The sequence below is a fragment of the Pyrus communis genome, chromosome 15 (assembly GCF_041283825.1).
Source record: "Pyrus communis isolate YQ-2024b chromosome 15, ASM4128382v1, whole genome shotgun sequence".
Lineage (NCBI taxonomy): Eukaryota > Viridiplantae > Streptophyta > Magnoliopsida > Rosales > Rosaceae > Pyrus > Pyrus communis.
In genome coordinates, this window is record NC_142579.1 from 23,991,526 (window position 1) to 24,133,910 (window position 142,385).

General features: G+C 37.5%; 11 protein-coding genes, 2 long non-coding RNA genes and 1 pseudogene across 21 annotated transcripts; 3 read left to right on the forward strand and 11 right to left on the reverse strand.

The window, feature by feature from the left end:
• Positions 1-18,274: 18,274 nt before the first annotated feature.
• On the reverse strand, positions 18,275-19,250 carry LOC148690740 (zinc finger CCCH domain-containing protein 62-like). The gene is made up of 4 exons (XM_088686979.1): positions 19,093-19,250; positions 18,774-18,872; positions 18,562-18,676; positions 18,275-18,415 (listed from the first exon to the last, which is right to left on the reverse strand). Exons 1-4 carry the CDS (start codon positions 19,162-19,164, stop codon positions 18,366-18,368), a joined length of 336 nt encoding a protein of 111 aa, XP_088543105.1. The 5' UTR covers positions 19,165-19,250; the 3' UTR covers positions 18,275-18,365.
• Positions 19,251-21,879: 2,629 nt separating this feature from the next.
• On the reverse strand, positions 21,880-26,239 carry LOC137738427 (CDPK-related kinase 5). The gene is made up of 11 exons (XM_068478065.2): positions 25,321-26,239; positions 24,694-24,824; positions 24,551-24,592; positions 24,307-24,415; positions 23,965-24,043; positions 23,561-23,857; positions 23,370-23,482; positions 23,070-23,177; positions 22,930-22,992; positions 22,667-22,834; positions 21,880-22,449 (listed from the first exon to the last, which is right to left on the reverse strand). Exons 1-11 carry the CDS (start codon positions 25,876-25,878, stop codon positions 22,309-22,311), a joined length of 1,809 nt encoding a protein of 602 aa, XP_068334166.2. The 5' UTR covers positions 25,879-26,239; the 3' UTR covers positions 21,880-22,308.
• An 8,368-nt stretch (positions 26,240-34,607) lies between these two features.
• Positions 34,608-38,163, reverse strand: LOC137708956 (phosphoglycerate mutase-like protein 4). Of its 4 annotated transcripts, none has more exons than XM_068448114.2 (7): positions 37,896-38,163; positions 37,713-37,791; positions 36,674-36,724; positions 36,419-36,529; positions 35,915-36,046; positions 35,401-35,476; positions 34,608-35,052 (listed from the first exon to the last, which is right to left on the reverse strand). In XM_068448114.2, the coding sequence occupies exons 1-7, from the start codon at positions 38,120-38,122 to the stop codon at positions 34,829-34,831; spliced, it is 900 nt and encodes a 299-aa protein (XP_068304215.2). In that variant the 5' UTR covers positions 38,123-38,163; the 3' UTR covers positions 34,608-34,828. The 4 variants fall into 4 exon arrangements, with proteins under 4 accessions (XP_068304215.2, XP_068304218.1, XP_088542584.1 ...); XM_068448117.2 differs by having other exon boundaries at positions 37,969-38,126; XM_088686458.1 differs by having other exon boundaries at positions 37,861-38,126.
• Positions 38,164-40,722: 2,559 nt separating this feature from the next.
• LOC137708966 (phosphoglycerate mutase-like protein 4) lies at positions 40,723-43,731 on the reverse strand. The gene is made up of 7 exons (XM_068448122.2): positions 43,494-43,731; positions 43,277-43,355; positions 42,414-42,464; positions 42,193-42,303; positions 41,787-41,918; positions 41,424-41,499; positions 40,723-41,206 (listed from the first exon to the last, which is right to left on the reverse strand). Exons 1-7 carry the CDS (start codon positions 43,511-43,513, stop codon positions 41,016-41,018), a joined length of 660 nt encoding a protein of 219 aa, XP_068304223.1. The 5' UTR covers positions 43,514-43,731; the 3' UTR covers positions 40,723-41,015.
• Positions 43,732-46,800: 3,069 nt separating this feature from the next.
• On the reverse strand, positions 46,801-49,191 carry LOC137714258 (phosphoglycerate mutase-like protein 4). Of its 2 annotated transcripts, none has more exons than XM_068453515.2 (7): positions 49,037-49,191; positions 48,866-48,941; positions 48,418-48,468; positions 48,193-48,303; positions 47,768-47,899; positions 47,404-47,479; positions 46,801-47,187 (listed from the first exon to the last, which is right to left on the reverse strand). In XM_068453515.2, exons 1-7 carry the CDS (start codon positions 49,159-49,161, stop codon positions 46,961-46,963), a joined length of 798 nt encoding a protein of 265 aa, XP_068309616.1. In that variant the 5' UTR covers positions 49,162-49,191; the 3' UTR covers positions 46,801-46,960. The 2 variants fall into 2 exon arrangements, with proteins under 2 accessions (XP_068309616.1, XP_068309612.1); XM_068453511.2 differs by having other exon boundaries at positions 48,866-48,944; positions 49,037-49,182.
• A 2,194-nt stretch (positions 49,192-51,385) lies between these two features.
• Positions 51,386-52,723, forward strand: LOC137717211 (uncharacterized; annotated as a pseudogene).
• Positions 52,724-59,366: 6,643 nt separating this feature from the next.
• Positions 59,367-59,953, reverse strand: LOC148690741 (uncharacterized). The gene is made up of 2 exons (XR_015957303.1): positions 59,844-59,953; positions 59,367-59,718 (listed from the first exon to the last, which is right to left on the reverse strand). It is a non-coding gene; the product is annotated as an uncharacterized LOC148690741 (long non-coding RNA).
• Positions 59,954-70,219: 10,266 nt separating this feature from the next.
• LOC137731195 (patatin-like protein 2) lies at positions 70,220-72,358 on the forward strand. Its single transcript, XM_068470606.2, has 6 exons — positions 70,220-70,422; positions 70,514-70,695; positions 70,976-71,168; positions 71,273-71,434; positions 71,578-71,865; positions 71,999-72,358. Exons 1-6 carry the CDS (start codon positions 70,309-70,311, stop codon positions 72,227-72,229), a joined length of 1,170 nt encoding a protein of 389 aa, XP_068326707.2. The 5' UTR covers positions 70,220-70,308; the 3' UTR covers positions 72,230-72,358.
• A 13,862-nt stretch (positions 72,359-86,220) lies between these two features.
• LOC137745053 (peptidyl-prolyl cis-trans isomerase CYP40) lies at positions 86,221-89,860 on the reverse strand. Of its 2 annotated transcripts, XR_011069659.2 has the most exons (9): positions 89,165-89,860; positions 88,383-88,883; positions 88,198-88,285; positions 88,066-88,118; positions 87,517-87,621; positions 87,352-87,427; positions 86,833-86,939; positions 86,662-86,759; positions 86,221-86,419 (listed from the first exon to the last, which is right to left on the reverse strand). XR_011069659.2 is itself a non-coding variant. In XM_068484923.2 (8 exons), the coding sequence occupies exons 1-7, from the start codon at positions 89,333-89,335 to the stop codon at positions 86,848-86,850; spliced, it is 1,086 nt and encodes a 361-aa protein (XP_068341024.2). In that variant the 5' UTR covers positions 89,336-89,585; the 3' UTR covers positions 86,221-86,419; positions 86,833-86,847. The 2 variants fall into 2 exon arrangements, 1 of the variants encoding a protein (XP_068341024.2); XM_068484923.2 differs by lacking the exon at positions 86,662-86,759 and having other exon boundaries at positions 89,165-89,585.
• Positions 89,861-91,304: 1,444 nt separating this feature from the next.
• On the reverse strand, positions 91,305-95,571 carry LOC137719138 (peroxidase 10-like). Its single transcript, XM_068458402.2, has 4 exons — positions 94,072-95,571; positions 93,405-93,596; positions 93,069-93,234; positions 91,305-91,900 (listed from the first exon to the last, which is right to left on the reverse strand). The coding sequence occupies exons 1-4, from the start codon at positions 94,282-94,284 to the stop codon at positions 91,488-91,490; spliced, it is 984 nt and encodes a 327-aa protein (XP_068314503.2). The 5' UTR covers positions 94,285-95,571; the 3' UTR covers positions 91,305-91,487.
• Positions 95,572-95,833: 262 nt separating this feature from the next.
• On the reverse strand, positions 95,834-96,242 carry LOC148690742 (uncharacterized). The gene is made up of 2 exons (XR_015956775.1): positions 96,102-96,242; positions 95,834-96,002 (listed from the first exon to the last, which is right to left on the reverse strand). It is a non-coding gene; the product is annotated as an uncharacterized LOC148690742 (long non-coding RNA).
• Positions 96,243-97,894: 1,652 nt separating this feature from the next.
• LOC137709329 (mitogen-activated protein kinase kinase kinase 5) lies at positions 97,895-102,233 on the reverse strand. 2 transcript variants are annotated; one of them, XM_068448416.2, is made up of 10 exons: positions 101,643-102,233; positions 100,654-101,280; positions 100,485-100,572; positions 100,112-100,174; positions 99,852-100,015; positions 99,559-99,634; positions 99,277-99,336; positions 99,073-99,198; positions 98,585-98,794; positions 97,895-98,510 (listed from the first exon to the last, which is right to left on the reverse strand). In XM_068448416.2, the coding sequence occupies exons 1-10, from the start codon at positions 102,002-102,004 to the stop codon at positions 98,409-98,411; spliced, it is 1,878 nt and encodes a 625-aa protein (XP_068304517.2). In that variant the 5' UTR covers positions 102,005-102,233; the 3' UTR covers positions 97,895-98,408. The 2 variants fall into 2 exon arrangements, with proteins under 2 accessions (XP_068304517.2, XP_068304525.2); XM_068448424.2 differs by having other exon boundaries at positions 101,658-102,153.
• A 2,022-nt stretch (positions 102,234-104,255) lies between these two features.
• Positions 104,256-105,991, reverse strand: LOC137709899 (uncharacterized). The gene is made up of 3 exons (XM_068448883.2): positions 105,512-105,991; positions 105,272-105,401; positions 104,256-104,727 (listed from the first exon to the last, which is right to left on the reverse strand). The coding sequence occupies exons 1-3, from the start codon at positions 105,902-105,904 to the stop codon at positions 104,501-104,503; spliced, it is 750 nt and encodes a 249-aa protein (XP_068304984.2). The 5' UTR covers positions 105,905-105,991; the 3' UTR covers positions 104,256-104,500.
• An 18,484-nt stretch (positions 105,992-124,475) lies between these two features.
• LOC137717143 (LOB domain-containing protein 10) lies at positions 124,476-128,408 on the forward strand. 3 transcript variants are annotated; one of them, XM_068456453.2, is made up of 4 exons: positions 124,476-124,614; positions 124,730-124,837; positions 125,755-126,721; positions 128,161-128,408. In XM_068456453.2, exon 3 carries the CDS (start codon positions 125,778-125,780, stop codon positions 126,657-126,659), a length of 882 nt encoding a protein of 293 aa, XP_068312554.2. In that variant the 5' UTR covers positions 124,476-124,614; positions 124,730-124,837; positions 125,755-125,777; the 3' UTR covers positions 126,660-126,721; positions 128,161-128,408. The 3 variants fall into 3 exon arrangements, with proteins under 3 accessions (XP_068312554.2, XP_068312551.2, XP_088543132.1); XM_068456450.2 differs by having other exon boundaries at positions 124,730-124,824; XM_088687006.1 differs by lacking the exon at positions 124,476-124,614 and having other exon boundaries at positions 124,700-124,824.
• Positions 128,409-142,385: the final 13,977 nt, after the last annotated feature.

Here is a 142,385-nt window from a genome sequence, read left to right on the forward strand (position 1 = left end):
AGTTCAATCGGTAGCCTACGAGAAACTGACTCGCCTACTAAGGCATACTACATACACCGCAGCCACGGCATAGACAAGCCGAACACATGAAAGAGCAACCTATACTAGTAGGTCATGATCGAAGGCAGCCAAAAGCTCTGCTACCCCAACAAAGACAAATTCAGGAAGAAGTGGAAAGGCTCCTGATCGAGTAATTGTGCGATTTCCAACGTAACAAGGTCATTGACGAGAACGAGATATGACCAACATAAGTAAGTCACTCTTCACGGATGAGATCGAGCAGGTAAAACCTTTATGCAAGTTTAGCATGCCGCATTTCACATCATTTAAAGGGGATGAAGAACCTGAGAAACACCTAAAGCACTGCCGAACCGCAATAATCCTCTATCGGAACAACGACACTCTCATGTGCAAGATATTCACCACCATTTTACAAGGTAAGGCGCAAGATTGGTTCCATATCTTACCGCAATAATCCGTCTGTAGTTTCAATAAGCTTTCTTTGGTTTTCACCAAGGAGTATTCATCCTACCGCTCGATCAAGAAGAAGTCCGACCACTTGTTCAACGTGAAGAAGAACCCAAAGGAGTCGATTTGCAACTATTTGAAGAGGTCTGAAGCAGAGAAGGCAAATATAGTCGGATACAACGACTCAATAGCTAGTCCAGCCTTCCAAAAAGGACTCCCAACAGATCACCCGTTGTTCAGATAATTAATCATGAAAAATAAACTAACTCTGCTAGACTCTTTTGCTTTGGTAGAGAAACATACACTTTGGGACGAGGCTCGACTAGCAGACAAGGCACCCGAGCAGCCTCGAAAAGAATCGGCAGTAGCTCAAAAAATGAGGACGGTAAGCAGTACAACAACAGTAGCAGGTAGAGGGCTAAGCGTAGGGACCAATCCTTGACTAAAAAAGCCCGACACCCAAGAACTACTCTAAGTTCTCGATCTTGATCTACCAAATACTTTGATACATCAAGAATGAGCCATGGTTCAAGTTGCCGAGGCATTTAAAGGAAGATACTTCTAAGGACCACACTAAGTACTGCGCCTTCCATCGAGGTACCGGTCACATAATTGATGATTGCTACACTTGGAGGAACTACCTAGAAAAGCTGGTGAAAGAAGGCAAGGTCGACAAATACTTGGACAAGCTAGCTGCGCATCCTAGAAGGAATGTAGACGTCAACAAAGAGCTGTCGACCTAGACAATTTGAATCATTAGCATCTTCGTCGAATCCATGCACTTGGGGGCCACCAACAACTTCAAGAAAAAGAAGACCCAACAGGCTCTACCAGTCTCACAGGTCCAGGTAGTCAACACCAACTGGGACCCATCATATGCCGAAGGTGTCGACTTTCTACACGATGACACATTAATGGTATCTATCCAACTAGTTTACGTTATAATCGATAGAATAATGGTTGACGATGGAAGTACGGTCAACCCACTTTGACTCTCAGTAATTCAGAAGATGAGCATGGAAAGCACAATCATATGCCAAGCGGAAGTACTCACTGGATTCAACGAACGTACCTCAACTGTTATCGGCAACATTACACTTGATGTGAAAACACCGCTAGTTGTCTCAAAGCAGATGTTCACAATAGTAAGCAACATGTTTTCCTACAATGGGATTTTAAGGCAACCTTGGTTGATAAAGCTAGACATCGTAACCTTTGTCAAGTATCAAAAAATTCGATTCCCCATCTTGGGAGGAAGAATTAGAAAAATCACGTCTGACCATGCCACATCTCGATGATGCACTGTGCAAGTATTGAAAGAGTAAAAAAAGAAGGCCTTTACCCCGTAGAGGCTACTAAGATCCAAAGGGACGATAAAGCTACCAAATAGCAATTATAGCAATTGGATCAAGAAGATGGTGTCCAAATTAACGCGGCAGCTAACGAGATGGGATGAAAACCCGAACAGAAATCCGAGCACATCATTTTTTATCCTCAGCAGCCAGAGAAGACTACCATAATCGACTCGCGTCTGAGCCTGAACATCTACTTGGTAGTCTTAGAAGTAGCTGTGAGCTCTACCCTCATACGAGAAGAGCTAAGGGCCCAACTGCTGGTATTCTACACTTCTAAAGCTTTTATCGATACGGAAACTAGATATCCGAAGATCGAAAAATTAATTTTAGCGCTAGTTTTTTAGGTTCGGAAGCTTATACCATATTTTCAAGCTCATATAGTCATCGTCATGACTCAATATCCTCTACGATGAATCATACATGGTTTAAATGCTTCTCAACGAGTAATGAAATGGGCGTTAGAACTTGGCCAATTCGGCTTAGTTTTTTGACCCTGCATGACGATGAAGGCCCAAGCCTTGGTGAACTTCATAGCAGAATTCACGCCTAGCCTAGACGATGCAACAAAGCGACCCAACAATGCCCTATAGGCAACCGAGCACGCCCTAAACATGCCTATTTCACTCGATGAAGACTTCTAGCATTTGCACATATACGATGCATCCAACTACACAAGGCTCGAGAGCAAGCGTGCTCCTTGTCACCTCAGATGATTTGATGTTCTAACAGGCAATCACTCTAAGCTTCAAAGCATCTAACAACGAAGCAAATAAACCCTACTAGCAGGCCTCAGAATGGCAAAAGACTTGGTGGTGAAAAAGCTTGCAATTCATTATGATTCCCAACTAATCACCAACCAGACTACTGGTGAGTACACGATAAAACATCTGAAGATGGCGCAATACCTAGAGAAGGTATGAAAGCAACTTGAGGCGTTTCAGACTTACACCCTCACTCAAGTTCCGAGGGCAGAAAATGCATATGCGGACACATTAACCGGCCTAGGCTCCGCCCTCGAACATCAATTCAAACGCTCTATTCCAGTGGCATATCTAGACAAGTTGAGCATAAAGGTGGAGCAAGTAGTCGAGGTGTCACAGGTTAGTACAACTCCAAACTGGCAATATTCCATTATAGATTACCTGGTCAATGGCACACTCCATATGGAAATATTGGAGTCTAGAAAGCTCCAAACAAAGACAGCACGTTACTACATGTAGAACAACATTCTCGTAAAAAGATTCTACACTGGACCACATTTCCACTGCTTAGCATTTCCCAACGACCCAAAGGTTCTAAGTTCAATCCACGAAGTGTTTGTGGAAATAACTCCGGAGGTCGATCCTTAGCACAAAATAATCTTAACGCAGGCTACTACTAGCCTATCATGCATCAAGACGCTAAGGAGTTAGTATAAAAGTGTGAACGCTGCTAACACTACAAGCCAGTACCAACACTACCTGGTAGAGAACTACACTCGCAGACAAGTCATTGGCCGTTTATGCAGTAGGCAATCAACTTGGTAGGGCCAATGCTGCCCGCCACTAAGGGCATAGGCATGATGATTGATGTGAAATATTCTAACATTCAAATTAAAACCCTATGATTGTAGTATATGAAAGTAGGGATCGTTTTAGGCCGGGGATTAGAAGAGATGCTAATCTACTCTAAACTGACTTAAAAACACAAAACAAAACTTTAAAACACTTAACTAGACTTATATGACTCAAAACAAACTAAAAAGACTCAAAACACACAAACTAAGTTAAATTGACTCGAAACAGACTCTAAGAAGTTATTTGGACGAATTTTAGACTATTAAGACTCAAAACACTAAATTGGACAGATTTGAACACGTTTCTAACTAATCTAACACACTTAATTAAATGGGAGATTGATTTGAATGATATTAAAGTAAAAACAAATAGATTTAAAGACTCTAAACAATTTGGATGAAATTGGGTGAAATATGGGTGAATGGCTAGCTAGAGGGTCTTTCTCTACACATGACACACATGCATACAAATCGATTTCCAGTTATTATTCCTTTAAACCATGAATGACAATGCCCCAAGTTAATTGCATCGCACAACCAACCATCAGATTTTCCTTATTTCATTGAATTGAATGAATACGCATTACAACCAAATTATCTTTCTCAAGTTCCCTATATGAAACGCATGATAGAGATACATATCAAAAGTCATTAAGTTCTATGAAAATCATAAGCATTGACAAGGCATTCATCACTATGAAATGCATGAGACTCCTACCAAGGATTCACTTAACACAATCATGATTAGTGACTTCCACTACTTGTGAATATAAGTGAATAACTATTACGTGAAACTCCCTTATATTCTAGCATCAAATTCATGCATGCAAACTAAGTAGGCCTCCTTAATCAACATACAAGAATAAGTTATCAATCAAACAGATAAGTAAATTGCATTCATGATTTATGAAACAATAATTGGATGAAATCAATTTATATCACATATATGTTCATGGCTTTGAATTCACCTCTAACTAAAATGAATTTAGTTCCTCATGTTTGCAAAACAAAGACAATTAAATTTAAACATTAAAAACAAAGATAGAATACACCTATAAACACTCCATGTGGCTCCTCCTTCCTTTCTTGCTACCCACAATGGGGATTTGTGTGAATTTAGGCTCTTGAGGTGTGGTGGATGGTGTGGTGTGAATTTGGGGTAGAGGGTGGTGGTTTATGAATGTTGTGGCATCATGTATTTATAGGGTGAAGGGAAAGCATGAATTTGGGCTGAAAATGAGAGGAATTAGGATTCCAAATCACCAAAGAACAAGGACACTTTCAATTAGATTCCAAGGAGGACAAGGAATGGTCCTTGTGGCAGATTCTAGAACTTCTAGAAGGGTTACATGTAGCATAAACTTAGGGCACGAAAATAGGGCTTCTAGAACATGATATTTAGGTGATTTAATGTGAAAATGAGTCTTTTTTGAAGCTGGAATTAAGGTAGGAAAAGATTAGGATAGGATAAGATAAGATAAGGTTGGATAAGGTTTGGATAAGATAAGGTAATTTGGATAATATTCATTCTTTGTAGTTGATTCCTTATCTTCCAAGTCTTTGATTTAATTCTTCCAGATGTTAATCACATTCCTAGCCTCTCTTGATCTTCAAATTCGTCCATCCACCTTGCTCCATGCATGTGTAATCCATTCCAAGCCTAAAACTACTCCAAATAGCACCAAATTGCACTTTCTTGCCAACTTTGTTATTTAAACCTACAAACACACGAAAATAGCTTAAAACTCTATAATAAATAGAAACTAACTTACTAAATGCAAATAAACAAGCTAACAAAGTCGCATAAATATGCTCCTATCAATGATTGTGGTAACTGACTACTTCACCAAATGGCTGGAAGCAGAGCCCGTGACAACCATGACTCAAACAGACATAGAGCGCTTCATATGGAGGAACATCATTTGCCAATTTGGCATCCCTCAATCCATCATCACAGACAATGGCCTACAATTCGTAGGTAAAGATTTTGCAAAGTTTTTCCAGAAATATGGCATCAGGCAACACACGTCCACGCCGAGGTATCCCCAAGGCAATGGGCAAGTCGAAACATCCAACAAGATGATTCTCAACTGCCTTAAGAAATCCCTCTTCAACAAGAAGGGAAAATGGCTAGACGAACTTTCTGGATGTCTCTAGGTGGATCGCACAACCAAACAACGAGCAACCGGTAAGACTCATTTCTTTTTGGCATTGGGTTCAGAAGCAATCATTTCTCCCAAAGTCATCGTGCCAAGTATCAGCACTCTACTATCAAGCATCGAATAGAACAGAAAGGAGATGACCACAAACTTAAATCTGGCAAAGGAGAAATGCGGAAGGTCATCACTCGTATCGCAACCTACCAACAGCAACATCTTTCCAGCTACAACAAAAGGGCCAAGATCCGATAGTTCCAACCTGGAGATCTAGTCCTAAGAAAAACCTTTGTCACTGCTCATAGAAAAGGCTTCAAAAAATGGATCAAGTAACAACCTGTCCTTAATTTTACGATTTTATTAATTTTAAAGGAGTGAATTGACGAAAATGTCCCTAGAGATGACATTGACTTTTGTTGACCATTTTTTCATGACACATATGTTGTTATTTTACCACATTTTCTAAATACTCGATGGTAAGAATGCGTAAGTATAAGCGGAATCGAATTTCAAGCTATGAAGAATATTTTTTTTCAACTACGAAATAGAATGGCATTTTAGTAAATTCATTATTTCAAATATTCACCCTTACTATTTTATTATTTTCTTATGGGATCTACATTTGTGGGACCTATCCAAGTGGGTTTATTCTCCTCTTTGTCCCTATGTCCTTTCATTTCCACTCTTCCCTTACTCCCGTGTCCCCTTTCAAACCTTTGAGACTTATCCCTTGCTGCCACTTTATCTTGTCTTTCTTGGCCATCTCTTCCCTCAAACTTTCTCCTCCTTTCATCTTTTTTGGTTCTCTCTCTCACTCTAACTTTCCTTCTCTCTATTGAACCCACGCCGTGAGACTGCACCACTACCTTCACTAACTTTTTCAGGCGACTGAGATGGGACACATGAACCTGAGCCTAGACCAAGACCATAGCTTACAAACTCGAACCCAAACCTCGATCTCTTTGTTTTTTGGTGAGCTACACTTCTAACCACCGCATCTTTCTCTCTTGGCACTCTCTCTATCTCAAACGTCTATCCCGTCATCTTCTATGTGCTCATTGCATAGAAACATCAAAACCACCACCGACGTCAATTTTCTCGGCAAGACTTCACTATTTTCTGAACGAGGTAGGGGTTAGGACCACTCGATTTAACTTTCCCATCTCATTTTGATGATGATTGAGTCATTATACGTGTGTTTTGGACGACGTTTTAGTGCAGATCAATTCAGGGGGAATCTCCCCAATTTTCCGACGAAGGACACGCGAGTTGGAGGTGTCTTCTAGCCATTTTTCGACGACGGCAGAGAACCAAAATGATGCAATTAATATCGGACACTCCGGCTTCGTAGCTTGAACGAATGTGACATTGCAAGTAACTGTGAGTGGATTCTTGGCAAATCTTGGTATGGGTGGTTACCTTCAATGGTCTCATCCTACCTTACTATACTTTACTTATGCTCTGAGATCACGTGTACAATGAGTTTATTCCCGCTCACAAGCGCACTCTTATACTTTAGCACTTTTAGGTTTAAATTTACTCACATTTTCCTAATCATTACACTTTATGGTTTCGTCACCCTCCTGGTGTCCAGGTAGACATTCCAAGTTGGGGTGTGTCAAATTCGGAGTCCAGGTAAACATTCCGAGTCAGGGTGTGTCAAATCCTATCTAGAAAGGTCCATACAAGATCAGTAGAATATGCGGTAAAGGTAGTTATACCCTTACCACCATGAACGACAAAGAGATCGAAAAACAGTGGAACGCCTACAATATGAGGAAGTACTATGCTTAACCTCCTGCTACATTAAAGCCCAAAGACTCAAGCATCTCGATGGGCACCACTTCGCAACCCGAGGACTATCCAGTTGTTACGCACTGCCTACCTTACAACTAAGTTTTCGTTCGTTTCACTCATTTTTCAATGAGGAATTCAGAAGTAATTTACAACTTGGCTCGGCTGCATACTTACAACAATTGATCACTCCTGCACTTCAAAAGAAGATCGTGCCCTTCTTAGGGACTTATATTAGGAATTGCACCCCTATGAGGACAAGCCATGTTTTCCAGTACGAGAGGGTAAACCAATTCCCCAACACCCACATAAGTTTGCTCTTTAATGCGGAAGGATAAACTATACACTCCGAATATCCAGACGTGGATTAGTCGGGCTGCCCTGGTGTTACTAGGTGCATGATGACTTACGCAGGGATTCCTAGAAGTAGCCCACAATGGTCTTTTTCAAGGATTAGCTAACTGAAGGATTTTTGGTCTCTTGGCCTAATATATGGGGAACCGGGCCTCAGAGACGAATAAGGCACATTACGCAGTACCCCTTATGGATGGCTGCCCTCGAATCCTAAAGTCGTTACCGAGTGCACTAAGGTAGCATACAGTTTCTAGATGATTGCCTATGGCTTGCCCTTCAAGTAGTAAGTCGCACTAAACTTATACAACTGCATATTTTTGTGAAAGGTTAAACAAGTTAGTGTGCATAAACAAAGTTCTATCCACTGCCGACATGCTATGCAATCAATAAGCTTCACCTCTGCCGAGCGCGAAATGATCATTTAGATCTACACTAATTCTTAAACTGTTGTGATACTTGTTACGCAACCTATGGAATTGGTTACATAAAGAGCAAAGAGTTCTCTTGGACCTTTTCTTACGAAATTCCATACAACCGCATACTTTTGATAAGAAAGGTTAGCAAAATTTCATAACCCAAAAACCTTTAGTATGTTGTGAAGAAAGCCAAAGTTAACAGCCAAGTGGTTACACGGACTCGTCTGTTTCTGTAAGTTAGGCGTCCAGCTGCCGACACTATGGCTAACAACTTTGCAAAAGTTCTACACCAACACCTAGGGCTGCATAGGCTGCATGGGCATGTCTGCTTATAGAAAAGCAGCACGCCTACCACTAGTCTAAAGGTCAAAGGTTGGGCATAAACAAAAGAAGCGAAGATGAAGAAAAGAGAAGGAAGCAAGTTTATTAAATTTTCTAGCAAAATTGATAAACAAATAGCAAAGGCCGAAGGAGTTCAAGCAAAGAAAAAAACAACAAGGAAAACAAAGAAAATCCTAAAGGCTACCTAGAAGATTACTCTTCAGCAGCTTAGACATCTTATGACTACTTGGTCGTCACACCTTCAGCAGGTGCTACACTCTCAGCAGTAGCATCATTAAGTGCTTCACCCGCGGCTGCCCCAACCTGGGCACCAACTTCTCCGACTACTTCACCAATGGAAGCATTAAAAGTAAAGGCAAGCAAGTCTTCTAGAGAAATAGAGAAGGTCTCGAAGTCTTTCCCATCAAACTCAAAGTCAGATGACCTACCAAAGAGATGATATACATATCCCAACTTGTAGAAATAGGCCTGACTCTGAACAAGCGAAACCTCGAGCCTAGCCTTCTCACCCTTTAGTTGCTCGTTCTCCTCGAACAGACCAACACGGACGTGTTGCAGCTCATCCACTTCCTTCTTCTGATTTTCGTTGATCTTTAGTGCACCTTGGAGTTTCAACACTTAGGGTTCAAACCTATCGACGACTTTCTTGAAGTGGATCACTTGATTATAAGCAGCAATCAACTATTCATCCTTTGCATAAGCAGCAGAACGAAGATCAAAAACGGCACGTTTAAGATCTTGAATATAAGGTATGTAATATCCAATCTCCTTCTCTGCACTTTCATACTTAACTGGGATCGCGTTAAGCCTAGTCTTCAAGTCAATGATATCCTGGCGAGCAGTCTCAAACTACAAAGAAGTGGGGCAAAGATATTAGGCCCCTTCAAAGCAACTAGCTCATTTTCCAACCTCTTGATCTTTTCAGCTGAAGAATAAGCTTCAGCTGTCATAGTCTTTGTCATCTCTTTGGCAGCCTTGGTATCCTTTTGGTCAAGGAGCATAGACTCAGCTACCAAAATCGTCATTTTCTACATCATAGCAAGCAAAACAGTTCTTTTATATTGGGTCATATACTTCACAAATGAGTTTAGGCAATTAACCCTTCTAACACTGTCAACAAGCTTGGCACAGGCATCTATGTCTTCAAGTAGATTTGGCTTCAAAAGCACATAGATCTCAACAACCTCTCTAAAAATAGGCTTGGTGGATTTCTCACAACTGCCCACACAAGAAGTTATCTCTTTCTCAGTAGGCGAACCAGCCTCAGCAGCAAGAAGAATAGGCCTTGGCGCCACTTTAGCAGCATAGTCCACCTTATCGCTCTTCATAGTAGTAAGCTTCTCCGAATGAGAACCATACTTCACTCCGAATGTATGTCTTGGCACATATTTCAACATCGGGGGCACGACGGAACCTCTACGTTGAGCAATCCTATCAATAATCATACTAGCTACTTTCAATATGGCAGATATCATCGGATCAGATCTAGCGGCCTTATCTTTCTTCCACTTAGAAAAAGTCAAGTCAATCACAAGCCTATGAACAGTAGGCGGACTCTCACGAGCAGCGAATGAAGCCTTCGACTTTTTCTCAGCCGGCATCTCTTAAGCAGGTGGGGAAGATCTCTTCTTTCCATCTTTATTCACAGTAGGCTCCACAATAGTGATTGGAAGAGCTAATGCCTCCGCCTTGATCTGCTTTATCTCTTTTCTCGGGGGCAGCCCACATTTCTTCTAACAAAGAGGACTAAACAGCTAACGCCATTCATGGTATATAGCGAGGATACCGAAAGCGACATGCACCTTCTTTATATTTGGAGAAGTCTTGGGAGTTAAGCTGAATTCTGAATCTACATAAACAGAAGAGGATAATCAACAAATCAGATAGCAGCTTAACAAAAGCACAAAAAATAGTCTACTTACCTGTGATGAAAATTGTCGGAATGCACAGCTTAGGGGAAGAATCAGACTCCCACTCTCCACTTATCTTCAAAGTTTCCTTGGCCCAATCATGATCTCCCTTGCTCGAATGATCGAAGAGCCTATAGTGGGATCACAGCTACCCAACTCCATCAATATGGCCTATGTCAAAGAAGTACCAAAATTTGTTGACGGTCAATCCAAGTAAAAGAATTGGCTTAGATTGAGGAATCCCACCATGAACCGCATTTGAAGAACATTGAGTGAGGGCACACTTCATAGAGCAAAACACTTCTTGGAAGAAACGCAACATGGAAAAAGTAAATCCCAACACGAAGTAGTAGGGGTGAAACTTGATGGCTCTCCAAGCCTTACTACGTGGTTCACGACTACTACCCTCCTTGACACACTTCACATGGACCCCAGATGGAATGGCATGCCTATATGATTCAGGGAAATCTTTGAACGAGTCATCGGAGCTCATTTTGTAGTGAAAACCTTTGAAGTAGCCCACTTTACTCAAAGTCCCGCCTTGATGATACAACGGCGGCACACCATCATCGCTCTTGTGGCTTGAAGAAGACATGCTCGAAGGAATTCTACAAAGATGCAAGGAATGATCATTAAATGGTTGCACAAAAAAAAATTGCATCAGGCCCACAGTCTAAGGATAGCAATAAAGAGAGCCCGGCTCGCACTGGCTCCCACCTCTTTCTCGGCCCAACAAGGCCAGGTAGCCTAGCGCTTCACGCGTTGCCATTCTCTCAGCCCAAAGGCCTCGTTTCCGAATCTAAAAGGAGGGGGCTGGCACCTCTGCGCTTCTCTTTTTCTTTATTATCTATCTCGCATGGGCCTAAGCCCAACGGCCCAAAGATCAGTGCCTCTCAGCCCACTAACCTTGGCCCAAGCCAAGTGGTCCCTAGCCCATGCCAGCTGAATCTAAGCCGAGCATCAGCTCATATTCGCGGCCCACACCGCTACACCCAAACATTGGCTCGCACCGAGCTGCTGCCGCACCAAGTCGATAACAGCCACCCACGACAGCAGTGTAACGACCCAAAATTTCTAATTCGGAAGCTAATTACTAAGATAGGCCACAAATTCATTTTCTTAGCAAATTTCACTAAAAGATTAATCTTAGGTATTTTATTATGGCTGCATCTAACCTTCTCGTTAGACTGCCTACGTATCCTACTAAGGGATCAAGCCATTCGTAGTTCACATTATGCTTCCAAAACAATATACTAAATTTTCATCATGATCCAACAATTGGATCTCCGCTAATCAAGAATTCAAGTGGCGGTCGACGTTTTATTTTACGGACTTACAAATCCAATTTGGGAAGAACTGTGTATCGGATTCCCGACCCGTAAGTTCCCAAGGTCCTCAAATATTATGAATTATAATGTCTCAAAGAGTAGAACAAACTTTATACCTGCGGCTAAATCCAATTTGACCTGGAAAAGCTCTAAATTGACTTGAACCCACCGAAAACCCTAAGGTAGGTGTTCTTCGATTCAACCTCCTCAGTGTTCCAACACCCCAACAACCAGTTGGATCTTGTTCTTGGATCTAAGGGGAGTTGATTAGGGTGGTGGGTGGTGAAACTCGTCGGATCGGAGGAATCACCGTCGAACCCCCATGAAGCCGTGCGTCTTCCTTCACGAATTTGGGCCCTAAACCCCTTAATCTAGGGCTGAAATGATAGAGGAAAGGTTATGGAAGAGATTGCAGGTGAAGGTGGGGTGAAAATCGTCTGAAAAATGGCTAAGAATCCTCCGGAATTTCACCGGTTCAAAATCAGGTTGTCGTGGGTGCACGGGTCGACGAGATAGGGGTTTCTTCCTTCCTCCCCCTTTATTTCTCATTTTTGTCCCCTTTCCCATTAACTGATTAGGCCAAAAACCAAGCCCTTCCTTCGTCCTCCTTCCCACTTAGAGGGAGTTTAATTTATTTAATAACTTTAGTTTAGTAACACGACTTCAAATGTCTGTAACTATACCGTTATAATCCGGACTCGCAAACGGTTTTTGCCTATGAGCTCGTGAGGTTGAGTTGTATCCAAATATGTCAAGAAATATGATAACACATATGAGGATAAAATACGTCCTCATAAACTTACGTTTCGTCAACGAGGGACATTTTCATCATTTTACTTCCCAAAAAATAAAATTCCCACATAATCGTATATTTTAAATTTTCAAGGTATTACAAGCAGCCATGTTATGGCCTTCCCAGCTAAATTTTAAGCCCCAAGGCTCCAAAAATTTACAAAGACAAGGAAAAATTAAAATTTTCTTACCTTCGTGTGGCGTGAAGATGAAGAAAGCAACGAAAGATGATCCTTTGCACGGGTAAGTGTAAAAGATTGCTAGGGAAGGGGTAACAAATATGCTCTAGCTTTCTTTCTCTTGTAGGGTAAAATAAATTGCTCTGTAAAGTTCATTTAATCATCTACTTAAGGTAGACTTAAATAGACTTTGGAAATAGCCCACTTTACTCAAAGACCCACCTTGACGATACAACAGCCGCACACCACCATCGCTCTTGTGGATTGAAGATGACATGCTCAAAGAACTTCTACAAAGATGCAAGGAATGATCATTAGACGGCTGCACAAAAATAAAAAATAAAAAAATAATTGCACCAGGCCCCACAGTCCAAAGATAACAGTCAAGTGAGCCCAGCCCGCACTGGCTCCCATCTCTCTCTCGGCCCAACACGCCAGGTAGCCTAGCGCACCTAGAGACCCAGCACACCAGGCAGCCTAGCACGCCAAGTGCTGCCATTCTCTCAGCCCAAAGACCTCGCGGCAAAATCTAAAATGAGGGGCTAGCACCTTTGCGCCTCTCTCTTTCTCTCCTATCTCTCGCACACGGGCCCAAGCCCAATGGCCCAAAGATTAGCGCATCATAACCCACCAGCCTTGGCCTAAGCCAAGTGGTCCCTCGCCCATGCCAGCCGAATCCAAGTTGAGCACCAACTCATCTTCACTGCCCACGCCACTACACCCAGACTTTGGCTCGCGCTGAGCTGCTGCCGCACTACGTCGACAACAACCACCCACCGCAGAAGCCATACCATGGCATTCCCAGCTACTTTTTCACACATCCTCGACCCTCGTCGAGCCAAATTTTAAGCCCCGAGGCTCCAAAAAATTACAAAGACAAGGAAAAATTAAATTTTTCTTACCTTGGTGCGGCGTGAAGATGAAGACAGCAACGAAAGACGGTCCTTTGCATAGACAAGTGTAAAAGATTGCTAAGGGAAGGGGAACAAATATGCTCTAACTTTCTCTTTCTTGTAGGGTAGAATAAATTGCTCGCTGAAGTTGATTTAATCATCTACTTAAGGTAAACTTAAATAGACTTTGGAAGTGATTTATTTCCCTCTCCTAAAAGGATTTAATGTCCAATTAATGTGGAAATCTACATCAAAATAGGAAACAATCTTTTGTTTCCTAAAGCAAGGGAAGATCTCTACATCTGCTGCCATTTTCTGCGAGTAGCCTAACTAATGTGAGGGCATTTGTGGAGCCAAAAATAATCAAGAAAATTATAGAGGTGACATGTGGACTTTTGGGTGAAAATGACAAAATTACCCTCGAGACACACTGAGATTCCCACACACATGCAGCGGACAATAACGGTTCAATCAAGGAAGAGTCAAAAGTGATCAAAATGGTATTCAAATCCCTCCCTTCACTCCTCATCAAATCCTTATTCAAAATGTAACTCCCAATTTTCCTATTTAATTTAGGATTAATTGCCATGTTAACTGTAAGATATTATTTCACATAATATCTTGCAATTATTCACACAAATTCATCATATATGGTCAGCCATTATTCTCCAAATAGGGTCGGCCACTCTCCTATAAATAGCTTATTCTCCCACTAAAAAGCAAAGTTATTTGCTACCCACAAACTCTTAAACACATTTTTTTTCAGAATTCTAACTTTGGCATCGGAGATTCTTTAGCCAAAGCCCCCCTCCCTCATTTATCGTGGGCGCGTGAGGCTTTTTGCTTTAATTTTAGGTGTTATTATTTTGCAGTTTCATTTTAGTCAAAGGAGAAGACGGTGGAAATTTGCATCCACAACGCCAACATGAAGTTATCATGTAACATTTTCAAACTATGAAACCTCGTTGTGGACGACGTAATTAGGATTTTATAGCTTATAATGTTGTTTTGAGTACGATTTATGAATGACATATATTACCATTTAACTTTTTAATGTCATTTTTGTCTATACATTTTTTTACGATTATTATTAAGATTCATGAGTTTAAAATTCTAGGTCCACCATGTGGGAAAATGATCATTGCCGGATCCTTATTCTGGGAATCCTAAGGATTCCGTGATCGGGATCATCAATCATACATCGTGAGGTCAGAAATCATTTTAAATTTTAAATTTTAAAATTAAATGTAAATAATACATAACAAAAACTAACCGTACGATGTACGATAAACGATCGCGATCACGAAATTCTTATGATCTTCTAGAAAAGAATCCGGTGAGGATCCTTTTCCCACCATGTGATGCTAATGAAGTGACGGTTTTCTTTCTTGGTACAAATTGAATGATGGATTCCGATTGAAAGATTGAGTGGATCCGTTGCCGACTAGATGCAAAATTATGCATTTTGTATGCGTGGCAAGGATACGATTCATATGAATGATGTAGTCGAAAAGGCCCGGAATTGGAAAAGGTCGGGGGGCCTACTAGGCTGCGAACCTGGTTGCACGGACAATATTGGGACGTCGTGTCCCAACTAGGGACACACAAATTCTTGGATTGCTTTTCCTAAAGTTTCTTGGATGCTTTTGAAACGAAAAGAAAGAGGAAGCAAACGGTGGTTTGAATCATGTATTTTGTAATGTACCACCGAATCTGATGAGGTAAAATAAATGCTAGAGGTGGGGACGGGTTCTGTTTACCGCGTCTGAGTAGTTAAAATTGGCCTAACATTTCACGGACTAAACGGTCAATGTGAGTCGGTTGTGGTGGGTGGTGGTGGCGGCATTACATAGGAGAAGATGGTTGAAGTGGGTGCAGCATTTTGTAAGAGATCGGGTACTAAACTATAGTGGACCCAGCAATGATATGGGGTCTCATCTTCGTCTGGATGGGCCTCATCTTCGGACGAAAGACTAATGGATGATTCAAGAAAGCAATTTATATAAACTGATTTACTGTTACATAGTGTTTTAATTTAATAATAGAATGTTATGTATTGAGAAACTTACATATATTATTGTTATCGAATGGAGGCTACAATAGCAGTGAATTCATTTCATGTCAATCTTTCTCAAAGAGAGAGAGTACAAAAAGTACTGATTTCTAACTATTGATGCATGTGAAGCTCCCAACACATCATGATTGGCCATACACATTGAACCGCCACACTTCCATTGATGCAGTCGCTAATATATAAGTGAACGAGAGTTGTGTTACGAGCAGTTTGATTCATGATCGTTGATGCACGTCTGCCTGCAATACATTTCCATTCATGATTTGTGACCATTGATGCATGTAGAGTACACAATACATTAATGTAGGATATATTTCTTAGAATAGCAATCATTTAGCAGGACTCGTGAGAAATTAAAGCTAATTGGACGTGGCGCGACCAGGGTTAGAAAATATTAGTATTTAAGTTTACTTTAATGTTTGGTTTTCTGAGCTTAGCCCATTAGCATTAGGGTTTCAGTTTCGTAGGGTTGGGGTTGGTTTATTATAAATAGCATGCTTGTTATTTAGTCAAGAATAAGTTAGTCATGATGTAACTTCTTTGAATTTTGTAGCCGTTTCAGCATTCTTGATTGTTTAATAATATTACTATTATTTTGTTGTCTTGTTCGTTGAGCACTATAATATTCAACTGTCTTCAGTTTCAAGCGCGTCAATTGAGTGTTGGATAGTGGCCAAATTAGGCTAGGAAACAAAACAATATTGATGAGGGAACATCATGATGAGGATTATGTTTCCTTGTTTTGTGGCTTGATTTGTTCCTTATTTTGTGGCTTGATTTGCTCCTTGTTTTGTGGCTTTTTCAAAGCCATAATTATTTGGCTTTCGGGTGGAAGAAAGGAGGAGAAGAAAAGGGGTTGTTTTTTATTTAAATGCCTTGCCAAAGGAGAAGGAACGGATGAAGAGAAAAGCATCCAAAGAGATGGTGAGAGCATTTGGCTCTACCATGGGCATGGGTGAGAGAAATCAAGAGAGCTAGAGTGAAAGGTCTCTTGTGAAAGAACTCTTGAGGTAGAGTGAGGCTCTTGGGAAAATTCTGTGAGTGGGTGTACAAGGGATATGGGATTGGGTTATGTCGATTTAACTCATGTGTAACTTGTACTGTTTTTCTCATAGTGAAGAGCAATATCTCTCCGAGGACGTAGGCAGGTTTTTGCCGAACCTCGTAAATTTCTCGGTGTCTTTATTTCTTGTATTTTAAACTATTCAACTGTGGGTTTGTATGTTGGTGAAGATAATTAGCCAAGGCACAACATTGAGCACTATCGTGACTCATGGCAGCAGCACACCAGACATGCCTTGTTAGTCAACACCCTCCTATCCTCTCACCGTCGTCTTCCGTTAATTCATATTCAGCGAAAGATAAACATCATGCTTCATGAACACTTATCTAGCAACAGTTAAAATAACAACCAACCAACCAACCACAATTGTAAAGAAGATTTTCAATCTAGCAATAGTGACTCTCACAATTATAATTAAGAAGAGTTTTGTTCCAAACCACGAAGCAGTTGGTTCAAGACTTTGGGAATGAAGAAAAACGTAATGCTATATCAACTTCTAAGGAAACAAGCGTTAAATTTATCTCCTTACGCCCACACAGCAATCCCAGATATTATCATGCCATGGTTCGCTCTACAAACATTAGAATGTGGATTTTAAGGAACCCACAGCATGAAGGAAACATAATACCTTACTCAAGTACATGGAATACAAGCGGCATGCACTGACAAGATATCATTTGAAACTGATAAGAAAAGGAGAACAAAGAGTTCCGTTTCTTTTTTCTGAAAACGTTTAACAAGAAAAGGTTTTGGATTTTTTGAGCGCGGTGGCGAAGGCAGTACTTTTGGTTCAAGTATAAAACTGAGGGCGGATAGGTACATACATTCACGACACACATGATACATCAATGAAAAACAGTCTAATAGTTATATGAAAACTATTATAGATTGAAGCTTGAGAAACATTCCTGACATGTATAAACAGTGACACATAATTATTATATCCACAAAAGGATGCGGCTGCAGTTTCAACTAGCAGGGTGATTATGAGCAGATCATCATCAAAGGAAAATGAGATACCGAATGAAACGTTGCGAGTTGAAACTAATTCCATCAGTTGAGTATGTAGTAGGTGCATGTCATCTGAGCCCTGTCCTCTGGTATTAGTAACACAGCGAGAACAATTAAGGCAGCATACAGATCTTCAGTAATAACATCCTACTGTAGAATAGAGCAAACTCTATACCTCCATTGCCCCTATTCTCAGCTCCGGAAATATACAGACGAAATGGCCTACCAACATTCACTCCAGATAAGTGATTCCAATCCTCGAGATTGTACATGTAACCATGGAATCTATAATTGCTGTTACAAAACCTATGAAATTGTGAGGCAGGTTCAATAAATGCATCAAAATGAGTTGTCACAGGATATCTCAACATGGTTGAAATGGAGCCCATGACATGACCGAGAGACTGGAAAGGTGCGCTCCTGTGTTGAAATTCTAGAAGAGATTGGTGAGGAAATGGAAGGACAGCCTGAGAATGAAGAGCTGGATCTCTATCAATATTAGGGCGAGCTGATTTCTCATGCCTTCCAAAACATAGGGAGGCTTTACTTGTCATCTGTTTTGATGGCAGGCCTGCTTGATGTTGAGATAAACTATTATGCTTGGCAGATCCACGGGATCGGGATGTCCCTTGGAGTCTATCAAAATGCTTTCCCTTTTCTGATTCATTGTTCTTTCTAATTTGGTTTGGTCTGGTAGAATGTGATTTTTTTCTGACACTTCACACCTGATCATATAACATAACCATGGTGTAAGAATCTCCATCTAAAACAACGAAATACATAAACAATCCTTCACAGCTGGAGCAGGAGTAAGATTGAGGATGTAAAAGAAGTAACACGCAAGAAAACTGCTTCCTTTCTTCCTAAATACCTCTATTTTCAGTCAATTTCCTTGATTTTTTCATTGCTCTAACACGCCTTGCTGCTTCACCTCGTCTGTGCTTCTCAGCAAGCACTTTTGATCTTTCAGCTTCTTCACTCCAACTCTAAACGGTGGAAAAGAAAACATGCAACCAACCAATACCTTAATACCGCAGACCAGTTAATGCTAAATGAATAAATAAGACATCATATTACAGCTACCTGTCTAAACGTTCTCAATTTGTAGAGGTTACGACCCTTCACAAGCAAAGGAAATAGTGGACACAGCTTCTTTATTCCCCTGATCCATAGCACTTCCACCTTGCACGTCAGGAACATGGATCGGTTAAAAGAGTCACAACTAGCTACGCAGTACACTACGATATATGACAGGGTTATTTGAAAGCAAATTATCACTTCTCACTGACCACCGTTCTCTTAACTTTTATGCATGAACCTAGAATATTGCCGACTTCCAACGTGTATACTCAAAATCGACTTTAATTACGGCCAGAAGACAACCTAAAGCTTCAAGCCTCACCGTAAATGTAGGTTGTTGTTTGTCAGCACCATAGCTTTCTTTGCCAGCAACAGTTATCTTCCCTAGAACCATTCCATGCCTTGTCACTTTGTCAAACCTGTTTGAAACCAAATGCTTGAATTACACCACCGAAAGAATTGATGAACGAGCATCACATGACAAAGCTTTCAAATTAAAAGAACCGGGATAAAGTGGTTACTGCACATATATATATATATATATATATATATAGGCCTTTTAAGGGAAGGGATCCTTATTTTTCAAAAAAAAATAGGAACATCCTCTTAACCATTAGATTTGACTTTAATGAAATTTTGTGGCTGAGATTAAATTACAGGCTACAAAATCTCAACTACAGGATTTTATTAAAGTCAAATCTAACGGTTAAGAAGACGTCTCTATTTTTTTTTAAAGATTGGGGATCCCATCCCTTAAAGGTTTCGTGTGTGTGTGTGTGTATTTTCATAACTGTTTGGATAAGGTGTGCTTTTACATCATGTCATGCTTCCACTTTATGACTATAAGTATTATTATAGAAGTTTTAACGAAAAGTCTGTGGTACTGTTTACTTTAACGAAAACTACATTTTTACATAAAAAAGTCAATCCTGGTATTATTCACTTTACCCTTTATTTTGTCCTTATTATTAAAACTCAAAATTTTCAAATCATTTTCATTAGTTTTCCTTATTATTTAAGGATGTTGAGATTTATGAAATTATGATGGCATGATATACATATTTTTATCTGCTTATCATGCATGCTTACACCCGGTAATTATAGTACTTGTTCGGATCAAGACCAACTTCACATGTAGGTTCACATTGCATTGTTAAGCTCAATATGGATTCATTGTAGGTGTCAACCTGTACTACGTTTGCAATAGGCAACTAGGACTTGTACATGATGCGCTTAGCCAGCTTTATGTGTATAGGAACTTGAGCGTAGATATTAGAGCATCTCCAATGGAGACTTAAATGGAGTCTCTAAATATAGAAACAAAAGATTTCCAATGAAATCGGAATAGAAATCCTTAAAGTATCTTAATATGTAGGAAGTTGAATGCCTCAAATAAATCCTCAAATATAAAGACCGTATATAGAGATTCTAAGAGTGGTCCATGTTGATTTTGAGTGGAAAATAAACCCACTCAAGTGGGAATACTGCACCTTTTGTTTTTTTGTTTTTTTTTTTTTTTTCCCTGGCTTTTTGAACCCACCCATGCCATGTGGGCATGTTGATTCTCTTTCGGGTTTTTTTGCAACTTCAACTTCCCAACGATAAATACAGGTTTTTGGTTTTTATCAACGTCTAGAATACTCCAATGAAATGAAGAATAATTTTTTAATATTGTAATCCTTATATTTAAGAATTATACTATAATGGCTCTCTCATTTGAGATAATATTCCTTTAATAACATAAAAATTCTTTTTAAATCTCTAAATAAGTCCTCAAAGATGGTGGTCTCATTGGAGATGCTCTTACACTCAGCCTATTCCATATGGTTACTTTCTGCATGGGCTTGTTTGTCTGCATAATTATGATAATCATACTATTTTGTAGAGTTGAGATGTTGTGTTTATCGTACATTTGAACATTAGGATTCTACGGTAATTAACTGTCATACTATTACATAGTATGATATGAGCAAAGCATGTTATATTTTATTGCTGATATATTGTGATTTACCATATAATTGGAAATAATTGTTTTAAGCAGTATTTGATTTTCATACTTAAACATAGTATGATTTGGAAACTATATATATGGGTTCACAACGAGGGGATATTATGTTGAGAAAAACAAAGATTTTATTAAACCCTTATTTGCATATGGTCCAGTATTCTAGTAGATTGGGTATTGGGTTTTTACCTGTGTATGGGTTCGAAACTACCTGCTCCCCTTAATTATTGTACCCTCCCCCATCACCTTCAAATAATAAAATTTAAAAATAAAAAAATAAAAAAAAAAAAAAAAAAAACTTATTCTTGTCTACTCACACTTTCTGTTTTGCACATCTCCGGGACTTGGCGAGCCAAATATCTTTGGTGATTCTGACATCCATTCCAGTAAATGTAGGAATTTAATTCTAGTAGCTGTGTCATATCCATCCTACCTAGGATGGGAATATTCTTACTTTTACTGCACTATTAGCTATTGTCTAACAATTACATACTTTATAATATGGGTATATCCCATACCTCACATTCTCACCGTTAGTTTAAATATTTCTAGTTTCGGTTTTAATTTGTTCACACTTTCACTTAACTATTTCATAATATGGCTCCATCACCTTATAGGTGTTGGGCAGCATGTCTTGACTTCGGTGTCCACCAAAATATCCGGGTCGGGATGTGTCAGTTGATGCAAGCGAAACTTGCACTACCATACATAAAAATAAAAATAAAAAAAATAAAAACATATGATCACGCATTCATGCATAGAAAATTGTCACCGCTTAGTACATTTCATTGATTCTGAACTTATTTGAAAGTACTTTTAAAATATCTAAAAACACTTTCAAATCATCCAAAGCACCTTTGCCCATGTTTGATAAAAAAAAAAAAGAAGTTAGAAGTGATTTTTAAAAGGCAGGCATGTATTGTATGCTTCTGTCACGAACCACCTCAAGCGTTGTTCCGAAAGCACCTGAAAATTTTTTATTAAAAAACCTCTATATGCTTCTAATAGAAGCCCTTTTACTACAAGTGTTTTGAACATCAATGCTTTTTAAAGAAGCAATTCTAAACGAGCTCGTTATGTCAAATTGAAAAAGAAATTGGCAAGTTAAACAAAAAGATATGATGCTCATTAAATAGTAGTATTAAGAGGAGAGATGCTACAACATAATTGAGGGCATGTCCCGCCAGTCTAATGTCAGAAACATCGAAGAGTGATCGTTTTAGTAAACAAGTTGAGAACTATTCTAATCTGCAACTGAACACACTATACTAATACTACAGATTTACAGTGGAAAAACACGACTGAATGCTTCATCTAGCGAACGCAAAGGTGTCATATCTCTCCAGTCCCAAGTGTACACACAATGCCGCAGCTTCATCAAATGATGATTCGCTTCGGTTATATATTGCAGCTGCAAAATATAGAGTATTTGCATCCAGAAAATTTCTCAACCACCTCCAAGACCATTGTTTTATCGGTCAAGAGCCAAGACAGCACCGGCAAATCTATACTTGATGGATCTTATCAAAACTTTTATTGAGCTTTTGGTACAGCCCGGTTAGAAACTCCATGCAACAATTTGACAAATCCAAGGAAACTTAGCTTTCCATCAGTGTGCCTAATCCAATCATGAAGAACCGCATGAACTGGGACGGAAGGGCTGAGGCCAAGTTCCTGAAACACATGCACATAATGCCCCGTATCAGTATATGCATATCAGTGGACAGAAATTTTTATACTAAAACGAAGAATTTAATGTTTTTTTCAAGCTCGTAACTACTACTATGAAGGGGAGAAGTGAATCAGTGGATACAGAAAGCAATTGGATGGTAGGAACAATCAGTCAACTAAAGATTGAAGAAAGGCACAATTATCATGCATCCACACATACCGAAGCCAGTTCCTCAATAACAATAGCCCTGTTGCCATCCTTCTCAAAAATTTCGTAGGCCCAACGAGCATGTTGCTCCCACCGATCAACAGCCTCAAGTTGGTGCACACTGAGTGCAGCTGCACAAAATTCCTCAAAATCCATCCTTCTGTATTGCAACGCATTAAGCTGCCAAGGAGAAGAAATATAACATTCTAATAAGAATTAAGAATGTACCAAATGCAATAACCTTCCACATCGATTACAAGTGTCCAGGCACCTACCGATGCTAGAAAATCAGCAATTCGCGCCTCCTTCATTGCATCAGTTGCATTTTTCATCAATGCCTGACAACATTAAAAAGTTCAGGAACATGACTAACCATAGGTTGTTTAAAGAGTAAATAATTTTGAAGGAAACCCACCGTTTTAATATTTTCTAAGCTTATTGTGCCATTTTTGTTTGGTTCCAACAGCACAAACTGCTCCTTCAAATAAGAAAGCTCATCCACAGTCAATGTCTTGGAAAGAGCCTGCCAAAATGCCAATGTTGAGGGAAGCAAATAAGCTACTAGAAATTAGTAAACAAAGAGGAAATACAAAAATAAACAAGCAACCAATGCAGAGAAAAAGGGTGGCAAGAAAAAATGTGAAGGAATAATAGCCTCTGCTAGTCACCAGAACAATATTAGTATTCTCAATTGAAAATGGCACCATATACACACCCTTAAAGCAGCTTTTCGGAGAGGTGATGAACGCATATAGACCTTCATGAGTTTGAATATTAATATATCCAGAGGAACTTTAATATCATTAGAATTTTTAAGCCATGGATGACCTGCAAGAGAAAGTAGTGAGTGAAAATTTTGAGAAGTAACCATGATCAAGCAATTTTCAGAGTGAATAAGGCACTTACATAGGGCTTGAGCAGCAGTCATTCTTTTCCGTGGATCTTTATTCAATAGGCGCTTGACAAAATCTCTTGCCTCTGTGGACAGAGATGGCCAAGGTAGTTCGTCAAAACTTGGATCAGCTTTTAGAACAGCCCGAAAAATGCCGGACTCAGTTCGAGCCCAAAATGGACGGCTTCCACACAAAAGAATGTATGCAATCACGCCTACACTCCAGACATCAGCCTCTGTAGCGTAAGACCTATGTAGAACTTCGGGGGCTACATAGTACGCACTACCAACAATGTCATTAAGCCTCTCGTCTGCAATGTTATTCAACAATATGAAACTATTGGACAAAGTTATAGAGCTATAAAAAAGCAAGTAGTACAGTACAGATTATGTTTATGTTGAAGAACTGTCAATTAACCTGGTTTGACAAAATCTGACAATCCAAAGTCTATAGCCTTCAACCGTGAATCTTCATCCTTTGATGTAAACAGAAAATTCTGATCCAGAAATTAAGTACTTAGATAAGTATACATAAATGAAAAGATAGCAAAGTTACAACACCCAAATGCTGGACCCAAAAAATGCAGTTATGCTTTTTACTAGAGATAGCAAAGCAGATAAAATGAACAAAAGCAAGGCAACTGCATGAAATGACATCTTCTCCCTTTTCAATGTAAACATCTACCACATATTAGTGACCTTTCGTTAGTGATGCATCGCATAAACCTTAATTCAATCCTGAGGACAACATATATCCTACCTCAGGTTTAAGATCCCGATGCACCACACCTTGGAGGTGGCAAAACGCAACCACATTTAATATCTGTGTCATAACGGTCCTTGCATCATCTTCTGTGTATTTCCCACCCCTGCAGAAAGGAATAAGAATATACTTAATATGGCAGCAGTTGTTGTCGAACTAATTCCCAGTCCATCAAGAACAACCAAATCATAACACATTCAAGATACTCGTGCTGAAATCTAACAGGCACCAAAAGAAACACCTGGCAAGTATCCTATCCAGGAGCTCCCCTCCTTCACATAATCTAAAAAACAAGACAATTGAACAAAAGAAGTCCGTAAGAAATAAGTTAAGAAAATCTTACAGAAGAACATGTACAAGCAAAATGCAGGGATCAGGACTTACTCCATTACAATGTAGACATTTTCCTGGTCTTCATACGCATCATAAAATTTCACTAGGTTGTCATGTCCGCTTAAAGCTCTCAATATCTTCACTTCCCTTCTCACATCCTCAATGGCAATGGCAGTAGTCATCTACCAACAAAAACAAAAAACAGAATCAGCAAATACGATGAGAATACAATCCAAAAATACAAAACCCATAAAACAAAGCATAGAAAGGTACTAGAATAAACCCAACTGCCAAATTCCAAAGCAACATAAGTTGCTTCCGGAAGAAGGTAAAACTAGGCCATCCAGAGACGAACTAAATCATTTCACCAATTCATAGTTAGACCGCAATCGAAAGTAGGAAGGACTAAATGTCAACCTACTCATCAACAAAAGATTATTCTTGCAAATCAATATGCATCTCTCTTGTCTAGAAAGCATAACAATTACGCAACCGAATCGCTTCTTTGTTTCCTTTAATTCAAGTGTCTGCCTACAGATCCAATTCAAACAATGACAACGTAAAGTATGAAGGGCCCGTATCGATCACAAATGCCACTGATCATCAAATTCCATACAACCCACTAAAATTCACAGCTCAATTGGTCAGTAAATCCATTCAAACTAAGAAATTGCAAACCTTGGCTTTGGGGATGACTTTAACAGCGGCCTGTTGGCCCTTGAGCTCGCCCTTCTTGAACGTAGCTTTGCAAGTGTACCCAAAATGCCCTCGCCCAACCTCTTCTCCCATCTCATACTTGTTCCCAAAATGCTTGGAGAATCCGAAGCTCTTATCCAGGCCAGAGACGCCCTCCGCCTCGCCGCCCTCCGGTATCGCCGCCTCGTTTGGCTTCACAGACCCGTGCCTCCTAGCCAAAACCGCCCTTATATGCTTCGCCGGGGACGGCGGCGGGAAAGGCCTCTTGAAGAACCGCTTCGGGGTCGAGTTCGAGCTCACATTCGCCGGAGATCTCGCCGGAGACTTCTTGGAGAAGAAGTAGTGTGCCGGGCTGGGGCTGTAGAATGGGAAAAACGGAGACTTCTTGACGTTCTCCTCCTCAGCCTTCTCATCTCTACGGTTTTTTCCATTTCCGGCGGCGTTCGGCGGCGGAACGGAGCTCTCCTTGGTTGGTGGGGAATCGGATTGCGGCGAGAAAGTGTGCGAGTTTAGGGAGGGTTTGGAGGTGCAGAGACCCATTTGGTAATCGGAGATTCCTCCCTAAACAGACCGAGCCTGGGGATTTCAATTCCCGATTCCGGAGGTCAGAGCATCGCGTTTGGGTATCGGATTTCCGGATCAAAATTTTCAAAAACCCCTGAGACTTTCCGAAATTCTCAAGAATTTATAAGCAAAAAGAAAATATTTTTCTTGTTTTTGAAAGGATTCGGAATTTTAAATTTGAATTTCTGGGAATTGGGATTTGTCTCCGGCAATTGAGAAGAAGAAGAGAGGTGGATAGGAATCCATAGAGAAAGCGATAAAAGCGAAAACGACGATGCGTTCGCTTTTATTTTATTTTATAATTTGTATTCAACAACTCAAATTTATTAATTGGAGCAAGTTAGTACTAGTACTTATTTTAACTTGTACGAAGCCTCACATTCGATTTTCTTCATATTTTTATTAGTTTATTATGAAGTTTAGTTTTTTCGTGCATCATTTTAATGTAAATAGCATCATTTCGTTCAAAAATATATTATATGGGTAAATTTTTCTTCATATATCAACCCATTAGTAGATCAAAATGCTATCAGCAATAGCTCATTTCATGTAAACCTTACTTATAAACAAAAGTTTTCTTTATAAGTAACTTCCCTTCTCTCCCTCTTAACATAATGAAAAAAATAAATAAATATTTTAAATGAAATCGGTTATTTAACTAATTAATTAATTACGGATTAAGCTTCGTATTAAATAGTTGTTACTTGTTAGCTTCTGTTGGAGCAAAAACAAGTGGAGTGGTCCAGCCCGTGGGTGAACGGAACACGTGGCGTGCGATGGGAGGGTTGTTGGATTAGCGGTTAATTCAATAGTTAATTACGATTTTGCGGTGCCGTTTGTTAGGGCAAGCGACGGAAATGATTGCGAAGTTTCTTGATTTACGCTATCCGAAAGACAAAAGACGAAATGGACGTTTTGATCCGGGCGGGCGCTGTTCCGCGGTCGTCCGAAACAGAAACGCCCTCCAAAGTCAAAACTGCTTCGTTTTTTAGGCTGCCTTTCTTCTTGGACAAGATAATTAGGGATGGACATCGGTGGATTGGTCGTATTAGACTTCAATTAGTTGGCCAATCTAACCCATCCAAATTACTCTTAGGCAGTATGGATTGGGTGGGCTCCACGGGTTAAGTTTGATTGGCTTTTTACTTATTCCTAATGTAAGCATGAGAGACCAATAATCAATGGTTACGTTGAACTAGGCCTAATTGATGTGAATTTTTATATACATTAAAAGGGTACTGAGTTGGCTAAACCTCACAATGGGCTAACAATAATGTGGTTCAAATTCTCCTTTAGCGATAATCGAACCTAAAATCTCTTACTTGCAGGTAAAGAGGAATACTACCGCAAAACTAAGTGGCCTAATTCATATGAATTTGATGTTGTTATATCACTACATGTTACTAATATATAAATTTCACTATTTAAATCAAGCATTAATAAACAAGTACATTTAAAAGTTACTACATTCATGTATAAATTTAGTCAATGTACATATATTTTTCAGAATTATTGTTATTTAGGTGGGTTGGTTTCAATCAGTTTAATAATACTTCAACCCAACTCAACCCCCTATTGAACAAACGGTTTAATTTTTACTCAAAAGTAAAGTTTTAATGTTTAGAACCCAAACTCAACCCATATTGGATCGGTTGGTCAGATTGGACGTTAGACCCAGTAAAATGCCCAAGATAGCTTTTACATATTGGCCAAACAGTCCCTTTAGAGCAATCCCAGCGTTAGTTATGCGACCTACTATATATCGGATTTCAGCGATCCGAGTGTTGTAATTCTCGATTGATAGATCATCCTCGTAAAAATAAATTCAATTTGAAACCATTTGCCCGTTCAACTGTCATGATGAAATTTCAATGTTTCTTAAACTATAGTGTTTGTCAATTTCTTTGATCTCAATTATATGCCTCAAATATTTCCAATTTGGCTAATATTTTGTAAGGATGATCCATGATGTGCAATTTGAAAAACAGTCAGTTCGAATAGTTGAAGTTCGATGTCGTTTTGGCCCCATAACTAATCCCTAATTTAAAAAAAATGAGGATCCACTGATTGGCCAAATATTCACTTCCCATGAGAAATATATTTTTCCACATAACAAAATAGACCAATAGAAAAACGAAAAAGAGTATGTATATATACACACACACACTAGCATTTGCCTACACACTTTATGTGTATGAACATATTTCTTTAGAAAATGAGAAGGGGAGAGAGAGAGAGAGAGAGAACGTGGGGGGAGTGGGAGGTTTTTGTTTTTGGTTTTTTTTTTTTTTAATTTTAAATATTAGAGATATTTTAATATCACTTGTAGATGAGGTTTCAATAAAAAACAATAAAATTTGAACCTATGAAATTACATTATTGCCCATCATTTTTTTTATGTGATAGAAGACTAAGTTGTCTTTTCACCCTCTTTTGGTTGACAAAAGAGAGTTTCATTAATTAATAGAGATTAATATAGATATGGAAAAATTATTTTCACAAGTTCCTTTTAATTTTTTGCAATCATTTGTTATTTATTTATTTGATCTAATGGTTAGAAATTAACAAAAAAATATTAAAAAGTGGTAGCGTAAAAGTGAGGTGTGAAAATCAGCCCGCTCTATTTTGTTTTTTTGTTTTTCTCTTTAAAAGAATAAAGCATATACGTATTGAATTAATTTTTCTTTAAGAAGCAAAACAAGCACGCATAGACTATCTCGAACCAACGTGTTCAAGAAATTGTTACACAAAATATATCATGTGTTGTGCATGTTTTGAATCTAAAACGTGTTTGCAAGAATTATTATTAATTTTTCTACAAGTTAATGCTTTTCTTTTATTTATTTTTTTGGCATTTTATGTTACCAACTAACGGGGTGAGGAAAAATAATTAGTATTTTATATTAAAAAAATGGACAATTAGGGATCTCGATTCTGATAATTAGTAGAATTATGTCAAAAATGTTGTCCTCGTTGATGATAATCTAGCATCTAACCTCTCAATTCTTCTCGAATTATAGAACAAGTTTTGATGCGTCTAACAGATTGGATAACTGATTTCTTTAACAATGGAAGGTGAGAGATACTAATTTAGTACCTCTTAACATTTTCTTTTTGGTCAAACGATAACATTTCAATGTTGTTAGAAGTAGTATAAGTTATCGTATTAGTGAAAACTTTCATGAAAAGTAGTCTCATTAACGGACATTGTAGACGTACCAAAAATTGTTTGGTAGGTACCTAATAACAAGGACTATTCCAAAGTAAGGATTCAAATGTTTGACAAGCTGCACAATCTTAGGTACACTGATTGTTTATCACCAACTTGCTATTGAGTGACAACTAGCAGGAATGCCCGCACTCTGTTGTGAGACTTGAACCCAATCCCAACTGTCCATTTAACACCTCCCAATATTAATTCCTAACAACAAAATAAATACAAAAGCAAAATCAGCAGCACTTTCAAATCTTTCTAAAGGAAAAGTGGGAAACCATTATTAAGAAATATGCAAACGAAATGTATTCAACCCTGATATTGAAGAGAAAACAAAGTGTGTTAGTGTATTTATCTTCCTCATTTCTTGTATAGTTGAGGAATTTTTGCTTACCATCCGAATGAAAAGTAAAATGACGCTAACACACTCAATTACAGTACAAAGAAGCTCGCAAACAAATTATTATTTCCAAACCCATGAGAGATTACTAATCAATCTATTAGAAGTTGAAATTCAACCCAAAATAAATATTTGGTACATCATAAAAAACCTGCAGCACAACAACCCTATTCAAAATGCATATTTCACTAATCATATCACAATCACAGAAGTAAGGATTTCCAAATGTCACAATATTTAACTAGGCTCCATTTAACTATTATGCATAGTTCTTCAAAAAAAAAAAAAAAGAAGGAAGATTTCTTAATTTCAAATTAAATTGAATCGCAAATTGAAACAAAAAAAAAGGAAGATGATTGACTGAGAGGAGAGAAGACCGATAGAAGAAGAACACGTCGACAATTCGTATATTAATGCATCATCTAATGAAAAATTAGGACTATCGTGCATGCGCCTTAGCTTGTTATGCATTAATATACAAAATGACATTTTCAATTGCACCTAAATCTGTTCTTGATCACTAAGAAACGCTTGATCACTTACCATTAGATTTAATATCAAAAGTAGAGAATAAATATGTGTTTTTAGTATTTTAATCTCAAAACCTTGATATCGAATATGAGTGTGAGTGACCATAAATTCGTTGATCATCAGGTGACAATGAATTTTTAGTCATTAAACAATGAATTCTTAGTAACCAAGTGATAAGAGAGCGAGATGTTTCCGAGACGAACGGATGGGCAAGTTATGAGAATAGTACAATAAGAAGCTTGCTAACCAAGAAAAGGAATAGTAGTGGAGCCCTAGTGGATTTCTCCTCTCTCTCGCTTTAGCTGGGAAGTGTTGAATTTGGACTTTGGGGCGGTTTCGAATTCACGTGAATCGGCAGCAATAATTAATGATGCTTTCATGTTATATATGACTTCAAACGTAAATAAATTTAATTATCCCAGAATAATTTTTTTGGTGTACGCTAGAATGGTCTGTGCTGAAATTTATTTATACTACAAAAACGAAGATTTGAACAAGAAATTTCGGATGCAAGGATGAATATTCTTAAGCAACTAATTAAACTACAACAGTTTGTCAAATTTTAATTTAATAATTTAATAAACTTGTAAAACTCCTAGGGGCCAATTGCCCCCCACTTACAATGTCAGACCTAATTCCAAAATCTAACAACATTCATGCTTCATGATATTGCTACGCACCAAACACTCTGGTCATGATTCAGCCCCCCACTAAAATATATATAAGTTACAACATTGCATTTTGTCAAAATATATTAGGATGTGAAAAGCAAAATCTTGCAATAGCTTATGACGGTAGGTTCTTTCTCATATTGTTAATAACCTCAACTTTCTTCAACATTTTTTGTTTATTGCTATAAAAAATATCAAAGAAGGACAAATCAAACACAGAACTTTGAATGTGACTAAGTGCTCTTATATATCTCTCCCACTACTTCCTTTCCTCAATTTTCCCTTATTTCTCCAGCAATAAGATCATCCACGTGTGTGGAATTATGACTAGGATTTACGAATCACTTAAACCTGCAATCTCAATGCATGAAGCCATGAACCAGCTGCCTTTCATTGGATTGGCGCCAAATGGAGGGGGATGCATGCATGGCTAGCTCATGCATCCAATTTTTCCAATGGGCATATATACATACACTGTACCATGTTTTAGGCTGCCAATAATAATATCCATTTTTTGGTTTAAGTTTACCATGTGGATGTGGGTGGTGCCGGACTCGTTGGACAAAACATTAAAAAAATCGCTAAAAACCTGAGAACATGATGCATGTGAGAGTAAATTAATAAAATTTTGTTTTAAGGGTTGACCATCACAATGTATCATCATTCACATAATCAACGATGTTGGCACTTTGGCTAAAGTCGGAAAACGATCTTGTAGCTTATGCAGAAGTCAAAAAGAAAAGAAAAGCAAAATTAAACTACTTAACACTAATATTAGTCTATATTAGGTTGATTAATAACGGAATAAGTTAATAGTATATACTTTATTTGTTGACTTGTTTTGCGTAATTTAAAAATGAGAGGCCGGAATAAAACCAACCTAATTTAAAACGAGAGGCTTGAATAAACCCAAGCTAAAACCAAAGCGAACCAATTCAAATTAATTTTCTTCAATTAGTCAAAATCAAACCAAACCAAATCAATCATATGTATCAAACAGTGGCATATGAGGAAGCCCCACGCAACGCATGGCGCGCATGCTTACCTTGCCAATGAAATCATAAGCATAAGAAAACATAGAAAATTATCATTGCTATTGAATCATTTTCCATCCATCTTTTCTTGGGGTCAATTTGTTCCATCATGATGCTTTCAGATTCGGATGTTCTTTTGCTATGTATAATCAAATTATTTTTATGGTCAAAATCATGTCGGTTCAAGTATATGTTTGTTGAGAATGTGAATCTCACATCCGAGAATTCTAACTTTTTTATAATATTGAATAATGTCCTTTCTATTTGCAATTAATATCCATTGTTTATGAACTAACACATGAATATTGGCATATGCTATTGGCACCGTTCTAGCAGTTAGGCAGTTGGTCACCGTCCCGATTAATCCCTAAGCGTTTGAATATTAAGAAAATAAACCTAGATTTGCTTAGACATCCGCCTAAACCCGCCTAGGCACCCGTCTAGGTTGTCACTCTCACTTAGACAGAAAATTGATAACTTTCATTTTGCATTTTATTTTATCAATAAAATGTAAGAGGCTTTTTAAATACTTGGATGAACATGATTGTTCCCCATGTTTTCAATATGTTATAACACTTTATAATCTCTATGTCATTTTATTATTCAATTAATATATCACATACAATTATGTGTTTTTTTAAGTATAAATGGGCATTTATTTACACAATGTATAATAAATTTACTTAAGTCCGCCTAGTCTGCCTAGGCCCTAGTTCACCGTCCGACTAGTGTTTAGTGTCTTTTAGAACCTTGGCTACAGGTGGATTGTCTTGATGGTTTGGGTATTTCTCTTCAATTACTAGTCTTGATTTCAAATCCCCTCCCTCCCATTAGTATAGAATATCGTTTCTACAATTCTACTAGTCTAAAAGAAGAAAACAAATTATGGTTTTAACTTTTGTTTAAGTTTCAAATTTAATGCTGAGAAAAACAAATTTGTAAATCCCGCCTTAGGGTTCATTTTATAATCATTTAGCTTTTTTTTTTAATTTTTTTATTCTTTTTTCTTAGAGTTAAAAAGAAAATACATGCTTGAAATGAGGAATAAAGAAGGGTGGAAGGATGGCGGTGGGAAACGAGTGAAAAATGAAGGAGAATGTACTACTCCGTAAACATTTCTTCTACATCACTCTCATTACCATTTTTCTATGTATTCCCGTTCATCCTTGTCCCATATAATTCCCTCATTTGTAGCAACAAAAACAAACATAAAATGGTCTTCAAACGAAACCCTTAACGTAACCATATGTTTGTTGACTCCAGAGGTTGGATGATAATTTCGGGGTCCACTGCCCATTTTAAGATGAACCCAGCAATCTTTACCTGGGTCCTCCTATATTTTGATGATCATGACTCATTAAGGTTTGCATGCCTCTTCTCAATAGTCGGTCAGAAAACGTTGTAAATGACCTTCTTGGCCAGTGACAACCACCTCACACCAACTTCACATTCCCATAAACCCAGCATTAAATTACCCAAAACTAACAGCACAAAGCAATTATTGTTGGAGTTTGAGACCCTCTTGTCCCACATTAGTTAACAGTATTTTTTCACTAGCCTTTATATAAGCTTATTCCTTTTTCTTAGTAATTAGAACTTGGAGCATTTGGAAATGGATTGAAGGCTTGGACCTTATGGTTGTGTGGATTAGGCTTGATGATTATACTATAATATTAATATTAATTAATATTAATTAATCAAGACCTAAACCCTTGGGCCTTGGGCCTGGCCCAAGGAATTAAAATTAATCTGATCAATTAGTTTTAATTTCAAATTAAGTTTTTAATTAAATTAATTAAAAAACGTTTTGATTAATAGACACAACTCTTTGGAAAGAGTTGTATCTTTTTGGAAAGAGCTGTGTAGCTTGAGATACATCCAAAAGGTGTTTGAAGAGGTATGAAAGAGCCTATATAACTGGAGTACTCATTTCCATCAATGATTATCTTTTCTTCCTCCTTATTTTCCGGACAAACTTTCCAGAGAGTAAACACACAAAGCAATTCGCTAGAGTTCTATAATCCAGTGCGGATTGTAGAATTAGGTAGTTGTATCCTGGTCGAGTAGACGTTGTAGAACCACAAACACACGAGTGGGACGGAAATACTGTTCGAAGGACATAGCGTTTGCGCTAGCCTCTACCTTCAATTCATTCAAGTTAGTATCATAATAATTTTTTGTAATTATTGTGTTATTGCATTCTGTATTGCAAGTATTTGTGAATAATAAAGTATAAGTATTTTGGTTCTGTATTTCTGTTATTTTATTGTTTCTAAATTGTTCTCCAACAATTATAACGAGCGCTGCAGCCTACCACAGCTTCTATTCCAATAAGCACAAGCACCCAAAGGAATTTTGCACCTCAGAACAGGACTCCATTCCAATTAGAGAAATAATTTCGTATCGGGCTCCGGGTATCGAATACTCTGCATTTTCAATTGTTAGATCTTTGGTCAAAAAAATGAAAAGCAAGATCCCAGTGTTAAAAACGCCGATTTTCGTTGATGTTGGAATGCATAGACTGCATTGGAGGATTTTCTACACGGGGATTCTTGGCTTTAGATACCTAGTCGATGATCAATGACCAAGATATAGCGAAAAATTCCGGTGTATAATGCACCGGGGCATAATAGAATTTCGATGAAGTGGTTATATGAATTACAACCTCGGTGCCATATCTTACGCTTGGACTTCTTCCAATCCAAGAAAGGTGGTGTTGAGTGGTAGGTGCTGGCGTCGCTGGGTCACCAATGTTCAACTTGTGTTTTTTTGGGTGCTTCATGCATGTGGTAGGTCTGGTCAAGGATTCTACAACTTGCATTCTGCTTGTGATTTGTGAAAGTTGGCAACTTAAATGAAGATGCAAGCAATGTGCAAAATAGCCAAGAATCATATCAATCAATTCAATACAACATATTGTTATCGTTCGATTGTAAAAACATACAAGCGGCTTTAATCTAGGCCGCCTTAATACGATTATTCAGCATCAGCTAAACGAAATTGTTACTGAATAGTGACTAGGTAGTTCTAGCATTCAATTGATTACTACAAATTGCGAGAGCACCTGAAACACGGACTAACCAGATTTTTCGTCCCCACCGAAATTTGATTGCAGAAAATCTGTTTGGTTAAGATGACTAACATCACCCGAGGACTTTACGGCCCATTTGTTGTCATCGTACAAGTGAAATATGTGGATCGATGTATTGGCTACTTTGCCTATAGACTTGCCATTTGGGTAACCTTTCTTGAGGAGTGTTCTGATGACCCCCCCATGAGTGGCCACAACTACTCGCTCTCCTGCAATTGAAACAAACCACGATATAAGCATTCAAATTGTTATTTGTGTTGCCCTTGATCTAAATTGGCATCTGTTGTTGCAGCTTAGTTATAAATTGAAAGGCAAAACGTGTCTCGATTGCATTAGAATAGTTTATACAAAAATATATTGATCTAAAAATGGTCATTCCACTCTACGACCTGTGTCACATTCAACAAAGAACTCGTTAGTTTTTCTCAAGGACTCGTGATCTCAAAATGAAAAAATGCATATTGGAGCTCACAAACTAACTAATATTTTATTAAAATATTTTGAAAATTCCATAGCAGTAAAGATACAAATGAGAAATCCCCCTCGTGCTACCGTACCTTTGTGTTTATTGCCAATTCGCTGCAATGAAGATGTGCAGCGTCGATGAAGTTGATCAAGACTTTCTCCACCCCCCTGCATTTGTAGAATAGTGAAATAAACATAAACTTGTATTGTGATGTCCAAAGCTAAAATTAATGCCCCTGAGCAGAATAATTTTAGGGTATCCATTATCATAATTACATGTTGGCTGATTTTTCACTCGTTTTAACCATGATATCACATGCTATGCGACGATAGCCATTACCATGAAAAAACAGTAGAGTCCGTAGATATAGGTTATCAATTAGACATCTATTGCACGATTACGCAAGAAAGAACAATACTAATACCACAATCTTATATCTTACAAGTACCCTCTTTCTCCAACCCAAACCAGAGACTAGAACATCAACCTCAGTCGGGTGTGAAGATAGGCAGTACTCTTGTAATGCGGATGTTAGATTACATACAAAATTCAAAGAAGTACCAACTGTTATATACTTAGGCCCAAAGTACTAGAAGATTGCTTACTGGGATCTCTTGACATGTCTCACGAGATAAAAAGGCCTGGTGAGCGTGAGGTTTAAGTTTGGCAAGTTCATGGTAAACAAGTCCTTGAAGATCACCTAAATGCCTTTCTCGTAAATCAGGATCTGTTACAACCTGAAATTTTACCCAACAGTCTTTACATATGATATACCGAAAAGAAAAAAACAATTTCTCTCATCCAAATTATGCATTTGGCTTCATATTAATAAATTGATTTATCCAATTCCAATTTTCGGTGGCATGTATTAGATGAGTTGATTACCAAGACTTTGACTCCATACTTTTACTTTACTTATTGCCAAACCACAGTAAATTTATATTTATATAATGCAGCTTCCAATTTCATGTCTGTTTTTCTAGTTTAGAGAATCAAGAAAACACTTGGTGGCACTATCTACATTATTTGTTATTGCAATAAAAACCGGTACTATCTTTTATGGAATCTACTTCAATAGATGCAACAGGGAGTAAAAAAAGATTATCTACCGTTAGCCCACCACACTTGGATGCAATGATCTGTGCAGTCTCATAAGCTCGACTCAGGTCAGAAGAATATACGAGGGAGATTTTGGGATCCTTGGATAATCTATTACCCACCTTCAGGGTGCAAACAAAAACTTTGTCAGAGATTAACAAGTCAAAGGTATGGCTTAAAACCGTCGTGTGTGTTCCTCAAAAAATGGGGACCCCTTCCCTTAAAAATTCTGTGTGTATATACAATATATATAGTTCGTAACTTACTGCAGCTGCTTGCTGTCTCCCAGCATCGTTTAACTCAACATCCAAATGACCCTGCCCAACATGAATTTAGCTTTTAGAAAAGAAGGGTAAAACACAGTAATAATCCAGGAAATTTGCCCATGTCTCACTTTGGTCATCCAATTCAGATCACAATGTCCCGGAACTTCATTTGATATCTCCAAATGACACTTGGCATAATTGCTGTTATCCTTCCCATATAAAACAAAGACGTGACAGGCATCTGGCCATTTTTAAGGGGTATTTCTGTTTTCTACAGGAACCATGAGAAGAAAATAATAATGAAAAAGAATTGGAGGTTCTTAGAATTGCTGGACACTCTTTCTAGGGAATTTCTTTTAGCTACTGTAGCATCCCAAGCTTGGCGGCTGCCGTGGCAGCCACCCCCAAAGTCAGTGTTCACTGATCGACCCGCACTTGATATTTTTTTTCTCTTAAAAAGAGCAAAATAGTGTCTTCAATAGGCAACCATCTAAAGCACCTCATTCTCTTTTCTCCCGCAGTTCCTTCGGTGTGACATAAATGCCTCTAAGAAAAAGCAGTGCATGTGATGCGTGACCATTTTTGACAGGAAAGATAACCGAAGTCATGCCAAGGGACACTTTAAATCATTTTACTGAAGTTCAACGGAATTAAGCGACCCATTTCGAAATTTTATGAACTAAACACAAACATCGGTCAAAGTTCAGAGGAAAATGTTCATTAACCGCGAGGTCAATTACATAGTCACGAAGCAACGGAAAATGTTTGTTGGGTATAAAACAACAACACTATAATCCCATAACAATTTCCGATAGAATACTACACAATGCATCACTTGTAACCTTACATACCATTTTCATTCTCTTAAGAACTACTTGCTTAACAAGTTCAATATTATCGCAGATTCGCAGAGTAAACAAGCCGCGAAATTTGGGATATTAACATAAAATTTTTGATTGTGCTATGAGCTGACCTAAATCATGCACCTCTACTCATCAAACAACTAACAAAACGACGTAGTTTAAGTGAAAAAGAAGACCTGTATTCTACGGTCAGCGTTCCAGGCCGTTTCGCCGTGGCGAACTACGATGATCTCCGCGTAATCAGAACTCAAACAGCTGCATTGAATTCACAGGATTAACAATAAATCAAATTGAATCCAAAGCTTTCATTCTTCAACTTATTACTTTTTCCAGCAATCGAAGATTCGATATATACAAACCCCAATTGACGAACCATGCGATTGGAAGGAAACCGAGGATAGAGGTGCAAGGAGAATGAGAGGGAGATCGGACCTGGAATCGGCGTCCGCCATGGATGAATCGGGAACTGACACCGCCGCCGTGGATGACTACTCGGCCGTACTGAGCCAATGCTGAGCTGCGAGCTCCGTGAGGCGCGAGGGGGCTGAGTGAGAGTGAGAAAATTTAGAGTGCTCATTTCATTCATTAATTTTCAGGATCCGAAAAGAATCGAAAGGAATCTTATTCTTTCCGAAAATAGTGGAATCTAAATTGTTGGTAAGAAGACAAGAAATCTAATTTTTGTCGCAGGCCTTGATTTTCCCACCAGATAATGTGCTGCCCGCCAAGTGAAATTTAATAATTTATAATTGGGCTAAGCCCAAAAGGGAGACGCTCTAATATGAACATAAATGGGCTTTTATTGGGCTAAACTATTTGTTTGGTCCTTGTATTAGTGAAATGTGGCTTTGATTTTTTTTATTTATTTAGAGAAATATCACTTTGATTTACGTAAGGACAATCATTTTGTTTTTAGCTTTTTTTGAAAACTGAAGATTTGTTAATTATGAAAACTAAAACTAAGAAATTAAAAACTACTTTTTTAAGTTTTTAACTTTTGATGGTTTTGATTTTTTTACTTTCCATTTTTTAAAGAAATAAAAACATAAAACTGAAATGGTTATCAAACGAGACATTACTGTTAAAAATGACACATGAGTAAGGATATATGAAATGACAATAGATATACAGTTTTTAGGAATTATCTTTCATATATATTATCATTTCATGTATAAAAGTATATTTATTTTTAAGATTTGTTATTGCTCTCTGAAAATAGTTTTGCACTTGTCAATATTTTTTTTCCATTTGTTAAGGGGGCGGATTATGACTTTTTTTGGGGGTTTTTTGTTTTGTTTTTGTGTGTTTTGGGGGGGGGGGGGGGGGGGGGGTGGGTGTACTTCCCTCAATCAGGGAAACAATTCCAGCTCACACAATAGTGTCCTAATTGATGTTGGAATACACAGAATGCGAGATTAACGTTCCAGCTCATCCTATACACTGAGGCTTGTGGCCATTAGAAATCTAATGATAACAAATTAAGAGTACTATTAAGCCCATTCCAGTGTCTTATTTCCTCACCCACTATAAAATGATACTCTTATTGAAAAATTTATCATGGTATAAAATGACCTTTACATACCTAAAAATCAACCAATTATGTATTGCCACATAATTATTAGTTATATTGATTCTTTTTAATCAAATTAGTAGTTATACTGATAAAAAAAAAAAAAAAAAAAAACTAAAATATCATAAATAAGAAAAAAAAAATATCATGACTCCCACAAGCTTTCTTGGGAAAGGAAGTTCAAAAATTAAACTTATCATGAAAAGGGGATTTCGGACTAGACAGAGCAAAACCTTGATGCTCGCAATATAGCACATGTTGTGGAAGATGTTATCAAGCTTCACCAGAGAGTAGAGCAAGTTAGTCTTCAAGACTTGTAACATCCCACATCGATCAACGGAGAGAGGGTGATGTGCTTTATATGTACATGTCCACCTCTTATAGCACAAGGCCTTTTGGGAGCTTATTGGCTTCGGGTTCCATTGGAACTCCGAAGTTAAGCGAGTTCGCGCGAGAGCAATCCCAGGATGGATGACCCACTGGGAAGTTCTTGTGTGAGTTCCCAAAAACAAAACCGTGAGGATGTGGTCGAGGCCCAAAGCAGACAATATCGTGCTACGGCGGAGTCGAGATTGGGATGTGACAGAATGGTATCAGAGTCACTCTGCCGTGTGGTGCGAGTGTGCCGACGAGGACGTTGAACCCTTAAGGGGGTGGATTGTAACATCCCACATCGACGAACGGAGAGAGGGTGATGTGTCTTATATGTACATGCCCACCTCCTATAGCACGAGACCTTTTGGGAGCTCATTGGTTTCGGGTTCCATTGGAACTCCTAAGTTAAGCGAGTTTGGGCGAGAATGGTCCTAGGATGGGTGACCCACTGGGAAGTTCTCTTGTGAATTTCCAAAAACAAAATCTTGAGGGCATGGTCGGGGCCCAAAGTGGACAATATCGTGCTACGGTGGAGTTGAGCCCAGAATATGGTGGGGGCCTGGGCCGAGATGTGACAAGACTATTATAATGTTGAGATAGATGAGGAGAGAAGCTTATGGTCCATATTACATTAGGGGACTCACAAAACCGACACTCGTTGAACCCCGATCGTGTTTGATGTTTTGGAACAATTTGGATACCTACCATATATTGAATTTGGAGGAATTTGATGGTAGAGAAAGTCGGTGCGGCACCAAATTATGAGTGAAGCTCTTTGAATTTAATCACACTCTCTCTTGCGCGGTCTGAAATCAAATTGGAAACAATAGAAATTAGGTACTGGAGCGGCTTTTGAGACGTGGTGGTGCTGCAATGGTTGGCGATCGAGGAGGGGCGCTAGGTGTTGGGGATTTGCGGAGTCGATAATGATAGTTTTGCAAATTTTCTAGGGAGAGGGCTTCTGCCTGATGCTGATATTTGGAGTTCTTGGGTATTTTCATTTAGTGATAATTGGCTTTTTAAAATATGTAATAATTTTTTAAAAGCAAGAAAAAATTGAAAAAGAGATATGTAGGGTTATTTTAGAAATAATGGCAGGTGGGAAAAGAGTTGTATTTTTTCACTTTTTATGGTGGGTGTAAATATAAGGTGGATAAGAAATAAAACATTGGAATGAACATATATCACCATTCAAAACTAATGGCAAAAAAAAATCTGTGTGTATAGAATACTTTAGAACATAGTAGAATTTTTGGATAGATTGCATTTTTTAAATGATAAATTATCTTATGCATGAACTTCTTCCAATTCAAGAACCATATCAATCAATACAACATATTATATATTATCATTCGATTGCTAAAACATATCGCCGGCGTTAATTTACGCCGCCTTAAAGAGATGATTCAGTATCACCTAAGTGAAATTGTTACTGAATAGTGACTAGGCAGTTCCAGTATTCAATTCATTATTACAAATTGCGAGAGAACCCGAAACACGGTCGAACCAGATTTTTCGTCCCCACAGAGAGCTGTTACAGAAAATCTGTTTGGTTGAGGTGGCTAACATCACCCAAGGATTTTACGGTCCATTTTTCGTCATCGTACAAGTGAAATATATGGATCGATGTATTGGCCACTTTGCCTAGAAAATCGCCATTTGGGTAACCCTTTCTGAGTAGTGTTTCTATGACTCCCCCATGAGTGACCGCAACTACTCGCTCTCCTGCAATTGTAACAAGCCGGGATATAAACATTCAGATTGTCATTTGTGTCGCCATTGATCTAAATTGGCATTTGTTAGCGCGGCTTAGTTATGACATGTGTTGCATTCGACAAAGAACCAGTTAGTTTTGTTATGTACTCATGTAATCTCAAAGAAAAAGTTTACAAATTCCATAGCAGTATAATTACAAATGAGACATCTGCCCATGATAATATACCTTTGTGTTTATCGCCAATCTGCTGCAACGAAGATGTGCAGCGTTGATGATGTTGATCAAGACTTTCTTCAGCACCCTGCACGTGTAGGATAATGGAATAAACATAAATGTGTGTTGTATGATTTGGCAAGAAAGAACAATACCGACATTACAATCCTATATGCTATGAGTCGTCTCTCTTCGAGTGCGAAGACAGGCAGTACCAAGATTTCAGAAGACAGTCCAAAATCAAGGCGCACGGATCAATTCCATAAAGTCTCTCATTGGAGTACTTTTATAATCCGGATGTTAGATCTACTTACAAAATTCAAACAAGTACCAACTGTTATATGCTTAAACTCAAAGTACAAGGAGATTGCTTACCGGGAAATCATTACTCGTGTCACCAGATAAAAAGGCCTGGTGAACCTCAGGATAAAGTTTGGGAATTTCATGGTATACAAGTCCTTGAAGAACACCTTTATGCCTTTCTCGTAGATCAGGATCGGTTACAACCTGAATTTTAACCCAGAAGTCCTTTTACATTTGGCTTCAGATTAAAATTTGATTTGATCCAGTAGCAATTTCCGTAGCATGTATTTAGCTGAGTTGACTCCATGTACTAATTAGCGAACCGTGGTAAACTTATACACGCAGCTAACAATTTCATGTCTGTCTATTTTGCTAGATTAGAGCATCAAGAAAGCACTTGCGGTACTACATACAGTATTTTTAATGAAATCCGCTACTACCATTTACGGAATCTGCTTTCCATTAGTAGATGACCTACCTTTAGCCCACCACACCTAGAGGCAATTATCTGTGCAGTCTCATAAGCTCGACTGAGATCGGAAGAATATACAAGGGAGATTTTGGGATCCTTGGATAATCTGTCACCCAGCTTCAGGCCATAAACGAAAAATTTGTCAGACATTAACAAGCAAAGGGTAAGACTCAAAACTGTCATATGTGCTCCTCAAACAGCATGTATATATGCAGTTTGTAACTTACTGCAGCTGCTTGCTGCCTCCCAGCGTCATTTAATTCAACATCCAAATTCCCCTGCCAAACATAAATTTACTTTTTTTAGAAAAGAAGGGTAATTGCACTAATGATCAAGAAAATCTACTCATGCTTGGTGCCTGTCGTGGCAGCACCACCTCGATGCACACTTAATGTTTTTCTCTTACTTTAAATGAGCAATGTAGTGTTCTTCATAGGCAGACATCAAAACCACCTCATTTTCTTTTCTCTTGCGGTTCCTTTGGAGCGACAAAATGCCCCTAAGAAAGCGTGGCGTGTGTGATGCATGGTCATTTTTGACAGGAAAGAGAGCAGATGTCCACTTTAAATAATAGAATTGAAGTTACAAGGGGCAAAGTGACCTATTCCAAAATTCACGTACTAAACACAAACATCAGTCAAAGTACAGACTACAGACGGTATTCCTCTAATTTACTGAAAACAAAGAAACCAGAAAAGCCTTACTTAATCAGCGATTCAAAGCCAGAAGAAAGGCATGCAGATATATAAATGACGAACAAAAAATACGTTACCCTACCAGCAATGCCAATGACATAGTCACGTAATAGCAAAAAATGTCCATTGAGGATAAAACAACATTATGATTCCATAACAATTTCTGATAGAACGAACATCTATACACGGCGTTATTTGTACTCTAAAATTCCATTTTCATTGTCTTAATGATTACTTGCTTAACAAGTTAATTTGATATTATCCGGAGTTTAGAATTAGAACATATTAAGATTTTAGATTGTGCTATGACTATGAGCATATCAGCTAACTCAAAACTCACACCTCTACTCATCAAACAACTAACAAAACGACGTAGTTTAAGTGAAAAAGAGGACCTGGATTCTACCCTCGGCATTCCAGACTGTTTCGCCGTGACGCACTACAATGATCTCCGCGTAATCCGAGTCAACACAGCTGCATTGAATCCACAAGATGAAAAAAAGGATTGAATTTAAAGCTTCATTTTCTTCAATTTATTGACGAGGTATGCGATTGGAAGGAAACGGAGAATTGAGGTACAAGCCTACAAGGAGAATGAGAGGGAGATCAGACCAGGAATGGGCCTCCGCCATGGATGAATCGAGAACTGACGACGCGGCGGTACCCGAGTCAACGCTGAGCTGCTAGCTCCGTGAGGCGCGAAGGGGTCGAGTGAAAGTGGGAGGTTGAGAATTTAAGAGTGCGCATTGCAATCATTGTTAATTAAATAGAAGAAGAATCTATTGTTTGCGAAAGGACATGGAAATTGCCTGGAATCTAATCTTCGTTGCAGGCGTTTACTTTCCCACCAAATATAAAAAATTGTCACAGTTTTTTGTCTTTTATTTGTGCATAAAAAATGACGATGGTTTGAAATCACGTGACTTTGCTCTATAAATGCTACAATTCTTTTAACCTTGATGAGTTGTTATTACTTCTGATTCTTTATGAAATGTTTATTTTTCTGAGCGGTTTTAACTATATGATCATTTATACTCTTCTTGTTATAAGCAATATTTTATATGACCTGGTAATAAAATTATTTAAAGCTTTTTAATCCGAGTCAACACAGCTGCATTGAATCCACAAGTTTATAAGAACCATTGAATTTAAAGCTCTTTTTTTTTTTTTTTTTTTTTTTTTTTTTTTTCAGTTTATTGACGAATTATGCGATTGGAAGGAAATGGAGGATAGGATTACAAGGAGAATGAATCGGGAGCTGACGACGCCGCCGTACGAGTCAACGCTGAGCTGCAAGCTACGTGCGGCGCGAGGGGGTTGAGTGAAAGGGAAAAAAGATCCTCGCGGAATCATTTTTCTAAGGATCAGTGATCGTAACCGTTCATTGTACATTATGTGATTAGTTTTCGTTAGCTACTATTTATATTTAATTTTAAATTTTAAATTCAAAATAATTTCTGACCGTACAATGTACGATAAACGATCAGCATTAGAATCTGTAATCCACAGAAAAGGATTCTTTTCCGAGCGAAAGATATAGGAGAGGACTCAGACAGCGCGTTGCAGTCATTGTTAATTAAATAGAAGAAGAATCTGACTGTTTGTGAAAAGACACGGAACTTGCCTGGAATCTAGTTCTTTTGGCCGTTTACTTTCCCAACAAATAATGGTATAAATACTGAAGATAAAAAATTAAAACTATTTTTTTTGTAGTTTTTATAATAGGAAACTTTATTTTAATAATTGGCGATGATGACATTTAAATTAAAACTATGACTAAGATTAAAATTTAATTTTAGTCTCTTATATATTAATCACCGTATTTATTAATTAATTTTAATGTTTTAATTATTTCTCTTTTTCTTCTTAATTTTAATGTGTTAATTATATTTCATTATAATTATAATTTTTATTTCATTCATCGTAATATATTTTGTTGTAAACCTTAGATAAACTAATTTTTGTCATACAATACATTTAGATATACCTTGTATTCTTCATTTAGATACATCAAATTCATTATAATACATTTCGGTGCATACATTTAAGTACTCACATTTCAGTATATATATTTTGATACAAACATTTAGGTACATTAATTTAATATAATACATTTCGGTAATAACATTTAAATACATTAATTGAGTCTTTCAACTTTGAAGAATGCTAAATAAAACTAATAAATTTAAAAACTTTTTTTGGTCAAAAAATAAATTAAAATGTGTTTATTAATAAATTTAAATATTTAATGGGAGACATTGAATAAAATAAACATTAGTTAATTTGAATTAAGCACACATCAATGGACTATAATCAATACGTAATCTAACACTAGATTTTTATTAAATCTCAATCTTCCTCAAGGGTTGTTTTATTGGCACCCATATATACTGTTGAATGCACTCCAGATACTTAAAACATCCTACACATACTTGTCTTTTTTAAACAAACAATATTATCTACACTAAGAGAATGGGTGGTAATAGAAAAGTTGTTTTATATCTGGCTTGGTTTTGATCTTTATGTCACATTGTTTTCGATTGAAAACAGTGACTAAAAAAGTTTTTTATTTTAAAAATAAATTAAAATTAAAAACTAAAATAGTTATCAAACAAGCTTTTAATTTTATTCATTTATTAAAAATGGCATATGAGTTATATATATACATACATATATATATATATATATATATATAAATTTTTTAATCTACTAGAGGGATAATATTTGCAAATTCAGTTAGTTGAGATTATCACACCTCGATCTTGAGATACGTCAGGATCAACATGTGACGTCGCCAAGTACCTGTACATCTCTCATGTCTCACCTCCAAGGCATGACCCAAAACCCAATCAATGGTTCCACTACGCAATAATTCTGCTTTTATTCCATGGCTATATTTAACCTCTATTAGACTGGCTACGTACCTTAAAAATGAATCAAGCCATTCTCAATTCACCATTATTAACCCCGACGTTTCTCATGGCATCTCTTAGCAGGAAAATAACATAAAGTTCCAAAATCACTCCATGAAATTCAACAAGTATAATTCACTAGATTCTAGATTACTTCAAAAAAATATATAATAACCAAGAATTCCTTTTCATCCATCACATACCTCACACTATCTTCCAATGACAAGTCAACAATCACAAGAAAATAATTGATCCAATGAATCAAAGAAGCACCATATTAACATTTAATTACGTTAATCATCCATTAAGACCAAATATCACTTCACTAAGATTAATGGAGCCAACCACTGTAAAGTCTACCGTATTTCCTTCAATTCGGAAGATTCGTATATCAGATTTCTGATTAGTAGATTCCAAAGGTCCTTAAATAATACATACAATAACATACTAAAATTCGATAACGATCCATCGGTTGGATCATCGACTACCTACAAGAGTCCATAATCTAAGATTCTTCAATCCGAAAGATCCCTAATTGGATTTCTGATATGTAAGTCTCTAAGGTCCTCATATACTACGTACAATAACGTATTAAAATTTCATATATATTGTTATTTCATGTATGAAAGTTTATTTGTTTTTAAGAATTGCTATTGGCTCTCTAAAAATAATTTTACACTTGTTAATCTTTTTTTTCCATCCGTAAGGGGTGGATTATGACTTTTTTGGAAGGAGAATACTTCCTTCATTCCAATTAGAGAACGATTCCAGCTCACATGATAGTGTCCTAATTGATGTTGGAATACAATGATGCGGGATTAATGCTCCGACGCATCCTATACACCGAGGTTTTAGGCTGTTAGAAATCCAAGACCAAGAATTAATTGCCAAAACCTCAGTGCATAAGATACTTCGGAGCATAGATATATAGTAGAATTTTTAATAGATTGCATTTGGTAAATGATAAATTATCTTCTGCTTGAACTTCTTCCAATCCAATAACCATATCAAGCAATACAACATATTATTCTCATTCGATTGTAAGAACATAGGCCACCTTAATCCGATAATCCAGCATCAGCTAAATGACATTGTTACTGAATAGTGACTAGGCAGTTCCAGCATTCAATTCATTACTACAAATTGCGAGAGAACCCGACACACGGACTAAGCAGATTTTTCGTCCCCACCGAGAGCAGATTGCAGAAAATCAGTTTGGTTGAGGTGATTAACATCACCCAAGGATTTTACGGTCCATTTTTCGTCATCGTACAAGTGAAATACATGGATCGATGTATTGGGTATAATTTTGCCAATAAAATCGTCATTTGGGTAACCCTTCCTGAGGAGTGTATGTATGACACCCCCATGGGTGACCGCAACTACTCGCTCTCCTGCGATTGTAACAAGCCAGATATAAACATTCAGATTGTAATTTTTGTCGCCACTGATCTAAATTGGCATTTGTTATTGCGGCTTAGTTATGACATGTGTTACATTCCACAAAGAACCAGTTAGTTTTCTTAAGTACTCATGTAATATCAAAGAAAATATTTACGAATTCCGTAGCAGTAAAAATACAAATGAGACATCCGCCCGTGATAACATACCTTTGTGTTTATTGCCAATTCGCTGCAACGAAGATGTGCAGCGTTGATAATGTTGATCAAGACTCTCTTCAGCACCCTGCATGGGTAGAATAATGGAATCAACATAAATTTGTATTGTATGATTAGGCAGGAAAGAACAATACTAATATTGCAATCTTATATGCCATGAGTCCTCTCTCCCCGACTGTGAAGACAGGCAGTACCAAGATTTCAGAAAGACAGTCCGAAATCAAGGCGCACCGGCCAATTCCATAAAATTTCTCATTGGACTACTTTTATAATGTGGATTTTAGATCTACTTACAGAATTCAAACAAGTACCGAGTGCTGTATGCTTAAAACCAAAGTCAAAGAAGATTGCGTACCGGGAAATCTTTACTTGTGTCACCAGATAAAAAGGCCTGGTGAGCCTCAGGATACAGTTTGGGAATTTCATGGTATGCAAGTCCTTGAAGAACACCTTTATGCCTTTCTCGTAGATCAGGATCGGAAACAACCTGAATTTAACCCAAAAGTTTTGTAACATTTGGCTTCAGATCGAAATTAGTTTTTATCCAGTATAAATTTTCTGTAGCACGTATTTAGCTGAGTTGACTCCATTTTGTTGTTTACTTATTACCAAAACGCGGAAAATTTATACACGCAGCTTCCAATTTCATTTCTGTCCAAAATTTCTAGATTAGAGCATGAAGGAAGCACTTGCGGTACTATAATTTACGGAATCTGCTTTGCTTTAGTAGATGCAACAAAGAACAAAAAATAAAAAATAAAAAAAATTAAAATTACCTACCTTTAGCCCACCACACCTGGATGCAATTATCTGTGCAGTCTCATAAGCTCGACTCAGGTCTGAAGAATATACAAGGGAGATTTTGGGATCCTTGGATAATCTATCACCCAGCTTCAGGGCATAAACGAAAAATTTGTCAGACATTTACAAGCGAAGGGTACGTAAGACTCAAAACTGTCATATGAGTTCCTCAAATAGCACGTATATATACAGTTCGTAACTTACTGCAGCTGCTTGCTGCCTCCCAGCGTCATTTAATTCGACATCCAAAGTCCCCTGCCCAACATAAGTTGACTTTTTTCAGAAAAGAAGGGTGCGGCAGTCCAATAGTTTACTGAAAACAAAGAGACCAGAAGGGCCTTACTTAAATTTTAAAGTACGGCTGAGGGTATTCCTCTAGGATTTGGATCTTGTCCTGAGCTAATAGAGAGGATCATCATGACCAATCATCATTGGCCGTTGGATTTTTATCCAATAACTACAATCATATAACTTTAAAGGGACTTTCTATTTCTAGCCGTTAGATAAAAATCCAACGACAATTGTAACCGTTGGATAAAAATTCAACGACCTACGATGATTGGTTCTCCATTATCTCAGGAGAGGATCCAAATCCATTCCTCTACTCATCAAACAACTAACAAAACAACGTATTTTAAGTGAAAAATAGGACCTGGATTCTACGGTCAGCATTCCAGACCGTTTCGCCATGACGCACTACAATGATCTCCGCGTAATCCGAGTCAACACTGCTGCATTGAATCCACAAGATTAAAAAAACGATTGACGAAGGATGCGATTGGAAGGAAATGGAGGATTGAGGTACAAGGAGAATGAGAGCGACCTGGAATCGGCCTCCGCCATGGATGAATCGGGAACTGAAGCCGCAGCCGTACCGACGCTGAGCTGGGAGCTCCCTGAGGCGCTAAAGGGTTGAGTGAAAGTGAGAGGAGGGTTATGAGTGCTCATTGCAATAATTGTTAATTAAATAGAAGAAGAATCCGATTGTCTGTGAAAGGACATGGAAATTGCCTGGAATCAATTCTTTGTGGCAGGCGTTCACTTTCCCACCAGATATGCTCCGTTGACGTTAGTTCAAAGAAATTGTGACAGTTTGCTGACGTTAGTTCAATGAAAATTGTCAGGGGTTTTTGTCTCAGATTTGTGCATCGAAAGAGAGGATGGATTGCGGTTTATGTGATTTTTGCTCTCTAGATATTAGAGTTCTCTTAAATCTTAGATGATTTATTTTTTATTTTTTTTGTTTTTATTATTATTATTATTATTATTATTTTTTAATAAACGATAATATCAACATTAAGGCTTGGAGAGTAGACTAAGTCTCACACTGGGTAACGTATTATGTGGTTCAACTCCGCCTTTAGCGAAAATCAAACATAACACATCTCACTTACAAGTGGAGAGGAATACTAATAGATCATAATACTAAGTGGCACATTATATGAGTTATTATTACTTTTGATTCTCTACAGTGTTTATTTTTTAGAGCGATTTCAACTACATGGTTAACATTATGATTTGTTTTTGTGTCAAACGGGTTTCTCCACAACTTCACAATGTTTGGCTAGCATTATGATTTTACTTATTAATGGATGTTGAAGACGCATAATAAAGTAAAGTTTGAAAGTAGGCCTCCTTTTTTATGCTTATGTTGTTCTACTTTGCCTGGATTAGGTAGGTTGGAGTTTTCACTCATGGTCATGTACGTCGTATTTTTGGTAAGCAATTTTTGGTCTCTCTTAGAATCTTGGGTCCTGTAAAGCTTCTTTTATAGTCATGTTCTTTGGCATGCCCCTCCATTTCCATAGGTCAAAGTGAATAAGGATGATATTGCTAAAGGCAACCCAGATCTTGCAGCTTATATATGGTGGGGTTTTCCCAGATTCTGCAGGTTATTTTCTTGGTGGTTTCTCCCTGAGTTTGGGCCATCGTACTTCTTTCTGTACAGAGCTTTATGCTGTCATCCTTGCTACGGAGTTGGCTCATGCGCGGGGTTGGCTCATGGCTATTCTAATGTGATACCTTGCTTTGCTTCTAGTTCTTTTTCTCCTTCTTGGTCGCTCCGGACTTGTTGGAAAAACTATATTTCTACGTTACAACACATGGTTTACTGTTGCTCCCATACATTTCGAGAAAAGAAGGCATTTGTTGACATATTAGCCACTTTAGAACTTCTTTCATCTTCACTTGTTTGGCATGTTGCTCCTCTTATGAAGATTCTTCTTTTTTCTACATTCAAATTTCTTGGGCATGACGGCTTACATGTTTATCTCCCTTTTTTTATGTGTGATTTTCTTTTTTACCTAATTCTTTTGGATTTTACTTTTTGTTTTGCAGTTTATCATCCAAGCTCTTACCTTGTAGCTTTTATTTTAGAGCGGTTTGGTCATAGATCTCCCTTCCTTTTATTCTATTTTCTTTTTATCAAGAATAAGATTTATGCTTCCTCTCTTTTCTTGCATCTTCTTTTTCAAGAAGGTAATGTTTATTCCCTCCTCTTTTTTTGTATTTCGGTTTTCTTGCTTTATGAGGGGTAAGGTTTATGTCTACCTGATTAGGTGTAATTTTTTTTCAAATCAATAAAATTTCGTCGTACCGTTGAGATTTTCCAAAAAAAATTGAAAAATGAAAACTTGTATGGTATAAAAATTGAAAATAAAAAACTAAAAGCCACTTTTTTTTAGTTTCATAATTTGGCTTGATTTTGATTTTCATGCATCATATATTTGAAACTGAAGGCAATTACTAAACAAGCTTTTAGTTAAAAAAAAAACAAAAAAAATTAAAAACTCTAGAATGGTTATCAAATGAGCATTTCATTAAATTGATCGACTTCAACAAAAAGGGCACGTGAGTGACAATATATGAGGTCATTAATTTTTTAGTAGAGTTTGGTGACTCTTAAGGCCTAGACTTTGGTTTGGTGACAATTCAACAGTGTTCTAAAAATCGGTCTAGGTGGCCGTCTAGGCGCTGGATGGTGGCCAACCACCGGGATTAACTCTTAATCGAGAGAAAAATCGGGGAAGGAATTAGGCGGGCGCGGAGGCGGCTTGGGCGGACCTTGGGCATCCTAGGAGGCCGACTGGTTGGCCTAAGCGATCTGGAATTTCAATTTTTTTCTGTTTTCAAACTTGAGAAAGGATGAGTGCAACATGTTCTGGAATTTCTAAGTATTGGAAGAAACTTTACTTTTCCATGTTTCCTTCCATGTTTTCTCCTTCCATGTTTCATGCTTTGCTTTTTACTTTTCCATGTTTCCTTCCATGTTTTATGCTTCCATGTTTCATGCTTTGTTTTTTCTTTCTTTATGTTTTGCTTTCCTTTCTTCCGCTCATATATATATGAGCTTTCCTTGTAAGTTACACATATATACAAATATAGACATTCAAAATTCAATATGGTATCAGAGCAGTGACCCTAACCGGCCTGTCTCTGTGGTGTTCTCTTGAGAGATTTGTGAGCTTCTTGTCCTTCAATCATGGCTGAAGAAAGCTTAGTAAATTTGGAAGGAGACGGCTTTCATGCTACTCCACCATCACCACACTCAGATATTGATATCAACCCAAATCAACGTCTTAGTTCTGTTTTGCTAAATGAGTTTAACTATCTTCCATGGTAGAGAGCAGTTTCTCTTGCTCTGGGAGGACGATCAAAGCTTGGTTATGTTAATGGTGCTATTCCAATGCCTGAGACTACCTCACCGGAGTATGATGCTTGGCTATGCAAAGACCAGTTGGTCATGTCGTGGCTACTCAATTCCATGGATCGTAAGATTGCAGAAATTTTTAGCTATGTTGAATCCTCCATGACTCTTTGGAAAAATCTCAAGGAAATGTATGGAAATCAGAACAATGCGGCTAGAGTGTTTCAGTTAAAGAAGGACATTGCTGGTTTGCAACAGGAAGGGAAGCCATTTGTGCAACATCTTGGAAAGCTGACCACTATGTGGAACGAGCTGAATGTGTATCGACCATACACCATCGACGCTGCTGTTCTAACTAAAAGAGCCGAGGAAGACAAAATATTCCAACTCCTAGCAAGCCTGAGCCCTGAATTCGAAGATCTTCGAAGCCATATCCTCATGAATCCCGACCTGCCTTCTTTTTCAAGTGTGTGTGCCACAATTCAAAGAGAAGAGGTTCGAAGGAAAGTCATGACCTTGGACATGAAGGCAAATATACTAGAAGCTAGGGCTTACTTCTCTAACCAAAAACTTGGTGAAGAGAGAGGCTACAAAGGAAAGAAAACTGGCTTAAAATGTAGCCATTGTGATGCTGGTGGGCATTCAAGAGACCGATGCTGGATTCTTCATCCAGAGTTAAAACCAAAGTTTCCTAGGGATAACAAAGGTGTCTCGAAAGGCTCGTACAACCCTTCTTACAAGGCAAATCATGTTGCCACAACTTCTTCTGATGGAGCACTGAAGTTCACCACTAATCCAGCTGCACTGATCAACGAGTTTGCTATGTTTCTTCACAAGAAACAAGGTCTTGGAGATAGTGAAGGACTACTAAATCAGTGTGACAACAATCAAACTGCACTACTAGGACAGTTTGCTGGCTTCCTGGCTGGAAATGAAGGCGTGGTACAAAGGGACATCCCAGGTATCTTACACTCCTTCTCAACTGCTCTCAGCATTGGTAATGTGCATGATTATTGGATTATAGATTCTGGAGCCACTGATCATATGACTAACAAGTCTACAAACTTGCATAAATTTGAAAAATTTTCTATTCCATCCCAAGTGTCAGTTGCCAATGGAAAAAATGCTATGGTTGTGGGAAAAGGAAAAATACATTTGATCTCAAGTGATGTCGAGTCTGAGGCTCTTTATGTTCCCTCATTCCCTTTTCAACTTTTATCTGTTAGCAAGATCACAAACTCATTAAATTGTCTTGCCATTTTCTCTCCCAAAAATGTGATCTTTCAGGATGTAGTCACCAAGAAGACGATTGGTGAAGGATTTTTCTTAAATGGTCTCTACTATCTTTCCAAGCATATTCAAGTTCCCAAGGTTTTTCAAGTCACTTCAAGCTTAGCTCAAGAACAACAACTTTGGCACCAACGTCTAGCACATCCTTCTGAAAAAGTTCTATCCACCTTGTTCCCAAATATGTGCAAAGTTACATGTCCTTGTGATGTTTGTCATTTTTCTAAGTTTACTAGATTACCATTTACTTCCTCTTTGTCTAGGGCTAGTAACCCTTTTGAAATTGTGCATTCCGATGTTTGGGGACCAACTATAGAGTCTTTTGATGGATACAAATATTTTGTAACTTTTGTGGATGATTTCACAAGGATTACTTGGTTGTATCTTTTGAAATTTAAAAGTGAAGTGATGGAAGTTTTTCAAGATTTTCATAGACTTGTGGCCACCCAATTTGCTTCAAAAATTCATATTTTACGATCAGATAACGGCACAGAATATATGTCTCATAACATGTCACACTACTTGAGCACGCATGGTATATTACACCAAACAAGCTGTGTTGGAACACCTCAACAAAATGGGGTGGCCGAGAGGAAGAATAGAGATCTACTTGAGAAGACTAGAGCTCTTATGTTTCACATGAATGTGCCTAAGAAGTTTTGGTCTCAAGGAGTCCTTACTGCGGCATATCTCATCAATAGATTGCCTAGTAAAGTGTTGAATTTTAAATCACCTTATGAGGTCTTGAAAAATAGAAAGATCAACTTTTCCCATTTGAGAGTCTTTGGGTGTACATGCTTTGTTCACATTCAAACTCAAAATCGTGACAAGCTAGACCCAAGGGCTGCCAAATGTGTCTTTCTAGGTTATTCATCTACCCAAAAAGGTTACAAGTGCTATAATTCAACAACTAGAAAAATGGTTGTTTCAAGGGATGTTAAATTTGAAGAACATGTTCCTTACTTCTCACAATCACTGGATTACTCTAGACAGGGGGAGCATTTGATGGACTTATTTCCTTTTCCATATCCAAACGGAGAAGATGCAACATGCACTCCTAGTGATCATGTGCCGGATGATGTTAACCTTCACTCGGTGGAACATCTTGAAGATGAAAACCCTTCCTCATCAGAGATTCACACTGCACCCTCCAGTGATCCTTCCAACCATGATGTTGTTCAAATACCTGTAGTTCAATCTCCTACAGTTCGTCGCAATCCTGCACGAGAGAGGAAACTTCCATCCAAGTTGCATGATTATGTGACCTACACTGCCAGGTATCCCGTGACTGATGTTATTGATTATAGCAAAGTTTCATCTTCTTTTGCTACATTCCTAAGTGCCATTAATGAAGCTCGAGAACCTCAAAGTTTTCAAGAAGCCAATCTTTACAGTGAGTGGAGAAATGCTATGGCAGAGGAGCTTCAAGCCCTCCATGAAAATAACACATGGACTATAGTGAAACTTCCAAAAGGAAAGAAGGCAGTGGGGAGTCGTTGGGTGTACAAAAATAAGTTTCATTCAGATGGCACAATCGAAAGGAATAAGGCTCGCTTGGTTGCTCGAGGTTTTACACAAAGCTATGGCGTCGATTATAAAGAGACATTTGCTCCGGTGGCAAAAATGAACACTGTTAGAGTATTGTTGTCGGTTGCAATTAACAATGCATGGCCTCTCTTTCAAATGGATGTTAAAAATGCTTTCCTGCATGGTGAACTTGAAGAAGAGGTTTACATGAAGCTACCCCCAGGTCATCCTCAATCAAACAATCCAGAAATGGTGTGCAAACTCCATAAATCCATTTATGGTCTCAAGCAAAGTCCACGTGCATGGTATGCCAAGCTCAGTCATGTTCTGGAAAGGGTTGGTTTTTGTCGAAGTATTGCGGATTCTTCGCTATTTGTTCGTTCCAGCTTAGTGGGTAAACTAGTTGTGCTCATTTATGTTGATGATCTAATTGTGACAGGTGATAATATGTCAGAGATTAATGCTCTTAAACAGTATCTCAACAACAAGTTTGCTATCAAGGATCTTGGCAATCTCAGATACTTTCTGGGCATCGAGATGGCACACTCTCACAAGGGTTTCTTCCTCAACCAACGCAAGTATGTCATGGATCTTCTTCACGAAGCAAAAATGACAGATTGCAAGCCTGCTCGTACCCCCTTGGATAGCAACTTGAAGCTAAAAACTCACGGTGATCCAGTTCCCAATTTAAGTTACTATCAAAGAATGGTTGGCAAACTCATTTATCTGACTATCACACGTCCTGATATATCATATGCTGTCAGCATTGTTAGCCAGTTTATGCACTCTCCAAGCATGGATCATTTGAAGATTGTTCATCGTGTGCTACGTTATCTTAAGGGTTCCATTGGTAGAGGAATTCTTATGCGCAACAATAGTCACACTCAGATCTCAGGCTATACCGATGCTGACTGGGCAGGCAATTCTCTCGATCGCAAGTCTACCACTGGGTTTTGTACGTTTGTGGGAGGCAACCTAGTTACCTGGAAAAGCAAGAAACAAAGTGTTGTTGCACGCTCTAGTGCAGAGGCAGAGTATCGTGCTATGGCGTCCACTGCTTGTGAACTTATTTGGCTCAAAAGCCTTCTATTGACTTTAGGTTTTCCTCATCAACAACCCATGTCCTTACACTGTGATAATCAGGCCGCGATGCACATTGCATCGAATCCTGTATATCATGAGCGAACTAAACATATTGAAGTTGATTGTCACTACGTCAGAAATCAAGTTCAGTCCAAGGTGATCGACACTCACTACACGTGCAGTCATGATCAACTTGCGGATATTTTCACAAAAGGATTACCCTCTGCTGATTTTCAACGTCTTTTGTTCAAGCTTGGATCAATTAATCCCCTTGATCCAGCTTGAGGGGGAGTATTGGAAGAAACTTTACTTTTCCATGTTTCCTTCCATGTTTTCTCCTTCCATGTTTCATGCTTTGCTTTTTACTTTTCCATGTTTCCTTCCATGTTTTATGCTTCCATGTTTCATGCTTTGTTTTTTCTTTCTTTATGTTTTGCTTTCCTTTCTTCCGCTCATATATATATGAGCTTTCCTTGTAAGTTACACATATATACAAATATAGACATTCAAAATTCAATACTAAGTTTGCAGGTTTCAGTTCTTGCGAAGAAGAAAGGAGGAAGAAGATGAGAAAATGAGTTTCTCTCTCATCCTTTCATTCTCACGTGACCACCCACCCTCAAACTTTCCCATTTAATTTATTTTTTAATTTCGTCCAATCACGATTGGACAGCTAGCATTAAGTTCACCTTTCCAAAAAGGAAAAATGGGCTGTGAATGCTCAGAATCAAGATACTATTTGATTGTTTAAATTTTTATATTTAAAGGAAAGAATAAAAAAGAATAAAAGATGGTCTCCTTTGTCTGTGAGTCTATTGCTGATGTGAGTGATGGGAACTAGGGGAGTGGTCACACCACACACATGGTTGTTGAAATGGGGAAGGATGCTTTTTTGACCGATTTTGGTGTTCCAAATTTCAAAGTGGGACACCAACTCAGATAAAATCATAAATAGAAGAGAGAGGATTTCGTTGGCGATGGATGTGCGTGGTTTGGTTAGGGATGCTTGGCATGGCTTCCTAGTAGTTTTATATGAACCATTCAACCCATTACGTGGGATTTTTACTTTTATTTTTAAAAACTTAGATATAGTCATTCAAAATGTCTTAAGTTATATGGCACATATGCTTAATGTGTTTCTAAATTTTAGACTTGTTAGATTTTCTTTTTGTATTTTATTATTCTTTTATTATCTTGTGTATGGATTTTATACAAGTATAATTTTTTATGTGTCAATATGCATTTATTTACAAGATATACAAGAAATTTACCTAAATCCGCCTAGGCCGCTTAGGCGCCCGCCTAGATCCCGCCTACCCGCCTAGGCGCTAGGCGCCAGCCCGCCGCCCGACTAGCGCCTAACGTTTTTTAGAACCTTGCTCTTAAGTAGAGTTTGATAAACATTTTAGTAATTATATTTAGTTTTCAGGCTTTGCTTGATAATGTTTATCTGGTTTTTAATAATACCAAAATATGAAAATTAAAAATCAAAATCAAATAAAGGCATTTGCCTTAACCATTTTATTTACATTCGTAAGGCAGAAGAACTCATGGTTAAACATTCATAAAATGACCAAATTATTCATTTAATTATAGGTTAAGAAATAAAAAATAAAAAAAGTTACGGACAAGATGGTAAAAATGTGCAAATGAGCTATAGAGAGAGAAACATGAGGGGAGTGTGTGACGGGAACATAGCCAGTACATCAAGGGTGCGTTTGTTGCACCGGACTGTCTCGGACTAGATTAGCTTCAGGGATTAAGCTGGACTGGCTTAGACTAGATTAAGCTGGACTAGTTTAGTGAAGCGTTTGGTGCAGTGTCGGACTAAGAAGTTAGATAATTATCTAACTCAAATATTATATTTATTTTATCTATATTTATTAATATTATATTATTAATTTATCATTTTATTCGTTTCTAGAATCATATATCCTTCTGTAAGGACCAAAATCTTTTTATTTATTTATTCCTAAAATTATCTCTCTAGCCTATTCCTCTTTTCCTCCGCCATTCTCCCTCTCATCTCTATCTTTTTATTCTGTTTCACCATTTTTCCAGAATATTCTTCCTCTCTCTGCATACTTCTCCCTATTTTTTTCCGGCAACTCTCTCCCTCCCCTCTCATTTTTTTTCCCTTCGTCCATTTTATCCCTAACCTCTCCCTCTTTTCCTTATGCAGAAGAATCGCGTGGAGGATTCATCGGAGCTCTCCACGCAGTGCTTGCTCTGATTTTCTCAAAAAATCTCAGGATTCTCTGGTGATTTTGCCTTTTTGTTTTGAATTTATGTGGGGATTCGCAGGTGCTTGAGCATTTGGTATGCTTTCGGTCCCGACTTGTGTCTGGGTTGCGCGCGAATGCGGAGATCGACGGCGAGCTTCTGGTGATGGTTGTCTGGTGGTGGTTTGGTGGTTGCAACCATGATGATTTTGCTAAGAAAGAGAGTGAATTGAACGAAGAAGAAAGGAAGGGAATCAATGGATTGTTTTTTAGTTTTGTTTGAGGTCTAGGTTTAGGCTTTTGGGTGGGATAATGAAGGCCCAAGGGAGTGGGCGAAGGTGCGAATCAGAAGGGAGAGGGCGAAGGAGAAGGGAGACGACGAGGGATCAGCAGCGGGGGAGAGAATAGGACTAGCAGTCCGCTTAAAATCGAGGGGTCTCCTTGAGAACGTTTAGTGAAACGTTCAGTCGGGGCGAGTCCCCTTTAGTCCCATTAAACCTAATCCTTGTCCAGACCAAACAAGGGACTACAGTCTAGTCTAGTCCAGTCCCCCTTAATCCGGTCAAACAAACGCCCCCCAAGTGTTATAATAAAATTGGTTGAAAGTTTAGAATTTTTTTTAATTAATTGTTTAGGCCACTTGGTTTAATTAAAAAGAGTTTTAACAAAACATTCTCGGTACTGTTTATATTTCACAAAAAATGATATTTTTACCTTTCCTGATACTATTCACTTACACATTTATTTGTCATTTTTTATTAAAACTAAAGTTTTTGAGAATTTTTAGTTAATTTTTCTTTAATTAAGGGAGTTAGTTTTCCTTGTCATTTTTTATTATTGTTTTCCACAACCTTTAACCAGGTTCTAGATTGGCGGCTACCAACCCTCGTTTAATTACATGCTTTTCCTGGTCATTTTTTATTAGCGTCTCCCACAGCCTTAACCAAAGTTCTTGACTGGCGGCCACCTAATTTGCGTCTTATTGATTGGCAGTGTCCTACTGTTTTCTTTTGTTTGGGGAACAATTTTTTATTTTTTTTATCTCAAATAATTGAGACCTTTAACATTATTGGTTTAATCTCTCATAAGAATAGGAATAGTTTATTAACACAAGGAAAAAGCTTGGTACTTGGGATTAAATTCTATAATTAAACTATGTTTTTTTTTTTATACAAACGATATTTTGGGAGAAAGATTTGAACACAAGTCTTAAATTTGTGAGTTATTCAATCTGTTTTTGGGCACCAAATGTGGCCTAAATGACCAAGTTTGTTCTAATTATGAGGCGGGCATCAACGAATTGGCAAAGACTAGAGGATGCATCCGTGTTTCAGGTTTCTTGGGTTCCATAAATTACTGTGCGTTGACGTGTAAATAAAAAATAGCAATTTCAGTAGGTAAAGTGATAACTTCAATAGTATAACTAAAACATCAAGAAGGCATCCCAAACACAAAACCTAAAAGGGCAATAAAATCAACACGTCTCAAGAATCAAAACTAAAGCGAACAAAGGAGTTTAGGTTAAAAATTGTGAACGTAATATTAAATACTACAGAAAGTCGATGGTTTGAATTGAGAACTAAATATCTAAAACGGTTATAAGAAAATGGTGAACGTTGAAAAGAAATAAACCAGTTAACTTGCTAATAGCAAGTAAATGTCTGGATTCTACGGTCAGCATTCCAGACCGTTTCGCCATGACGCACTACAATGATCTCCGCGTAATCCGAGTCAACACTGCTGCATTGAATCCACAAGATTGAAAAACAATTGAATTTAAAGCTTCATTTTTTTTTTAAATTTATTGACGAAGTATGCGATTGGAAGGAAACGGAGGATTGAGGTACAAGGAGAATGAGAGGGACCTGGAATCGGCCTCCGCCATGGATGAATCGGGAACTGACGACGCCGCCGTACCGACGCTGAGCTGTGAGCTCCGTGAGGCGCTAAGGGTTGAGTGAAAGTGAGAGGAGGGAGTGCGCATTGCAATAATTGTTAATTAAATAGAAGAAGAATCCGATTGTCTGTGAAAGGACATGGAAATTCCTGGAATCAATTCTTTGTGGCGGGCGTTCACTTTCCCACCAGATATGCTCCGCTGACGTTAGTTCAAAGAAAATTGTGACAGTTTGCTGACGTTAGTTCAATGAAAATTGTCAGTGGTTTTTGTCTCGGATTTGTGCATCGAAAAAGAGGATGGATTGCGGTTTATGTGATTTTTGCTCTCTAGATATTAGAGTTCTCTTAAATCTTAGATGAGTTCTTTTTTTTTTTTTTTTTTTTTTTTTAATAAACGATAGTATCTACATTAAGGCTTGGAGAGTAGGCTAAGTCTCATACTGGGTAACGTATTATGTGGTTCAACTCCGCCTTTAGCGAAAATCAAACATAACATATCTCACTTACAAGTGAAGATGAATACTAACAGACCATAATACTAAGTGGCACATTAGATGAGTTATTATTACTTCTGATTCTCTACAGTTTTTTGGAGCGATTTCAACTACATGGTTATTTATACTTTTCTTGTTACAAACAATCTTCTATATGGCCCGACATTAATCTATTGTTCATGTCTTGTTTTAGAATTATCGCTGAGCAATTGGATTGGTTCTAGTACTTCTCTTTGGATTGATAAGTGGTTGGTTATGCCTATTATGGAGGCTGTTGCTGCTACTGAGCTTGCTCCTTCTCTATTTCAGACAAAGTCTCAGACATTATGATATGGGAAAATCGGTTATTCCTTCTTCTTTTTTTCTTCTACTTTTCCAGAGTTAGATAAAGAGATTTTAGAGATGCCTCTTATAATTGATGAGGAAAAGGATTGTTAATCTAGGACGCACATTTGGAGATTTTTCGTTTTCTGATTGCTATGAAACTATACGTCGTCGGTTTCCTATTAAAAGTTAGTCTTCCATTATTTGGCGTCCTTTCATTCTAGTTTGCTACTTTATTTTAGTTTGGTTGATTCTTTTTAATAAGCTACCAAAAGAGGATCAACATCGAGTACGGGACATTCCACTATTTCCAATTTTTTAGTTGTGAATTTGCACAACATGCTTAGTGTTAGAACTAAATTCGCGCACTACCTTGAGGGGTGGGGATGCTCAAACTCGATTACCTATAACAAATAACCGTAAGCAACCTAAGGATCAGTAATGTACTGGTCAAAGACTCTTCGACGGTCAAGTTAGTAAGCAATATTTGAGACTCAAGCAGTTTGCAAGATAATAAGTGTACGATAATTGTGTTACCAGAGATGAACCCTAAAAAGGTGTATTTATACTAATTGAGATAGAGTTATTTTAGGATATATAATTTGTATTAAACCAGGAGAATCCCACAAGATATCTAGGAGTAAATATTGAATCCTCTTAGTGGTATGATTACTTGCGGTGCACACCAAATCCTTAGATTGTAGGAATCTTCTAGATTTTAGGAAACCTGGGTGATTCTATACCATATCAAATTTATGTATCTTGCTGAACAAGCATGGTCAATCTTATTAAAGTCAATAGACTTTGCCCCCTACTTCGAGCAAGATGACAATGGAATCGCTGGTCTGTCTATGCAGCTCCGTGATGGAAGCTGTTAAGTCCATGATCGAATTTCTAAGATATTCGTATTCTGATTTGTCTTACTACATCTCTAGAAAATCATGGTCCCACACTTAGTTATGCTTAATGTGTTTCTAAATTTTAGACTTGTTATATATTCTTTTTGTATTTTATTATTCTTTTATTATCTTATGTATGGATTTTATACAAGTATAATTTTTTTATGTGTCCATATGTATTTATTTACAAGATATACAAGAAATTTACCTAAATCCGCCTAGGCCGCTTAGGCGCCTTTCTAGATCCCACCTACCCGTCTAGGCGCTAGGCGCTAGCCCGCCGCCCGACTAGTTCCTAGCATTTTTTAAAACCTTGCTCTTAAGTAGAGTTTGATAAACATTTTAGTAATTATATTTAGTTTTCAAGCTTTGCTTGGTAATGTTTATCTGGTTTTTAATAATACCAAAATATGACAATTAAAAATCAAAATCAAATAAAGGCATTTGCCTTAACCATTTTATTTATATTCGCAAGGCAGAAGAACTCATGGTTAAACATTCATATAATGACCAAATTATTCATTTAATTATAGGTTAAGAAATAAAAAATAAAAAAAGTTACCGACAAGATGGTTAAAATGTGCAAATGAGCTATAGAGAGAGAAATGTGAGGGGAGTGTGTGACGGGAACATAGCCAGTACATCAAGTGTTATAATAAAATTGGTTGAAAGTTTAGAATTTTTTTTAATTAATTGTTTAGGCCACTTGGTTTAATTAAAAAGAGTTTTAACAAAATATTTTCGGTACTGTTTTGTCATATCCCCGCCCGGGACGAATCACTTCCCGGACTCGCTCCACCACCGTAGCACGATATTGTCCGCTCTAGGCCCCGGCCATGTCCTCACGGTTTTGTTTCTAGGAACTCACACGAGAACTTCCTAGTGGGTCACCCATCATGGGATTGCTCTAACCCCCTTCTCGCTTAACTTCGGAGTTCCTACGGAACCCGAAGCCAATGAGCTCCCAAAAGGCATCGTGCTAGGTAGGGATGGGAGTATACATTTAAGGATCACTCCCCTGGGCGATGTGGGATGTCACAATCCACCCTTCTTAGGAGCCCGACGTCCTCGTCGGCACACACGTGGCCAGGGTTAGGCTCTGATACCAATTTGTCACATCCCGGCCTCGGGCGGATCACTTCCCGGGCCCACTCCACCACCGTAGCACGATATTGTCCGCTTTAGGCTTACCATTCCCTCATAGTTTTGTTTTTGGGAACTTACGAGCAACTTCCCAATGGGTCACCCATCCTGGGATTGCTCTAGCCCCCTTCTCGCTTAACTTCGGAGTTCCTACGGAACCCGAAGCCAGTGAGCTCCCAAAAGACCTCGTGCTAAGTAGAGATGGGAATATACATATAAGGATCACTCCCCTAGGCTATGTGGGATGTTACAATCCACCCCCCCTTAGGGACTCGACGTCCTCGTCGGTACACACGCAGCCAGGGTTAGGCTCTGATACCAAATTGTCACATCCCCGCCCGGGGCGAATCACTTCCCGGGCTCGCTCCACCACCGTAGCACGATATTATCCGCTCTGGGCCCCTACCACGCCCTCACGGTTTTGTTTATGGGAACTCACACGAGAACTTCCCAATGGGTCACCCATCATGGGATTGCTCTAGCCCCCTTCTCGCTTAACTTCGGAGTTCCTACGGAACCCGAAGCCTGTGAGCTCCCAAAAGGTCTCGTGCTAGGTAGGGATGAGAATATACATTTAAGGATTACTCCCCTGGGCGATGTGGGATGTCACATGTTTACTTTTCACAAAAAATGATATTTTTACCTTTCCTGATACTATTCACTTACCCATTTATTTGTCATTTTTTTTTATTAAAACTAAAGTTTTTGAGAATTTTTAGTTAATATTTCTTTAATTAAGGGAGTTAGTTTTCCTTGTCATTTTTTATTATTGTTTTCCACGACCTTTAACCAAAGTTCTAGACTGGCGGCCACTAACCCTCGTTTAATTACATGCTTTTCCTGGTCATTATTTACTAGCGTCTCCCACAGCCTTAACCAAAGTTCTTGACTGGCGGCCACCTAATTTGCGTCTTACTGATTGGCAGTGTCCTACTGTTTTCTTTTGTTTGGAGAACAATTTTTTATTTTTTATTTTTTATCTCAAATAATTGAGACCTTTAACATTATTGGTTTAATCTCTCATAAGAATAGGAATAGTTTATTAACATAAGGAAAAAGTTTGGTACTTGGGATTAAATTCTATAGTTAAACTACTTTTTTTTTTTATACAAACGATATTTTGGAAGAAAGATTTGAACACAAGTTTTAAATTTGTGAGTTATTCAATCTGTTTTTGGGCACCAGATTTGGCCTAAATGACCAAGTTTGTTCTAATTATGAGGCGGGCATCAATGAATTGGCAAGGACTAGAGGATGTATCCGTGTTTCAGGATTCTTGGGTTCCATAAATTACTGTGCATTGACGTGTAAATAAAAAATAGCAATTTCAGTAGGTCAATAAAATCAACATGTCTCAAGAATCAAAACTAAAGCGAACAAAAACAACTAAATAACTAAGGAGTTTAGGTTAAAAATTGTGAACGTAATACTAAATACTACAGAAAGTCGATGGTTTGAATTGAGAACTAAATATCTAAAACTATGGTGAACGTTGAAAAGAAATAAACCAGTTAACTTGCTAATGGCAAGTAAATGTCTGGTTGGCTCTCTATCCTCTCTATCCTTTCTCTTTCTGCTTCTCTTTCGCCATTTTTCACAGTGCCTCTTCCTCTCTCCATCCGATTACCAACTTCGAAGGAAACAGAGAGATGCCGCAAGGGATAGAGAGATGGAGAAATACATGAAGAAATCAAGAATTTCAGGCCACGTGGCTGTGATGGAGGTGTCTATTTCGCCACCGTTAAGAAAAACAGTCGGCAAAAAACACTACATTTTTGTATCACATCCAGGTATTATATATTGATAAATTATTGGATGTAACAAATAATGTATACATGCGACAACAATTAACAAACGTCTATTTTTTCTTTAAAAAAGATAAATAAGGGACCGATCAAAACAGCTTACCTCCTACAATTTTTTTCTCAGCCTGACAATTTAATTGAAAAAAAAGAAAAAAAAGAAAAAAAAAGCCCTAGCATCTAGGGCTATGTAGTATTAAAGTTGGACTTCCCATAATTGATGCATCAATAGTAACATATTGTGCTCAAGTTGAGCCTTGTTAGAGCATCCCCTAGGAGCTTTACTCTATGTAAGGCTATTACATTTCATGCTTTTGTGAGAAGTTTCATTCCCAATGAACTGAAAAATAAGGCTAGATCTACTTCTTGGGCTAGCAACTTCATTTATTTGATAGCAAAAACAGTGGGTCCCACAACAAAGTAGCAAATGAGCAAAATTTTATTACTCACTCTCTACTTGAGAACTTGAGAATACACTTATACTCTCATTTTATTCTTTTTTTTAATTCTTTTTTCTTTACATATTTTTCTTGCAATTTGGCTAATTAATCATTGTTTTAAATTCCATAAGAATTAAAATTTCAAATTGATTTAACGTTTATGGGCATTGATGGGTGAAATTTTCAAATAAGTATTTCAAAATTGCATGATACTAATTTACCAATTGGTGCTAGGTAAATTGTTGTGTTGTACGAGAAAATCAAATTATTTCAGAGGGCGAAGTGAGGGTTTATATCTTTCAATGGATGAGATTGAGATAAGAGAATCAAATCCAACGAACAGTTCATAAGTAATGAAATCTAACTTTGTAAGAATTTGAATTTTTTTAGGTTGAAAGTCATAAAAAAAAAAAAAAATTAAGATAACACGTCCAAAAATCAATTTAAAAAAAGTTAACGAAAAAATTTATCGCATAATCAAATTACTGTATAAATAAATATCTATAGCCCTATATAAAGGTCGAAGGAAATAGCTAGCCCCTCAATGAGAGAGATTCTTTTATAAAACCTCAAAGATTCCTTGAAGCTCTAAAATGGGCTATATCCACCACTTTTCCAATCCCATATAGAGCCTCTTACTGCCTCCAACATATTTAAATTTTAACTGGAACAATGCCTCCAACAAAATCCGAAAGGGGTCCTCTCCGGATCCCTTCCTTCTAATCCACCAAGTTCGGGGATTTGGGCCATTGAAATTTGATTCAATGACTACAAATAGGGGCCCACTTTAAAAGTTATAATAACTTTAGCCGTTTGATCAAATTTCAATGACTCGAATTCTTGAACTTTGTGGATTAGGAGGAAGAGATATGGAGATGATCCCTATCCAACAAAATCAACGCACAAATTATGAATCAATAACATAAAACAAGCGTTGACCTGCAAAAGAAGCTTTCTAGATGCCGATGTGAATGCGAACTAATTCAATGATAACAACAATTCATCTCAATTAATACCAAAGAAGCTTATAGTCGGTCGTTATAGACAATTTTTTTTAGTGTTCTTTAGATATAAACTCATGCAACACTTATTTTTTTTTTGACAAAAATCCATTCCGTTTTGAACATAATCCAAATTTGAAATAAACTGCCATGTAAACAAATAAATACCTATTATTTTCAAAATATTTACAATTGTGCCACAACACTCTAATTATGTTGATGAATTTAATTATCCAACATAATTATGGCAAATAAGTGATTTATTATTACAACAGTATCTATTTTATACTTGTCTTACCATCATCTGTTCCATTTCTTATATTTGTTTGACAATCATTGTAGGTAAATTATTTTGCATGTATACATTAAACACATTTTGTTATTATTATATATGTGTTGAATAAATTACTTATATTTTTAAGTGGCCTAATCGGATAAACAGTCCTTGTGGTGATAAGGTAATTGGAAGATAGCTCTCGTGGTAAAAAAATTAGGATTTAAACCTTCGTGGTAAAGTCCGTTAGAAAATTTGGTCCAAAAGTTATTTTTCTGTTAATTGTTCGTTAAATACAAGTATAAAAATGTACTTTTACGTGTACACCTTCTTCATCATCTCTCTGTATTTCATCTATTCATATCTCACCAAGATACAGAAGCTGGTTAGAATTCTTCAGCTTCAATTAATGTAGTACTGACAGAAACCAATCAATTTCTCACTATTTCCATTTCACCTCACAATGATACTCTCTGATAGGGTATTTCCATCATCATGAATGCGTAAAAAAATGTAACTTCACCGAGACTATTGAACTTCAAACGGGGCTGAAAAATTGTGATCCTCCAGAAAATGGGAAACAAAAACTAAACAAAATTTCATGTCAATTTCCTTCCTAATCCACAACAGTAATCTAAACTAGCTTCTGAAACTAATTGTACTTCATCAAAAATCCTACCGGCAAAAAGAACAAAACCATCAAAAGGTTTTCTTTTTTTACCCCGCAATAACTCATTTGAAGACAAAAACGTTTCAGTGGTTATGTTAGGTTGCCGCACATCCCTCGTCTGTGTGTTTTATTTGAATTTCTTTCAAAAGGTGTAGTACTTATTTTTGGTAAACAGTAAGTAGTTCCATTCTTCTTTTCCGCCATTCCAGTTATCTGCAAAATTTCTTTTGTTTCTTAGAATGTCAAGATTTTCACTTTCGTTACAACTTACATGTCAATTTTACCATTGGAATGGGATGATGAATTTCTGCGATTTTGCTTTCGTTGAATACTTATTCCAAGCTAGTGGGTTGTTTTTATATATTTAATTGCAGGCTGAAAAGATTGGGTTGGACTATATGAATATTGAAGGGCTGAAGAAGGGGCGAAGAAATACCATGCCTTTTTGGTTTCAGAAGCCGTTATTAAGCAGATTCTCCATCTTTGTAAGATATAAATAGATGAAACGCAGAGGGAGGAAGAAGAAGACGTACACGTTAAAATACATTTTTATCCCTGTATTTAACAGACAAGTAATGGAAAAATTAATTTTGGACTAAATTTGCTAATGGACTCCACCACAAGGATTTAAATCCTAATTTTTTTACCACGATGACTATCTTCCGATTACTTTATCACCACGAGGACTGTTTATTCGATTAGGCATTTTTAAGTAGAATATAGGTAATTAATTAACTTTGAATCAATTGGCTGAAAACATCATTTTATTTTGCAGGTAAATAATTTTGCATGTATTATTACATATATTAGGCACATTTATTATTATTATGTGTTGTTTGCAATCAATCAACATTCATTTATTCTATAGGTAAATTACAAAAGTATCTACTTTATACTTGTCTTACAATCATCTATTCCATTTCTTATATTTCTTTGACAATCATTGCAAGTAAATTATTTTGCATGTATACATTAGGCACATTTTGTTATATATTATTATGTGTTGTTTGCAATCAATCAACATTTTTATTTATTCTGTAGGTAATTTATTTTGCATGTATTATTACATATGTTAGGCACATTTTGATATTATATATATATGTGTGTGTGTGTGTGTGGGTGTGTGTATGCAAATAACTTAACTTTTGAATCGAACATTATTTATTTATTTATTTTGTAGGTAAATTATTTTGCATGTATTGTTTTACCTAGAACTTATATTGTTATTTTATATATGTAAAATATCGGTAATTTTGAATAAAACAACATTTGTATATTTGTGAAAAATACTAATTTACCTGTTACAATTATTTGAAAAGGATAAAAAAAAATGCTTATTTTTACGTAAACGTGAAAACAACCATATAAGGAATCAAAACTCTAATATCATGTAATTTTTGTTATTAATATGCATTGAAATCATGACACTAAAATGTTTCTTTTCCAAATCTGCATAAACATTTTAAAAAGTTTAATTGAATGAAATAATATAAAATAAATGTAGATAACAAGTAATAGACCCAAAGTTCATGATATTAGGGGTAATTTAGACATCCAAAAATACTAATTTTGCCAAGTCATACTTAATTATGGATATTGCTTAGTTGGAGCCTAATCATTGGGTTTTTATTAGAAAATTTTACAATTGTGGGTTTTAGTTAATGAAAATTGAATTCCAAGGGGTATTGTCACATCCCGGCCCGGGGCAGATCACTTCCCGGGCCCGACTCCACTACCGTAGCACGATATTGTCCGCTTTGGGCTTACCATTCCCTCACGGTTTTGTTTTTGGGAACTCATGAGCAACTTCCCAGTGGGTCACCCATCATGGGATTGCTCTAGCCCTTTTCTCGCTTAACTTCGGAGTTCCTACGGAACCCGAAGCCAGTGAGCTCCCAAAAGGCCTCGTGCTAGGTAGGGATGAGAATATACATTTAAGGATCACTTCCCTGGGCGATGTGGGATGTCACAATCCACCCCCCCTTAGGGGCCCGACGTCCTCGTCGGCACATTTCCGGCCAGGGATTGGCTCTGATACCAAATTGTCACATCCCGGCCCGGGGCGGATCACTTCCCGGGCCCGACTCCACTACCGTAGCACGATATTGTCCGCTTTGGGCTTACCATTCCCTCACAGTTTTGTTTTTGGGAACTCACGAGCAACTTCCCAGTGGGTCACCCATCATGGGATTGCTCTAGCCCCTTTCTCGCTTCGGAGTTCCTACGGAACCCGAAGCCAGTGAGCTTCCAAAAGGCCTCGTGCTAGGTAGGGATGAGAATATACATTTAAGGATCACTCCCCTGGGCGATGTGGGATGTCACAGGTATACTCATGCTTTCAAAAAAATTTATTATGACGAAAATATGGATGATAAATCACGTGTTTTTATCACCTCGTATGTTGGTCACACTGAAAAATCTCTTATCGTTATACCATTATAATTAGTAAGAGAACAAAAATCTGGCTTTATATGTCATATGTGGTGGATAATTAGGCACCAACTTCCCCAGAAGAAGAGACTGCTGCTTTAAACGTCTTGCTGCAACGAATGGTATCAAACTTTTCAAGACTAATGTTTTCTCACCAGAATCAAGAACTTTCAAAAATGATTTACCAAAAATAATCTAAACATTAGTCTTTATGGAAAATAATAATTACTAATATATTTTTCCTCCTAAACGTTTTTTTTTTATTTTATCCATTATTTCATTGAAGTATTTGAATTTAATAGTTAAAAATTCAAAATTATTTAGTACTACAGTCTAGTGATATTCTTTTTCACTTGTAAGTGAGAGGTCTTACGTTCGATTTTCATCAAAGATGAATTTGAATAACATTATTGCTAGTTCATTGTGAGGCTAAGTCCATCCCTTCCTTTTTAGTGCAGATAATGTTTGTTCCAATAAAAGTTAGAAATTAAAAAAAAATTGTATAAAAAATATAGCGTGCGGTTATCATTTCAGCGAGTCTGGTGTTTTGGACGATAATATAACTGCAACATGACAAATGAAGACAGGACCTTGGAACTTTATGATGTGACAAATGCATCAAGTAAATAAGTATTAAGATCTTTATCCTCATGCAAATTAATGAATACTTATACGTACGGTAATAGAACACTTTGACCAAACCCGTTCAACTATTGGAGGTGTGAGAGTAGCCGCCTAAGAGTACCTACACAGACAGAGTCAGTAATATGGGCCGCCATGGCTGCTACCATTAAGAATAATGTGTGGGTTCTTGCTATAAATAGCATACTTCATCTCCGTATGCTTCACAACAAGCTTCCTTCACAATCACAACTGGCTCACATCAAGTGCCTTACTGATTTTTTTCGAAAAAATTTCAATTTCGACAAGGTCTCGTTAATTCGAGTTATAACAATGACGACTGGTTTGACAAAGAGAAGGACGGTGACAGTACTAAGCATTGATGGAGGTGGCATTAGAGGCATAATTCCCAGCACCCTCCTCGCCTTTCTTGAATCCAAGCTTCAGGTACTTTAACCATTTCAGTTTTCAATTTTTATTTTTTAATTACGTGCTTAATTAATTTGTTGAATGTTAATAATTTGTGCATGTGGTATAGGAATTGGATGGGCCTGATGCAAGAGTCGCAGATTACTTCGACATAATTGCCGGAACAAGCACCGGTGGTCTTGTCACCACCATGCTTGCAGCTCCCAACAAAGACAACAGACCCATGTTCGAAGCAAAGGATATCAACAACTTCTATTTCGATCACACCCCTAAGATTTTCCCTCAGAATAGGTCAGTCATTTTTATTTATAACAACTTAAGAAAAAGTTGTTTCGTATCAGGATATCAACTTACAGTATTACTATGTACAAGTGTGGTAATGTCATAAAACATGATCAAATACCCACAATGCACTAAGTACTGTAAGTTGGTACCCGTATCCAACAGATCAATCAGGTCACTCAAATCAGCCTACTAGACATTATATATATATATATATATATATATATATATATATATATATATAGATAGGTTAACTGGTCCTAATGTTAATTTGTTTGAAATTTTGCAGTCGTAATAACTTCTTGACATCACTAACAAGTATGGTTGGTGCTGTCATGGGACCAAAATATGATGGAAAGTACCTGCGAACATTGACGAACGAGCTGCTTGGCGATCTCACTCTTAAACAAACCCTAACCACTGTGCTTATTCCAACTTTTGATATTAAGCACCTTCAGCCTGTGATCTTCTCAACCATCGATGTAAGACAAACAACAATATACAAGCTCTAATTTTTACTCAAATTTTTGGGATTGTTGTAGCTACTTTGTACGTATTCTTATATAGTTTTAAATCTATGGCACAGGCAAAAAAAATTCCACTGAAAAATGCTAAGCTTTCGGATATCTGCGTTAGCACCTCTGCTGCTCCCACTTATCTCCCCGCTCATTACTTCGAGGTCAAAGATAACGAGGGAAGAACCCGAACTTTTGATCTTGTCGATGGTGGGGTAGCTGCAAACAATCCTGTAAGTACTCAATTTGACAATATACTCTCAATAGATATGCATTTTAATCATAAGTTAGGAAAATAACACGTTAGACTATCAAACAAGAATTAGAAACTAATTAATGCACTAAGGAAATTAATTGAATCTACGATCATGTGCAGACGATGACGGCCATAAGCCACATAAACAGAGAGATATTGAAGCATAAATCAGAGCCGATTGATGCGACAAGGTTGCTAGTGCTATCATTGGGCACAGGCGCAGCCAAGCATGAAGAGAAGTATAATGCAGCCACGGCCTCCAACTGGGGTTTGATCAATTGGTTCTTTGACAATGGGAGCACACCTTTGGTAGATATTTTCGGCGATGCAAGTTCCGATATGGTTGACCTTCATGTCTCCACCCTCTTCCAATCCGTCCACGCCAAGGACAACTACCTCCGTATTCAGGTACATTTTATAAGTGGTCTACCTTCGTCAAACATGTACATGTGGTCGGTAAATATTGTATAAATGCATCATTTTAATTTTATGGTTGCAAGCATGATCATGCTAATTGTTTCCTAATGTGGAAAAATAATAGGATGACACGTTGATCGGCGAGGAGGCATCATTGGACATTGCAACGGAGAAAAATTTGAAAAGGCTTGTTGAGATCGGGAATGCGTTGTTGAAGAAGCCGGTTTCACGTGTGAATTTGGATACCGGAAAGTATGAGGTATCCAAGGAAGAAGGTACCTATGAAGAAGCACTGATTGATTTTGCCAACAGGCTCTCAGAGGGAAAGAAGCTTATAGACAAAACAATTAACTGAAAGTGCAATAGAAAATTTTAATTAAATTTTTTTTTAAAATAGTATGTGATTACGTTAATCAATTCCATTGTGAATCTTGATTAAAAAAAATTAAAGAATATTGAATAAGATAAGAGTTTTGGGATCAGATCTGTTGATGGTTATGAATGGGATGATCTGTCTAACTTGTCTTTGTTTGGAACATCCAACCCATGCAAAATAGAAAGGGCATGTATATTTATCAATTCCATTGTGAATTTATAAGTATTTTAATCATCCAACCCATGCGACATTTTAATCTTATGGTTGCAAGCATGATTTTGCTAATTGTTTCCAACCCATTCAATGGACTTTGTGTGAGGACCACAATCTCACCTTCTCCTATATATCATCATGGTGCCAACTACCACTAGGCACTACATGTATGGGCTGTGGACAAATACGTTTCTGAATATTTTCTTATATATGAAATGGCTAACAAATCTTCTTAATTGCCTGATGAGTGATGCTGGTCATTACACATAGAATTTGAAAATATACAATACTCGATCGGTAGATGTTGAAGATTATATTTTTTTTTCTTCTATTTTTGGACAAGGGGAAGATGCTTCAGTTGCAACATTTAGAGTAGAGAGCTAGATTGCAATATAGGGAGTTGCTCAATGCCTTTGTAAGGTTCTTTAATTCCGCGTTATCTGATTCATACTTTTAACACGTTTCTACATATAAGTGATATGAGATCATGTGCGCATGTGAGCTGTTGGGCTCGATTTGATTTGATATGATACCATGCAAATTGGAATCAGCATATAACCTAAACCAATTATCAATAAGAAAGTAGTCCGACTCCTAATATACTCTTTGCAAAGTTTCTTAATTTGTCGATATGGAATTCGCACTCGTATCATGACCAACTAGTGCATGCCATAGTTCATCGAGGTGGTTTTAGCCATGTGATTAACCATCCTCATAATGGTCTAAGATAATTCCTAGTTATGTGACTATGATTTTTGTTCCAATATTAGGTTAAGGCTACACTAAGTTAAGGGGTTGTGGGAAAACAAACTCAAATGTAAAGAAACTAATTTAAAATATCCGAATAAAACTAAAATATATTCAAACCCAAAACTAAATACCGCAAGTGACCACCTATGAACCCAAAATCAATTTCAAACTCTTTTCAAAACACAAAACCTAGTTCTACATATGGACGACAAGCTTACTCAGGCAATTTTGCTTGACGATTTTTAGATTAAAAGAGCGAGAGACTAAACCCTTACGAAAAAGCTATACAAATAGAAGAAAAGTCAATAAACATACATTTTGCTAAAATTCAATAAACATGGTTTAAAATATTTTAAAATTTACACACTATGGTTCATTTTACGGTTGTAAGCATGATGATGCTAATAATATCCTAATGGTGCAAAAATGATAGGATTACTGGTTTACCGGTGATGAAGCATCAGTGGATATAACAATGGAGAAGAATTTTATGAGACTTATAGAGATCGGGAATGCATTGTCATTGTCGAAGATAAAACATCTTTCATCAAATGGTATTAATATAAAACATACATTAAATTTAAACCCTCTACTATATATTTAGAAATAAATTTATAAATATTAGAAGATTTGGAGTCATGCTAAAAAAACTTAAACCTCATATCATACGTAGCTTCAACCAGCTTGCACGGAAAAGAATAAATAAAGACTTAAGAAAGGGGCATCAACTTGCAATGTCCATTCACGAATATATAATGCATATCCACACGGCCTGCCAATGCTGCATTAGGAATAGTTTTTCTCTCCGTGTGAGAGTCCTTCTCTCTTCCTGAAAGTCTTCTTACCATCTGTGTGAGTGAACTCCTCACCATATAAAATCGTTTCTGACAGCCCTCCTTTGGCGAGGGTCGGAGGAAAGCTTTTCTTTTTGCTCTTTGTTTCTCAGTTTTTTGGTTAACTTTCCCCCCAGTTCCTCCAGATTCACCCAAATTGTCTCTCTGCGACGTCTGTCTTCCCAAATACTTTCACTTTAATCTTCAGTTAGATTTCAACGCAAATTTTTGCGATCATTTGATAGGGTGCATATAGCTCCGGTGGACACATAGGCTCGAGTGTTTAATACACCACCTCCTTCTCCTTTGTTTGCCTTCGTTGGCATTGCCATTTGGGGTATTCCCACGTACTTCTTCCGATTTCTGGCTGAGATCAGGGCAATCGGAGAAATCGGGGCAATCAAGACAGCTTTCGTGGTTGGGTTCTGCATGGCTGCTTGATTGGATTTGGCGTTGGCTGGAATATTTGTTTTGGGTTCATTGGAATTTTTTTTACAGCGATGGATGCTGGGGTCAAGAAACTTCTTTTGTTTTGTCCATAGTGCTGGCCTCTTTTTTTTAGCTTTGTTGGGTTAGTTGGAAGGTCCAGTTGTGTGTATAGTACTATTTTGTATGTGGGTCTCTATTTGTAATCTAGTGCTTGAAATAAAATTGTCTCCTTTTTTCGGAAAGGTTTTACCCAAAAAAAATACTCAAGAGTAAATTTTTCATGTCCCAATGACGTCATCTGATATTATCATCAATCCATTCATGCCATAAGACTATTTCCAACCAAAAATGGCTAAATATAGTTATGTCCAAAATTATAGCCTTGCAAAAAAATTATTTTTAAATGAAGGCTTTTTAGCTAAAATGGTCCATGAGATTTGCATAACATATCACTTTGGTCCATGAGATTAAAAATCAATAGAAATGGTCCCTGAGATTGTTCACCATCTATTATTTTGGTCATTCTATTAAAAACTTCATTAAGTGTCCTAGAGCTCTTGGCCGGAAGTTTAGGCAACTCAATCGTTTCTTAACCAAATTCGATCCATAATATATCAAAACGAAAATAGGAAAGTGTAGAACAAGATTGTACCTATTTAGAAGCCCAATGGTTGCCGAAGATAGCCAGAAAATAGCCTGAAAGGTGACTGGTCTGCGGGAAAACTGGAGAACTCGCCGAAAACTCGATAAACTTTAAACGTTCATAACTTCTTCAATACTCAACGAAATCGAGTGATTCAAAAATGAAAATCATACTTCTTAATGAGACAAAGAGAATGGTACCTTTTTATGGCTAATTTTCCATGGTTTGGCCAGAAAACGGCTCGAAAGTGTCTAACTTGAGACCAAGACAGCCACTTTCGAGCCGTTTTTGGCCAAACATGGCGATTTAGCCATCAAAAGGTATCGTTCTCTTTGTCTCGTTGAGAAGTATGATTTTCATTTTTGAATCACCCGATTTCGTTGAGTATTGAAGAAGTTATGAATGTTTAAAGTTTACCCAGTTTCTGGCAAGTTTTTCAGTATTCCTGCGGACCAGTCACCTTTCAGGCTATTTTCCGGCTATCTCCGGCAACCATTGGCCTTCCAAATAGGTATAATCTTGTTCTACACTTTCCCATATTCATTTTGATATATTATGGGTCGAATTTGATTAAGAAACGATTGAGTTACAAAGTTTTGAAACCTAGTCCCCTCAATAATTTGTTAGTTTTAAGTTTATACTTTGAATTTATTGGTTAATTTAATTAAACTAACTTTGGATGTTTTCAAATCTAACCGTTCAATTTGAATCAATTATTGCAACTGAGGAGCTGACCCAAAAAAAAAAGGGCTAAGAAGGGGTCTACATTTGGCCAACCTGATGCCCATTTTGCCAAATGTAACCTAGAATTTAGGAGGATTTTAAAAGACTTTAAAAGTAATAGGTTTGATGGTTTTGAAAACTCTCACAAATTTCATATGGATTTTTAGATAGATTTTTAAGGATTTCTGTTGATTTGGTTTATGATTTTGATGGATTTTTAAGACAATGGAGATGGTAACCCAACAGACAGCCGAGAGTAACCATTGCTCTTCACCACTTCTACACTCCAACCACCACCGCCACCCATGGGAAATTCACCATTACCCATCAAGTCTCTGTTCGGCTTTTCGATAAAAAAATTGCAAAATAAATATTACAAATAGTGAAATCAACCCCATCATTCCATGAAATTAGAAAAAAAAAACTCAGAAAAATCCCCAAAAATCAGTGGAAAAAATGATAAAGAACAAGAATTCGTCGCGCGGGAAAAAATATGAGATGTGAAAACCCAGCAACACTATATATGAGAAATGATGCGACCCCATCATCTTTATTTAGAAATAATGCAACCCATCAACAAAAATTGAAGGAAAAATGCAAAGACGAAAGGAAGAAGATGAAGAAAACAAAGTGGCTAGCAGGCAATGAGACGAAGAGAGAGTCAGAGGTCGCTGGATGTGAAATCCTAGAGGGTAAGGTAGGATTCTATTTGGTCTTAATTATGGAGGCAGATTGTCTGCCCTCCACCCTTTCCATATCTTCCTATTTTGTGCGGTCACGGTTAAGCCACGTCAACATTTTATATTGATTTTTTTATAAAGATAATAAGACAAAAAGTAATAGGATTATAAAATATTGACGTGGCTTAACCGTGACCGCATAAATAGGAGGACATGGGAAGGGCACCATAACAGGAGGGCAGACAATCTGCCCTCCCTTAATTATACATACTTCTTGCTCTCAAATTCTACAAAACCCACAACTTAATGAAATCCTATAAAATCTTTAATTTTTTAATACACTTGAATTTGGATGGACTCTAAAAATGTCTATTAAAATCTCAATTGACTATACTAGGATTTTAAAGTTTTTAAAAATACTTAGTTGACTACATTAGTGTGACAGCCTGTCCCGAACTTTTCGTACCGTAGGGGTGAAATGACGGTTTTGCCCCTAGTATGTTTGTTTCGTTGTGTGGTCATTTATGGGTTTTGCTTGGCTGATTTTGGACCCCACTCATTTCCCCTCTCTCTCTGCCCTGTCCCGAGTCTCTCTCTCTCCCTCTCTCTCCCATTCCTATTTTCTTGTACGGACGACACCCAAAACCCTTGAAACCTTCACAGATCGAGGAAACAATTTATATATTCGTGCTCGTGAGGTCCTTAGGAGTTCAACCATACTCATTTCAGGTAAGGATACCTTCGTTTTCACGTTGAACTTGGGATCCCCCGATTTGGTCACTGTTCATGCACACGTTAATTCTTGTGTTTTTGGGAATTTCAATCTTGTAGGAAGCTTGGTGAGGTCCTTAGGAGGCTCGGGGTGGTTCGTTTGAAGGTTTTAGACGTCGGGATCATGAGTTGCAGGTTTGGCCGGAGTTGGTGGTGTTTTCCCGGCGAGATTCCGTTGGTTTTGGTGCTTGAAAGTGGTATGGATTTGTTCCTCTTGTTGTAAGCTTCATTTTGGTACCAATTTTGTGAAATTTGGTTGAAGTTCGTGAGGTTGAGTAGATCACGTTAGTGTATTCATACACCCCATTTGAGCATTGTATGAGAAGTTATTTCGTTTGCTTGGTTATGTGCTTTAAAAATTAACGTATTTATAGTTGTTTCGCATATAGGTAAGACCTATCCCGAGGACGAGCGCGGTCACTCGAGGTAAGGGGGTTATGACCCTTCTACATACCAGTGAGTGGGCTTTTGGTTTTCTGTATATACCTATATACTTATGTTTTTCCCAGAAAGTAAAATGAAACATTTATACGTTTATACGCCATGCATTATGTTTGCCCATTGAATTATGCATTATTAGTTGTAAATATATATGTGTGTTGGTGCTGCAGACGCACAGGTAAGTGTCAGGTAAGTTATGGTTTATGTTTATGTTTAGTAGTGATTTGAGATGCATAGAGAGCTCATAACCTACACCCCCGGTGTTAGTGTTCCCGCCCAGAGTTGGGCACAGTCCTTCACGTGATGTTCACCTCCCACACCACACACTCATCTTGGATCCAAGTTAGGTGCACAGTCCTGTTGTACAGACCACTTTAGGTGGTTCCGACTCGTAGGTGACCCACGATTATTCGCCCAGTCTTCACGTGATCGTAGCACTTGAGCATACTTATTATACACCTAGTCCTGTCGTACAGACCACTTTAGGTGGTTTCGACTCGTGTGCAGGTGTAGTTAGTGAGTTGGAGATTTGGGCTCTAGATTCAACCGTACAGGTCACGTTAGGTGACTCCGGCTGACAGATTACATGGCATTGTTTGGCATTACCTGAGTACTTGCATTTTATTTCGAGGCATTTGGCATGGCATATTTCTGAGCATGATTTATATATATGTATATTATATTTTCTGGGAAGTATACAGGTTTTACGGCGAGGGGTTAGAACTTTGTTATGAAATGGTTTTTGAAAAGCTTTGTTTTTGCCCACTCACGCTTTTTGTTTTGCGCCCCTCCAGGTTCTAGTTTGGCTAGCGTTTTTGGTGGCTCCCCAGAGGATTTTCTCGGCTCATCTGACAGATCATCACCGGTGTAAGACCACCTTTGGGTGTGTTTATTTAGTGTTGTTTCTCCCGGACTGCACTAGGTTTTTCGTGCTCTGAACTTTGTTTCTCACACTTACGCTTGCACATGTATGTTATTACTTGTGTATAGCTGGTTTTTATTTAATCGTACTTTTATTATTATTTATTAGCTTCCGCACTGTGCACATGGTTACGTCATTTCCACGTGACGGCCATCATGCCCTGATCTCGGTCGGGGTGTGTCAATTAGGATTTGTATAAGTTCTAAAAATCCTTTAAATTCCTTTAATTGACTACACTAAGATTTATTTTTTTTTTTTTAATTCTCTCAAATCCGAGTTTGACTACCCTTAAATTACAAATTGTGGACTTGCCAAATTAAAGAAGTGTTAGGCCATCTCCAACTGAGGGCTGGCCAAGGGGCTCGTTTTAGTCCTCTGACCCTCCAAGATATTAATATTTTAATTAACAGTACAGGTCTATGTTTGCCTCCGTCTCTAACCGAGGGCCAAAGAGCCAGAAGGCTCGTTTTAGCCCTGTCACAAAAAACCGTTTCCAACTGAGGGCCATAGGGCCAAACATAATTTATTATTTTAAATTTAAAAATTACAACTTAAATTTAAAAACTACAACTTATATTTGAAAACTACAACTAAAATTTAAAAACGACAAATTAAATTTAAAAATTACAAATTAAATTCGAAAACAACATTAACTTAAATTTAAAAATTACAACTTAAATTTAATATCCATAATCAACATCATCTTCATCATCCGCCATCGTAGGAGTATAGTCAAAGGTAAACAACTGTTGTCGGCTCATAATTTCTTTTTCTTTTTTTCCTATCAAAATAGGCCTTACTCATTGGAGTGTATTTCGAAGTGTTCATTTCCTTATTCATATCATCCATCTCTTCTTGTATTTGTTTAGCCCGTTCTTCATGCCTACACTTCCTTTCTTCCGCCTCAAGGGCATTTTGCTCTGCCAATAATCACAATGAGGCCGCCATTTCATGTTGAGCGGCGTAATCATCATTTGCCTTGCCCTTTTCCTTTAACCTTCGCGCCTTGTTTCGTCCCATAGCCCTAGGTATGGAATCTTCACCCGAAGACGGATTTTCTACCCTTGTTTGTTGAATGGTTGGAGATCCATCTTCATCCATATCTGCAGCTGAGGATGCAGTTCCAAACATCGGCGTAGGAGCTCTCTGTGGTGGATCTTCAAATAACACCCACCCTTTACAAATTTCTCAACAACTGTGAAACTGAAAGGGTTTCGAGCTGCTGTCCATATACAATTCCTCCGCTTGGCGTACCTAAAAAAAAAAAATTAAGGGAAATTAATTTATGAAATTAAATGTAATATAATTAAATATTTAAAATAAATTGTGAAAACACTTACTTCGTCGTAGTAATTAGCGCCGCTTTCAAGTCTACTTGCGGCTGCTAACAATGCTTGATGCCATTTGTTCAAACTTGGTTGAAGAAGTTTCTTCCATCTTGAGAGCAACTCCAGCGTTGGAGCCTTCCCCCCTGGCAATACACTATTCAATCCACCTAATGAACAGTAATTGCCCTTAATGAACAGTAAGTAGCCCTGGCAATAGAATTTGCATCTCCACCGTTACACTTCAATAGCCCTGACAATAGGCAATAAAATATTAGTATTTTTTTTATTTATAAAATTAATACAAAATAATTTTAATTGTAATATCGGATAAGATTTTTAATCGTTCTCGTTGCGCCACGTGTCATTATCCGAAGTATTATTAAATAATACAAAATAATACAAATAAATAATTATAATGAAAATAAGTAACTAGCAAATATATACATATATATATATATATATATATATATATATATATATAAGTAACAAATATAATGAAAATAAGTAAGAAGGCTTCAAGTTTAGTAAATAATGAAAATAAGTAACAAATAAATAATTATAATGAAAATAAGTAACTAGCAAATATTATAATAAATAATTATCATACAAATGTATACCTAGCAAATATATATATATATATATATATATATATATATATATATATATGTCATGTTAATCATAACATGGGGCTAGAGTTCCAAGTTTAGTAAATAATTTTAACCTTAAATATACACATTTTTTTTTCTTAATGTAAGTGATATTATACATTAATTTTAATGAAAATAAGTAAAAAATAAATAATACAAACAACATAACAAATAAATGTAACAAATAAGTAACAAATAAGGTAGATGATAATGAGAAGGTATTTATAGAAAAGTAAAAACAATTTTTTTTACAATTTTTTTCAGATTTTTCAGATATTTTTTTGAATTTTTTTGAATTTTTTACAATTTTTTTTTAAATTTTTATTCAATTAATTAATCTCTGCCGTTGGATATAAAAAAATTTGAATTCCAACACTCCAGATTGTGCCACGTGTCACAACGGTAAATTTTCAGATTTTTAAAACTATTTTTTCATTTATTTTTTAATTTATAAATCATTTTAATATCCACCGTTGATCTCAGATCGAACGGTGGATATTAAATCTGACTTTTTTTTTTTTACCGTTGAGATCTAACGGTCCACATTAACTGACCGTTAAGATCTAACGCACCGTGGGAAGCCACGTGGCTTCCCAACGGTAACTGACACTTTATTTTTTTAATTTTTTTTGTGTCGGCGACGCGCCCCCACGCGCGGGTGGGGTGCACGCGCCTGACACAAAAAAAATTAAATAATGCGCTGACGCCACCCTGGCGTCAGCATTGCGTCACCCCCACCTCGGGCTCAAGGCCTGGCAATCCCTCACGGGCCTGGCCCTCGGGCCTCCCCCTTCCATCCGGCTCCCCCACGCTGGAGCCAAGCCACCGGCCCTCGGGCCATTGTTTTGGACCCCTTCCCCCGAGCAAAACCCCACGCTGGGGATGCTCTGAAGAACAACTCTCGTGGTTTCGAATATTCACTGGAGTGGTGCCTTCATAGGACTCTAAGTATTTTTTGGACACATGAGTCCAAACACCGTCATTTATTTGACAATTCCCCCTCACACTATCTTCCGACACCCATCTATAAGCCTTGCAAAGAGCTTCATCTTCTTTTCGGGTCCAAGCCCTACCTTTCATTGCAGACGAGGCCGTTTCAAAATTATTAAAAAAATTGAAGGATAGATTTTTGAAAGGGGAAGGAAAATATGAGAGTTGAAATGGTGTAGGAATGGTGAAAATTTTGTGAGGAATGGTTTAGGTATTTATAGGAAAAAAGATAGATTATTATTATTATTTTTTTTTTTTTAAAAGGCCCAAAAAACCTATAAAAAAAATTGAATCCAACAATAACTGGCACCAGCTAGCCGTTGGATTCAAAATTCTTTTTAAGAATTCCTGTCGGTTATAACCGACAGGATGAATCAGTTTTCTGGCCAGCCTCAGGTTGGCTGGTTGGTTGGTTGCAGCCAGCCCTCCATCCCTTTCAGATTCCGTGGGGTCTTCTCAAATTCCAAGAGCCCTCTGGCCTAGCCCTCAATTGGAGATGATTTTTGGGCCTTTAGCCCTCTGGACCCTTCGGTCGAAGATGACCTCAAGTTCCAGAGAAAAGGAAGATAAGAAACGTCCCCACCATTTGCAATTATTACCTAATTGGTATAGGATGCGAAATGATCACAATAATTGGTATAGGATCCGAAATGATCACAATCAGAAAGTGTCTTTCCCGCATCCTCAATAATTGGTATAGGATGCGAAATGATCAGAAAGTGTCTTTCCCGCATCCTCAAATGGATAGGGAAGGATGGTTATCTTTCTTAACACCACCACATAAAGTCATATTAACACCACCACATAAAGTCATATATGGAAGGTTCAAAGTTCACAGAGAAAAGAAAGTAAGTTTACTAATAAGCTTTCCAAATTAATTGGGAAAAGTACCCACATGAAGCCACAGTTCTTATCTAAATTCATATGGACTATGTAAATTTGAACCCCATGAATTAGAACATAGGCCGAGTAACAAATGCAAGGAATCCAACGGCCGGAGAGAGGCACACCGGTTTAAAATGGTTTAAAATAAAGTGTGAAGGCAACGTTAACGACGATAATTCATGGACACAAATCACTTCAAATACTATGGACGTGAACAGGGACGAAGCCAGAAATCTGTATGGATGGGGTTATTGTTAAGCAACAAAGTCACAAAATAAAAAACTAAAGAATTTACTAAACAAATACTTATATATTAATCCATAAGATTTTTCATTCAAAATATAATACCCCTTGACGCATGTTCATGATTGGAAAGCATTGCACGACAACTTCATTACCAATACCATCAAATATCTCTTTTATATAAAATAACCAAGTTATCATCCATCTATTGATATCCCGTCTGATTTCTCAATCGATTCTTCAGAAATTTCATGGCAAAAAATGCTCTTTCAACTTTGGCAATTGCAACTAAAAGAGTTAATAGTAATGTCACAAACAAGTAAACCAGTTATACACCTTGCTAATGTCACAATCATGCACATTTTTGTTTGCCAAAAAAAACTGAGCGGGCGCATCCGCCCCCTTTGAGCCCAAGGTGGCTTCGTCCCTGGATGTGAACCATCTCAAAGCAAAATGTTCAATGGACTTCCTAGTTTAAAAGTGTTTGGACTCGTGCCATGTCAAATTTCAAATGGCACAAAGCCATGTCAAGTCTCAAGTGGCACGAAGTCACATCAAAAATCTCAAATGGCACAAATCCACATCAAGTCTCAAATGGCGCGAAGCCGCGTCAAATTCCAAATGGCACGAAGCTGCGTCAAGTCTTAAATGGCACGAAGCCGCGTCAAGTCTTAAATGGCACGAAGTCGTGTCAAGTCTCAAATGACACGAAGCCCCGTCAAGTCTCAAATGACACGAAGCCGTGTCAAGTCTCAAATGGCATGATACCACGTCAAGTCTCAAATGGCACGAAGCCATGTCAAGTCTCAAATGGCACGAAGCCACTTCAAAATTCAAATGGCACAAAGCCGTACAAAATCTCAAAAATTATACAAAATCATTCAAATTTCAAAATGGTGCAAAGCCTATTCTAAATCCAAAATGGCACAAAGCCAATTCAAAGTCCAAACACAAGACATAGCCATACCAAAATCATTTGTAAACTATGCCGGTTTGATTCTGCCAAGGATATGTAGGCAATCTAGTTCATATTTTAGACGCAACCGCAAAGCCCCAAACACAAAATCTTTCCTTTTTAGTGGTCATTCAGTCGCTAAAAATCCCAATCCATTCTGAACTACATGAAGTTTGATCATGCCAAGGGGATGTAGGCAATCTAGAGATTCAATCTAGAAGCAACAGCACAAATTCAAAAATACCAAATCGAATCCCTGGTTCACTTCAACCAAATTCACCATCAAATCTAAATCGAATCCCTGGTTCCACTCAACCAAATTCACACAAAATCCAAAACCAAATCCCTGATTCATTCAACCAAATTCACCACAAATCCAAATCGAATCCCTGGTTCATTCAATCAAATTCACCACAAGTCTAATTAATTTATTGACCACATTTCTAACAAAGGTAAAACATTTACTATGGTTATCAAAATGACCAGTAAATTTGGTACGAGTAACATTATTTTAATTGTGTTTATTGTGAAAATTATAGGATGACTCGTTGAGTGGCAACAATACATCGATCGATATAGCGACAGAGAAGAATCTAAAGAGGTTTGTGGAGATTGGGGAGGCAGTATTCAAGAAGCCAGTGTCACGAAGCACTGGTCGATTTTGCTAAAACCCTCTCAAAGGGAAGCTCAGATAAAACAATTCGAAGCTCAATAGAGACAGAAATGTTTTAATTTTTTTTTTTTTTTTTTTAATATTTCATGTTCATGAATTCAATTTCAAATTTTAGTTCAACATGTACGCATAGTAAATTCGCCGGATTCAGTCAAATTATAATAAGTATTATGATACAATAAAATTTGTGACAATATGTCATGTAGTTTGGCTTATTTATACGGTCAATTGATATGTGGTGAGGGATAAATTCAAACTCAAGATCAATGTCTGGAAAAAATGCTAACCGCCAGAACTACAAGGCAGTACTACTTTTCCTGCTTGGCTTTGTATCTTCTATTTAGTACATCCACAAAAATTTTCCAGAACACTATCAAATCAATCTCTTAAATATCCTAAAAACAAAACAAAATATTCAAGAAAAAAGGAAGTCAAGGAAGACCTAGCTATGGGTGGATGATATAAAGTAGAACAGTTCTAAGCTATAAAAGTGTATTTTGGTGTTTACCAAACAAGAGATTCTTGCGTACGACTGGCCGCATGCAACAACAGGATCATACTTATGTTATTGGCCACATGAACACGTGGTCTGACGGTCGTGCACTAGATTTTCTTCCAACAGACGACATCAGACAAAGATATTATATAGGACATTTCTTCAGACAAAGATCCGGTGACTACAAAGTACAGCTTGGAATATCAATTTTGAATCTATCTATAATTTTGAAACATGTCTTGATTGGAATTCCGGCCAAACAAAAACGTTCACAACTTAAAACAAAAGCAGAAGCAACAGATCACAAACAACAAAACCAGGAAAAGGTTGCTCTATAAATAAACAATGAAGGCAAATGATCAGGCAGGGGTTCCCGAACACCCAAGTGCGAAGAGCATATGGAGCTGTACGACAAGCAAAGAGCGCAAAGCTACTCCTGCAAATCGAAAGAGTGGGACGAAAGCGAAGACAAAGTGGGGTCTAAGATGGCGGAACTGATAAAGACCAACGAAGAGATCAAGAAAGCTAAAGAGAGCACCATGCAGGCGTGGATAGACTCCAGGCCTCTCATTGATGAGCTTGAACTGCTGAAATGCGGCCTTGCAAGTGCTGAGAACCCATGTGACACACCCAGTATCATCTTGGACCTTGAATCACAGCTTGAGACGACAAATAAGAGCATCAGATCCAAAAAGGAGGAACAACACAAGGCGACGAGGATGATCAATGGAATAAATCAGGCACTGGATCAAATGCGTCAAGAGACGGAAAGGTTTAAATGCGATGCAGATGAAGAATTACAAGCAAGATCAAGACTGAAGCAAGGCCTTCTTATGAGGAGACAGACTCTGCGAACACTGCAACTTGGACTTGAAGCTGTACGAATAGAAAAAGAAGCACTTGTTGCATCGGAAGAAGAAGCACTTAAATACATAAACTGTTCACAGATGGAGAAAACAACCATCCGTCTCACTCAGGAAGTGTACCATGCCTTGGCAAAAAGAGCTCAAGATGAAAATTTTCTTTCAGACTGGCGTGTTTTGGTTGCATCAGAACAGAAACTCGCAACGGAGGCAAGCAGAAACAAAGCTTTGGAAAAGTTGAACAGATTACTCTCTGAGAAAATATCAAGAGAAGGGGAAATAAAAGAAGAAAGTATAAGTGGAGACGGACACAGTGGAGATCCAAGAAACAGGACGGGAGGCCAAAACACTAGAGATTATATGCTCCCTCAAGCTCGGAACAAGGCAATTGCCAAGACAAAACAGAGAAACCCAAGATCAAGAAGCAACAACAATAAGTTGTCTGCAAAGAAAAAACCATCCGTAGTGCAAAAAATAAGACAATATTTTGTAAGAAAGATAAAAGGGCTGTTCGGATGATTTCATACAAATTCAGAACGCAGCAATCAAGTTTTGAACAGAAATAAAGTCACATTTGCTAGTCTAACAGAAGGCGAATGCACTTGGAACAAAATTTGATTTAAGCTAGAGTATTCTGATTTTCCCTCAAGTCTTCTGCTAGTTGTTTTGCCCTTCATACAAAGCCTGAAAACAAGCAAGCTCCATCATAAATCGAGCAAAGATATTAACCTATTTCAAAACTGGGTTTAATCTTTACTGCCACAACTATAAGAAAAGCAACAAATGATCAGATCGATAAGATCAGAAAAGAAAGTTAATAATCTTGCAGAAGGCAAAGGTATCCTATCTGGAATCTCACAAACATTAAGGGTTGCATACAAGCGCCTGACCATTTGCAATATGACGAAGGGGTAAAAGTTTGATACCTGATATATCCTAGGGGCCAACTAAGACTTTTAACAGAATATTTTAACCAGTTGACATTGCCGAAGGAATCAAAATTTATCCATACTATGTGCAGCCTCTGCATAGCATAAACAAAAAACTCAGCCCAAAATTGGTTGATAACAAAGCAATACTGATAGAAACAAACTTACCATGTGACTGCGTAATCAGTGAAACATTCTTGAATATGCTTTTTTTTCTTGCTCAGACCTATTAGCAACCTTCTTCTTAGCAACCAGAAGCTCTTTCTTAATTCCTCCTGAAAAATAGAAAACATCATGAAAGGTCAGGAATCTGTCATTGATGGTATAATGTATCGTTGGTCTTGGTCATCCACTCTGAAATCATAGGGTTTGATTATCCAGTTATAACATGTAAGAGAAAATATTTGAAAAAACAACCACAGTCAAGTTAATGTCCATTTAGGTTCCCACAAATCTGGTTTGCCGTTGGGAACAATGTGCAAATTTATCGTAACTAAAATTCTGGAAGGAAAAAACATATAAAGCATTTGAAAGATTGGCATAACAATCCTGTAACAGCTCTCTGATCTCAAGAATCCGAACCTTGGCAAACTTTAACGATTACAAGAAAGAATAACCTAGTTGGCTAGTTCACAAAAGAACCTACTTTTCAGTATGAAGTTAGGTAAATAATCTAACACTACTGACCATCATTTGGTTCCAACTCCAGTGCTTTCTTGAAGCTTTCAACTGCAGCGTCAATGTCATTGAGTGCCATATAGGTCTGCAGGCAGCAAGATGCATAGAAGTCAGATCATAAACAGCAGCCAGAAAGCATTATAAATTCTTTTCTTGCCAATTAAAGATTATTACCTGGCCTTGGCGAAACAAAGCCTTCACATTGTCTTCCCAGTCACGCAATGCAAAGTCAGTGTCCAACAATGCTCCGTCTAGGTCTCCTAATTTCAACCTACAAGCCTGAACAGAAAACTCACATATCAATCAATCAGATAAAGGGAAATGCCGTTCTTTTTAGTTGATAACAGTGAAATCAAAGTACCACAAAAGAATATACAATACTCCTGAACATAATCAAGCTAGCCTTTGGGGAAGTATTCATAGTTATCTTCTAGGTATCACAGAAACTGAAAAGCGATGGTACTTTTCATTTTGTCCAGCAGGTTAATTTGAATGTGATTAAGTTACTGTTACACAATTTCGATGTCTATCACTACCACTCATAAATGTACAATTTCTGCAATACAGATAGCTCAGCAAATTGTCATTTACATTTTACACTACTGAGCTGAAGATATTGGTTTACTTATCCATACATGTAATTTTGTTTTCATTTCAAGAAGGTTTCTTAGAGAATTCATTTAACATCAAGTGCTTTCAAAATTGATACATGAAAATTCTTACTGAGCTATTAGTAAATATCTGAGACTTTGTCTTCCGCAAAGAGGAGCTCGTTTCTGTACAATAAAAAAGATAAAGCCATAAGATGATGAAACAAAGTAAGGGACACTCTATAGTGCAGAGCAAATGGTGTACCTTCATCAATTTCTTCCAGCTCCCAGCATATATCCACGTAGCGCAAAGCCTTGCGATACTTTCTAAGGGCCATCTTATAGTCTTGCTTCTGTATAAAGATCAGAAATCATACTATTGGGTATTAGTGAATGAAATGTATGACATAATTTACCATAGTTGTGATATTAAATGCAATATCTCATTACCTTGAACTGTTCGTTTCCAATGGCCTTAATAGCATCCACAGCCGTAACCCACCAAGAAATGTCCTCTGGTTTTGTATCAAGATCAGCAGGCCAATCAGGATAAACATCACCATCTTTGAAGAAGTTACACACCCCATCATCTGCTCCCTCAGGAAGCTGCCCACAATCCGAAATAACGACTTCTTCGATAGGCAAGTCGCCGTCTTTCGTGTTCAAATGTTCAACCGAACGAACCACGCCCATGCCCTTGATCACCTTCCCAAACGCAACATGTTTCCCATCAAGATGGGAAGTCCGAGTGGTGGTAATGAAAAACTGAGAGCCATTGGTGTCAGGGCCCTTATTAGCCATGGACAGCATCCCTTTTCTCTCATGCTTTATGTCAAAGTTTTCATCTTCAAACTTCAACCCATAAATCGACTCTCCCCCGCTGCCATTTCCAGCCGAAATGTCTCCACCTTGTATCATAAAACCTTTGATAACGCGGTGGAAACAAACACCCTGCAACAAGATGCAATGCAATTCTTATTGCAACTCCACCCCATTAACAAAATTACAAATTCTTGCACATACACACAGAAATTAAACAAAAACCTACCAATGTAAAAATCAAAAGAACAAAAACCCACCAATTTAACAATAGAAAAACAAGACCCCACCAGTGTTACAATGCAAAAACCAAAACCCAACAATGTTACAATCAAAAGACAAACCCAGAAATAAAAATTGAATCTTTTGACGAGAGAGAGAGAGAGAGAGAGAGAGAGAGAGAGAGAGAGGACCTTGTAATGCAGAGGAGCATTGGTGTGGGGGCCAATGCCCCTCTCACCAGTGCAGAGAGCTCTGAAATTCTCAGCTGTTTTGGGGACAATGTCATTGTAGAGTTCCACTACTACTCTTCCTTCTAGCTCTCCTCCAATGGTCATGTCCAAGTAGCACCTTGGCCTCCCCATTTGTGAATAACCCAGAAGAAACTTAACTAAAATAAAAAATTGGAAAAGGGGAAAACTTAAAACCCTAATCCCGCTTTTATAAATTTGAACTGGTTCGAGTTCGTCGCGAGACTCAGTGACTCAGTGAGACCAGGTCGCTTCACAGTTCACAGTCTTCCATACTATGCCTATGAAATATCCGTCTCTTTGAGTCACCAGAGGCTGGTGGGGAGGTGTAGGCGGGTTAGATGTGAACGGACACGTGATGTATAGTCGTATGATCTAATCATATTCGTTTAAATTAAACATTTTACATTCAATTTTTGTTCGAAATAAATTTAAATTACATTATTTCTAAGGTACCATCAGTCGTGAGATGTACAAGAGGACGTGGACGGACACTGACTCCTATAGGGGCAGGACACTGCAGGGTATTTTGGTTGCTGTAGAGGGGTCAGCGGAGATGGGTATTGTTGGAAAGTAGCGAGATTTGACTGAAGATATATGGGTGCAACTCACTGTACAGGACTCTGCGTGCGCTTCTTCGGATGGCAATGGATCGTGCTCGGGTTTAATCGTACGGTGTTTGTGCTCTAACGCTGATCGTGTTTGTGCCACCTCTTGAGTTGACATTTGTCTTATTTTTATAACTACATATTAATAAAAAAAATTGTGTCAACAAAAACATAGTGAAAAAACTATTCAATCTTTCATCATAATACTAAAGCTAGGGACAGTAAAGTAAATTTATAAAATAAAATTTGCTTTTTTTCTTTAAGCATTACTTACAGTTAATTTTAACATGTTTAATTAAAAAAAAAAAAAATTAAACCTCTTTCCCTCTCTCTACTCTCATGTTCTCTCTCCCTCTCTCCTTCAATTTTAAAACAAAAATAAAACATTACACACATACTTTGTGTGTAGATATATACTAGTTTTTATTTAAAAGAGTAATGTGATATTGTTTACTAAAATGTAGATTGTAGTCTCTATATCATTTCTCATAATATAATAAATTATATTCTTCATTGAAATAATGAGAAAAATTATCATTTTAGTGATACAAACGAAGATCCTCTCAAATCCTCTTTATGAGAATCTCGGGAATTCTCAAATCACATCCGTTTATCGTATATCGTGTGATAAGTTTTCGTCAGGTACTGTTTATATTTAATTTTAAATAAAAAGCTTTACAATGATGTATGACTGCACAATATATGATGAACGGATGTGATTAAAGGATTTTGAGATCCTCACAAAGAGAATCTAGAAAGGATCCTCATTCTATTTATACAATATTAAGTTAATAGTGCTAATTGTGTTTTAATTATGTACACATCAAGTCATGTATTCATCTTGATATTGAGTGCCGTTTCAAAAATTGTCACCCTCACATGATGATCATATAAACACATAGTAGCATGTAGTCGATAATAGGAAAATGTTTCTCAAAGAGAATATTTTCACATATTTTGGATGAGGTTTGACCCCTTTTTTTTTTTTCTTTTTTTTTTTTTTTTTTCACAAATGATAGCATTAGTTGTTAAAATGTTAGTATTAGATGGAGGATAGAACCCGCACCAAGTGCATATGCATGTGATTGCTTTCCGCTACTATCATAAGGTGCCATATGCAGTTTGGCCCAGTTCCTTTGATTAGTCTCTTTTTTTCATACCATAGCTTCAAATTGAGTAACGTGATTTCCCCATATTTTTCTTTTCTTTATATAGATGCTGACTTATTTTTGGTCTTTGATTATAAAAAGATGAATTAAAACTCACAGGGACATAAATAACTCGAGTGTGCATAAATCATTTCCTTGTGCTATTTTCATTTTTTCAAAAAGAACATGGTCAATTTCAGTTTGACACAACCCATGTAAAATCTATATCTTTTTAGAGTGTGAATAACAACTTCTTTTAAAATTTATACCCTTACAGTTTTCTGAAAAACATAGCTATATCTTTTACTAGTTGGCAAAAGCACAAGTTACAAATTGTTTCATCGTTAATCCTTTTATCCGTCTAACTGTTAAGCATAACTTTTACTTACCAACAAGTACATATATAAGCCGTAGGATTCTCACTAGAAACTCCTAAACATGGTATTATGACATTTTCAACATCATACATTTAACACAAACACACTAACATCAATAATGCAGTATACCCTACTATTTATTCACCACCCTACAATTCTTCCTGATTTCTCCATTGCTTCCTGTGAGTACACCAAGATTGGCCATCTTCACCATCGATGCTCCAAAGTCGTTGTTAAACAGAAATGGAAACTTGCTGTAGCTAAGAACCATGGAAGCAGTTCTATTATCCCCCATAAGCACTTGGTCTGATTGGAGAAGTCCAGAATTGTTGACTAGGGTTTTATAGTAGATGTTGTCAAACTTGGCTGAAGTGACTGGATCAAAAGGAACCAGATTGGTATCGGAGTCGGCTTGATTAGGGCACACGCTTTGCAGGTTTTGTAAACGTGAAGTGTCCAGTGTTGGGTCAGGTTTGCCAGAGTCATCAAAGTTGAAGAGTCTAGTCTTGAAAGTGAAGCATTGAGCAAACCCAATTGTATGTGCACCTGCATGGAGAAAAAAAAAATATACATGGTTTATTAAGCTTTGTAGTTAGGGGCGGATCCAAAGAGGGACCAAGGTGGTCCCAGGACCACCCAAAAGCTGGAAAAACGCCCATGAAGGTCCTCTGGGGACCCTCCAAATGTTTCGGCAGGGGGGAGAGATCTACTCCTAAGACTATATAGGCTACGCCAAGGCAATTATTTTGTCAAATAATGTTATAGTCCATTCAAAACCTGGTCCATCCATGGAGGAGGTGAAGGAATTGCAGGGCTGCAGCTGCTTTCTCGCGAGGAAGATGAAAGAGACGCTGACTCTCTTTTTTTCCTTACACGTTGTCGTTTTGGATGTCTCAAGTAACATCTTTATGGACTATCGAATTTAAGAGTGATAAAAGCCCACTAACTTTAAAGACCTTTAATTTGTTTATTTCTTCTGGAAGTTGCCCATTTTTTTAGATAATTTAATAGAAAAAATAATTGATTTTAGAGAACAATTATCTTCTTCTTCTTTTTTTTTTTTTTTTTTTTTTAATTTCGTAAAAGATAGAAAACTATCAATGTAAGAGAACGAGGGAATCAAGGCCACTATGGTCTAGTAATATTCCTCTTCACTTTTAAGTGAGAGGTCTTAGCTTCGATTCTCACCAAAGGCGAATCTGAACCACATTATTACTAGCTCATTGTGAGGCTAAACCCACCCCCTCCCCTTTTGGTGTAGATATCGTTTGTTCAAAAAAAAAATGTTTAGATTTTGTAACTTGTGTTGTTTTTACCATGATTTATGGATGAAAAGCTAATGTTTAACTTTTTAATGTTATTTTTCCTTAATTTATTTTTGGATGTCTTACATTCGAACCACCCTATGTTAAAATCCTGGATCCGCCAATGTTTGTAGTCATCCAAAATTTTATATATAAAAACGGCCACTATAACAGGGCTGGTCCTAAGATTCCTATGAGCATGCGTGCAACAACAAAGAAAACCCTTAACGTAGGGCAAAATTTTGAGTTTAACCGTGAATCCCTATATATAACACTTATCACGGTCAAGTGATCACGTGTTGAGTGTTATATGGTGACGATCACTTATTGAGTGTTATATGGTGATGAGAACATATCTCCATGATGTATAAGAATATCTTTCAGTAGTAAAGATGACATGGGAAGCAAACCTGAGAGCACAACTACATCCTTTAAGTCAAGGCCTTTGGCTGTGAACTTTGCAGTGATGTTTTCCAAGGGCTCAAAGGGTGATGGCAATTGTTTATTAGCTGCATCTTCACTTGCTGTTGTGCCATCTCTACGACCCAAGGGTACTGGCCAATATGGCCCTCCACTCTAACCAAAAAATAAATATATGAGTGCTAGAATCAGTCACTTACACATACATGAGTTAATCTTGACCGTTCATGTGCAACTGATTGTACCATTTTCCAAGAAACAATATAAAAGATAAACCATGTGGAAATTTTAACTAGTTGGAGTTGTTAAATGAAGAAGGTGCTTACAAAATAAACGGCTGCTCTTGATACAAGAGTGATTATGTCAGCGCAAGAAACAGTGGATGGGCAAGCTTCCTCCACCTTTGACTTGATTGTGTCAATCACCTCAAAACCTCTGGCTGAATTTTTGTTGGGTGCAGCATTTTTCTCCCCTTTAAAACTGCTGGTATCATCAAGTAGCAATGATGCATCACATCCCTACCTCCAACAAAATGGAACAAAATCAGGTTTCTAGTCAATTTATTTTGGCTCATAAAATAACCACAACTAGTAATCAGGTCATGCTTATACTTAATTAGACCAGTTCTTCTCTAGACAAGACGTACGTTTTTTATTAAAGAATGCACCGACAATGTGGTGCCAATAAGTGGTTGATATTAATAGTAGATAACATATCAATAGAAAAACTTATTAATGTAATATGGATACATTACTTGCATTACATATTGCTATGAAATTGTTCTTTAACAAAAAAACAACGTGTTGCGTAGAGAAAAATTATAATGCTTAGACAAACATAATTATTATGACACTCTTAAAAGGTCATCTTTCACTTTAAATTATATAAAAAAATGAATAAAAAGAAATGTAGAATAATATTTTTAGAGTGTCAATAATAGTACTCTAGACTTAGAAGTAAAAAATAAGAAATGAGGGAAGCCAAATTAATTACATTAACAAAGCAATCATGGAAGTGAAGCCTCAAAAGTGAGGCCGCAATTCTAGTATCATTTGCAATAGCTGACCAAACTCCAAAGTGAACAATCTTCGTCAGGTTGGGACAAGTTGAATCATAGAATTTAAAATCAAGCTGACAGAACACAAGATTAGGGCTTAGGAACAAGAGGCAAAGCAAGGTATTAAGAAAGGAAAGTTTGTGATCCATTTTCTGGAATACGAATATATAAATTCTCTAATTAAGTTGTCGCTAATACTTTGTGACAGTTCAAATGGTACTGAGTAGTGAGTAATTGAGGTATATTTATATAGAGAGCGAGAGTGTCAAAGACAAAGGAAAAGTGCATGAACTTGTGCAGATGCAGTTGATTATGTTATCTGGGGAGAGTGGTAGAGGCACTAGATTGTCTTTTTATTCAGTTGAGTTTGGTAGAACTGCATTTGTGTAATTAATGGGATCAAGAAGGCGGCTAGGTTGGGACTATTCATATTGCTCTAAGTGGTAGGATACTAGGATGATGTATTCTAGTCCTAGAAAAAAGAGCATTAGTTCATACTCAAGTTGACTTAAATTTCTTAATATCTTTTTTCTCAATAAATAATCGGATATGTAGAAAGATATTTTTATAGCAGAATAAATATACACTCAACAAAATTTGTCATTGCAAGGAGGAATTGAATTCATGATATAACATATATTGTAGTTAACGTATGCGAGTTAAGCCTGAAATGTCCTCCAACAAAGTGAAGACAACTACCACTAAACCAAAGGCTAATTAGTAATAAAAATGAAAACTGGGGCTTCATGAAAGTCCAAAGGCATGTTGTGACTCTCTGTTAGCCCTAGATAATCTTTGGTCTAATTGTTGGCTATATGTACTTGAAGGGTTGGAGACATTGTTCCAAAAATCTCCACCCAACGCCGCCTACTATATGTACTTGGAGGGTTGGAGACACTATTTTAAAGACATTAGGTGGTTAGTCACCGTCTCGATTAGTCCCAAGTGTTTGAAAATCAAGAAGGTGCGCCTAGACCTGCCTACCCTGCCTAAACCCGTCTAAGTATCCATCTAGGTTGTGACTCTCACGTAAACAGAAAATTGATAACTTTCATTTTGCATTTTGTTTTTATTAAAAATGTAAGAGATGTGTTGAATACTTGGATGAACACTCATTATATGTTTGTTCTACATGTCATTTTATTTTGTAATGTATGTATTCCAATACAACTTTGTGTTTTTTTTAAGTATAAATATGTAGTTATTTATACAATATATAATAAATTTACTTTAATCTGCTAAGTCTGCCTAGACTCCCCCCAATACCCCGCTTAGCTGCCTAAGCACTAGACCCCAATCCACCGCTCAACTGACGCGTAATATCTTTTAGATCCTTGCTATCAACTAGTGAAAATAAGCATAAGCATAGAGAGTGTAATGGGGGCTATAGTGAAACGGATCTATGGAAGCAGCCAGAAGGAAGAAAAGGGGATTGAACTTTGAATAGCAAGTATCACCATCCATAATGCTAAGTGGAAATTTAAATTATTACTCAAGTATTGATTAACATGCTTATTTCTTATTGTGACACATTATTTGGTTTAGAAATTTGATCTCTTTAACATTATCTTTATAAATAACTAGAAACTTTTGTCAACATAAATTTAGATTACAATATTAATTCTCTGCAAATAGTGCAACATCTAGATGTTGACAAAAGTGCTGAGAATTATCCGAATTCCACAAACACAGACCAAGAACACCAACTACTGTAGATTCCCATTATAGGATAATGTAATAGTACTGAATTACTAATACAACATAATTAAGTTAAAGTCTTAATCTAAATCTCTCATGATTCATCTAACAGAGATAACAGAATAAGTAATCAAAGCAGGTCTCTGTGCAGTCATAAAAGCAGGAACAGCTGCATCCAAACACAAAATTACACAAAAAGTACAAATTACAAGCTAATTAAACCATAAAAGAAGATAAATAGTTAACAAGAAATTAATTAGATAATTACCATTCATTGATGACTTTGTCCTTCTCATCTTCTTCTATCTCGAAATTCTTGGTGGAAGCATCTATGGCTTGTGCTGGTGGAGGCTCCATATCTGACCTTCACCTATCTTCTGAAATACTTCCAGAGAGAGAAAGAGAGGTGGAATAAAAGAAAATGAAAAATAAAAAATAACATATATGATGCACAACGGATTCGTCATTTTCCTAAAATTTGTAATAAATATTCGTTCTTTATTTTGATTTGACCAAATGAAAGGAAGAGAGAGAACTCATATCCTAATTTTAAAGGGCACTATCATGACTTGTATGTTTCATAATGCTTTTATTGATTTTGCTTATTTGCTTTTATACATTTCATAATTAGATTAAAGTAGTGTTATTTACAATTTTTTTTCTTTTATTGTACGCACTTTTGTTAATTTTTATACATTTATTATTTTTTATTTTATTCGATACGAAGATTGAAAATTAAAATGACGTGTGAGAGGTAAAATAAACGTGTAAATAGTATTATTCTTAAATTATTTTATATTTTATTAATTTTTTACAAAGATAACTTTTAAGTAACTATAATATAAATGGTTACGATAAGTATGAAGTTTTGTGGATGGATCACAAAGTGTTGAGCCAGACACTGTATCTAGAGAAATGCAAAAATTAAAGAGAAAAGTAAATGGTTTTGGAGAGTTGAAGTGGACCACTGCAGGAGTTGATAAGGCCATTTATCTGTGAAACTAATGGTGCTTCTGTGCATGCGTTACTTGCACTACCAAAATGTATTTCAAAGGTTTACCCTTTCGAGCTATTTTAGTTACGAGTCGTTTTCATTGATTGATGACTTCATTTTCTTTGTGAATAATGTCTTTCAGTTAATTTTTTTACACTATATATGCATTATATCAAAAGAATGTAATTTTAGGATATTTCAGGGCATTATATATTCTGAAGTTTTTAGTCGTTAAATCTTTTGTCAAAGATATCAACATCGAACGCGTAATATTCCCATAGCATAAAATACTTTAGAGCACCATAATATCTTTTTTACTAGAAATTGTTTTGGAGATTTTCCATTTGGGAGTGGTTTAATTATGTAGGAAGGACAATATTTCCCTGCTTCCCAGTAACATGCCATCATTTCAATGTGCAAACGTCATATTTGGAAACCGTTTAGTTGTGCATATGAATGAAAGGAATTAATAATTCATAATGAGGATATTACTTGTTACCATAATCATCGATTTGTTTGACACATGAATGATTAAACATCTCTGAGTCAATAAAGTTTTTTAAAGATGAACTTTAGACGATGATAAAGAGAAAAAAACAATTATGATTATGACGTTGTCCTATAAAATAATGTCATGTTAAATGAGAAGGAGGAAAGCTGCAAAGGAGGAAGTATTATCTTAGAATCCAAGAATTTAGAAGACTTATAGCATTTTTTTTTTGTTTTTTGTTAAAATCCAAGAACTTTCTGGTGGTTATTAGGATCTTCTTCTTTAATCCATTGTGTTCGGGTTCAACCATCACCCTTCTCTAGTGTAAATTAACATAGGGATATTGCTTGTATTAACATAGTGCTTTGGAAGCATATTTCATGAGGAGTTGTTTCAAGGTGCAGATGTATCTGTAACTCAGAAGTGCTTATTAACTTTCTTCTCTGCCAACTATAGCCAAAACTGCTTTTTTAGAAAAAACACTTCTAACGTTTCTAAACAAACCAAAAGTATAAAATGAAACTTAAAACAAATTTGCAAAATCAGATACCTTGTTAGTGCAAACAAAAGCACCAAGTGCAAAAATAATTTGAGCCCCTTGATATATAGAGATGTCATTTTTTGAGTCCACCAAATTATACACGAAGACGAAATCATCCTTCAGAAGGCCTTGTTAAAAGACTTCTGCTGAAGCTCTAAATTAGTTACTGGTATACAAAAACTGCTTCTAAATTCCCAGGGCAAGATAAACTTCCACCATCGAAAAGGATGGCAGAAAGAACCTACAAAACACTCAATGGCTGCGAGTCACGTACCAGAGTCTCATCCAGCACCTACAAGTCAAGAGCCGCTTCTCTGCAGAACTATGGGCAGAAAGGCAGCTATCGTTCCCTTTCCACCAGTCATCTGAAAATGCTATATGTTTCAGCATTGCGGTTGGCACAACGCAGAGCATCTGCAGGAGGGATGTGGTATTTGAATTGCAAACTGTGCTGGAGGAATTAATCCGGGAAGGGCCTCATGGTTAACTTTCACACGAAAATGTTGGCCAGTTCCACTGGAGAAAAGGCTGGACCCGTCAAGCTTGGCAATCACCAAATTGGGAATGCACTGCTCTGTGATCCAATTATGGCAGGAATCATCAGCGACTGATCAAATTTTCTTTCAAGTTCGACTGGACTATGGGATTTATCCTGTAGACATAACAAAAACTTTAAAAAGAATATATAAACTTTAATAAAACAAGTGGCATGGCATTTGTACTTACCGCGTAATTGATCCCATTAGATGCCTGAGTGCCAGGTGGGACATCCTGCTGCTGCGAGTTTTTTATGAATCGATGTTCTAATAACATGGCAGCAGTTGGCCTCTCTGCGGGATTTCTTTGGAAGGAGCAGCATAGGAAATCCTTACCCTCAGGTGACAATGTTTCCGGAATTGGTGGTGCATCCTTCATAACTTTAAACATGGCCGCAGCCTGAATTAATAGACAAGAGTTTAGAAAACTGACAGAGGGCTTAAATGCAGAAAGTTATGTATGAAACTCGAACCCAATTATATATTCACAATGTGAACTCTCGAGAGGCAGATGAGCAAAACTACAGGGCAACGAAGAAGCTAAAAAGAAGTTTATGATTTTATCGAACTGGGAAAGCATGCAGAAATTAGCAATTTTGACATAAACAATGGAGTAGGCCCATTCAAAGCACAAATTGAAACAAGTTTCATGGTAAAATACATAAGATACGAGCTTACCCCTTCATACTCACTCCAAGGAGGTTTTCCGGTGAACATTTCAATAATTGTGCAACCCAAGCTCCATATATCGACAGCAAGAGCCAGATCAGAGCTGGTATCTTTATGCATCTCAGCTTGCATCAGCTGCAGGAAGAAATTGTAGCAGTATTAGAGCAGTGCATAACACCATAGGCTGCCGCATACTAGTTAGCAAAATATTACCTCTGGAGCCATCCAGTATGGGCTTCCCTTTAGAGAAAGATTTCCTACGTGACCTGAAAGCTACAAAACAAACAAGTTTAAACTATGTCAGACCAAACTTAGATGGTAAAGAATAAATCCCAGAAAGTGATTTGAAACTATAACAATGTGATGACTGTAATGATAGCCCCATGAAACAGTGTGGAGAACCGCCAGATGATTAGATTGAGGAAACCAGCTCAAAATCTCAAAATAACTTAGCCTATTACCCTGCCAAGAGTAAAAAAAGCTACTAGCACTCACATGTTTTGCCATTCCAAAGTCAGCTAGCTTGACAACTCCACATGAATCGACAAGCAAATTAGCCCCTTTTATGTCCCTATCAACAGAACACAAAATAATATGCAGCCTAATTAACCCCAAGCACAATGCTATAGGCCCTTACACCAAAAAAAATTCTTCCACATTTGACAATGATAAAATTCGCATAGTCAGAACTCATTCTTATTTGCTACTCGAATTTAGTCTCACATTCCGTTTTTGTAAGACAAACTTTATGCTGATAATCGTACATTTGATTAAGAATGTGATGATACCTGTGTATTGTCTTTGTGCTGTGCAAGTAAGCCAACCCAGAGAGTATATGGCGAGTAAAATTGCGAACAACAGCTTCTGTTATGGCTCCACAATGTTCATGGACATATTTGTTAATAGAACCAGGATGGACAAATTCCAGATATATATAAAATCGATCATCAACCTGCATATACGAAAGTATGGTGTGATTTGTTTTAGGCAACACCGATGGACAAACATGAGCCTGGATGCCTAAACATGCATGTAACACATTACTCACTATTTCGCTTCCATAATACTGCACAATATTAGGATGCTTCAGCTGGCTGAGAACTTTGATTTCCTGATAAAAAAAATAAAAAAAAAGGTTTACAGAAAACGAGTAACACTGACATTGTAACATAATACATCACTCAATACACCTGAAGAACCAGAACATCATAGTCCACCAAAATATATTACATGAAAAATTATTTTGCCCCAATCTCAGTCCACAATGTACTTTTAAATTTTCGTGTTTCTATGAGAGATCAAAAAGCAGAAAGCCGTGCTGAATCGCTGATGCAGTGATACTCCAGAGGTTAAACAGGTAAATTAGGAAAAAGCTTATGTGATGTGTTACATTTGTAGAACAAAGTGAGAGTGATGATAACCTGCTGTAGCTGCTTTATACACTCTGCAGATTTTGGGTCCTCAGGAAATAACTCAACTTCCTTCATTGCACATAAAGCTCCAGTTTCTCTATTACAAACGAAAAACCTTCATCAGCATTTAGCAAAGCAAATAGAAACTATGATCAGCTGTTCATGGAACTGTATATACCTATTGGTAGCAACATAAACACTGCCAAATGTGCCACGCCCAATAAGCTTTCCCTTTTGCCATTGTCCTTTTACTGGCTGGGACTCTGGTTTAGGTGTGAGTATAGCGTGTGGTGAAGGTAGGCTAAGACTTGCTCCAGGAGGCAGAGGCAATGGATGGACTTCAGCATAACCATTAACCTCACGCCGCGCAGTGGAGACTTCAATTGATAATCTGGGAGGCAATGGCGATGTTGAGCCTGGCGGGATTTTGACATTTCGGCAGGGACTTCTATTTGATGGACTTTGTACAGGGGAATTATCATTACTCTGGGTGGAGTATTCTGACAAGGAAGGGGGAGGGAGCGCAGAAGTCATATCGCAAGTGGGCATCGCGGGGGCAGACCAGCCTTGATTTCCCACAGGAACAAGGTGTGGGAGAAGATCACCAGCACTGGCACTGTGTGGGCTGAATGTAGGACTCGAAAAAGGGCTAGCAGGTGCGCTCCAAATACGATTTGGAACTTCAAGCCCCAAGTCAGTATGATAGCTCTCTAAACCATTCCTACCTTGATTCCTCCTCGTAGACCTTGACCTTGATTCAAAACAATTCTCTTTATTTTTTCGCGCTTCCCGGCCAGCAAACACACTGAAAATGCAAGACATCTACGTCAATAAACAATGCATATGTGCAAATGAAGGAATTCAAAGGCCAAATCTGCAACAAACAAAGCAAAATCTGACAAACATGGAAATGTTGGTGCAATCAAAATCACAAACCCCTATCTTTTTCGATTATTAATTTAAGCATGTAATTAACATCCATTAATCGTTTTGGTTTTCGAAATCCAGTAATAGTATCATTTTTTTTTCTTTCAATTTTTTGTTTTCTCTAGAACTAAACAATATGAAAAGAAATTATAAATTTTTCTTGTCAAGAAAAAACAAATTATACGCAATATGAATCAAAGAGACGGCAATCTACAATCGCCGGAACTGCATCCGGAGCACCTCTCTCTCTGGCACCTCTCTTTCCATCGCGAGTCCGCTGCCAATTCCGGCAAAGGCAGCGGCTGAGGAGTCCCGGCTGCAGACGTGGTTTCCGGAAGCGAGGAACTCGAACCCGAGCATTTATGATTATTCACGGCTCCACCTCCCCCGTCCTGGTCTCCGCCGCCAGTGCAGATCAAAAGCTGCTTTTTCTGTCGGGTGAGCTTCCTCCTCGACCGGAAAATCCACCCTCTCCCGTCATCGCTGGCCTTCTTTTTAGGCGACTCCCCGTTTGCCGATCTGAACGGCGATGATGACGATGCCGACGAGGAGGAAGAAGAAGAGAAGGTAATGTTAGACAGCCAACCCATGGTGGAAACCATTCATGATCGTCGCAATCGCACAAACCCTAACAAATTTGGATATCGATTGCGGGAAGGCCTAGGAGGTCCAGGAGAACAAGATCCATGAGCGGCCTGGATCTTCGTCGAGAGACCTGCAGGCCATGAATGAATTCCCCGGGACGGTGTCGTTAACTCGGTTATTTGCTTTTCACAACGCGGTTTAGAAAATGGGTACGGCTCTCGCCATTTTTGAGAAATTGAGAGGTCCATATTATTGTGCTCCGTTTTCTCTCTAACCATGTTTGAACAACGCGCGCGCGCGCTTGGTTTTTCGTTTTTCTTGTGTCCCGGCCGTTAATTCTGTTATTTTTATTTCAAATTTATACATCTATTTTTTATTTTTATTTTTTATTTTGATGATAAGTATGGATAACTACCCAACCTTTGACTCTAAATTAGTCTTAACATTTTAACTATACTATGGAAATACCTAAGGTTTTGTGAATTAGATATCTGCTGGATCTCTAATATTAAGTAAAGATATCTCAACGTTAAGTGATGACATAGACATATAAATTGAAAATTCGAGCATCCCGTTCAATATATTTGTCAATGTCATTAATTCACGCTCTAGTGACCTAACATATGTCCATTGAGTAGTTTGGTTAAAATGTTTTAAAAGGTTTAGACTAATTTAGAATCACCCTATAAGGTTGGGTGTAGGGAGAGTCCAACAAATGTCGGTGAGCGATCCATATTCTGCGATTTACGTAACTGATACCATGGAGAAAATTAAGAACAAGGTATATATGAATTTTCTGTTGCAAAGTTTCTGTAGGTTTATATGTTTGTACAACATTTCTATTTACCTAAGACTCTCCCTTCAAATTGCTGCATGCCTTCATTTTACGTGTAGATTGTTGGATTATGTGGCCAAGTGGCCATATCTTTATAATAAACAAACCAAAAAGAAGAAAACATCTTTCCTTCTTTGGGGAGAAAAAAAGGGAAAAGATGTTTGTTGTCTTCACCACCCGTGGGTGTTGGTTCAAAGAAAGAGAGAATTTGCTTTTTATAATGAGAGCTCATTCATTTTCGGTTTGGAAGAAAAACAAGGAGGAAGAAAGAGAGCTCATTTTTCTGCAGAGAGAAGGAGAGTTGCAGAGAGCCCAAAAGGAAGAAGAAGTTGCTGCTTCATTTGGTTAGTAATCATCCATCAAAGTAGTTGTTGTTGTAATAGCTTTGAGCTAGATGTATAGAGAAGAAATTATTCATTATATTTCTTTCTCTATTTGTTTCTTTGGTGTGTGTGAGCTATTGGGTGTATTGGGCTTTTGGGTTGTGAGATTGCCAACACTTTGTAAACTCCCATTTGGTTGATAGTGGATTATTGGGTGAGCTCCTACTGCTCCGAGGACGTACTCCAGTTACACTGACTGTTGAGGAACCTCGTTAAAATCTTGGTGTCTTTTATATTTTGTTCTTGCATTTCTATTTGATATATTTCTTGTGGGTTAGCTTGAGTTGGTTCCAAAAGATTTTGGTGCTTTCTTAGCACAACATAGATAAACAGGCATGCCGCATGCATTATCTGGTGGACAAAAATTTCCAGAGGATCAGAATAAGTTTGGAGCAAGAAAATCTTAATCTACTCATCCGTCTGCAGTTGCATGGAAATTTGATGTTTCATGTCTCGTAAGATTTGTTTGTCAGTAGTTGGTGCCTTGTAACTCAAGGAATAATTGTACCTCGTGGACAATACATTGTGCAGGTAGACGTACAATCAGTTTCTTCCTAGAGGACGATGCTAAACTCGAAGATATGCGAAAGGTGAGACGGTTGATGTAGTATTGTATTAGCAGTACAATTTATGCGTGTGTTAAGTTGTTTGCTAATTTGCTTCGGTGCTTCTGAGGAACAGAAAATGGTTCAGATTCAGAAGGCATGATGAGTGGTGATGTTAAGGAGCTGCTCAGTGAAGGTGATGTTAAGGAGCTGCTTAGTGAATTTTCGACGGAAATAGTAGGAAGAAATCGTTGGGCTGAGGAGATGGTGGATGCTTTTAAGGCAGTGAGGCCGTTCCCGGAAATGTTCGACTAAAGTGTTGAGGCTGTAGTCTGCAGGCACATCCATGAATATCATCACTTACTAGTTTAATTGAAGGCTTGTATAACATTGACAACTTACTTAGAATTAGATGGAGCTAATTACGCATTTGTTACGGTGTTAACGACGACGAGATCGACATGTATGCGACAATTATAATGTAATATATGCTTAAGATCAGGCATGTTCGGATAACCATTATAATAAAAGCACAGATGTAACAAAAACACGGATCATATCAAGAGTGCTACAACAAAATCCAGCTGATTATGATCTAAACAATCACGATTGTTTTACAACTTGAGAATCACACAGCATATGGCGGCGGGCAAATCTGAAGCTTAGGATAAATCAAAGACTTATTATACTTCTTGCTTCTACTCATGATTCATGTCAATGCAGGAAAGCCGTAAACCTGTGCCTTGGTGACTATACTCCTGCAGATTCTGGGTTCTCCAAATTTGTTGCGACTATCTTACATATGGGCATGGTTTCGTTCTTACTTAGAAGCTTCATGGAAGGATGAACCTCGACGTCAGGAATGAACACCCTATCTCCTATATCTAGATTGCTGACATCCACCTCAATCTTTGTAGGAATGTGCTCAGCCGGTCCCAGGTACTTTAGGCTGGTTCTAATTTTGTTCAGATGGCCACCTGTTTTGGCACGAACAAGTCATAATCAGTTCACTGTCACATAACCTCATACTTAACCAACACAAATCAGTCTCTAAAGAACGCATGAAAACAACATGATGCGTCAAATAGGGACTCCGATAGTAACAAGCTTTTAAACATTTTACATGCACCGTTATATATATATAAGAATGTGAGCATCCAACCTGGTAAAAAACTGCAAAAGAGTGGAGCGGCCCAAGATCATTTAAACTATCATACAACGCGTAGAAGCACACTCTTAACAATAAATATCCTTATAATCTCAACAAGAACAACAACAACAACAACAACATAAGCAGCTGCAATTCTGTTTTCAATACGTAACCGCTATAGTATAGATGCATAGAGGATAGAAAGAACAGCCTTTAAAGCAAAGCAATGTACCACATCCATAACCAAAATTTTCTCTCTTCCTAAACCATCCAACTTCGATGTTACAGTTTACGGATCGAACACGCAAGCTTCTGTTTACCAAAGATATGAAACAAACCTAACAATGTGCAACCAAAGAAAATCAAATTACCTTTCTTGAGACCAGGACAAACATCTTCACCCTTGAAAACAACAGGGACGTCAACTTTCAGCTCCGAGCCCTCATCCGCCCAAACAAACACCAAATTCAGAATCTTCCCACTCTCTTCGTCCCTATGAATCTACACAAAAACACAAATTTTAAATAACTCAGAAATTTTCAATTTTTTTTTATTTTTATATTATTGGAAATTGTATCGAATTATAATGGATGAAGAAAATGAGAAATTGCCTTGATGGGTATGACATTTCCGGATTCGAGCAAATCCAATGACCCGGACCCGGCTCGGATCTGGAGGGGGAACCGAGTGGAGCAGAAAAATGGGAGTTCTACGGACTTGAGAATGGCCTGAATCTGCTTCCTTTCGGTGGTCAGCAGGTGCTTCCTGGACACCGGACGAGCGGCGGCACTGGTAGGATTTAGCTGCTGAGAGAACACGACGGCTGGGATTCGACCTTGAGCTCTGTCTTTGACGGAGACTCTGTTTCCAGTGACTTCCCGAGGGATGGCTTGGATCGTGTGGTACAATGCCGCGAAGGATGAGAATGGAGGTTGGGGTCCGGAGCTGGGGTTTTGCAGAACCGCGCGGAGGTTGCTGCCGGCTGCGCGCCACCGATTGGCCATTTATTCGGGTGGTTAATTTTGGTCTCTGGATTTTTCCGCCGAGGGTTTTGTGTTTAGTTTTGGGGTTTAAGGGTCTGGTAGTCTGGGGAGAGCTGAACTTTACTTAGCAGAGTAATGGGCTCATTGAATAATGGACTACGCCTTTAACTTCCCTATTTGTTCTTTGGTCAAGCCCAATGTTCAAAGGTAATTTTCTTAAGACCATATGGTCATTTACTCTTTTCTATAAAAGTTAAAAAGTTATCTAGACAATATACACCTACCCCTTCTTTGATAGGGAAAAATGGTTTTAGTTTAACCGTCGCACCGACACATGGTGTTATCAATTTATATGTTATAAAATGACTAGAGATACTTTCTTAATCTAAGGCATATTAATATTAAATCTATAATGTGTAGAACTAATTGTGGTGAGAGACGTATGAGTAATGACATCATCGAGGAAGGATTAGGGAGTTTAGTTCACACACCAATTTTAATCTCTCACACACACCTTCTTGTTTCTGGCTATCAAATCAAACCAAAACAACAAACATAATTAAACAAGAGTGTATAAGGAGAAAAGAGTATGTGTTTATCAATTCTCATGTTGCTAGTACAAGCGCGGACTCAAATTTGGAATCTCTTGGGACCATTTGGATATAGTGGGGATAAGTACTAATTCAACCCAAAGCTAGCTAGCTAGCTACCCAGCCATCTCAAATTGTTACCTACGTCTCATTGTCTCAAGAACATTTGAAGAAGCAACCACCATAACGCTTTCCAAATTCCCTACAAAACTATTCCTTTAATGGTGCAAATAATACCAGATGCTGCAATGGCAACGCAGCAGCTAATTTTTGTTTTTGGTCGAACCCTCGATCCCCAGTCTTTTCTATATGTCGAAAACATTGCTCTTTCACACTCATGCCCATCGAAGGAACCTTATTAAGTCCTCAACCTTTTCGTATGTACAATAATAAACTACTACTTTTCCTCTTATATTTTAACCTTGTAAAGTCACTAAATCGAATAGAGAAAAGGAGAAAACCGATGATTCTAGAGTACATTATACATTGAGGTTTGTCTTCGGTAATCCAGCTTACAAAATAATTCAACTATTAAACAATATTCACTATTTAATTTCTTAAAGTCAATCGTCACCATTTATTTTTTGAACTACTTAGTAATCTAATCCCGTACTGTCGAACAAAAAATATCATTCGTCGATATATATAATAATAAGGATTTGGCATTAAGTTTGGTGAACCGTGACATAAGAATATTCACACATATCTGGTAATGTGTTGCATGCTAAAACCTAAATAAAAAGTGATTGGCATTCCATGTCAAATCCATGCAGGTGATAAAGCTCTCAACCTTGGGCCCTGGGCCACCGGCCCAAAATCGTAAAAAAAAGTCAACAGCAAAAAGGCAGGGTACAGCAAAAGAGATTGAGAAGAACAAGCAATAAAAAATTGTAAATGAACTTCTCTAAAATTTGGAAAAAGCATGAGACAAATTGGTTGATACGGATGGCAGGGCAGATCTGGCAATCCCACAAAGTCCACCCTCTCCTACCATTCTATACAAATTCAGGTGCGCGTCTTGACATAAGACTTACATAAAACGAATTAATTGTTATGTTGTGTCTTATTTAATAATGTATTGCCAAGTTTAAATTTTTCTCGACATAACAACAATGCATTATTGAATAAAGATATTATTGTTCACTAAACTCGTCTAATGTAAGTTATTTTTGTGATCTCAATTCTTGAGAGATGGGACCTCCAACTTGTGCGTGTGTATTTACATGATTATATTATTTATACAACCCCACTACACGCCCGTACCTTTTTCTCTTTTTTGTTTTTGGAATTTTCTCTGTCTTTTCATATTCCAGATTGCAAATCATTCCGTGGACTCATGGACCACGAAAAGTTTTTGTGATGTGATGATATATGCTTAGCCGCATTCGATGGTTTTGTTTTTTAACTAACGATATAATTGTTACGTTAAATTCATCAAAATTATACATAAGAATTCAAATTTGACGCAAAAGAGTACATTATTTTAGTTAATTTAGCTAAATTCATATTTTTAATGAGTTTTCTTTGTTTACTCTCGTAGATTACGCAATTAAGAATCATCTTATTTGGTTATTAGATTATAAATACGACATATATATTTGATTAATTTTTTTTTTATTAACGATGGATGTGAAAGCATAACATATTAAGTAAAAGAATTCATAAATTACATGTTATCAATGTGAGGCCTAGCAAAACAAAATAGTGAGTAGCACCATACCCTTGACTACCATTACACAACTTCGAAGAAAAACTTTTCATTTTTTCTGAACATGTGAGTACCTTTTCATATAAGAGTGACGATTCTCGCCGGATCCTCTTTGTGAGGATCTCGAGAATCCTCAAATCACATTTAAGAAATTATTGTAAATTCTTTTATTTAAAATTGAATTTAAACAGTACCTGACGAAAACTGACCGCACAATGTTCGATGAACGGATGTGATTGGAGGATCCGAAGAGGATCCTCACTCTTCATATAAATCCTTCTATCTAAGGGTAAATAACTTATAAGTCAACAATATCCCCATTATACCTAAACAAAATGTAGCCCGGAAACCGATTAAAGAAGAATAGGTTCTTGCCTGCTTGATTTCCACGATTTCTTATCTCTCTATCTTCCCCCAAATCTTAGGTTTTTTGTTTGTTTCTCACGTGGTCTACTTGATTGTTGGCATGTAACTAGATTTTTATTTAGTTTGCTTCTGAAATTTAACTTGGGTTCGATCAATTTACAGAAGAAGACAATTACTGTTAATCTACTTGTGCTGTTGGCATGATCGTTAGAGAGTTTTTGTATTGGAGAAATGGCATGGCATCATTTTCATCTACATGTGTTGATGTGATAACACAATAGTTAACAAATGCACGTGCAGCTTAATAGCATTAAGCAAACAATTACTGTTAATCTTTATTTTATGTGACCGTACATGTGAAAACAATGGTCTTAAACGATGCCTTGTATGACTATCACCGGCCCAACATTACTCGTTTTCAAGTAGCAAGAGAATTACAGGTATTCAATCAATGTCATCATTTAGGCTCGTTAGGAAATATTTTTAAAATGACTGAAAACGTTTTTAAAGAAAATGTTTTTGGGTTATAAAAGCACTTGAAGTCATTCACCGGTTATGTGCTTCGTGCAAGAACCAATTCAAGTGCTTTTTCGGAATTCACTTGTATTTTTACTAAAAATTGATTTAAAAAACAATTATTCAAAATCGCTTTTAATTATTATAGAAGTATTTCTAAACGAGCCCTACATGTTTGTAAAGATCCTTGGAAGATCATCTGCTCTAATTCTCCTTTTGTCAAAAAGAAGAAAATTATTTGATTGTGAGAAAATTAAATTTTGGATCCGGATATGATGTCATACAGTGATCATGACTACGAACGAAACGTACACACAACAAATCAGAAAGATACAAAGATAATATATGTAATGTTACACTCAATGGCTAAGCTTTGGTAATCTACAAATAAATTAATATTTTGGTTAGCTTACATTCCACACGAAAAGGATTTGGAATAATTAAAAAAGATTTGATTTGTCGTTTAAGAAAAATTAAAAAGATGAAAAGTAGGAAATAAAAGACAAAAATAGAGAAAATCTGATCACTTATTTTTTAAGGGAAATGAATTAGGATAATACAGACAGAGAGAGGTTGGATGAAGTATGAAGGGTATGTGAGCAACCAATTGCTTAACGAGACACAACACATCATGATTTACAGTACAAAAATTCAATATGTGACGTTTCGTGTTAATAAAATAAACGTTAGCATAGCAGTATACCGTATACCTCACTCATGAGGCAGTTCCAGTCCTTCACGGTTCGGTGGTACGTACGTACCGGTCGCACCACCACCACCCCTGCTCTTCTTCCCTCCCTCCCTCCCTCCCTCTTGTCTCCCTCTTGGTGGGCCCCACTCATTAATCTTCTCGTCACGTTTACTTAACTTCTGACGTCCTTAATTTGTAGTTCATACCACGTTGATGAAAATCGGTTACCAATTTATATATATATATATATATATATAGTTTGAGTTTTAAAATATTTCATGTATAAATACACGAATTGTAACAATTATTTGACCATATATATAAATATATACATGAATTCCTCATTGCATGCTTAAAATTACAGTTGGTATATATCACTAGCCTTGGTCGAGCGTTAACTGTTTTTATTGAATTGAATGAGTTTTGATACCTTATTATTGTTGTTGTTTTGACACTCCTAATTTGATGTTAACAGTATCTTTCTAGCTTTTCTAAATAATAATGTTGTTGAAAATACAATCTAAATAGCTCTTTCTCTTTTCCTTCGTGCTCAAGAAAGCTTCACAATCGTAAGCAACACTTGTGCTACACGTAAAAGAGTCAATGTTCCTGTCACATGTCATTCAAGAGAAAATGAAGTAGATGGAAGTGTATACGGTTGCCAATTTGTTACACATGGGAAGTTCAAATAGTCGGTTGCATATATATTTTTTTACAGCATATGGTAATTTTACAAAGCTTGTGTTTTACAATTTTTACCAAATTAAGAAGCACATACTCATCCACACCTAACTTTGAGGAGCAATTTTTACTCTTGTACCAGCTTACAAACAGCTACTTCAGAAGTCACACCTGGCGCCATGTTTTGACGCAAATAAGGACACCAGGTTATAGTACTCGGAAAGGGATCCTCTCTCTGAATCATTTCTTTCTAATCTATTAAGTTTGGAGATTCAGATCATTGAAATTCAATCTAATGGTTAAGTTATTATAATATTTAAAGTGATTCTCTGTTTGTAACCGTTAAATTAAATTTCAATAATCCGAATCTCTGAACTTGATAGATTATGAAGAAAAAATAAAGAAAGAATCTTTTTTCATAGTAATTGGGTCGGTCACGTGCTGACTCGAATAGACTCGTACACACTCGAAGTTTTCTTAAACCTTTATAGCCTCGAAATGCAAAAACATAATTACTACTAATTTAATTAATTAATTAATAATTAAAATAAATTAATTGACCGGCCGAGCGGTCAAAGAGAGCGACGTGATTAGCCGGTAGCGGTGACAGTCCCTGACGGCTGAGGATGCAACCACCCATCAGTTCTCGGGATGAACCTTAAGGTTTGGTCACGTCGAAATGAATGGAAAAGGCAATCAAAACGACTGTGCTTGGGCCTTCCTCTGGCCGTACTGAGGAGGACTGATGTCTAACCGGCAATAGCAGGTCATCCCTTCCATCCCACTCTCTTGTAACTCGTGCTCGCTGCTGATGCCTGCAAGGAAGGTTGAAGAAGGAGTATGAGTAGGCGAATCGGGAAACGATGTGCTGGGGAATGTGGGTTTACCATTTTGCCCCGGTGTCCAGCTGAGAGTGACAACTGTCAATTTAGTAAGGTGCAGTAGTGTGTGGGAGCAGTGAAGAGTGGTAATTTGATAAATTTACTGTTGGATAATGCTAGAAATACTGAATTTCTAAGTTAAAATTTGTAAACTAAATAACATAGTGTTGATAATTGAATTATTAACGTGCTTACTTTATATTGGTGACATATATTTTAGTTTGAAAATTTAGTCTTCTTAGCATTACCCTGATTAGGTAGAGTTAACATGTATGGTATCCGAACGTGCTGCTACTGGAAAATGAATATTTATGCCACAAACTAGCTTGTGATCCATTAGGCACTATTTGGTAGGTTGGATGGGCTAGATTGTGATCAATTAAAATTTCTTTTGTCCAGTCCGTTGTTTGCTGTGTTAAATGTGAGATTGATAAGATTGGACATGATCGATTATGAGTAGGGTGAAACTTGGGTTGGGCCAATTCGAACTCACCCATGTCCAACCCGACTTTAAACCCGAGCAAGTGAGTTTTTTTTTAGTTATAGCCTGCCCAAACCTAACCGAATTTCAACCCATTTATTGATTAGGTTGATCATTTGCCCATCCATCCCCAACCCAACCCAACTCGACTAACCAAACCCAATCTAACCAGATTGTAACTCATATCAATTAATGCTCATACTACACCCAAATAAGCCAAGTCCAAAAACTAACGCCCTTTCTAATATTTTTTTTAAAATAAATTACCCTTTATAATTACTTAAGCTTTTAGGGAATAAGAGGATTTGATTAGTCAGCCCATATTCCTAGTCTCTAAATCCTAAAGTTCTATAGTAGATTGATTTATGAAATTAAAGTTAGCTAGCTTTGATGCTACTTGACTTAATTTTTTTAGGAATTCTAGGAAACTAAGTTGTTACAAGATTAAACTTGAACAAGTTGGGCAACTGGAACCCAACCCAAGTAAACTCTAACCCAATTAAACCCAAGCCCAAATGAACCCGAATGAAACCCAACCCGAATCTGAGCTCGAATTGTAAAAGTTGGGTTGGGATTGAGTTAACCTTCCAACCCGCCCAACCCGCGCCCGAGTTGCACCCCTAGTTATGAGTGCACAAGAGATTGGGTTATCTAATTGATGCGAGATTTACTTGACACTCAAATTAAACCCTCGTTTGACAATTGTAGTAGAATGGATAAGTGAGGGATCGTTCTAGACCGGGGATTAGGAGGGCTTGCAAATCTCTTGGAAACTGACTCAAAAACGTAAAATAAAGTTTAAAACACTAAACTAGACTCAAAGAATGCAAAATTAAAGTTTAAAACACTAAGACAAACCAAAAACTCAAAATGCTTTAAAAACACAAACTAAATTGAATTCTAACTAAAATGAACATTAAAGCAAAAGGGGGATTGAGGTTTTTACGAAAATTGAAATAACAAAACAAGTTAATAAACTAGACAGAATGTAAATATGAAATTTATGGATGAATGCTAGCTAAGGGGTTCATCTCCATACATGTTACACTTGCATACAAGATTGATTCTCAGTTGGTCTTTCGATAAATTATGAAACTCAACGCCCCGGGTTAATTAGGTCCGCTTAAATTAACCGTCAAGTTCTCCTTAAGTTAATGAATTGGATGGGTTAGCGCAACGCAATTCACCACATTCTCCAAAAGTCCTTTACGTGAAAAGCACAATAAAGATACAATCAAAGATCATTAAGCATTATGAAAACTATAAATGTTGACGAGGCATTCGTTACTATGGAATACGCATGAAACTTATGCCAAGAATTCGTTTAACGCGATTGTTTATAAGCAACCTCCACTACTTGTGAATATAAGTTCATAACGATTAGGTGAAATTCACTTATATTCTAGCGTCATATTTATGCATGAAAATTAAGCGCGCACTCTCAATAAACATACATAAATAGGTTATCAATCAAATAGTTAAACAAATTGAATTCACAACTTATGAAACGCAATTAGAAGTAATCAAATCAAAATGCAAGCATAAACATTTATTTCGAATTACCCCCTAGCTAAAGGGGGATTAGTTCTTCATAACATTGAAATCAAAGAAACACCTAAACATTCCAACAACTCAAACTTGAATTGTATGAACGTTTAGGCACTCTTCTCTTCCATTCCTTATACGTACAAAACAAAGAGAATTAAAATGAAACATTGAAATCAAAGAATCACCTAAACATTCCAACAACTCAAACTTGAATTGTATGAACGTTTAGGTCCTCTTCTCTTCCTCGTTGTTGTAGCATAAGGTCTAAGGATAGTTGGTTTGGGGGAATGGAAGTGTGGAATGGAGTGAGGAGTGATGGAAATGGAAAGATGGTTGGTGTTTGGATTAGTAGGGAGGGGGGACTCACGGCTAAGGAAAGAATGGGAGTGTTTGAGGGGTGTTGTGTTGTGAATGAGATGTTTTGAATGATGGGAATGCAAGGGTATTTATAGGAGGAGTGGAGATGTATATGGCTATTTGTTTAAGGTGTTTGTGTGGAGGAATGATGGAGAATTGCATGTGGAATGGCTGCAATGATGAAGAATGAAAGCTGGAAAATAAAAGGGAAAGCTGGAAATCTGAAAATGCAAATGGGAATCCTGAAATGCAAAGGTGGCCACGGTTTTGAGTGTGTTTTGTGTTGGAAATGCATGTGAATGCATGTGAATGTTGTTTGTGTGAAGTGTGTGTGGGTTAAAGAGTGAATGGTGGTGTAATGATGAAGTGTGATGGCTGAAAATGTCAAGGGAAATGCATGTGATTGCATGGCAAAGAATTTCAGGATGCATGTGTGTGTTGAATGGTTTCTTGGTGAGGGATGTGGAGTGGTTGAATGTGGTGCAATGATAATGTTTTGTGGCTGAATTGGTGGTGGAATTATGATGGGAGTGCATATGATTAAAGAGTGGGAGTGCATGTGGGTGAATGTGAAGGGAATGCATGTGTTGATGACTAGGTTAGTGGGTGGAAATCTGAAAATGGCATAAGGGAATGGGAGCTCACGGTTTTGAGTTGTTTGTTTGTGTGAAGTGTGTGTGAATGCATGTGAAGATGCTAATAAATAATGCATGTAGGGTTAGGAAATAAAATCATAACTTAAAGGGAGATGATTAAAGGGTGTTGAAAGGTTTGAAATGCATGTGTTGAATTGGTGGTTGAATGATGAAAGAATAAGTGAATGATTATGATAAGTGTATAAGTGAATGATTATGATAAGTGTATGATATGTTAAGTGATAAATGAATGATATGTTAAGTGATAAATGAATGATATGTGGTGAGTGATAAGTGAATGGAAGTGATAAGTGATAAGTGAATGGAAGTGATAAGTGAATGGTTTGATAAGTGAATGATATGATAAGTGAATGCTTATAATAAGTGAATGATATGATAAATGAATGCTTTAAGTGTTTAAAATAGGGAACAAAGCCCTTCCTTGCATGGCAAGGAAGGGAGACACAAGGAAACACACGACAATGTCCTAAGGTTGCAAGGAATGTTGTTTTTGTGTTCTAAAATGCGTAGGAGTCTTCAATGATGCTTAAACATGAGGTCTTTTAGGATTTAACTTTCCTACTTCAAGTCTTTAATTTCGTCCATCCTCTTGGCTCCAAGCATATGATATCCATTCCAATCTCTAATTTGCTCCAAAAGGCTCCAAAAGGCATCCTTTTGCATACCTTGCCCTTAGAACCTGAAAACACACAAAAGAAGCATAAAGGACTAAAATAACTAGAGAAACATAACGTAAATGCACGAGAACAAGCCATTTAAGTCGCATGAATATGCTCCTATCAAATACCCCCACACTTATCTTTTGCTAGTCCTCGAGCAAAACAGAAAGAAAAACAAAACAAAACCAAACGAAACAAAACAAGTAAAACACAACCTAAACCTTCCAACAACCGTCTTAGGGATTTCCAATGCACATGACACGTTAAAAATCATTATTCCCACAGATTTTAGTCATCTTCACACTTAAGTACATTCTTAATCATAGTCACCATATACTAGTTCACAATTAAGCATTTAAAACCATGTTTTGAATGTAGTAACATGCCTTAGAGAAATTGCTCAAATCCTTACAAGATATGCACTCGTTTTTCACACAGATTTTCTGACTACACACCCTACACTAGTTATATGTGAGAAGATTGATGTAAACATGTAGACGAACACTCACATATGTTATAACAAGGAAAGCATTTTCTGGATTTACGATAATGACATGAATATGATCTCATGAATGGAATGCTACTACTTAGAATGAGAACCAGTGATTCCATAAGCTCATATCAATTTCAAACTCCACATTATTGAACACATAACGATCAAGATAGAAGTCAAAGGGGTGTAACGGGGCTAAAGGTGTTTGGCTAACAAAGAAGGTATATGGAAAACAAAGGTTCTTAAAGAAATAGCGAGCAAAGCATTTGAATTAACGTAGAATTCACTTTTGAATGAAAACTCAACTTTTGAACAACAAGGGGGAACAAGCTCTTTTTTTTTCTTTTTTTTTTTCTTTCTTTCTTTTCTCTTTTTTCTTTTTCATATGTTTTTCACAAATTTTTTTTTTTTCTTCTTTTCTTTTGACTCTCAAAACATACAAACTTAAGAACAAACTTTTACTCCCCCACACTCATTTTCTTGCAAAATGTACTCAAAAGGAATTCATTTAAGTCATGCTCACTATCTTTTAAGAACAAGGGTGTGGATTGTCCTAAACTAGGCTAGGTGAGGAAAATATGGGTAAACAAAGAATAGAGGCTAAACAAGGCTCAACGGGGTTAAAACTTACAACAAATACGAAATATGGGAAGTGAGGCTATTTGGCTATGGTGGCAACTACACAACTTCATCTTGATATATGTTATGCAAATCAATAACATGCTTTGAATGAAATGGGCATGAGTTCTAGCATTTGGAACTATATGATGAAACGCCTTCTAAGTAGTAACCAAGCAAAGAATAATGAGATCATGCAACGACTTTAGAAAACAAGAAATCACAGATTATACTCTCCAAAGAACGTTATAGGCTCAAGTCTCTCAGGGTTGTAGCGTTTGTTTGAGTTCCTTCCTTCAAGCATGTTACAAAAACGAATTTTTTTCTTTTATGATTGCATGTGAAGTCATACATTATAACCATAACCAAGCATATACCAAGAGTAAATCAAACTTTTCTCTATGTTCATAACTCTTTTTAACAGTCATGCAATTAGAAACCAAATCCTTATCATTGTGTTGGAAGGTAACCCATGACACAAAAACAACTCAAAACACTCTTTTTAGGCTTTTCAAAAAAATGTTTTTCAAATTTTTATGTGATTTTCGGAGTTATAAAACAAAACACGCTAAAACAGTTTAAAAACACCTTAAAAACATTTAAAACAGCAAGGAACAACACTTGAAGTTATGGGTGATAAAATTCAACGAATTTGCATCAACATACTTAGTTACCCCCCCACACTTAAATCAAACATTGTCCTCAATGTTTTAAGCATAGATTCACACAAAGCATAAGTAAATACACAAAAAGCACTTAAACATACTAAACATGGCAGAATGTAATTAACAAAGAGAAGAGTTTAGAGACGCAAATCTGGTTATAGAGTGTAAATTCCATCTTCTCCTTGGTAATTGCATTGAGGCTTGATCTTGATGATTCCACAGGCTTACTCTCGAACTGGTTGCCGCCCATCGTTGATTTTCCTTTGTGCTACTTCTTGAACTGGGCAGCAGGATTCTTTTGGGTCTCCCCCGAAGGTCTGAGCTTGGTCTGAGCTTCCTCCTTTTATCTGTTTCTTTGTTCAATCTTTCCAATTCGTATTGAAGAGGGTTAGAGGATAGCTCAGCATATGCAGTTGTTGCTTGTCTCCACATGCTTCAATGTATCATTTTCACTTGCCTTACTTGCTCCGTTGAAGATGACTACTCGAGAGCAACGCCAGGTAAGCAATCAGGAATAGATTCCAGGCAGTTGGCTCCAGATCGGAAGACTGACTCCAAGTGCCGGCTGATTGCTTCTTTTACTTTGCCATGCGAGTAAGAACAAGGACAAAGAAAAAGACAGGGAAAGAGCATGATATGAGATACTTTTGCTTTTGACCTTGATGATATGAGATACCTTTGCTTTCGAAGAAGCGGTGAATGAATCAGCACACTTCAATCCGCCGTTTCCTCCTGGGTCATCTGTACTCCAGGCATCTGGTATCATCTTTGGGGAAGAAGAAAAGATTGAGTATTTGAAAAGGCTTTGCTGGGAGTGCGCCCTCAAAGGTGAGGGAGAGCTGGGCATTTTCTTCAGGTTTGCCTTGCCATAAAAGACGAAGGTCGACATTTATAGAGATAATATCAAGTGGTGGTACCATCCTTTTACCCTTGTCGACAGACGTTTTGATCCCGCAAATCCGGCTTTTTGAAATAGTGGCGCCTCTTCGATCTTTGAAGACGCCTCTTCGATTTCTGAGCAGGCGCCCCTTCGATTTCTGAACGACGCCCCTTCGCTCTCTGAATGACACGTGGTATTGCAGATGCGGCTCCTTTTAACAAAGCTGCACGCGTTTTCTGAAAAGCAGAGAAAGCGTCGCCGAACTTTGCGCTTGTCGGCTAAAGAGGTGTAGTTGCGATGATGGCCTCCACGTGCGTCTTCTGAAAAGCCGAGAAAACGTCGCCTAAATTACGCCGGAAAATCCGGCTCTTTGAATCGGTGGACGCGTTGCCTTGGCTTTTTATAGAGCTATCAATCACCCCAACACACACACTCTGAAGATTTCCCATTCTTGAAAATCGACTCCGGCCCTTCGAAATTTAACTCCATCCACCCCTTCTCTTTGAACACTTTTGAAAGAAAATGGCAAACTCATCGAACCTTAGCTTAGATTTGAGTCTCAGCAGCGATCCGGTTGCGCCCCGTCAAGGTAATGTATGGCGCCCTTCTTTTTTATCTTCTAACGGTCCTCTTTCAGGTGAAGACTCTGTGATGCAGGACGCCACAACAGCTACAATAGTAGCTAAAAACCTCCTCACTCCAAAAGATAGTAGGCTGCTGTCAGGACGGTCCGATGAGTTGGCCGTTCAAGAGTCCCTCGCATTTAGTGTTCAGTGTGCGAGCTCTGTGTCCAACATGGGCCTACGCCTGCTTGCCCGCTCCCGTCAGGTGGAATCGTTGATGGTAGAGGTGGAAAGACTTAAGCAAGAGATCCAGCAGCTTAAGTACGAGAATAGAAGTTTGCATGTGCTTGCAAATAACTATTCGTCGGGGATGAAGAGGAAGCTTGATGAGCTGCAAGAATCTGAGGGTCGAATTCACAGTGACCGTCAAAGGCTTGCGTCTTATCTCCAGAGGCACCTTTTTCCTGGGTCATCCAGCGCTTGGCCAAGTATTGAGGCCTGGAATGCTCTAGCTCCGATGCCTCCCGCTCCGATGGCTTCCGCTCCGATGCCTCCCGCTTCTATGCCTCCCGCTTCTGCGCCTTCCGCTTCTGCGCCTCGTAGTGGGGCTTCACGTAAACAACCTTTGTGAAGCTCCACCTTTCTCCATGTTTAGTATCTTTCTTTCAAATTTTTTTTTTTTTTTTTTTTTTTTTTTTTTTAACATAAATAAAATCAAACGGCATGGAATTTATCTTTGAATGGGCGGTGATACTTGAAATGATCCGGTAATAGTTTAAATTCCATTTTGGGTGCCTGAATCATTAACCACATGTTAGTATAAAAGAAAATTGAAATTCGGGGAGGCGGCTTACCTGTGTGCTCCAAAATGAACTCCAGAATAAACACCCCTTCGAAAGTTATGACTTGTCCCGTGTCATAAAATCCAACTTCCTTGGGAATTGTGGTTTCAAATTTGTCCTCTTTGATGCCTTCTACATCTTCTCCAGCCACTACCTTCTCTTGAATCATTCTTCTTGGTGTACAAAGTCCTTTGAAGAATTCAACACCATCTAAAACTTGTTGTGTTGCACCAAGAATTGGAATAGCATTTTGCACCTTTGGGAAGGCTTCCACGATGTCCTTTTTACTCTCTTCTTGGTTGGGAATCAAAAACCTGCTAGGAAAAGGGACATTGGGTGGAATAACATCAGAATAACATGTAATTGGGACGTCCTTACTTGTGGTGGGTGGTTTAGAGGGCTTAGGGGGCTGCGGCAAGGGTTGTTCTACCCTTGCCGTGTGCATGTCTTCTTCCTCCTCCTCAATTAGCAGCTCTTCATCCACTTCTAGGCTATGTTTGGACATTTTTAGGTCTGCTCCAACCTCCATAGCACTTCCCAAAGTGATAGCATTATGGATTTCAAAATCTTCCTTCGAGTTTTCAATAGTTGAGTTGGAAAGTTCACTTTGCTCTTGAATTTGTTTCATGAACTCCATAATCTGCCCAAATTGCTCGTCCAATTTACCCAACTTCTTGTCTTGATTTTGTTCGTCCTGCGTCAAAGAGGTTAGTAATTGAAAATTTTTATCATTATCCATGGACATACTTGAACTTGATTGGAATTGTTGTGGGGGAGGTTGTGGTGGCTGCATAGGTGTTGTATTGAACTCCTCATATGGTTGCCAATATGCTTCTTGTTGAGCCTCCTTGGCTTGATTTTGTGACCCCTGCGCCAAAGAATTTATTTCATTAAGAATTTGAATATAATCTACTGGCGAACTTGAATTTAATTGAGCATATTGCATATGAAGTTGTGGTGGCTGCATAGGTCTTGAATAGAACTCCTCATATGGTTGCCAATATGCTTCACGTTGAACTTGTTGATCTTCCCACCATATAGAGTTTGAATGATCCCTCCAATCTCTTTGTGGACATTGATTGGCTTGAAATCCTTGCCTATATGAAGCACCAAATGTAGGGACACTCTGCATTGTGGTCCTTTCGGCATACGGCGACAATTTAGAAGTAAGATTTGCCAATTGAGCTTGAATGCTAGCAAAATCCATAACTTACTTCTCTAGTACCTAAAAAGAAAGAGAACTAAATCAAAAATCAAAAGTAACAACAAACAAAGAAAACAACACTAAGTTAGAAACTAAAACGAAAACAACTAAACCAAAAAAAAAGAAAAGAACTAAGGGATTAGCAAAGTTGCTAATCCCCGGCAACGGCGCCAAAATTTGATGCGAAAATAATTAAACACACTCAAATTAAACCCTCGTTTGACAATTGTAGTAGAATGGATAAGTGAGGGATCGTTCTAGACCGGGGATTAGGAGGGCTTGCAAATCTCTTGGAAACTGACTCAAAAACGTAAAATAAAGTTTAAAACACTAAACTAGACTCAAAGAATGCAAAATTAAAGTTTAAAACACTAAGACAAACCAAAAACTCAAAATGCTTTAAAAACACAAACTAAATTGAATTCTAACTAAAATGAACATTAAAGCAAAAGGGGGATTGAGGTTTTTACGAAAATTGAAATAACAAAACAAGTTAATAAACTAGACAGAATGTAAATATGAAATTTATGGATGAATGCTAGCTAAGGGGTTCATCTCCATACATGTTACACTTGCATACAAGATTGATTCTCAGTTGGTCTTTCGATAAATTATGAAACTCAACGCCCCGGGTTAATTAGGTCCGCTTAAATTAACCGTCAAGTTCTCCTTAAGTTAATGAATTGGATGGGTTAGCGCAACGCAATTCACCACATTCTCCAAAAGTCCTTTACGTGAAAAGCACAATAAAGATACAATCAAAGATCATTAAGCATTATGAAAACTATAAATGTTGACGAGGCATTCGTTACTATGGAATACGCATGAAACTTATGCCAAGAATTCGTTTAACGCGATTGTTTATAAGCAACCTCCACTACTTGTGAATATAAGTTCATAACGATTAGGTGAAATTCACTTATATTCTAGCGTCATATTTATGCATGAAAATTAAGCGCGCACTCTCAATAAACATACATAAATAGGTTATCAATCAAATAGTTAAACAAATTGAATTCACAACTTATGAAACGCAATTAGAAGTAATCAAATCAAAATGCAAGCATAAACATTTATTTCGAATTACCCCCTAGCTAAAGGGGGATTAGTTCTTCATAACATTGAAATCAAAGAAACACCTAAACATTCCAACAACTCAAACTTGAATTGTATGAACGTTTAGGCACTCTTCTCTTCCATTCCTTATACGTACAAAACAAAGAGAATTAAAATGAAACATTGAAATCAAAGAATCACCTAAACATTCCAACAACTCAAACTTGAATTGTATGAACGTTTAGGTCCTCTTCTCTTCCTCGTTGTTGTAGCATAAGGTCTAAGGATAGTTGGTTTGGGGGAATGGAAGTGTGGAATGGAGTGAGGAGTGATGGAAATGGAAAGATGGTTGGTGTTTGGATTAGTAGGGAGGGGGGACTCACGGCTAAGGAAAGAATGGGAGTGTTTGAGGGGTGTTGTGTTGTGAATGAGATGTTTTGAATGATGGGAATGCAAGGGTATTTATAGGAGGAGTGGAGATGTATATGGCTATTTGTTTAAGGTGTTTGTGTGGAGGAATGATGGAGAATTGCATGTGGAATGGCTGCAATGATGAAGAATGAAAGCTGGAAAATAAAAGGGAAAGCTGGAAATCTGAAAATGCAAATGGGAATCCTGAAATGCAAAGGTGGCCACGGTTTTGAGTGTGTTTTGTGTTGGAAATGCATGTGAATGCATGTGAATGTTGTTTGTGTGAAGTGTGTGTGGGTTAAAGAGTGAATGGTGGTGTAATGATGAAGTGTGATGGCTGAAAATGTCAAGGGAAATGCATGTGATTGCATGGCAAAGAATTTCAGGATGCATGTGTGTGTTGAATGGTTTCTTGGTGAGGGATGTGGAGTGGTTGAATGTGGTGCAATGATAATGTTTTGTGGCTGAATTGGTGGTGGAATTATGATGGGAGTGCATATGATTAAAGAGTGGGAGTGCATGTGGGTGAATGTGAAGGGAATGCATGTGTTGATGACTAGGTTAGTGGGTGGAAATCTGAAAATGGCATAAGGGAATGGGAGCTCACGGTTTTGAGTTGTTTGTTTGTGTGAAGTGTGTGTGAATGCATGTGAAGGTGCTAATAAATAATGCATGTAGGGTTAGGAAATAAAATCATAACTTAAAGGGAGATGATTAAAGGGTGTTGAAAGGTTTGAAATGCATGTGTTGAATTGGTGGTTGAATGATGAAAGAATAAGTGAATGATTATGATAAGTGTATAAGTGAATGATTATGATAAGTGTATGATATGTTAAGTGATAAATGAATGATATGTTAAGTGATAAATGAATGATATGTGGTGAGTGATAAGTGAATGGAAGTGATAAGTGATAAGTGAATGGAAGTGATAAGTGAATGGTTTGATAAGTGAATGATATGATAAGTGAATGCTTATAATAAGTGAATGATATGATAAATGAATGCTTTTAAGTGTTTAAAATAGGGAACAAAGCCCTTCCTTGCATGGCAAGGAAGGGAGACACAAGGAAACACACGACAATGTCCTAAGGTTGCAAGGAATGTTGTTTTTGTGTTCTAAAATGCGTAGGAGTCTTCAATGATGCTTAAACATGAGGTCTTTTAGGATTTAACTTTCCTACTTCAAGTCTTTAATTTCGTCCATCCTCTTGGCTCCAAGCATATGATATCCATTCCAATCTCTAATTTGCTCCAAAAGGCTCCAAAAGGCATCCTTTTGCATACCTTGCCCTTAGAACCTGAAAACACACAAAAGAAGCATAAAGGACTAAAATAACTAGAGAAACATAACGTAAATGCACGAGAACAAGCCATTTAAGTCGCATGAATATGCTCCTATCACTAATCTATCTTTATACATGAGTTACAAGTCTTGTCTTACGAGTTCTAACCAATTCAATCATATCCCTAAAGCCAGTTCGATGAAGCCCACCAAATCGGCTCTTAATACACATCGGATCTTACGTAGTTCCAAAACGATATGTAATATGAAATATGGATACTTGGTTATTAGCCTCCCCGCTTACGCTAAAATTTTGATGAACAATGTTAATTTCTAATAAAGTTTTTATTTTCTGTAATTTCGTTGTGTGTTTTCATGTCATTATTTCGTATTTGCTTATTAGTGTTGCTTTGTATGCCTGCGAATAGACTTTTTGTACCAGACACTAACTTTTAACAATATTAATTATCAAGTACTTTTTGAGAAATATTTTAAAATTAAACCATACAAGTAGTCTTATTAAACTTATGTTCACTATTCTTTTAGAAAATTTAATATAATTGACAAATATTTGGCATATCAAGCCAAATATCAACCAACTGACCAAGTGATATTCTCCAACAAAAAAAAAAAAAAAAAGATAAAAAAAGATGATAGATATGTTTATTTGAAATTCAAAGTTTGCATACCTTATCCGGCTATTTGTATCGGTTGCAATTTAGTTTGGCGACCAGTCTGTACAATTAATTTATTTATTTGGGATTAGTGACAACATAGTATTTATTCATGACTTTTACCAGGAATGATTATTAAATTTTGTTTTATCATTTATGGAACCTATAAGAAATAATCAATTTTTCTTGTACTAGAGAAATTCTAATTAACTTCAAGTTACGTGTGTGTGCAAGCGGGATGACGCAATTTGAATTTGCGTACAAAAGGGAGCACTTCTAGCCAAATAAATTACGCGAGAGCGCGAAAAGTTTTAGAATTCGAACTGAAGTATCAAAAGAAGCACACTGCTTAACCAGCTTGGTTATACCCCAAGTCGGTAAACTATCTTTATATATATTTTTTTCTACTTCAAATTTATTTTTATTTTTATTAAGAACCACCTAATAAAACAATTTCATGACAAAAGAGAGATACATAAGGGTATTTAGGTAATTAGGAGGCTTGCATTGAAAACCAAGGCAAGCAAAGCGTCCAAACAGGGGTAGTATCGACAATTGACGCAGACAGTACAGGGACAAAGAGGAAACTCAGAAGGCACTAAATGGTCGCTCAGAATAACATGTCCTTCCTTATAAAGGTCAGTAATAGTATACCATATAAAAAACCAAAAAAGCCCCCGAAACCCAATCCAACGGTCACATAACGCTTATAAAAAAAATTTGGCGTCGACGCCGTGGTAACGCCCCCTCCCTCTCTCTCCTCTCTCATCATTTTTCTTTTTATATAATCTTAATTTCATTTTTTTCTCATATCTTCGAAATAATAAAAATTTGTGTTTTTCCATTCTCTCTACTTCTTCTGTTTGGGATCCTGCGAAGATCGGATCGAGCGCTCTCTCGCTCTCACAGGTCTCTCCTTCTTGTTCTTCCTCCCTTCAACTCTATCTCCATTTTCCCTATCGGCGAAACGCCGTCCTTCTTCAAAGATTTCAGTGTTCGTTTCTGGTTCTGTGTCGTATCGCAGGTGTTTGATGGACTTTGACGTCTTGGGGAGAGAGAGAGGGCGGAGCCGTCGACTGTGATCGAAGCAACCTCTGCTGATTAAGTAAAAAATCGAAGGTAAAAAATAAAGGTTAGATTCATAGATTTTGAGGTTTTTATCGCCGTTTTTTCCGATTCGGTTTTTGCAGATTGATTGTCGTTTACGCGGATCTGAGATTTCCGTGCATTTCCTTACATATGAAGTAGAGAGAGAGAGAGAGAGAGAGAGAGAGAGAGAGAGAGAGAGAGATGAGAAATGAGAGAGAGAGTGTGTGTGTGAGGCACAAACGCAAACACACATAAACACAGCGGAGTATTTTCTTAGAGAGAGAGAGAGAGCTTCTTCTCGACGACGCCGTTTGGCTGTTTTCCTTTACATTTCTGGTAAAATTGACAGCAAATTAGCTCTCGTTTCATTGTTTTCCGTTCCACTGTCTCTCTCTCTTCTCTCACTCTCTCTCTCTCTGTGAGTGCAGTGTGTAAAGGAAGCCATTGTTGTTGAAGCTTTTTTTTTTCTTTTTCTTTTTTTTTTCTGACGGTATCTGCAATTTTTGAAGCTTCAACACTCGATGATCATCAGATACTCCAAAACGATTCGTTTCGTTTTTGTTTTCTTCTTCCGAAAAAATAAAATAAAATCATATTTCTTAATAATATTATCGCTTTGCTTTGGTTAGAAGAAACTGTTTGATTATATGGTACCATGTCCGCTTTCTAAAATCTGTGAAGCTTCCCTGAAAAATCCCCTTTCCATTTCCCTCTGATTTTCTCACATTTCAATGAGTATTTTACACAACATAAGTCTCTCTCTCCCTCTCTCTCTCACTCCTCCCTCTCTCTCTCTCTCTCTCTAGTTTTGTCCTTGGTGGAAAGTCCATTTGTCTTTCCTGCATTGTATCAAATTATCGAATATTGACTTGTGGGAAAGATTTCTAATAATTTAATTTAATCGTTTTGGGTTTCTGAGATTTCTTTTGTTTTTTTTTTTTTTTTTTTTTGGTATTGCAGGTGGTTAGTTTTTTATTAAAATAATGTCGTCGTCGTCAAACTCTCCTTGCGCAGCGTGCAAATTTCTACGGCGGAAGTGCACGCAGGAGTGCGTCTTCGCGCCCTACTTCCCACCTGACAACCCCCATAAGTTTTCCAAAGTCCACAAGGTCTTCGGTGCCAGCAATGTCGCCAAGATCCTCAACGAACTCAGCGCTTCTCAGCGTGATGACGCCGTCAACTCTCTGGCCTATGAGGCGGAGGCCCGCCTTCGCGACCCCGTCTACGGCTGCGTTGGACTCATTTCCATCCTTCAGCAGCGGCTCAAGGAAGTCCAGGCCGACCTTTTCAATGCCAAGAAGGAGCTCGCCACTTACATGGGCCCACAAGCTATGCTCTCCATCCTCCAGCCGCCAACTTACATGGCTCAGCAGCTCCAAGGAAACGCTTTTTCCGCCGTTTCGCCGTACATGTCTCCGATGATTGGCATTCCAACCGGGGCTGCTTCCGGTCAGTTGATGATTCGAGAGCCACAGCAGCAGCAGATTTTTGAGGCGCAGCAGTTGGCGGTGGCCGTGGCAGCGAGGGAGCAGCAGGCGCAGGACCATGTGAGATTCAACAGTGGGTTTGACTCGTCCCCTGGCTCGGTCACTGTGGGCGGCTTCACTCAGATGGCCGGAGCGTTGGGCAACGCCGTTTCGCCGTCTTTGGCTCTGGGGTTTGATAGCGGTCCGTACCACCAGATTCAGCAGCAGCAGCCTCACCATAATCCCCACCTCCACCTGCAGCTTCAGTCTCAGCTGTTGCTCCAAACCCAACAGCCGCAAGGGCAGCATCAGGCTCAGCAGTCCCAGCAACCCCAGCTGCAGGCAAAATCCGATCCGGGAGAGGAAGGCGGTGGTAGGAGTGTGGGTCCCTCTTGCTGATGCATTTTTCTTCAGCTCTTCCCTGCCTTCCCGCTTTTTCATTTAACTAATTTTCATTCTAGGTATGCGTCTTCCTCCTTCCTTTTTGCTTATTCCTTTTTTCTGAGATGAAAATCCATACATTTCAATTTCGTTAATTTCTTTTTCTAATTGTTGTTGAGGGTCTTCCACACAACTTGCACCTCAAATTTCACGGCAGTTTAAGTCAATAACACTCGTCCAAAATATATTAGTACATGAATGATTTGAAATACCGTTATATTGACATCCTAAATGTAGATAAGTATCCCTACTTGCACATGAGGGTTTGTTGGGGTTTTGCATTTGTGAACTTATGGTCTTGCATGTGGCGGTATTTTAAACCAATAACGCACCGATACATGGAATCATTAAACATATTTCAATTTGTAAGTTGTTTAAAATACCGCCACAATGGCATTTATCTAGATATAGATAAGTTTCCTTCCTTGTACATTAGGGTTGGGCATTTATGAATGTTATGATGATTTGATTTTTTACTACCCAATAGTGCTGAATTAGTTTAAAATACCGTCACACTAATATTCTAGTAGGGGTGTAAATGAGTTTCATTTTCCTTGTACGCATTAGGGTTTTGCATTTATGAATGTTGTGATGGTTTTGATTTGTGTGGACATAGGATTTGGGTTTGATTTTTCATGAAACTCTTTATTGCATAGAGATAGATGATAGGGTAGATTCAGAAGAAAGGGGTTTAGTTAGGTTAGGTTTGAGGGAATTATTGTCTTTTCACAGCCAGGGAGGGATGTACCCCTCTTGACCGTCATCAATAACATCTGAGGTTTCAATTCCCCCACCTTTGTGACATCCCTTTCCTTCATCATGCATCAATATATTTTATTTCCTTTTTTTTTTTTTGGTTAATTATGTTTTGTCAGAAAATACAAATAAAGAAATATACGCTCGCAGCTGATGGCGATGCTTGCTTGAGCTAATTTGGTGCACGCATTGATTGTATGGTGTTCTTTTGATGGTCCAAATTGTGAAAGAGAAATTTAAAAACAGGATTATGTGGGTCGTCTTCTTCTTCTTCGTTTTAATGAGTGGTTTTTTCAAGGCATTTTCCGCTGACAGCCACAGCAGTACTAATTATGATCTTCACTATCTGCGTCGATCGTTCTTCCCTCTTTGTGTGAAATGACCGAAGTACCCTTGTCTTTGTCTCTCTGCACGTAGTTAGCTAATGAAGAGTGTTTCAGTTTGGCATGTGTGGAAAATGATGATCCAAGAGTCAAGTGTTTGATTCTCAACAGTTGATAAGTAAACGTGAAACTCGTTATATATATATTGGTCTGAGCTCTGATGTACGTATGACGTAGAATTTTTGCTTATTTTGTTGTAATTTTCAGATTGAGATTTGAAAACTGGTTTTTCTTATGAAAACGATACATGCAAGCACGTATGTATGGGTTTTAAGTTTTAAGGTGGCCTCCTAATTATTTTATATTTTGTTTTGGTGCAGTTCATATCGTCTGCATGCATACACAGCTGGAGATCCTAATGTTATCAATTTTGAGTGTTGAAGAGAGAGAGAGAGAGAGAGTAGTTTTGATTGGAGAGGGCAGGAGAGGAGAGACATATTTCCAAAGAGTACGTAGTACAGATGTTGGAGTACAGTTTAATTAATTTTATCTTCTATTTAATTAGTATTTAGTAGTGATCCAGGACAATTTATAATTCATCCATCCCTCTATTACCCTATTTGTTCCATGATCTATGGGTCTACTGGAGCTCCTCTCTTAAGGTCTTCATTTTGAGGAACTGGACCAAAAGTATATTAGCCATAAGATTATATTAGTTTAGATTTAAATGCTTAAAAAGTTAATAAACCAAAACCAACTTAAAATTCATAGAAAACTCATTTTCTAGTTTTGGTTTTTTAAGTTGTCAAATATTTTAATTCTTTGAATCTAAACTTATATAATTTTGTGACTAATATACATTTGGCCCTCACAGATCCTCAAAATGAGGACCTTAGTAGAGCATGACTCTATTATGTTACTATGGTTCTATCGTAAGGTTGTTGTTTTGAGGACTTGTGAGGACTAGAGATTGGCAAAATACCCGCGGTTACCCGCTCATTTAAATTTCACATTTACGGATATGGGTAACCGTTCAGATAAATAAACGGTTATGGGTATAACCGTTTACCGGTGAAATTTAAATAGTTGGTTTTGGGTATTAACTGCAGTTATAAACGGATAACCATTTACCCGTTTATTTTATGTATGTGAAATTAACACAAACCATGTTCTCTATCGGACAAAACTTAGATCAATGCTATTACTATAGTGCATGGTTTCTATACCTAATTATAATATAATGTAGCTAATTATATATATATATATATATATATATATATATATATATATATATATATTATGTTAATACTTTAAATAACCCAAGAATATTTTCTTCTAAACAGTTTTTGTAACCAAGAATATTGTCTTCTAAACAGTTTTTGTAACCCAAGAATACTTAGCAAATATTATATTACCTTCATTGGTAACAATTAAAAATATTGTCTGTAAATTATTTATTTCAATTATTGAAATTGTATAAAGACTTAAAAAATTAAAATATGGAAATGTATGATGAATGTACCTATAACAGTGTTTAACTGTAAAAAAAAAAAAATTTATGACAAATTTTTTTTTTTAATTTTCAAGTTGTTAAAAAACATGTAAACGGGTGAAAAATGGGTAAATGGTAAAAAAAGAAAAAAAGAAAAAAAAAGGATAAACGGGTTAAAAAAGGGTCAATGGGTACTAAACGGTTATGGTTATGGGTATGGTTAACCATTTATAAACGGTTATGTGTATGTGTATAACCGTTTAGACAATTACCCAATAGGTAAACGATTATGAGGGTATGAGCATAAACGGTTATGGGTAAATAATAATTGTTGCCCATCCCTAGTGAGGATAAAATGCATATTAATCACAAAATTATGTTAGTTTAGATCCAAAAGCTTAAAATATTTGATAGCTCAATAAAGCAAACCAACTTAAAATCCATGAATCATTAAAAAATTCATTTTCTTGTTTTACTTTATTAAGTTATCGAATATTTTAAGCCTTTGGGTATAAGCTAGTATAATCTTGTGACCAATATGCATTTAGATATAAACTAATATTTTAAGTTGTCAAATATTCTAAACCCTAAACCATATTCCTAGTGTGTGTGTGTGTGTGTATGCATTTAGATATAAACTAATATTTTAAGTTGTCAAATATTCTAAATCCTAAACCATATTCCTAGTATATATATATATATATATATGCATTTAGATGTAAACTAATATTTTAAGTTGTCAAATATTCTAAACCCTAAACCATATTCCTAGTATATATATATTATTTTAGATATTAATACCGTATATTATTATTATTATTATCCTTGTTACAAGCTATGAACTCGAAATGAAGATGGTTGCCAAAGATCTTATCCACCATTTGTTTATCGGTCATCCTTGTTATATAATACTTTTATGGTGCATGTCATTGTTAATTGTATATTTTCGTTTATTAGTATTATTATTGCAATCATCCATCATTATAATTACGACCAATACTATTATATATACAATAACATAAAAGAGAAGTGTTCACACTTGTACATGTGCATTGCATGGCTAAGCGTTGATCTTTCCATAATTAAATGTTTCATGTGCACAAGTGGGTTTTTTATTACAAGGCTTTTTTTTTTTTTTGTTTACTTACAAAAACGACAACGGTTTCATTATAATGTTAAAATAAACCTTATACAAATATCAATGAGGGTATTCAAGATAACATCCAAGAGGTTCTCAATCCAAATAAACTTTAGGCCATCACCGATCGAAATGGCTAAATATAGCCTTGTCTAGAATTATAGCCATGCAAAAAATTATTTTTAAGTTTATACTTCAAATTAAACATAGCACCCTCAATATTTTATTGATACTAAGTTTATACTTTAATTTTATTGGTTAGTTTAATTAAACTAATGTGGATGTTTTTAAAATTTAGCAATTGAATTTGAATCAATTATTGAAAGTGGGGAGTTGGGCCTCAAGAAAGGGTTAAGAGGGGCTACATTAGGGCACTCTGATGTCCCTTTGGCCAAATAATGGCCTAGTAGGCTCCGTAGAATTATAGCCAGTCATCGGTTGGAGATGAATTTTTGAACAAATCAGGCTACTTTTTGGCTTTTGGACCTTTATCCCTCTCCATTGGAGATGGCCTTAACAAAACATTGGCTAAACTAAGTGCCACAATATTTGTGGAATTGAGGGCAAGACATGCCCGAGAAGAAGCAAAAGAACGCATCCAACCCTAGAAATCATTCACACCCAAACTCAGGACTGAGATTTCACTTCAAAGCCAAAGAAATTTCATTCTCATGAAAAGGAAGAGCACTTTGCGAATTAGCATATGAGAGCTTCTACGCACAAAACCTTGAATTAATATATCAAATATGAGGACCTCTTTGACAACGAGCAATGCCGACTCCAAAGAAAAACTGACAACAGACCAACTAGTATCCGTACTAGTATGAATTTTGTGCGCAATACCATCAGTAAAAATAACCGATTTCAAATGTTTCATGTGGACATGCGGGTTTGATATTACACGCCTCCTTTTTTGGGTATCTGAATCCAACCTAGTTATCTTCAAGTAGTCAAATTAGAGTTTCCCATATTATCACAAGGATTAATATATTGTAACGTATTAAAAAGAGACTTCAAGCTCACACTATTCATTTTGCACTCACCCTTGACCCTTCCCTTATTTCCTGATACAGCTGCTATTTGCACTATAAAAATGTCATCAACACTCTTTGATATTAAAAATAAAGAAGAGAGAAGGGGAATAGAAAATTGGAACTCCCTTTTTTAAAGAAATGATTTCAAGCTCTGATTTTTTTTTTTCTCCTTTGAGTTATTTAAATTGAAATTTACAGAAAAAAAAAAAACGAAAACCCACTTCTATTATATTTTCCTACTAATTGAAAAGACAAAAGATTATATCTCCCGACTACAACTAATCATCTCTAATGATATAGACAGTCAAAGCAGGCGAACTTGTAAATTCAATTGCCTATAATGTTAGAGCAGAATTTTAGTTACTTAACTTATCATTTGTGTTAGACAAATAAGGAATATGGTTGGAGTCCTTGTGTAATTGTATATAATATTATTATTGAAAGAATAAGTCGTCCTACAACCGTCAAGCCGTCCTACAGCCGTCCTACCTACACACTAGCCGTCCTACAGCCGTCAAGCCGTCCTACAGCCGTCCTACCTTGTCCTACCTACACACTAGGACGGCTACCTTGTCCTCTACAGCCGTCCTACCTTGTCCTACCTACACACTAGGACGGCTACCTTGTCTTACCTACACATTTGTATCATGTATATATATCCTTGTAATCTTGTAGAGAAAAATTAATGAGAAAAAGCATTCTCTTCCATATTTTCCACAAAGCATTCTCTTCCATATTTTCTACACATTCTCTTCCATATTTTCTACATGGTATACAGAGCAGGTTTATAACCCTAGCCCTAATTTTTTTTCGGCAGCTTTCTCTGCCGTTCCCATGGCTGTTCGTGGCCCGTCCCGTCCCTCCTCTGCTCGTCCTCCCCTCCACTGCACCTACTGCAATTTTGATTATCATACCCGAGACACCTGCCATAAACTTCATGGCTATCCCGTTGGCCATCTCCTCCATGGCCAACCGTGGCGACCACTGCGTTGTGCCACTGCTTCCAGTTCTTCCCGCAGCCATGCACCTTCCAGTCCTCCCCGGCAGCCACGGTTTTCTGCTTCCCGGCCCCATAATTTCACCCAGGCCCATCACGTGCAAGGCACCCAGGCCCCCGCCTCCTCTTCTACTCCAGCGACCCACCAAGTGCACGGGGCCCATCCCACTTTGCATGACTTGCAGCTTGCCATGCTTGACCTCTCTGCCGAGCAGCACTCCTGTGTTCTAGCCGCTCTACGTGACACCACCACCCCTCCTCAGGCCAATGCCGTTCTCACTACTGATTTTGCCCAAGGTTTGTTACCTGTCACCTCTCGTCATGGTCAATGGATTCTTGACAGTGGTGCTACGGATCATATTACTTCTTCCGCTTCATGTTTGGTTAATCGTTCTCCTTCACATTTGCCGCCTGTTTCTTTGCCTAGTGGTGCTTCCGCTCCTATTACTTTTATCGGCACTCTTCCTTTAAATTCATCAGTTACTTTGAAGGATGTTTTATGTGTCCCTAATTTCCGAGTGGACCTTTTATCGGTTGGTAAACTTACAGATGGATTATCGTGTTCCATAACCTTCTTTCCTTCTTGGTGTGTTTTGCAGGACTTGGTTTCGAAGGCGATGATTGGTGTGGGTAAGCGACGTGGCGATCTGTATTACCTTGTGGCCCTTATCTCTTCTCTCCCCACCCGTCAACCTCTCTGCAACATCATTATCATCCCCTCCTCCTTCTGGCATAGGCGTCTTGGTCACCCCTCCTCCACTCATTTGCAAGCTTTAGCATCTAGCTCTCTTAATTGTACTTTTGATTCTAGTCATATTTGTGATGTTTGTCCGTTGGCAAAACAAACTCGTCAACCTTTTCTTTTGAGTTCAATTTCATCAACTTTCCCTTTTGCTTTAATTCATTGTGATATTTGGGGCCCGAATCGTCAATCTTCTCTTTCTGGTGCTCATTATTTCTTAACCATTGTGGATGATTTTTCTCGCTTTACGTGGGTTTTCCTCATGAAACATAAATCCGACACTCAACAATTAATTAAGGATTTTTTTGCTTATGTCACTACCCAATTCCGCACTACCATCCAATGCATTCGTACTGACAATGGTGGTGAATTTTTATCTCTTCGTAGTTTTTTCTCTGATCATGGGGTGCTTTTACAAACTTCTTGTGTTTATACCCCCCAACAAAATGGCGTAGTTGAAAGAAAACATCGTCATCTTCTTGAAACCGCTCGCGCCCTTCGTTTTCAATCCCATCTTCCTATCAAGTTTTGGGGGGGATGTGTTCTTACCGCTACTTATCTCATCAATCGTCTCCCTACCCGTCTACTCCATCATAAATCCCCATTTGAGGTTCTCTTTTCGAAAACCCCATCTTATGACCACTTCCGCGTCTTTGGTTGTTTGGCATATGCCACCTCTGTCACTCCCACCACCAAATTTTCCCCTCGGGCTCATCGTTGCATTTTTCTCGGTTATCCTCATGGACAAAAGGCCTATACCCTTTACGATCTCGACAATCACCGTATTTTCACTAGTCGAGACGTCATCTTTCACGAAACTACTTTCCCTTATGCCGTTTCTCACCCTCCTATCCCATCCTCTTCGCCTACCCTACCCATCCCACCCCCTCTGGACTTTACATATAACCCACCCCTTCCTGCCCCGACGCCTCACCCTCCTCCACCTTCCTCCCCTTCCACGCCTCCCACAGATTCCATTGCTGCCCCATTACCCGTTCCTCCCCATGCCCCTGCCCTCTCGGCATCCCCTCCTTCCCCCCCGCTACTTCCTTACCTTTCACCCTTTTACCCACGGACATCCCTACCCCCCCCCCCCCACTACCTACCAATCCTCCCCTTCCCCGCACCTTTTCCCGTGCCCATAAACCTCCATCCTATTTAAAAGACTACGTTTGCTCGCAGGTGATTCTGCCATCCCACCCATCTTCGACTTCGCAACCCGGTTCTACACAAGGTACGCGATATCCACTTTGTAATTTTCTCTCTTATCACCGTTACTCTCCCAGGCATTTTTCTTACATTAACTCTGTCAGTCGGACTGTGGAGCCTTCCTCCTTTGCCGAGGCTGCCACTGACCCCAATTGGCAACGTGCTATGACTGAGGAGCTTCAAGCTGTACATTCTAATGGTACTTGGACTTTAACTTCCTTGCCCCCTGGCAAAATTCCCATTGGTTGTAAGTGGGTGTACAAACTCAAGCACAATTCCGACAGCTCTATTGACCGCTACAAAGCTCGTTTGGTTGCTAAAGGCTTCACTCAGGCTGAAGGTATTGATTATCATGACACTTTTTCTCCTACTGCTAAGATGATTATGGTGCATTGTCTTCTTGCTCTTGCTGCTAGTCAGTCTTGGTCTCTTCATCAGCTTGATGTTAATAATGTTTTCTTACATGGTGACTTACATGAAGAAATCTATATGTCTCCTCCTCCTGGTCTTCGGCGACAGGGGGAGAATCTTGTGTGTCGCCTTCACAAGTCACTTTATGGTCTTAAGCAGGCTTCTCGCCAATGGTTTGCCAAATTCACTAGTGCCATCATTTCTGCCGGTTTTCAACAATCCAAAGCTGACTATTCATTGTTCACTAAAAAGTTTGGTATTTCTTTCACAGCTTTGCTCATTTATGTGGATGATATTGTGATTACAGGCAATGATGCTAGTGCCATTAATTCTCTGAAGTCTTTTCTCCGTGATCATTTTCGGATAAAAGACCTTGGTGATTTAAAATATTTTTTAGGTATTGAGGTTTCTCGTTCCAAACAAGGGATTTATATTTCTCAACGCAAGTATGCATTAGAGATTCTCAAAGACTATGGTTTTTTGGGAGCACGACCCATTGTTTTTCCTATGGATGACACAAAATTATCTGATAAAGGAGAACTTCTCAAGGATCCTGAAAAGTATCGACGATTAGTAGGTCGGTTAATATATCTCACTATCACTCGACCGGATATCACCTATTCTGTGCATGTTCTAAGCCATTTTATGCACGAGCCAAGGATATCTCATATGGATGCTGCGTTTCGTATTGTTCGTTATTTGAAGGCTACTCCAGGTCAAGGTTTATTATTTCGTTCTGACAACCAGACCAAGTTAACTGCGTTTTGTGATTCTGATTGGGCAGGTTGCCCTATCACTCGCCGTTCGACTACTGGGTATTGTGTATTCTTGGGCGGTTCTTTGATTTCTTGGCAGACGAAGCGACAGAAAACCGTTTCGCTCTCTTCAGCAGAGGCGGAATATAGGGCCATGGCAGGTGCTTGTTGCGAGATAGTTTGGCTTCGTTTTTTGTTGAAGGATTTGAACATTCCTTTGGATGGTCCTTCCATTTTATTTTGTGATAAATCAAGCAGCGTTACATATAGCTGCCAATCCTGTTTTTCATGAACGAACTCGTCACATTGAGATGGATTGTCACTTTATACGAGATAAGATTGTAGATGGCACAATAGAGACCAAACATGTGGGTACAGCACAACAGTTGGCAGACTTGTTTACCAAACCTCTTGGGAAAGAAAAGTTTTCGGGTATGTTACGCAAGTTGGGAGTTCTTGACATCCACTCTCCAACTTGAGGGGGAGTGTTAGACAAATAAGGAATATGGTTGGAGTCCTTATGTAATTGTATATAATATTATTATTGGAAGAATAAGCCGTCCTACAGCCGTCCTACCTTGTCCTACCTACACACTAGGATGGCTACCTTGTCCTCTACAGCCGTCCTACCTTGTCCTACCTACACACTAGGACGGCTACCTTGTCCTACCTACACATTTGTATCATGTATATATATCCTTGTAATCTTGTAGAGAAAAATTAATGAGAAAAAGCATTCTCTTCCATATTTTCTACACATTCTCTTCCATATTTTCTACAATTTGCTTAATGCCTCTAATTATAGCCATATGGTTTCTGTATCCAGTAAAGAAAAGTTGACGTCAACCAAAGAGATGTATCGTATGGGGATTAGCGGTAGCTTTTTACGAATTAACACGTCCATCACAACTCTTTTTGCATAATAAAATAAGGAAAATATTCAGACAGTGCAGACTACAGGTAGAAGATATAGAAAAAAAAGGATTTCCCTTCAAAGTTCAAGAATAATGTCATTCGGACCTTTAAAATTTAATTCAATAGTTAAAAGCAAAGAAGTTAGTGAAAACTTTTAAAAATTATAATAATTTTTTACTGTTGCATCAAATTTTAAAGATCCAGATCACTTGATCCCTGCGTATTGAAAGAAAAGGTTTGGAGACAATCTCTTTCCAGGAAAAAAAAAAAAAAAGTTTTGCGGTGGGTCACCCTCAAGTTCCTGAGGTTGTTGATTGATCACAACCGCTTGATATTGACTTGCCAAAACGTGATCAAACAAAGATGATTGGTAGCATTGACGACCTTTAAATTAATAATAATGATAATAATTGGGTGCGTTAAAGTGCATGGCATTGCCATGCACTTTGGCAAGACAGGCAAACAGAAACAGTTACTCTGTAAAGTTTGAGAAATTTTTAGTTGTGACGGAAATATGGATGGTACACCACCTATGTTTGTGCAAGTGGTGAAAATTTAAAATTTTTAAGTTATTAACCTTTTAACACACATAACCCACCATTCATATAGAAACACATGATGTATCACTTAATGTGACGATCACACTAAAAAATCTCTTGTAAAATTCATCTAGTAGCTCTGGTAAACGTCTTCAACTTGCACATGTGCCAATTTCATACGAGAAGTGTTTGGAAAATTAAATTGTAGATGAAATTTAAAATTAAATAATGTATTATTAATAAAAAAAATGAGCCTTTTTTTTTTTTTTTTAAAGTTTAAGTAACAATCAAATCATCAACTTTTATATCATTTAGTAAGGTTATTTTTATTAGCACCCCACATTGTTGAATACATCCCACATATAAATATAAAGTGATGCTATTTCCACCCCCAATGTCTTATATTCTCAACCACCTTTTAATGAATTTTTTAATTACAAATTTATCCGTTTGCAAAGAGACTGATAAGGACATTAATTATCTTGTTTTGCTTAATTTAAAAAAAAAAAAAGGTTGGGCGTGGAAGATGATTTGTCTACCTCAAACCCTAACTCATATTTTCATCTCCTTTTATTCAGATAAAGTACAAAAATATCAATGGACTTAGAAGATGACTTTTTCATTGAAGATGAGGAAGATGACGCTTTTACGGAAGTGGTAGAAGATTATGTTTACATTGATGTTTCCATTGAAAAGGTAGAAGAATAATTTGTGTGTGGGTCATTTGAATTTGTCCATCGTCTTTTTTAATTTGTCGTTGTCGAATTCTTTTGAATTTGGATACCTCTGTCGTTTTTATTTGAATTTGCAGACTTTAGTGGTTTTCATTTACATATTATTATTTTTTATTTTTTAAGAGACAATTTTATAATTTCATATATATATGTATATATTAAAGGTTATTTTGAGAATAATAGTGGGTGGGGAAATAACATTTTAATTTTTTATTTTTTTAAGGTGTGTGGGATTATAACATGGGTGGCAAAATAAGACAATAGGGTGGGTCTAGTAGCTCTCTAAATATATTATTAAATGACATATAGTTTTATATGAAATGACTATCCAGCCCACGAAAACCAAATTAGTTGAAGTAAAACAATCAAATTAATTGAGCCAATAAATTTCAAGAAATAAGCTGCTAGAAGCTCATCGAATTCGAGTGGTTTAGTAGGCGGAGCATTTCTCTCATCCAACTGCCTGCGGTGGAGCAAACATGAAGTTTAACATTGCGAATCCCATCACTGGGTGCCAGAAGAAGTTGGAGATCGACGACGACTCCAAACTATGTGCATTATGGGACAAGAGGATCTCTTAAGAAGTCAATGGTGATGCATTGGGCGATGATGTTAGGAGGTATGTCAAAACCTACTGCATAACATTCACAAAAAAAATAAAATAAATAAATAAATAAATTTCAGCTTTAAAAAGTAATACTTTCACAATAATTCGAATTAAAACCAATGCAGGAGTGCCCTTCAGTTAAAGCTGCTGAAATGTCTGCAGAAAAGGAACGTTTGATGTTTGCTTTTAATTTGAGTCATAGAGATATTATTCTTGAGCTCGACGCGAAAGGAGCGGTGGTGGCTGATATTACGTCTATGGATGATTGTCTGGGTCTAGAGGGTTGTATCATGGAGAATATACAAATGTTGGGAAAAAGTTTCGAATGTTTTTTTTGTCAATGACAGAGTAGAGCTTGTTGTGGCTCATGAACTAGCTCAGTATGCAGTTCGTGTTGATGATTTTAAATCTAGGATTGAAGAGGAATCTAGTTGGCTCTCTCCTCTTGTACTGTCTGTTGATCCCTCATGTTAATGAAAGTCATATTTTCATAAAAAATGAAATAAAAAATCTATAAACATAACTAAATGTGCAGAAAATTAATGGAAGACTAAACCCTCGAGTGGACAAAACTCAATGTGCAAAAAATTGAATAGAGAATATAAAAAGAAATCTTAAATTTCACAAAGAGTGTCGGTGTAAACCTATAGTGATGTGAATTAAGATAATTTTAATCAAACAAGTAAACCTATAGTGACCTATACGACTTATCCATATCTCATCAATCATGGCTAGCATATAAGTCGGAGTCACCTATAGTGACCTGTACGACTTATCCATATCTCATCAATCATGGCTAGCATATAAGTCGGAGTCACCTCTTGTGACCTATACGACTTATCCATATCTCATCAATCATGGCTAGCATATAAGTCGGAGTCACCTATAGTGACCTGTACGACTTATCCATATCTCATCAATTATGGCTAACATATGAGTCGGAGTCACCTCTTGTGACCTGTACGACTTATCCATATCTCATCAATTATGACTAGCATATAAGTTGGAGTCATTTATAGTGACTTGTACGACTTATCCATATCTCATCAATCATGGCTAGCATATAAGTCAGAGTCACCTCTTGTGACCTGTACGACTTGTGACCTGTACGACTTAACCATATCTCATCAATCCTGCTAGCCAATAACTCAATAACATGCTAGCCAATAGCTCAATAAGTATACCTACACAAGAGTCGGAACCACCTAAAGTGGTTTGTACGACAAGACTGGGTGTAAATAAATACGCTCAAGTGCTACGATCACGTGAAGACTGTGCGAATAATTGCGGGTCACCTATGAGTCGGAACCACCTAAAGTGGTCTCAACACAATCATACTCACTACCATCACTATCATCAACATGTACTCACCTGAAGCTTACCTGGGCGTCCGCAGCGTCATTTAGCACTTCAAAGCATTCACAATAGTTAGGTTTAGGTAATATCCATATGAATATGCCATGATGCAATCTAAACCCAAACATTTCATGATATTCCCAGAATATATAATACGGCATAACATGTACGATCAATAACACCCTACTCCCAAACTATTTACTTTTGAGAGTAATCATCAGTGATAAGCCCAATTAGACACTAGTTAAATTAACTATCATTACTTACCTTTCCTTACTTCAATTTCTTGATTCTTCACACATTGATTTATGATCAACATTTAATCACCAAATCATAAAGCTAAAACTCACACTTCCCACCAATGTCCCTCACATTGCTCAATTCACTAAACAAGGCTATTGTCTCAATTATTTAATCTCATTTATTATATGGCTGCATCTAACGTCTTGTTAGACTGCCTACGTACCCTAAATAGGGATCAAGCCATTCGTAGTTAGCAATGATTAATTGTAGGTAACAAGCATAGATCACTTTAGAAGTGTGTATGGAACTATCAATTATATGCCTATGAAAGAAAAAGACTCACTCACCTGGAGTCGACGCTATGATTATCTTGCACACACATCGAGACATCACAATCTATTGTCGCCTACCACAAAATCCAAAAGTGGACGGAAGATGGTCAATTTTGCCCACGAAGTTGGCGGGTGCCTAAAGCTTCCCGATGTCGATTCGTCGTCTATGGTGGTCCAACAGGGTCAAGGTTGGTTGGGTTTTGCTCCTGGGAGGATAGGCTACAAAGCCCAAGTGGTGGCATCGTCCATTGCTTTGCTGATTTGCCGGAAAATCAAAGAGGGTGCTCGGAGCACCGTGAGAACCATCAACTTTCGTGGCCTCAAACCGCCACATACCGTGGTTAATCAAGGTGGTTCTTGGGTGGGTTTTGTAGAGGGGAATGAGAGCTTCAAGATGGTGGTGGTGGTGTCGAAAAAATCTACTGGAGTTGGCCGGAATCGGCCTTGGAAAATGGGTGGTCGCGAGTGGAAAAACCCACGGGAAAGTTGGGAGCTTTTTGGTTTTTTTTTCTTTTTTCTTTTTTTGTTTTCTTCTTTCTTTCTTATTTCTCATTGGTCCTCCATCCCTTTTAATTTGATTGGTCCCTTTTTCTCTTTACTTAAGGCTGATTAGTTAGTCTTCCCACAAGGTGGGAGTTCAAATAATTTAACTACCTTTAAATAACCAACTTCAAACGTCCGTAATTATACCGTTATAATTCGGACTTGCAAACGGCTTTCGCCTATGCGTTCGTAGTGGAAAGTACTATGAGGATATGCTAAAAGAATAAGTCATACGTCACTCTAACCGATGATCAACGGAAGTCAAAGTCCTTGCCTCTAGGGCATTTTCGTAAATTCACGCTTCTAAAATTAATACAAGCGTAAAATTTGGGACGTGTTGTCACATGTACCCTCTTACATTGACAAGGAGTGTTTTTAAATATATGATATGGATTACAGATTTTTATTTTTTATTAACAAAGGCAAAACCCCAAGTCCAAAACAAAAGAGGAAAAAAAAAAAAAACTACGTCAAAACAACTCAGAGCCTAGCAGCCCCAATAATAACATGGAAAATAACGTTGGCACACAAATTTGATAAACAGTAGTATAGTTTACAATAAATTCATTTAAATTACGAGGAGGGAGAACTTTGAGGTTAAAAATGAATGATTTTAACCAACTGAGTTACAAGTTACTTGCGAGAACGGATGATTATTAAAGAAACGCAACCCTATATATTAGGGAAATTTTATATATTGACTGTATAGTGTATAAAGAAAAATTGGTTTCACACACAATATTATCTCAATTTTTTTTTTGAACTTTATACTACATATATCTTACATGAAAATCAATAATGATAGTAGCAAATGATGGATGACTAGTTGGTTAGCATATCTTCTTCAATTCACTGCGTTCTGAGTTTAAATTCTTTTTTTAGTATAACTTTATTATGGGTTTGAATTGTTATGATTCGTGAGAAACCAATTACCCTCCCTATAAAATGACAATGATATAGCACCAAATGTTCAAAATTATAATAGCCGAGAACCAGATCATGAACCAAAAGGTGCTAGATTTGAAAATTATCTAATTTAGTCGGCTAACTGGTTTAAAATAATTGGAAAGGATGAGTTTTTATTCCATGGATCAATTCATTTTGCGTTTTTATTTGACAGGATAGAATTATATTAAGAATCTAAGTTGATTGATTGAAACGTCGTATGTCATGATGGTGCGGTGTCGTTTTACACGAGTATGAATTATGAATTTATATTTATTTGATAGAGCAGGTGCACCTGATCTGGTATATGCTCCAGTTTATACATTTCTTGGAATTGCATGACCAGACTGAGTTTATATATGGGTTTGGCAGGCAGAGGCATATTTTATGAACCGTATAGCCCAAGAAACCTCTACAAGGAACGGTAGAGGGGTTGGTCCCTTCAAAGCTTGGAGCTCATTTGGTAGGCTGGTTACGACATCTTGTTTTCATTTAGAGTGGATTTTAACCCAACCCATGTTTGATGAGCTAAATTGTGTCACGGACCGGATTTGGAGTGTGGGATTTGAGTCCGTAATAGGACGCGATTTGAGTTCATAGCACGACCATGGGT

Excerpts from the sequence above, each read along its gene's own strand:
- LOC137738427 (XM_068478065.2), bottom strand. The coding sequence starts at position 25,878 with ATGGGTCTCTGCACCTCCAAACCCTCCCTAAACTCGCACACTTTCTCG. Across the intron at positions 23,483-23,560 it reads GACTGCTGCTCAAGCCCTAT|GTCATCCATGGCTTAAAAAT; the intron begins GTAAGTGCCTTA and ends TTTCTCTTGCAG. Across the intron at positions 22,993-23,069 it reads GCTTAGAAAATATTAAAACG|GCATTGATGAAAAATGCAAC; the intron begins GTGGGTTTCCTT and ends TAATGTTGTCAG.
- LOC137717143 (XM_068456453.2), top strand. The coding sequence starts at position 125,778 with ATGTCGTCGTCGTCAAACTCTCCTTGCGCAGCGTGCAAATTTCTACGG.
- LOC137708966 (XM_068448122.2), bottom strand. The coding sequence starts at position 43,513 with ATGGCGGAGGCCCATTCCTG. Across the intron at positions 42,465-43,276 it reads ATGCCGAGGGTAGAATCCAG|GGGAATTTGGATGTTGAATT; the intron begins GTCCTCTTTTTC and ends TATGTTTGGCAG. Across the intron at positions 41,500-41,786 it reads ACACGAGTAATGATTTCCCG|GGTGCTGAAGAAAGTCTTGA; the intron begins GTAAGCAATCTC and ends CTACACGTGCAG.
- LOC137708956 (XM_068448114.2), bottom strand. The coding sequence starts at position 38,122 with ATGAATGAAATGAGCACTCTAAATTTTCTCACTCTCACTCAGCCCCCT. Across the intron at positions 37,792-37,895 it reads CGCATGGTTCGTCAATTGGG|CTGTTTGAGTTCTGATTACG; the intron begins GTTTGTATATAT and ends AATTCAATGCAG. Across the intron at positions 35,053-35,400 it reads AATTGGCAATAAACACAAAG|GAGAGCGAGTAGTTGTGGCC; the intron begins GTACGGTAGCAC and ends TTTCAATTGCAG.
- LOC137731195 (XM_068470606.2), top strand. The coding sequence starts at position 70,309 with ATGACGACTGGTTTGACAAAGAGAAGGACGGTGACAGTACTAAGCATT. Across the intron at positions 70,423-70,513 it reads TTCTTGAATCCAAGCTTCAG|GAATTGGATGGGCCTGATGC; the intron begins GTACTTTAACCA and ends CATGTGGTATAG. Across the intron at positions 70,696-70,975 it reads AAGATTTTCCCTCAGAATAG|TCGTAATAACTTCTTGACAT; the intron begins GTCAGTCATTTT and ends GAAATTTTGCAG.
- LOC137719138 (XM_068458402.2), bottom strand. The coding sequence starts at position 94,284 with ATGGATCACAAACTTTCCTTTCTTAATACCTTGCTTTGCCTCTTGTTC. Across the intron at positions 93,235-93,404 it reads CAAGAGCAGCCGTTTATTTT|AGTGGAGGGCCATATTGGCC; the intron begins GTAAGCACCTTC and ends TTTTTTGGTTAG. Across the intron at positions 91,901-93,068 it reads GGATGTAGTTGTGCTCTCAG|GTGCACATACAATTGGGTTT; the intron begins GTTTGCTTCCCA and ends TTCTCCATGCAG.
- LOC137745053 (XM_068484923.2), bottom strand. The coding sequence starts at position 89,335 with ATGGGGAGGCCAAGGTGCTACTTGGACATGACCATTGGAGGAGAGCTA. Across the intron at positions 88,884-89,164 it reads ATGCTCCTCTGCATTACAAG|GGTGTTTGTTTCCACCGCGT; the intron begins GTCCTCTCTCTC and ends ATCTTGTTGCAG. Across the intron at positions 86,940-87,351 it reads GGAGTTGGAACCAAATGATG|GAGGAATTAAGAAAGAGCTT; the intron begins GTCAGTAGTGTT and ends TCTATTTTTCAG.
- LOC148690740 (XM_088686979.1), bottom strand. The coding sequence starts at position 19,164 with ATGGTTCTAGGGAAGATAACTGTTGCTGGCAAAGAAAGCTATGGTGCT. Across the intron at positions 18,873-19,092 it reads AACAACAACCTACATTTACG|GTGGAAGTGCTATGGATCAG; the intron begins GTGAGGCTTGAA and ends CTGACGTGCAAG. Across the intron at positions 18,416-18,561 it reads GAAATTGACTGAAAATAGAG|GTGTGAAGTGTCAGAAAAAA; the intron begins GTATTTAGGAAG and ends TTATATGATCAG.
- LOC137709899 (XM_068448883.2), bottom strand. The coding sequence starts at position 105,904 with ATGGCCAATCGGTGGCGCGCAGCCGGCAGCAACCTCCGCGCGGTTCTG. Across the intron at positions 105,402-105,511 it reads GAAATGTCATACCCATCAAG|ATTCATAGGGACGAAGAGAG; the intron begins GCAATTTCTCAT and ends GTTTTTGTGTAG. Across the intron at positions 104,728-105,271 it reads TTGTCCTGGTCTCAAGAAAG|GTGGCCATCTGAACAAAATT; the intron begins GTAATTTGATTT and ends GTGCCAAAACAG.
- LOC137714258 (XM_068453511.2), bottom strand. The coding sequence starts at position 49,161 with ATGAGCACTCATAACCCTCCTCTCACTTTCACTCAACCCTTTAGCGCC. Across the intron at positions 47,480-47,767 it reads ACACAAGTAAAGATTTCCCG|GGTGCTGAAGAGAGTCTTGA; the intron begins GTACGCAATCTT and ends CTACCCATGCAG. Across the intron at positions 47,188-47,403 it reads AATTGGCAATAAACACAAAG|GAGAGCGAGTAGTTGCGGTC; the intron begins GTATGTTATCAC and ends TTACAATCGCAG.
- LOC137709329 (XM_068448416.2), bottom strand. The coding sequence starts at position 102,004 with ATGGTTTCCACCATGGGTTGGCTGTCTAACATTACCTTCTCTTCTTCT. Across the intron at positions 100,573-100,653 it reads GTTTATGTTGCTACCAATAG|AGAAACTGGAGCTTTATGTG; the intron begins GTATATACAGTT and ends CGTTTGTAATAG. Across the intron at positions 99,635-99,851 it reads AGCACAAAGACAATACACAG|GGACATAAAAGGGGCTAATT; the intron begins GTATCATCACAT and ends TTCTGTTGATAG.